The sequence below is a fragment of the Sphaeramia orbicularis genome, chromosome 15 (genome assembly GCF_902148855.1).
Source record: "Sphaeramia orbicularis chromosome 15, fSphaOr1.1, whole genome shotgun sequence".
Classification (NCBI taxonomy): domain Eukaryota; kingdom Metazoa; phylum Chordata; class Actinopteri; order Kurtiformes; family Apogonidae; genus Sphaeramia; species Sphaeramia orbicularis.
This window is the reverse complement of record NC_043971.1, coordinates 14,822,178-14,925,609: the sequence shown is the minus strand read 5'-3', so window position 1 is coordinate 14,925,609 and position 103,432 is coordinate 14,822,178. Positions and strand designations below refer to the sequence as shown.

The window sequence follows — 103,432 nt, the reverse complement described above, 5'->3', positions numbered from 1 at the left end:
CGGGGCTAAAAGGGAAAATTGAAGGACAAGTGTGTATTGTTGGAGTGTGCTTTTGTAGTTATCATGTTTTGATTGGATTAGAATGACAATTTACACTATCTCTACTCTTCCTTTTGCCATATGCGGTGCGATTTTACCAAAACTGCTTGAGGAGTGACATTAGTTTGATAGATTTACAGTCTATTAATGCCGAACAATGACCCCCAACTTGTTGTATTAATTATGTTCTGAGCAGTGTCGTAAAGTAACTAATGTAACTGTATTTGCTCAAGTACCGTTTTTTGTTTCTATTTAATACTTCAATAATAATACTTTGTACTTTTCACATTATTTGATGTTTTGTTGTATGTGATGTTTTATTGTGTTGACAACAGACATAAATTAGCTTCTCTGCTAAATCTGGTGCATGCATCTTGTTCTCTGCAACTAATGCCAATACACACTGTCCTGTAACTAAATAAATAAATACAAATTTGTCTTGAGTTTCTTTTCAGATCAGTAGTGAAGGAAGTTTTCAGATTCTTTATTGAAGTAAAAGTACTAATAACACACACAAAATATTCAATTACATGTACATTTTCTGTAAAAATCCAGAAAAGTTGAAAGTACAGTATGTAGAGGTTATGAGTAAAATGTAAGTATTAAATGTGCAGTAAAATGGCCAGTGTGATGTTTTTGGATTCACTTTACCACTACATTAATGTGTGTTGCATTTGATTTTTGTAGATTTTTAAAGTATGTGTAGTTGGTACTTCTATAAGGTCATCATATGTTTGCAATGTCTCTAAAAAGCAGATGTTTCATGAGCTCAGAAAAAAAAAAAAAAACAAAACAAAAACAGTCCAGTATTGAGATAATGTATTTCCCAGTAAATCCTGGAGGGTTGTTAAAGAGTTTATTTTGCTTAAGAGAATTTTAAGATCAGTGCATAAAGAAGCACTTCATCCTCCACGGTTTGCTCTGAGTGGCTGAAGATGTCTCTGCTGCTTCAACATGACCAGACTTTACCACTTTTAATACTTGTTCACCTCCCTTTGAAAGAACGAGGTGAAATATGTCGAGGTAATGACTGTTTTTGGTGTTGGTGCCGGGTTTTGCATGTGAGAGACAGAGTCTACTGAGCTGTTTCAGAAAACTAGATTTTAGTTCACTATCTGTACCACAAACTGTGACTTTCTTGACTTGTAGATTGTTATTGTAATAGAAAAATATCATATGTGTAAATGGTGGAACAATTCAGACAGGGTCAAATAGTAATGTATCTCTCACTACTTCCTTCTTACTTACTTCCTGATCCCATTTTTTTCTAAAGTTAGGTCCCATGTGGCAGTTGAATTCCAATGTTTATACCTGTGTCTCTCTTCTGCTCTTCTACAGTCGCAGCGGTAGGTAGGAATACTGTTGGCGTAGAAATGCAGTTACTCCATCTGAAAATAAATAAATAAATAAATAAATTTTATAGTGTGGTATTACCATTGAGGTGCATTACCATAACTTACTATGTTTGACCATTATCTCCTTAACCCATAAAGACCCAATGCTACTTTTGTGACAGTTCCCAAATGAATTTTTCTCACTAGTTAACCTTTCTTAAGTGGTTCATCACCATTTATTATAATAGTATCCTTTACAGTTTGACTTTTTTCACTGTAAACCATGTATTTTCCTTTACTTATGTTAGATGTTCATGAAAATTTTGAGTATATTCAAAGGTTATTATATCAAAATACGGAAAACTGAAGGAAAAGTTACTTTTTTCAGCAAATGAATCAATAACTGAATATAAAAACAAGTTTCCCTATCCACTGTCATTGATCCAACTCCATGGGTTTTACACGTGAATTAATGTTATAGAAGATAACAGTGTTTCCACTTTCACTATATTACTATATGTCTCTGAATGTCCAAAATCATATCTGATAACTATGAAAAGATGACAAACTGCATTTTACACCAATTATTTACATTTATTGATAGGATTACTGGATCAACAGGTATTAAACAGTTCACATCAGCAGATGGTTGAGATTGACAGTGGAGGTTTGGGTCGTTATGGGTTAACCTTTGACCAAAAGCGCTGATCTAAAATGTTGAATAACGTTTAAATAATTCTGGTAAAACTTTTCTCAACTTTTTAGCAGCATCAAATATGATTATTGAAGAATATATACATAAGATGAAATCAATACTGTACTTTTAAAGTCTGTTTTCTTAGTTTTGATATAATAACCTTTGAATTTACTCTGAGGTGTTATGAACATCTACCGGCCATGATAATTATACACTGGAAAATACAATGTCTTGCCAAAAATCTAAATTATAAATAGAAGAAATAATTTATAGGATGAAAAACTACTGAAAAAATGCAAAATGCAGAGGATAATGTTATAATACATGCTGAAAGACAGGTTTAGAACACATGTATGGAATTCACTACAAAAATAGTTGTAGGTCTGTAAGCCTCTAATGCACAGGTGTCAAACATGCGGCCTGGGGCCCAAATCCGGCCGGCCAAAGGGTCCAGTCTGGCCCCTGGGATGAATTTGTGAAATGCAAAAATTACACTAAGATATGAATCATTTTAGTTCAGGTTCCACATTTAATCTCAAGTGGGTCGGATCAGTAAAATAACATCATAATAACCTATATATACTCACAATTCCAAATTCTTGTCTTTTTAAATGTAAAAATTTTCGTGTCATTTTACTGTATTTACACTAAAACAAACTACCATTTCACAAAAACGCGAATAACCTGAACAAATATGAACATTTTGGAATGTCTGAAGTGCAAGTTTTCCCATATTCTGCCTGTTATTTAATGTTTTGTGTATTTGTAGATCCACTGTGATCTGTAAGTTATAATTTACATGTGTCAATAATAAACTGAGACATAATATCATTAAAATTGCATTTAGTTTTCTTAAGAAATTTCAGTTTGTTCATGATATTCACATTATTTTAAAGGATAGTTGATAGATGTAAACATTTTGACTGCAAAAGTTTACTTTTTTCGCTCTAAAACGAAGAAGAAAGTTTGGAGTTGACATTATCTATATATTATTATGTTATTATTTTACTGGTCTGGCCCACTGCAGATCAAATTTGGCTTAATGTGGTCCCTGAACTAACATGAGCGTGACACCCCTGCTCTACTGAAATACTTTGATGTTTTGGGTTTTTTTTTACGATTACTCTATGTCAATGTATCTAGTCGGTTTCAATCTGTAACTTCACCGTAAGAGAGGACACAGGTAACTTTCAATACAACAGAAAAAGTAAGATTCACAAAATGAATTTAAACGTAGCACCAACAAGTGTTTGCCGGAATTCCGCTATTTTTATGAAGTCAGTGAATGCATCACAGACACGTGATTCGTTTGTATTTCCTGGCGCCACGCGAGGTTTTCAGTTTTATTTACAGGACATGAAATTACGTTAAAATAACTTCGACGTATTTACAGTTGAATTATTTAACCTCAACGTTAGCTCACGTCGGTTCGTCATCTATTTAATACTCCTCCGTGTCTGTCCTGTCATGCGTGCTAACTTTAGCTAAGGAAGCGTCCAGTTTGTGTCACAACTAAGCTAAAAGTTTACAAAGATGGAGGATTTATTAATCAAAGACAACCCTCTGTTTCTACCTCTGAACAAGGACAAAACTGTCTACGACGGATTCATCACGGTCCAGGTAACAGCAAGCCTCTCTTAAAGGTGTAAAAAGCGTTTCCCCAAACTGCTGTCAGAAATGTACCGAAATTAGACACTTATTCCAGTTGATTAAAAACACATACACGCTACAAAACAACTACACAAATATTAATAATTAGTATGAATCACAGGTTAATTCGGCTTACCTGTCAACTTCTGTGTGTAACTTGCTGCTACTATTCAAGTGAGAGGAAAATGGAGATGGTGATTATTTACTGCCAGTTTTCTTAGCCGAATTGAGAAGGTGACACTTCTTATATCAAATATCCTGTAAAATTACTTTTTTATTCATGAAATACTTTCCTAGTTAGCTAGTAATCCTTATATTGTGTACTTTCTGGATGAGATTTGGCAGAGGCCTCCTTAGTAGACATTATAAAAGTACTGCAATTAAGTACACATTTGAGATACTTGTACTTGACTTAATATGACCATTTTATTGTGCTTTTTACACTAGTACTCTACTACATTTTAGAGCCAAATACTGTACTTGTTGCTCCACTAGGCTATATTTATCACAAGTAGTTTGCTTTGCAGATTCATATTATTCATGTAATATAAAAAGTGACCGTGTATTCTTCCATTTTAAGCTGCCCAATATTACATACAATAAGTCAAACGAGCTCCACAATTTGTCATTGCAGTATTAAAAATGAACATAACTGCATCAGTAATCTTAGTAAAAATCTTCTATCGGAGCATGAACATTTTTATTTTTAAATAAATCACAACAGTGTATACCGTAATGTAGCACTTATCCATTCATTAGAAAATGGTTGAAAATAAGAATGTTTATGTTGCCTTTAAACTAATTTAGTACCTGCATTTGTGCTCGAATAACAAAAATAAAGTGGATGTTTTCTATTTCCACGTTTCATCATATCACACTGCCTGAAATCCTAAAATTTACATTGGTGGCCAAAGTTATTAAAACACCTGGCATAGTAAAGAGGTTTCAGCTGAAACTGGCCATTAAAATATCCATGAAATGGATGAAATTTCACTGTCAGTGTCACACAATCATGTTCCTCACAGGAGAAGCCAAATTCATTGTGTGATCAATGTCAGCTGTGATCTTGGGTAAATTGATGGTGATGAGTCTTAGGAAACAGGTGTGTGATTCTGTTGAATGTACAAGGTCTATCCTGCTCATTAAGTAAATGTTAAAGTTAAAAGTCACTTCATCTGATATTTGTTCAATTCAGTTTTATTTATAGAGCCCAATTTCACCACAAAGTCACCTCAGAGGGCTTTGCAGGAGTTGTTGAATTGATTAAAAAAAAAAAAAAAACACAATGAAAATTATCATACAGTCAAGTAATCAGTTAGTAAACAGTCGGTGAAGCAAATGGATCAATGTGCAGGGCATCCTCTGTCCTTAGACCCTCCTTCTCAGCAAGGAAAAACTTAAAAAAAAAAAAAAAACAGTGGGAAAAAGAGAAACCTTGGGGAGAACCACAGTGAAGGAGATGGACAGGTTGTAGATGTGACCGGGACTGACGGACATCCATTTGCTGATGTAGTTCCAGTCTGTAAGGATGCAGTAGGGAGGGGGCACATGCAGACAGCTGAGGGGGTCCATCTAGTCAGATGAGGATGAGGAGGTCCTTCCAGACATGTGAGGGTAAGGGAGGAAGTCCGGGGTCACAGGTCAGGACAGGGCACAGATCGCTCACATCAGGTCCCGTTGTCATTGGGCCTTAAGCGGCCACATCTGAAACAGTAGCCACTCCTCCAGAGAGGGACCAAACATCTGCATGTTTCACAAAATTATGATATGAAATCATGTTTTGGTAGCAAAAAAGGTCAGTATATTCAGATCTGTCAGGTGTTATAACAATTTTGGTACATTTGATATATTTTTTTAGGTTAATACTTCTGTGCTTTTACTTAAGGTTTTGAATGGGTGATTTTCACTTGAAACACACAGTACATTTCCTGTCTTTACTCAAATAAAGGATCTCAGTACTTCCTCAATCACTGTTTTTGACTCTTACAAGATTAAGTATTCCTATAATATTGTCTTTTAATTGTGCCCATTATGGATTTTTTTCTCCTCCAGGAGCGAGACTTCAGAATGAGAATAATACTTCCTCCAGATCGAAAACTGAAACATGCCAGGTACAAACCACAATATCATCTTCTTTTTCGGATAAGGCTGTCGGTCAAAAGTTTTCAGACGTTTTCATAGTTTTCTATAAGTTAAGGCAGGTCAACGTCAGGGAATGATAGTAATGCTTCACACCATGAAGCATTACTTGGACTATATTGTAATGTAGAAAGCTGCTATTATAAATGTGGGGAAAGGTGTAGTCCTAAAACACTTGACCAGCAGTGTTCTTGTGAATGGTTTGTATAGTTAATGGACCTTTTTAGTGCCTCTAACTGTAACTTTGTCCTCGTAGGCTGCATTGCTGTTGGCAGTTAAAACACTTGTTGCGTGGATATGAGCACATAGTCAAACAGGTAAACCACACATGCACTTTGCTTCTTGTTGTAGCATGTTCTGCTTTGATTTGCATCTCCAACTGAGGTCATGTTGCTTGTTTTGTGTTTTTGTGTTTTTGTCCTTGTCATTTTGTCTTCTTTTGTACTGGCTGCGTCCTGCCCGCCGTTGTTCCTGTACTCTCTGTCACCCATCAGGCTTGCCTCACTCAGAAGCAGAGAAAAATATTTTTCACTGTTTAATTAACATCGCCTGGAAAATGTCCCTATTTGTTATGTGGCCCCTCAGGGTTATTTGGATGAGATTGATATTTCACCCCGGGCTGCAAAGTTCATTATTTTCACAGCCTTTAAGCTATCATTAATTATTAAAGCTGGTGGCAGCCCCCATTAATCACAAACACTGTGTTTGATTTGAATGGCTGGCTAGAGGAGAAAAAATAGGCAGTGTCACTTCATTATCCTCCCATTCAAGGATGTCTTTTCTCTCTTGTTTGACTCTTCACAGAGGCTGCAGCAGTCGGCCGATCTTGTCAGTTTCATTCTGGAGCTGAAGACTGTCTTGGTAAGGAGGGGAATGACACAGTGGTTAGCACGGTCACTTTGACATTGTTGGTTTATGAATACCAAGTAAATAGAAACCTCCAGGCACTGTCAATAGCGTTGATTGTGAAGCCCACATACACACACGTTCTGTATATTCCGTTAGATTAATGAAAAGTGTTGCAGCCACTAGACATAGGCAGAAGACTTACTGGCACTGATTCAGTTTTTCCTGTGTTTATGTTATGGTTTTAAGTAAGAAGATGCCGATGATGCGGAGCGACAAAGTTGCCAAGCGATGTGCAGAATAGTAATCTGGGCTTAAAATAAGAAGCGCTCTCTCTCCGTCGTTGCAGGAAGTGGGTCTGAAGAGCCGCCCTGAGTGTCGCTCCATCCCGCCTCCTCAGTATTACTCTCAGCTTATCTCAGAGATGGAGACCCTCGGGTGGGACAAGTAAGTGGGCCACTGAGGGCAACAGCATTGACTCTGGAACCAGAAAGTTTTGAAGGAGTCTTAGCCGCTGACTTGTCAAGTGTTTGGAAAGATTAGAAAGAAACTAACAACATTTTCAGCACTGATGAATAGGAATTACAGTACTTACACTATTTTACACTGAGCTGAACAAAGACGTGTGACTTTTTCGATTACATGCCGGTATTTCAGTGGGAGAATATGCCACAGTACTGACATACATGTTCTTCATTTGAGTATTTCCATGTTATAAAACTTTTAAGAAATACCGAAATGACTTTTTGTATACTGTTAGTAATGACAAAAGGTTTAATACCTAATATGGAAGTACTGACTTTGAGAGAAAGTAATTACTAAATAAGCAAAAATCACTAATGCGTTTTACATTTAGTTCAGATATGTATTAATTGATTTAGGGTAATTTATTTCTATATATAGGCCGTATAATATAGGCCTACTCGTGGAAAATTACCCTCAGAATAAGGACAGATTTTCAAGATAATTGTCAAATAAGACAATTTAGCAGTTAGTTCAGATTACTCATGTATTTAGAATCTGCAGCTCCATGTTTCTGTTGATGTCATGTATTTTACATCGGTGATCTACAACTTACTTACCACTTACTTTTCAGAAACCTTTAACAGTTAGTCCCTAGCACCACTTAGATTTGCCAAGATGGAGTGTTTTTTTTTTTTTTTTTAAGTATTTATTTTGCAGTTTTCAGTTATGTTAAAACACAAAAACAAAGGCTCAGATGTGTGTAATAACTAATTGATTAATTAACTAGCCAGCCTTTACTTAAAGAGGGGCAGAGGACTGTCACTGAAATACAGATATAATCCTTAGTCCAGTCTAACCTCCTCCAAGTATGTGAGAAGCGGAGTCCAAAGGTGGAGTTTTTTTAACCAAGTTGTATGATGATCAAAACTTGTGGTGTTTGCAAGTCTTTGATATGTAAACAAAGAGTTGGAACCTCAGTGCATGTCTGAACTAAAGGGTCGTAGATAGTGACCAAAGGGCCCCAAGCCCAACAGAGAGGGTACAGTCCATTGAAATGCACCAAAACATTTATCTACATGTTGGCTCAAATACATAATCATGGAACCTCTGAACAGAGTACTTCAGGTCGTGCCCCACAGGGTCTTAATTTTGGGGGGAAGAAACTGGATCACAGTCAGTAATGAGAGATAAGTAATTTTCTGATTGCATTATGGGTTGTTTGAAGCATGCAGGTTGTTTGAGGCAAGCAGGTTTTACAGACAGGAGACTTATTTGTTAAGTTGTTAGGGATATTAGCTTGTTTTGTAATATAAATTTCTTCAGTGTTTCTGCACCATGAAACTTACCATTCACCTTATGATATAATGTGTTATTTATTTCACTTTGTGACACCTCAGTAAATTGCTGATCTGAAGCATAAAGCTGACAACGAGCCCCGTGTGAGCACAGATAGTGTGAAAATGAAGAAATGCTCCGCTCGGTTTACAAATCACAGCCATCTGTGATAGATATACAAGTTGTCTGTTAGAAGTGAGACGCCACAACATTTTTGATTCACTATGAGATTATGGTGGACCAGTCTATGTAGTTAACAGGAAGGAACTTTGGGGGCCAATGAGGTAGAAATGTGACAAATAAAGCTTGAGAGGCAACAACACTAGGGTTGGTTACCACTCCCACTAAGTTTTTCCTTTAATTTGTCACCTATGTGTATGTATGGTGTGTTGTAAAAAGATGTGTACACAAGGTGAGAGAGAGGAAATGGAGGACAGCAAATCAAATGCACACCAACAGATACTAATTTTACCAATGTATATTTATTATCCTGGTTTACAGTAACTGTGCTAACCAGGGCATCCTCATTATTTACAGATGTAACTGTGTAAATCCCAATACCATTGCATTTACATCACACGATTATAGGAGTAATTTATTAGCTGGCCTAATAATGTAACCAAAGCAAATCTGAAGAAAAAGCATCACGTTAGAAAGTGTGTGATCCCTCGACCTCGGGCCCAGCTGGTTCTGCAGAGTCCTGCTGTCAGAGCGCTGCTACATGTGGCCTCCAAAGAGCAGCGGCACACTGTGACAGAGTGATAACCCTGTGATAAGAAGAGACGACGTTCTGCTCATACACCAAAAAAAAAAAAAAACAGGCTGTGAACGTTGGAGAGCCAGCTGTGTCCGTAATGAGGCCCGGAGCTTCTGGGGGCCGCGCTTTGGGGCCACTAAGTGATGGCGGCTGACCTACTTGACCTCATTTCCCATTAATTAACACATGGTATGCCATCTCCAGCCAATTAGGATGACCACACTACAGAAATGGAGACAGCCAGAGAAGGAGAGAGAGAAAGACTCACTTACCTGGCCAATCAGCAGACAGAATTACAGTTGAAAACCCCTGGTGGCTATTAGCATGGCCCATACCAATTAAGACGCTAAGCGAATCTCGAGTGCTTTGGAGATTGAGGCCCGCTGTGTATAATGCCTCCTAACCGTAACACGACACTGAAAATGATGTTGGTCTCATTTCCAGCATAAAGCATACCTTCAACCCCCCTCCCTCCCTTCTCCTATTAAAACCTGAGAGTCTTCAATTAGAGCCATTTGCATTTTGCTAATATCATAATTGTAGCCGTGGTCATTAATAGGAAAGTGGAAAATGAGTGTAGTAGTCAAGGCTTAATCCGAGCTGGGGGAGAATAGATATCTGCGACTGGCCCCGCCTTTCCACCCATCTCTGATGATGAGTGGAGACGGCGGTATTAGCTGGGCCTGTCAGCGTTATTAAATGTGACCTGGATTTAACTATAACTCAATAACTAAAAATAAGGAAGTCATTAAGAGCCATTTGTTAATGTTCGGTGTTGTTGCCGGCCCTCCTATCAGTTTAGGCGCCAAGAAAACAAGCAGAACTGCTCTATATAGCCATGTCCTCCTCATATATGTGCATATATACACTGCTCCACACATAGGCATGTTAATCTTACCTCTAGGGACAAAAATGAAATATTAATATGTAAGTTATACATTGAGTAAATGTTTCTTTTTGGTAAGTTCTCACTGTGATGCACAAAAAAACAAGGAAAAACAGAAAGAGAAACAAGGTCCATTGTGAGGTTATTGTCATGAATGAAAAATAACAGTGTAACTAAAACTAGCAGTGGAAGCGGCTTATAGTGACTACATCTATCCAGGTCAAATTGATCATGAAATGCAGATGATTATTATAACCAGAGCTTTAATTTGTCAGCCGTCTGGAAGTCTAACAGTGAAATCCCATCCACAATAATGCAGTTATTTTGCAAAATAGATTTAATTTCAGTGTTTCAACCTCTGGTTCACACGTAAATGGCTTTTTAGGTTACAAAATAATATTTTTCAGAATACTGCCTAAAGTGAAAACTCTTGAAACATTAAATCCACTTGTATAAATCAGTGTATGACTTGCAGTGGATTGAAGAATAGAACTGAGGAAGAACATTTCTTTTCAGAAAAATATTCGTGTTAGTGTTGGTGTGGCCTTTTTTAAAAAAATTATTGTTTTGTTTTGTTTTTTTTACTTTGGAACAGCAGTTAACGTTACGGAGTATACCGTGTAATATCAAGAGCAGTTTTGGACCCACTGCCATGCACATATTTTATAAAGTGGCACTGGTTTTAAAGTGATACAAAGTTTTATACACCTTAAACTTTGGATAGTTGCAAATTCACACCGGTATAGTAAGATCTTTTGGTACCAGTTAGGTTATGCATGTATGGAATTGTGTGAAATATTGAATGTATTTGACTGAAGTGGCAGGCTGTTCCAACTCAGCTGTTTATAGTTGTGGTTCAAATGACATGAGATGAATGCAGCATTTGCCGGATAGTTGCTTCTAGCACTGCAGTTTGTTAATCACAAAGAAGCTGTGGAAATTCTGAAACTTTCCTTCGTCCGACTCGCTGTCATTCTGTGACTTTGCGTTATTTACCCACTCACAGAGCAAAACTTAATTTACAGGTGTCAAATGAACACTGTTAGCATTCTACATGAACACTACCAGCAAATTTGTAAACAGAATTTGTATGGGACTGATTCTGTCCCAGGGCTTTTCATCTACACAGTTTCTACTGTAATTTCTGAGAACAGTGAACCAATGCAACATGAAATAAACCTAAATATAAATGCAGGGAAAATCATGTTTTTGAACCAACTTAATGTTAAGTTCATGGTCTTCAAGAAGTAAATAGTTTTGCACAATATGGAACCTTTACTTCACAGTTATTTTGTATATTATATAGGATGTTATGTGATGTTGCACAAACAATGGAATTGCTGTTACAGTCATAATGCCACCTTGGCCAGTTTATGTAATTGCAAAAGGCCTCTATTTAGATGTCTTTTGTGTGTATACGGTGACTTATGTTAGTTCAAGATCGTATTGAACAAAATACACCTTTCAAAAGCGTGTGTTATTCTTGATATCCAAAGAAATACACTTAAATTGAAATATCGTTCACAATAACTGAATGCACGGTTTATTTCATTGTACCTTTTCCGCTTCTACAGATCAAGGTTTTCCTCATAACTCACTGAAAATCAGAACTAGTCAGTCAGTTCCTCATAATAAAACTAATTCTACTCAGGTGCTAATTACACTAAACGGACATCAAACCATCTTTGCTAGTGAGAGGCAAAAGTGAAAAATATTAAGTACTGCCAATAAGTATATCAATAAGTTGTTTTGAGGGGATTATGCTCTGGGGTACAGTATTTCTCAGCTTCTGCAGAAAAAGAAAGAATAACAGTGTGTTGATAATTAGATCATGGAGAAATCAGCTCCATCAGTGTGCAGTTCTGCCTGATAATGACTTTCAAAGTGTCCTGGGACCACGTAAGAGGGAAAGGGAACATTACCGTGATGTTCACTGAGGGGAAATAATTATTTGATTATCATTTGGTTTTCACTCCAAGCCAAATTATACAACTATTTACACTTACATACAGCAGTAATTCATCCGGTGGTGCTGCAACAGTAGCTTGTCATTGTAACACTTGTAGATGCATCTTCTCTTTAAGGACCTCATTGAAAATCAGATGATTCATCTCAAGAGGCCTTTTCAGATTAATATGGTCGAATAGATTACAACAGAAGCTCACATGTTGTTACTTTCCTACTTGACAATAATGGTAAAATAAACATCTGATTTGTTCTGATTGTGTTACACTGGCCGTTTCAATTTCAGCAGGATGTACAGGATTCTGGCTAAATGCACTAATTTGAGCCAGATCTAGCAGGAGTTGCAACATATTTAATCAAATTAATGTTATCAGAACAGAAATTAACTTAGTATTTTCCGATGCTGCTATGTTTTGATGAAGAGGTATAGTTATCTTACTGTGTGGTCAGTAAAACATTTCCCAAAAAACACATTTCACAGTGAGAATGAAATAGATTCAGCTGTGTAGAAGGAATCTAGATCTGGATAATTCTCAATCAGAACAATTTTAGTCAATGTAACTTTCTGTGCATTGCATATCCACCCCTTATATTAGCATCTTTAGCAATAAAACATTAATTACTCAGTAACACTGATAAGTTATTCAGTGCACTCATGCAGTAGGCTATTTTACCGTTTTATTTTACTCACACCGTAGTTAGTGGTGTGTATTCATTTTACATCATTTCATTCTAACAAAATGTAAATGTACAGTTAAATGGAAACTTGGTAAATGAGAAATGATAACTGAAAAAGGCAGTTAAAATATTTTCTATAAGGCCTTGTCATTTTTAGGCATTTTATTATGTAAATACTATGTAGTGTTCAGTGCACTGCACGGTCGCTATAAGGAATTATCGTAGCAAACACATGGATTGGCCACCACAGAGTCCAGGCCTGAACCCCATTAAGAACCTTTGGGATGTGATGGAGCAGACTTAGTGCATTGGTCTGATTTACCCATCATCAATACAAGATCTTGGCCAAAAAGGACTTGATGGAAATAAATGTTGTGACGTTTATTGAGGCATTGCATAAGCAGTGCACAATATAAGCGATGCCACCGTGAATGCATACTGTAATTAGCTAAATATGATCCACTGAAATACTGTATCTGGGACTTTTTTTTTATCCAACTTTTTATTTTAAGATGCTATACACTTTTTAAAGACTTGCAGAAATCTTGTAAATGAAGGCTCAGTTTACACAACATCGCTCTCGGGTGAAAACGACAAAAAAAAATTTGTCAGATGTGCCTTTTGTTTAGACGGCATAGCGTTTTTGGGGGTTAAAAACGCAAAAACGTGAAACCACCTTCTAGAGTGGAAATCTTAAGAACACTCCACTCTCGCGTCACCGTCTGAAGGGTTGAAAATGCAAAACTGTGTTTACATCACAGGCACGCGCCAGTACAAGAAAACATGTCAGATTATTTCCCTGTGACAGACCTTCAAGTTGCCCTAGCAGCTCTGATTTATAGTACATCTAAGAGTCATTTCAGCAAGAGCAGAGAAGGAAGATGTTCTGTGTCCGGTTCTGTGATTGTATTTCGCGCTGGGAGAGAACAGGAGAAGTAGAAAGGTTCTACGCAGGCGCTTGGTTTTGGCGGTGGGGCTGCCACCTGGCGTGCATACTACATCGATAAATAGGAAATTTCACACACTTTCGCGTGACCGTCTGCATGCAGATTTTACCCCCAAGACGCACATCAAAACGCGGAATTAAAAGTGAGAACGCAGCGCCACTTTTGCATTTTCAGTTCAGATCGTTACTGTTTAAATCACAGGTGTCAAACATGCAGCCCGGGGGCCAAAACCGGCCCGCGAGATGAATTTGCAAAGTACAAGTTAGGGCATCAAACTCAAAAAATAATATCATAATAACCTATAAATAATGACAAGACTTATTTTTCCTCTTTGATTTAGTTAAAAAAACATTAAATTATGAAAATGTTTACATTTACAAACTATCCCTTAACAATAAAATGTGAATAACCTGAACAAATATGAACAACTTGAGATGTCTAAAGAAAATTAAGTGCAATTTTAAAAAATATTCTGTCTGTTACTAAATGTTTTGTGCCTTTGCAGATCTGATCTGTAATGCATATGTATAAAAAATGATAAGTCGAGGCATAATATTGATGAAATTGTTCTTATATTTCTTAACAAATTTCATTTTTTTTTAGGTTATTCGCGTCCTTTTTGTTTGGATAGTTTGTAAACGTAAATATTGGTATAATCAAATGTCATTTTTTGCACTAAAATAATTTGTAGTTGTCATTATTTATTGGCTATCATGCTATTATTTGACTGGTCCGGCCCACTTCAGATTAAATTGGGCTGAATGTGGCCCCCAGAAGAAAATGAGTTTGACACCCCTGGTCTAAACGTAGCCATAGAAAGAAATCTGCGTTTGTTCATTGCTGAGTTTTACCTGCTGCAGTTCTGTATTTAGTAGCTCCCTCTCCTTCATGTGGGGAGAGTAAGTGCAGGTGATTTATGAACACACATGTGGACCCTCAAACACAGATTCTCAAGTATTTAGGAAACTAAAGAACTGCAGATAGCTGCACTTTTTCACTCTCTGAACATGTACTGCGACACTGAACCTCACTGTTAACATCAATTACTGGTGTTTACTGCACAATTGAATTAAAATGAAATTGAATTCAGCCACAGTAGGGCACCGCGATATGCGATAACAGTGAGCGGTGGGGGGACGTGTCCACAGTCTTCACTCTGAGCATGACAGCAAGTCTGTTAAATGATGGTAAAGCAGTAGTATAATTCAGTTAAGTTCAGTGGAGGTCACTACACCACTTCACCAAAGCCAGACAGTGTTGCACTCATACCAAGATCACTTGCAGAACACATTTGTGGTCAGGGAAGCATTCTTATTTCTATGCAATATGGGTACTCTTATCTCCAAAAACATCCTTTAAAATGAGTGCAGATACATGTAGTTGTATGTGCTGATGTGATCTGTCCTGAATCATGTATTTGGCTCATAAAAAAACTCAGGCATATGCATAGACGCACACACTTGAGTACAAATGTGTGGCATGTGCGCTGTCTGGAAGCAGCTCACTTGGCTGTGGAGTTGCAAATGGGATACTCTCATCAGTCTTCCCAGCAGGACGTCTGACTGTCACGCTGTTTCCATCATGGCCAAGTGGGAGCGGCAGCAAGTCCCTGCTATCATGGGCGTGAGACCCCAGAGGAGAAGGGATGGAGATGTGTGTCAGAGATGCACCACTGATACTTTTTCACTGTCGATACCGTTTGTGAACTGAGGCTTAAAGTTGGCTGATATGAAGTCTGGCCTGACTGGTTAACACAGAACGAAATGGATAGCACCATTTAAAGTATGTGGAACAAAACACAACTGAAAATAATATTTCTGAAGCTAAAACTTTTATGGCAGTCAGTCATTTTTCTTTAATCCTTGACACCCACTGCCTTCAACATACTTCACTTTTAAGGCTGTAGCTGCCCCTTCTGAAGAACGCTGCATTGTATAGTGCCTTTCCCTCCATCTATTATAGATTTGGATTGCGCTGCTTTGCTCAAAATAATGGGAACTAAACTCATCATTGAACTGGCTTTAGACATTTGTTAGAATTTGAGAAAACATAAGCTTAACCCATAAAGACCCAAACATCCTCCAGCGAGCAAAACCATCGACTGATGTAACTGTTTAATACCTGTTTATCCACTAATCCTATCAACTCATGTAAATAATTGTTGTAAAATGCAGTTTTTCATCTTTTCATGGTAATCAGATATGACCTATTTGGACGTTCAGAGGCTCCGTAGTGAACGTGGAAACACTCTCATCTTCTACAGCATTGATTCACCAGTAAAACCCATGGAGTTGGATCAATGACAGTGGATGAAGACACTGGGTTTATGTTCAGTTAATGGTAGATTTGCTGAAAAAGTCAGTTTTCTCTGTTTCTGATATAATAATCTTTGAATTTATTCTGATCTTTTATTAAAATCTACATGATCAGGGAATTAAATATAGGAAAGTATATCACTTGTGCTGAAAAAAAACACAAAATACATAATATGACATAATATGACAATAAATGGTGATGAATCACTTATGAAATGTTAAATACAGAGAAAAATTCATGTGGGAACTGCCATAAAAGTAGCACTGGGTCTTTATGGGTCAAATGCATTAATCAAACCGTGTCTGAAACTTGTGCAGTACACATTGCATACTCGTTCACAGTGTCAAAGCTTTCTACCCAGTGAACATCTAAAAACATTAGCTGTGCACCATTAAATTGCATTATAGAAATAACAGTAGTTCAAAACTGGAAAAAAAAAAAAACTGACAGTTGATTAATAGACTGATATTCTCTTTTGTTGAGAATGAATTATTTTGGAAATTATTAGAAACTGGATAACTGTTTTCAGTTCAATTGGAGTTAGGGATGTAACAATATGAAAATTTCATATCACGGTTATTGTGACCAAAATTATCACGGTTATCATTATTATTGCGGTATTGTTGAAATTGTCCTCAAAATGTTCAAAAAGTACTTATACACACAATGAAATAATTTAACCAAGTTGTATTTCGAAAATTAATAAATAAAAAAAATAATAGGCACAGTGTACTTCTGTTGGCAGAAACATTCAAATATTATCATGTAAACATTAAACACACAAATGTGCATTAAAGATGTCACCAGAGAGAGACAGCTACCCAGAACATCAGCCAATGAGAGCGCAGCATCACAGAATGCCACCCAATGAGAGCGCACCGTCACAGAACGTCAGCCAATGAGAGCGCAGTGCCACAGAACGTCAGCCAATGAGAGCGCAGCGTCATAGAACCTCAGCCAATGAGAGCACAGCATCACAGAACACCAGCCAATGAGAGTGCAGCGTCACAGAACACTAGCCAATGAGAGCGCAGCGTCACAGAACTCCAGCCAATGAGAGAGCAGCGTCACAGAATGCCAGCCAATGAGAGCGCAGCGTCACAGGACGCCAGCCAATGAGAGCGCAGCATCACAGAACCTCAGCCAATGAGAGTGCAGTGTCACAGAACATCAGCCAATGAGAGATTAGTGTCACAGAATGCCAGCCAATGAGAGAGCAGCGTCACAGAATGCCAGCTAATGAGAGCGCAGCGTCACAGGACGCCAGCCAATGAGAGCGCAGCGTCACAGGACGCCAGCCAATGAGAGCGCAGCGTCACAGAACCTCAGCCAATGAGAGTGCAGTGTCACAGAACGTCAGCCAATGAGAGCGCAGCGTCACAGAACGTCAGCCAATGAGAGCGCAGCGTCACAGAACATCAGCCAATGAGAGATTAGTGTCACAGAATGCCAGCCAATGAGAGAGCAGCGTCACAGAATGCCAGCCAATGAGAGTGCAGCGTCACAGGACGCCAGCCAATGAGAGCGCAGCGTCACAGGACGCCAGCCAATGAGAGCGCAGCGTCACAGAACCTCAGCCAATGAGAGTGCAGTGTCACAGAACGTCAGCCAATGAGAGCGCAGCGTCACAGAACGTCAGCCAATGAGAGCGCATCGTCACAGAACGTCAGCCAATGAGAGATTAGCGTCACAGAACGCCAACCAATGAGAACGCAGCGTCACAGAACGCCAGCCAATGAGAGTGCAGCGTCACAGAACCTCAGCCAGTTATCTATCTATGCTGGGGAATAAATTGAATTAGATAGAGAGATAGAGAGATAGATAGGAAGGACAGAGGTCTCATTCTGTCTCTCTCAGTCTGCGCCCGGACCGGGTCATGCGCGTGCACTCGGACTGTCCCATCTCTCTCTCTCTCTCTCTCTCTCTCTCTCTCTCTCTCTCTCTCTCTCTCTCTCTCTCTCTCTCTCTCTCTCTCTCTCTCTCTCTCTCTCTCTCTCTCTCTCTCTCTGTCTCTCTCTCTCTCTCTCTCTCTCTCTGTCTCTCTCTCTCTGTCTCTCTCTGTGCTCTCGGACCAGGAACCTTCGGGAATTTTACTGCGGTTTATCGCTATACTGGTAATCATTACATCCCTAATTGAAGTCAAAACAATTGGTATCTAAATGAATAAATCTGTAGCTGAACATCAAACTAACCATGAAGAATCTGGGAAATTCTACTTGCTAATTATTTATTAATTTTGAGCCTCAGTCAGTAATTCCACCTCAGTAGTCTAACCTTGTGCTGCAGATTCTTATTCCTGTAAATCATCCTGTTGGCACCGATTAATGTCTGAAACTAATTTTTTTAATTATGAGGAAAACCTTGACTCACAACAGCCGAACAAGCTAGTATAAAAGAATGTAACATCAGATATGATTTACAAAAACACCGTCCTTTATCATGATCCTTTTTACTGGGACAAAGTGGTATAAATAAAACGAAACTAATGTGTTTTTTTTCCTGAATTTTAGCTGTGGTTGTGTTGTTTATGGGTAGTTTTATGAAGTTTTTGTGTTGGTGTAAACTGCTAATTGTCTCTATTATATAAGTTTTATTGGTATTAACTGTAACAAACTAGTTCAACTGTTTGAAAAGGTGAACAGTCCATGAAAAATCCCCAAACTATCAGCCAAACCAGGCTTAGTCTCTTTGCTGTGGATGAAACCACTGTGTGTATGTCACGAACTTCTGTTCTGATTAAATGCTTTGCATCCCGTCACCACATATTTTATTACTTTATTTAAGTAATAAAATATATATTACTTTATTTTCTTTATTTTATTGCTTTATTTACTTATTTAATCATCGTTTGTCTATTTTTTTTTTGTTTATTTGTTTGCTTGCTTGGATGATGTCTATGTCATCATTATGTGTATTTTTAAATTTTTAGTTTGTAGTGAACGAGTGATGTATTAATGTTGGCTGTTTTATGTCTTGTTTCTGTTACCTGCAGATGAAAAGTAGTTATTTTTACAAATTCTGGCATATTTACATGGGTGTATTTTTTATATAGCAATATTCATAAATATGCATGATCCCTATTTAATAAATCAATTAAAAAAAATAATAGGGGCTGTCCATGTGGAGATGAGTTTAGGACTATCTGCAAAAGTTTTTTTTTTTTTTTTATGTTTTTTATCGTATGGCCATTTCATCCACATGGAACCCGAATGCACAAATTTTCTAAACCTGGTCCCATAGTGAACAAATCCCATAATACCATGCTTGCATTTTCACGTTTTCAACCCATAGCATCTTTTCTTAAACGATGACGCTGTCTCTGTGTGGACAATACCTCAGTATCTGCGTAAATGGTTGACATAAGAATGATTGAATTCATGTTGAAGATATTGCCCATGTATCTGCAACTTGTGTGAAATATAAATCTGTATTTGACTTTCTCAAAGAATATTTGTATATGTAATCAAAAAAATCTGCAGTGGGTATTACATGAGTCCATTCTCTCACCTCAGGATTTAAAGTATTGTCTGTTTAAGGACACTTCTGGGGGATTATTCTTAGTCTGTTGTCAGCACAAAAGAAAGCACAGATATCAGTTTTGAGACGTGGCACAAAGAGGAGTGTGTTTGGGAGACGGTAATGTGCTGGTAATTTTAGAGATAGAAAGCGAAGAAGCATAAATGTGCAGAAGCGTATCATTCTAACATAAAGGACAGGGGACAGCGGGTTGAATTAACATGATCACCAGCGAGCGCGTATGTGACACTTCAACATTGTTGCCCTTCGTCTGTGTTTGATAGTGTGAGCTCGCAGACACTTTTATGAGTCGGGCACATCGGACATCGTCTCCCATCATTCCATCACTTCCCTAAGTGTGTGTGTCATCCTAAAGCTTAGCGCTCACAACACTCCTCACTAACACAGCCCATAAATCCTCCGCAGATATACAGCCACATCAGCATCAGCACGGAGCGTCCATCCTAATGTACTGTAAATCTGAAGGAGGACTGTCCAAATCCTTTGTCTCAGATCAGTCTTTTGTTTTCAGGTCTCAGTAGAGTAGAGATGGAGTGGTGAGGGGGAGGAACGGATTCCTTCATAGAGTGCCGGAGCAGTAAATCTGACAACAGTGTTGGTGCATTCTTGGGCCAGATTAGTATTTTGTCCTCAGCCTCAATAGGTTACAATTACATCAAGTGGGAGGAGGCCTGATTTACAGGTCGACTAGTAAACTTCACCCTCAGGTCACCCAGAGATGCATCATTCATGAGGCTCTGCATCAAGGTTACATTAACTTTTGTTTTTATTTTGTTTTGACTTTTTATTTTTACTTTCAATTAAGTTTTAAAAGCGTGTTTGCAAGTTTGGGCTGAAAGAAAAGTACATACTATTTTACAGTATGCTACTACTTTATGTTTATAATGAGGATTTCTGACATGTTATTTTAATGTTGTCTTTAGGGATGTAACGATATGAAAATTTCATATCACGGTTATTGTGACCAAAATTATCCTAGTTATCATTATTATCGCGGTATTGTTGAAATTGTGCTCATAATGTTTAAAAAGTAGTTATACACACTGAAATAATTTAATAATGTATTTTGGAAAAAACCAAAAGAAAAAACAAAAATAAAATAACAGCACAATGTACTTTGTTGGCAGAAACATTGAAATATTAACATGTAAACATCAAACATACAAATGTGCATTAAAGATGGAACCTTATGGACACTGTTTGACCATTTTCCAGATCAAGTTTGAGTTGTTTTAGTTTCTTTTTCATAGATGGATAGAACGGAGGTCTCTCTCTCTCTCTCTCTCTCTGAGTTTTCAAAGTGCGGTAATCAAACACAATTATCATGATAATTAGAATTTAAACGGTAATACTAACCACTGGGAATTTTATCGCGGTTTATCATTATACCGGTAATTGTTACATCCTTAGTTGTCTTTCATAAATTTGTATGAGTCTTTGTTCATTCAAATATGTGGTAAATGGCTGAAAGTGGTTTATAGTAACTATATTTTTATTTATCATGAAGATTTCTTTTCCAAGGAAGGATGCATAACAACTGAATAAAGAAGCAGGAAGTAACAGTATCACCATCAGCTATTACCAAAGTGTGACTTAGGGTCTTTATACACTAAAATATTGTTTTAGTAACTGTCGGCCAAGAAAGTATCAAAGAATACATAATTTTGTTACCTGTGATATTTATAACGGATATGCCCTCTGCTTTATGGAGAATGCACTTCTGAGTGGTTGGCTCTCACTAAATAAATAAGACTTATAACAATTTTGGCAAAAAAAAAAAAAAAAAAAACTAAAGAAAAATGTGTATTTATTGAAGTCTAGAAGACTGAAGACTTTCAGGTGGAAAAACTGCCAGTAATTCTCTACTCTGTGTTTTACTTGAGGTTTTTGGTGGTATTAATGTTGAGGACCTCATTATAATGGAACCTGTCTGTGGGTGGGATATGTTAGACAGAAAGTGAACATTTAGTCCTTGAAGTTGATGTGTTAGAAACAGCAAAGTGGGCAAGAGTAGGAATTTAAGCAACTTTGACAAATGAGAAATTGTGATGTCCAAATTACTGGGTCAGAACATCTCCAGATCTTGTTGTTCATTCTCAAAGTAAAGTGGTTCGAACTTACTAAAAGTCCCTGAAGAACAACATTTGGATTTCAACCAGTACAGCATCTATGGGAGCAGAACATTATTACCACCTGTCTAATATTGTGTAGGTTCCCCCTTTTTCCATTAAAAAACAGAAAAAACACTCTGACCTGGGGCCTAGACTCCACCAGACCTCTGGAGGTGTGCTGTGGTATCTGGAGCAAGATGTTAGCAGCAGATCCCTGAAGTCCTGGAAGTAGAGAGGGGGACCTTTATGGATCAAATCAATTGTCCTGAGATTGGGATGTCCGTCCTTAGTCCATTTTTGGTTGGCACTAACCACTGCAGACCAGGAACACCCAACAAGACCTGCAGTTGTGGAGACTCTGACCCAGTCATCACTGTTACAATACCTGGACCTGGTCAAAGTCACTCAGTTCCTTATGTTGCTCATTTTGCTGCTTCCAACACATCAGCTTCAAGGACTAAATGCTTCTCCTGTCAGTGCCCATAATGGTATGGCTGATTGGTGTATGCTACAATGAATGACTACATCCCAGCACAACACAGACTCCAGAGCATTATATGTAACTACGAAGTATGTACATGTTTATTTATGGACAATAATCCATTAAATGTAGCTATTTAGTGACACTTCATCACTGTTTAGCTCGAATTACCAGGAAATGTTGAGTACAAATATCAGTGTTTGAATGATTCTACAGGTACAAATCAATGAATAGGCCTAAGTGGTAATTGGCTTATTTTTCCAATAATCAAGTGTTTTATTTTATGAAAAAAACAGCAGGGCTTTTCATCATACCCTTTGTGTTTGTGCTAAAATTTGTTTTTATTTTCTCAACACTTTTGACGCTTTTAAGGAGCTAAGGTTTCACTGGCTATGTAAAATATTTTTTCCTCAGTCATTCTTAATATGACTGAGTGGATTAGTGTAAAACTGCAGCCCTATTGTGTCATTGATGTTGTAAAGAAGCGCTTTAGATGAGTTATTGTTGTGCAATTAAGTGAGCGTGTGTATAGTCAGTGGGTTTTCTTACAGTTTTGTTACAGAGCATAAAATCCAGAGCGTTTCTGTGGTGACTCAGCATGAAAATAATGCTTTCAGGCTCAGCATGACTGGACTTGTTATATTCCTCCATTAGAGCATTAAAACTGCACTTGCTGGAGCAGAATGCAAATGTGAGTTTTGAGGAGAAAAGCCTGTAATTCTGTCTCGCCAGAGTCAGGCATGAACGTGGAGCTGTAGCCTGACGTAATGTCACCGTGAGTGATAAATCTGAAGGCAGAGTTGATGTCTTAATATTGCTTTCTGCCGCTGTGATTAATGATGGATGATGGCTGCTGTCAGTTCACAGTGTTACATGTACCCTTCTTTGTGAATTAGTATGTTGATTTATTGTGCATGTGCTGCGTGTGTCCGTGTACAGGCTGCTTTTCATAGACACCGAGTTCCAGACGTTGAGGCTGAAGGCAGAGGACTCATCTGGAAGGCAGCACATTCTCACCGTTAAACTAAAACCCAAGGTAGGACACACACCCTCCTACACACACACTCACCAGGTCTCCATTAGCTGGGAATTAAAGGATTTTTCCTTGTAAAATTTCCAAAAAAGAAATTAATTAAAGGGGTAGTTAAAGTTATAGCCCAGCAGAGCCCAGCCACTGACCCAGACAGACTACTATGCCACTACTTGGATAGAAAAAAAAAAATCCTATCTATCCTTTTTCTCAACTGCTTAATCCTCAAGAGGGTCGCAGGGATTCTAGAGCCTATCCGAGTTTCCAGTGGGCGTGGGTGTGGGCGGGGTACACCCTGGATGTGTCGCCAGTTCATCTACTGAAAAAAGCAATATTTAAATAATAAAATCATAATATTACTAAATGAAGTCATTACATCACAATCTAAAAATATATTTTTCTATCCTATGGCCTGAATACTCACTCAAAATATGATAGAAGTCTTTTTCAACATCAAGATACAGTTATACAGTAGTAAAATGAAGTAAAACCTGTGTGTTTTAGCTGACAAAGGAAACTAGAAAAATGTATGCTGTCAACAGTAAGCATATTCAACATGTTTTTAAAAAGATGACAAATTTTCATGTTGTATTTATTCAGAAACGCTAATGTTAATGGCTTTGTTTCTCTGTTTTAGGTGTATAGAAAAATGAAATCTTATACTTGCGATTCAATCACTCCTTGATTGGCTTTTTATTTATTTTAGTTTGGAGGGCATGTGTTATCTATCACATCATATGGCTTGTTTTTTTTTTTTCTGACCTAAAAAAATATGTAGTTTAAAAATGCCCATCACTAATCAGAATTATATTATTATAATTATCATTATCATCAGTATTGGTTAAAAAAAAGTGTAGCTGAAGCCCTGATACTATGAGTTTACTTTAAGGACCAGATCTGTTCCACACTAAAAATTATTCATCATCAAGTGGAAAACTCTACCACTTCGTGTTGACCTACAGCCAATCCAAATCCAAACAGGCCGACATCACACAACACACATGGGATGTTCAATTTGCTGATAGCAAATCAGTGATTTACATCTGCGCCCCTAAATCTAGGTCAAACTGGAGAGGGTGTGGAGAGACATGATAACCCACTGTGACTGAGATGTAGCACAGATAAAACATCTCCACATAAACCTCGGCATGATGGGAAACCTTCCACTGTGCATAGAGAAAACCAGTACACCTACACTCATCTGCATAGCTGCTGTCTCTAACCACCACTTTTTGAAGACGGACAAAAAAAAACCCTTCACCTGCTCCAGGTAAAGGTAAATGTAGGCCGGTGTAGTCACAGTCTAATACAGGCCATTTACATGTTTGCATGTCGTAACAGCAAATAGTCAAATAAAAGGTGGCACATGGGCAGTTAATGACATTTTACTGAGAACATGATGATGGGTTTTGATTGATTTTAATTCTGAACTGGTGAGAATCAGTTATAATCGACTTCTAGACTTTTAATACTGATGGTTTTGAAGAAATCCTGTTCACACCTTTTACTGTGCAAAAGTTCTAGTTCAACATTAGGTTTCCTGGTTTAGTAACGTTCTATTGATCACACATATGCATTCCTCAGTCTTTCTGTGAAGGTCCAATCTGGATATATGTGAAGTTTGCCTTTAACTATTTTGTTCAGACAATATGAAGTTTATTACATAAATTTTCTAATGATTTATACCAGTTTTGATTCAACACATGTCAAATGTTTCTAACTGTTTGCGCTGCTTCTTGTCATGAGGTCAGGGGTCACACTAGATAGTGGGAAGGGGTAGCTGGTTTCTGTCTTACTTAAAATACTATGGGGGGTACAGGCGGTGCAGTCCATGCCACATGTACGTGGAAGTGAAAGTGAAACAACACTTTTCCCTACCTCCTGAAGCTTCGCAAAGTTTCATTTGAGGGGGCAGGACATTTTGTATATTATACATATGAATAATAAGTCTAAGATTTTTATAATAATTTTTTCTAATAAGATTTTTTTGTATGAAATGTCTATGCACAGTTGGTTTGTTTATTTTTTGACAGTATGAATACTCGATAATGTAAAATTGCATATCGTCAAATCGACGATAACGATATTCTAATAGGCGATATATATCGCCCACCTCTACATTTGAGTAAAAAAATAATCTCAGTCTAATTAACTTCAACCACAGTAGGGCTTTCTGTCAGGAAAAAAACTATTTAATTGATAAAATACAGGAAAAACAGCTGTTCTTGTAAATGGAGCAACATTTACAAAAGAACAAAAGACGTAAAAAACAGAGAGTTTTGGAAATGACAGCCACATTTGCTTCCTGAATTAGTTTTAGATGTCACAAGGACCTATCCCTACCTGATTTGCCAATTGATATGAAATTACAGTTGATTCAGTCCTTGCTGTCTCTCTTTGTAACAGTTCTGCCATTAAATTCTGCTCTTCATCATGATAATGCTGACTACATTCACAGGAGGCGAGCTGTCATTGAAGCACTGTGCATATTTTCTTGTAGCATTATTAACTCACTGGTCATGTGTGTTACAGGTTTGTTAGAATGTTCTGAGATAATTTCTGAAACGTTGTTAAAACAGTCATCTGGATGGGGGTCATTTTTATTGTAACCTATAAAGACCTGAACATCCACCTGTGACCAAAAGCATCTACTGATGTAAAATAATAACTAATTGACTATTGATCCTATCAATCCGTGTAAAGAATTGGTGTAAAATACAGTTTGTCATCTTTTCATGGTCATCAGATATGACCTATTTGGACATTCAGAGGCTTCATAGTGAACATGGAAGTAGTGAAACAGTCCTCTTCTACAACATTGATTCACCAGTAAAACCCATTGAGTTTGATAAATGACAGTGGATGGAAACACTTGTTTTATGTGCAGTTAATGATATATTTTACTGAAAAAGTAACATTTTCTTCAGTTTTCTCTCTTTTGATATAATAACCTTATAATTTTACTGTGAATTTTCATGAACATCTAAATTAAATATAGGAAAATATATGATTTACCGTGAAAAATGCTAAGAGGATGCTAGGGGATAATATTATAATAAATGGTGATATATCACTTAAGAAAGTTTAAATAGAGAGAAAAATTCATTTGGGAACTGACAGAAAAGTAGCACTGGGTCTTTAAGGGTTAAAACCACATTTTTTAGAGGAAATGTATAATTGTGCATGTGCCCTTACTTGTGGCTATGACCTGGAATTCTAAGTTGTAAAAGGAAGAAAATGCATGCATGGTTATGTACATATAAATCCCCAAAAACAGGCAAAAACTAAGTATATTTGTATCCGCTGAAGTAAGCCGATTCTTCTCAGCCCTGCATCTGCAAAACCCACTTCTTATAATCTTAAGATTTGAGTTTCTAGTGGCTGGTGTGAGTGTAAGCAGCTCACTCCAGAGATCCACATTCTAGGCATGGTGGGTGGGTGGCACGATGAGGTGGTGCTTAGCTAAGCCCAGATGACAACCACCAGGGACAAGGAAGGGTGTTGGGACCCCTTTCTGTGCCCACCTGCCCACCTGGCCCTCCTCACCCCTTTGGCACAGAGTAAAAATAGCTCAGAGTCCTCCCCTGTGTTCCAGCTGCTTCCACCGGATCCGGCGCCAGGTTCTCCCTCACCGGGCGCAGCCAGGGAGGAGGCAGCACTGGCACGGACACACGGACGCTCGGATAGCAGGGGAGACGACGAGGAGGAGGGAGGGGGGAGGGAGATGTGTGATGTTGAAGGTGAAAGAGAGATGTAGAGGTAGAAGAAGTTGACTTAGGGCTTTTAAACACCAGGGGCGTATCAAATAAACAAGAAAATGCAAAATACTCACTTGGGAATATTTTGCATCAAAAGTATTCATACTAGTGGCAATGCAAATTTGCAGCAGCTGCAGCACTTCAAGAAAAGGTTAAAGCTGCAGTGCTTGATTAAAAAAAAATATCCATAATTACCTTATAGCATATTTTAACTGAAGTGGTCTGAGAAGAAATGACATGTACATCAACTACTTCCCTGTGTTTTCAGACTGTAGACAATAAACCATGTGACACACGTTTTGTCTAATCACAGGAGTTTCCAGACAGGTATGAGGAAGATTTATTTGATTGACAGCTGTAACTACCAATCAGATCAAATGTAACTCAGAGAAGGCCTCTGTGTTGTTTTGTCTCTGGGCTTCATTATTTATACAATTGCGGAAAAAATTATTAGACCACCCTTTGTTTTCTTCAATTTCTTGTTCATTTTTATGCCTGGTACACCTAAAGGTACATTTGTTTGGGCAAATATAATGATTACAACAAAAATAGCTCATAAGAGTTTAATTTCAGAGCTGATATCTAGCCGTTTTCCTTGTTTTTTTGATAATAACCACAATTACTTTACTTACATCAATAGCTATGGCATTGTACTGTCAAAAACACTGCTTTTAGGAATTCCATGTTTTCTTTTCCGTCTGTTTTAGTCACGTGATACACACAGGAGTTAGTACTTGATTGCATAACCATTGTTTTTGATGGTCTAATAATTTTTTTTCCACAACTATATAGCAAAGATATAACTTTAAAAAGATGGTTTCATCTCATCCATTCCAATTGTAAACAGCACAAATTGTATAGAATCTGAACACTTGTCTTCTGATTTTGGTAGAATTCGCATGTGTTCTTGAATCAGACTTTGGGTCACAGTCTCAGTCCCTGGAATTTTTGGATGACATCAGTTTTAGCAAAGGGTTCTCACTGTCATTTTATCATTTCATGTAACAATCAGAAAGACACAAAACCAGAAGTGACTTTCATACATCAGCCTTGTAGCCAACAGTGAACATGAGCTCACAAGTCCAAAAAAAAAAAAACCCAAAACCTCTTGTTTCATGTCAGTAAGCTTTCACATTTCATTAAGTTTTAATTTCTCCAAACACAGCACCCTGCAGAGGCTCCCGAATGCTCAGCTGACCTGCCGCTCCCTTTGGACTTCACCTGGACGCCACAGGTATGAACAAGGATAGCACTAACTTTTAACACATAAGGAGAGTAGCATGTTTTAAAAAGTTGGTATTTGATGATTTATTACTGTAGTCATATCACCTACACAGGTTAATAGATAATATGTGAAATTTTTATGATAACTTTCCATCTAATTTCCCATAATCTGATGCTTTTCGGCCCTGAGACTGACACTGGCATTAGCGGCTGCACAGATACACTTGACTCATCCTCAGCTACCTATTGCATAATTTGACAAAACACCTCTCCACCTGCCGTATAAAGGCATTTCCTTTCAGCCCCTCAAATTGAGTCCACTATAATTGCCTTAAAACCGCTTCCATGTAAAACCAGCTGCGGTCTCTTTGTATTTTCTTGCCTCCTCGTTATTGTTGTTTGCCGTCTTGCGTTTTTCGCTCCGGCTCTGCTTTTCATCTCTGTCACACACATACAAACACGCAGATGTCTCATTTATTTATTTATTTATTTATTTTACATTCACACCAACAGCAGCTTTGTCCGTCATAAAAACTACCTCTTCGTATCTGGACGTTGCCACCGGACCGATCCACGCGGTGTCTCAAATATATTGCAGACGTCTGCTGTCAGAGAATGAGTGAGGGCGAGTGTATGTTGAGTGACAGGGTAGGCGCAAATCAGACAGAAAGACGAGAGAACACTGAGAAAAGAGAATTTGAGGATAGAGATGCTAATGTGTGGGCAGTGTTGTATATGTGTGTTTGTGTGTGTGTGTGTGTGTGTTGCCGAGCTGATACATGGCAGGCGTACAGTGAGGACCAGCTTAGAACAGCGCTACCGTATGGAGCCTGTCTGCCTGCTGGGCCGTTGATGGATCTCTCCCACACTGCAACATGAAGTGTGGGTATACGTGTGTGTGTATGCGCTTGCATCTGTGCCAAGTGTATTTGTGTCTGATGTGTGGACGTTGCGTGTCTGTGTGTGTGTGTGTGTGTGCGCGTGTGTTAGTGTGTGGCGGGGGGAAGGGCCTGTCTGTCGGCAGTCCTGACGTGTTCATTTGAATGAGTAATTATTGCCTGCTCTGTTGCAGGGCCAAGACGTGCCACTCTGTGCATTTGTGTGGAACTAGAATGGAAAGGGAAATAAACCTCTGTGTGCGTGTGTGTGTGTGTGTGTGAGTGATTCGTCCTTTTGTGCTCACAGACTATACAAAGGTGATTTTTAACAACCAAAACTACACATACTCACAATCAAAAGAAGTTGGGAATAAAATGGTGAATGGTGCCTCATGACATTAGTTGCTATAATATGCACGTCGTGGTTGTACTTTTACACAAATCATGTCTAGGGATTTCATGTTTAGACCATAGATTCTGGTCAAATAGTTTAAGTCATAGGTGTCAAACATGTGGCCCGGGGGCCAAATCCGGCTCTCCAAAGGGTCCAGTCTGGCCCTTGGGGTGAATTTGTGAAATGCAAAAGTTACACTAAAATGTTAACAATCCTTTTAGTTCAGGTTCCACATTCAGACCAGTTCAATCTCCAGTGGGCAGGACCAGTAAAATACTATCATAGTAACATATAGATAATGACACTCCAAATTTTTTTCTTTGTAAATGTAAATATTTTCATGTATTTACACTAAAACAAAATATAATTTCACTAAAAATGTGAATAACCTGAACAAATATGAACAACCTGAAATTTTCGAAGAGAAATAAGTGTCATTTTAACAATATTCTGCCTGTTAAATGTTTTGTGTATTTGTAAGTTATAATGTACATGTGTAAATGATAAACCGAGGCAGAATAGTGTTAAAATTGCACTTATTTTTTCAGTTTGTTCATGTTATTCACATCTTTTGAAAGGATAGTTTGTAGATATAAACCTTTCCATAATGTAAATTTACTTCTTTTGCTCTAAAACATAGAGAAAAGTTTGGAGTTGACATTATTTCTATATTATTATGTTATTATTTTACTGGTTCGGCCCACTTCAAATCAAATTAAGCTGAATGTGGCTCATGAACTAAAATGAGTTTGACACCCCTGGTTTAAGTAATCCTTAGTTTGTTGACTGTTGATTGATGCATTGAAGTTGCATTATGTCCATCACTGTCACGTTTTTTTGTTTTGTTTTGGTTTGGTTTTTTAGCCCGAAGTGACCACATTTGGACAATTTAAGGGTAGAAATGGGGAAGAATGAGAGGTGGAATTCAACAAAACTACTACAGGGTTCCCGCTGGGTCTTAAAAAGTCTTGAATTTACAAATCTGCTTTCAGTACCTTAAAAAGTCTTTAAAAGGTATTAAATTTCATGTGGTAGGTCTTAAGTTATGTTGCCTTAAACTTGTTGGCTGTGCTATGTTTAAATGTGTCTGGGAAATGTCAGAGCTGCAAAGAAAGTAATGTTAGTCTATTCAGTTCCACCCAGACAATTTAGGTTGAAATCAGGAACCAATTATCGCTAACTTTGCAGCCTGGAACGGTGGGAATCAAGGTGTTGGAGTATATAAAGACATAAATTCTAGGAGTCGGGAATTTTTGGCAGTATGTCCGTGAAATCGGCATTAAATTCTGTTCTAAGTAAGCTTAAAAAAGTCTTAAATTTAACTTGTAGAAACCTGTAAGGAACCCTGTACTAATAACCTATTGACTAGGTAAGCTTGACTTGTTAGCTGTTTTTTTTTTTTTTTTTTGAGCCCCAAGTGACCACATTTGGACAATTGATAGGTAGAGATGGGTAAGAATAAGGGGTGTAACTCAACAAAACTACTACTAATCTATTGACTAGGTAAAACTGTGAACTTGTGTGAGTCATTTGACAGTCTTGTTGTTGCCATGATGACTGTTTCCTCCAGAATTATAGACCTAGTTTGATATTCGATAATTCAGATCATACCGCATAGTAAAAACAAAAGAAAAGTGTTATATGGAAGTGTTTGTAAATGTCAACCTCAGCAAAGACATGAAATAAAGATGATAGTCATCAGCTCATGAAGATGTAAAAATTAAGAAGTGACATTACAGGACAGAACCACTGTAAAAGAAAAACATAAGAATGATGTAAAATACATAATAATAAAATGCAAAGTAAGATGTAACAAGGTCAAACCATGGTGTAAAAAAAAAACAACAACAAAAAAAGCAAAACTTGTATTAAAGACATAATTTTAGAGACAGTGTTTTGACAGCAGAAGAGTCATTTTTGGAACTTTGGGGTCTGAGAAACTATTTTATTTTCAGATTTTGAGCTAAAAAAGTTAGTGAATCACTGCTGTAACTTATTAATCACAGTTGAAGTGTACTTGACAGAACCGCAGTCCCCTGAATATCCACTTGAGGCTCCAAAAGTGAGTCAGTACTCGTCTGCTTGTAAAGTCATGACAAAATTTACTTTTCCAGGTGATGATAAAGAGCAGAAGAAGTGAATGAAGTACAGTTACAATATTTAAACAAATTGGGGGAAAGTGCAGTGCAGATCTTTATAGGTTCACCTGCTATAGAGTTCAGGGGAAGGGAAAGGAATCATTTATGTCAATGCAGTCCTGTTTAGGAGACAGGGACACTGCTGTAAATGGACCGGGGTCTCGAACTTTATTTAATAAAAACATTAAAAGTAAAAGAAAAATCAGTGTGGGTTTAATCCTGAACTATATTTAGATTAATTTCATGATTTTATTCAGTAATAATTCTACTGTGTTTATCTCCTAAATGTGTCCCTGTAAACTACATCTACTGCAAAAACACTCAGTATAGAAAATGACACTAATCACTGTATTTGGGTTAATTAATTTAATTTACTCCTGTCTGAGCCCCTGCTAAAGAAAGAAGTTGTAAAATAAACAGTTAGACTCCACTGTTGTTGTGTTAGGACCTGGAAATGAGTTTTACAGCATCATGAGGTCCAACTTGACAAGCAAACAGATGTGAAAAAAGCAGGAATTTACAGCCGGTTACATAAAACAGTTTGGAAGCCAAGTTGACAACTGCACTGATATGCATACTTAAATCACCCATTTACAATATATTAAATCTTAAATATGTATATAAGGGTGTGGTCACTGTGAGTCCAGCTCAGAAATATATTCATCTAGTATGTTCTAAACCAGTGGTTCCCAACTTTTTTTGGCTCGTGATCCCATTTTAACATCACAAATTTCTGGCAACCCCAGACATTCAATACGGAGACTTTTTTTTTTTGGCTAAATTAATTTGTTTTTGATCATGTAATAGTTTGCTATACTATGTTGCAAATGAACATTAATTTTGGACGACATTTAAGCTATATAATGTATATTATTATGAATGGAGGCAGAAAAGCCAGGTGTAGATTACTGCACAAAGTGAGAATTTTATTTTCCTTGTTCAGGATATGTACAGTCAGTCCAGCTTGTATTTATAAGGCTGCAAATTAAAACTGAAAAAAACAAGAACTCTAACTATGAATTATGAAAAAGCTGCAGCATCTGAAACTGACCACAATGAACATTTGAAAGATAAACAGTACCACAGGGCTTCAGTTTCAGCTTCACAGTTTGTCTTGTCTTATATGTATTGTGATTGTCTCTCTCAACTCACCATATATTTTTTATTAGTAAGTTTTGTTGACATCAAGGTTGAAAAACACTGTTCTAAAAGTAGCACCATCATATAATCACTGTATAGTTTTAAATAGATTTAACACACTGATCATGTTACCCTCGGCTGCTTTACCTCATACCTTTTTAAATGATCCCTTTATTATATTGTCTTTTCTGTTTGGCTGAAAATCGTTGCAATAAAATGTCAGAATAGATGTTGTGTCTTTCCAGTTTAAAAAATGTAGAGGATGAGGGAAGAGATCAGCAAAAAAAAGAAAAAAAAAACACCATCATTTGGAGCAGTTATTCCTCCCAGTTTCTTTAATAAATTATACACTTCTGAGTAAGAAAAGAAACCGGGAGAAAACAAGGTTAAAACAGTGGCTTCACATGGAGAGGAGTGAAGTCTTTCAGCCCGGCTGCTTTCAAGAGCTAAATTGAGGTCATTCAGAGATATCATAAATAGATAAAGAGGACTGATTGAGTTGGCCAAGGAGCAAATCTCAGCTAAGATTCAGCCTCTTTCACACTTTCTTTAAGCCTCACGTTCCCCTCTCAGATACAGCAGGAATTCAATTACCAGCTCTTCTTCCTTTTTTTTTTTTTTTTTTTTTTTCTTTTTTTTTTTCTTTTTCTGAACCGGGCCTAGCGTAGTTATCCTGAGCTGTAACCGTAATCATGCCACTGGCATTAATTGGGCTGTAATTGCCGAGGCTCTCAGCACCTGGACGATGCTTAATTGTGTGCACTGTGCTGGCACAATGACCCATAATTTTTGGTTCATTTTTTCCCCTAATTTTTTCCCTCTCATTCCATCTGCATTGCTCTCCCACACCTCTATCAGCTTCCCTGTGTGTGTGTGTGTGTGTGTGTGTGTGTGTGTGTCTACGCCTTCAGCTTTTTTTCACTTTTTACCAACTTGTCAAGTACTATCTGCACTTTTAGTTCACTTACAACTAAGGTAATAATAGTTTTGGATTTTTCATTATAGTTTAGTTTTATTTAGTTGTGGCTTTTTTTTCTCTAATTCAGGTAGTTTTAATTCGTTTTTAGAGCAGGTTTGCTACTTTTTATTAGTTTTATTTTTTTCTAAATGCTTAGTTTTAGTATTAATTTTAGTTTTGTTGCATCTTTTATCTTCTTCGCCGTTGTATTCAAATAAATCCCAGACAGGACTCTGCTGCTTTCTCCCAACTTTAGTCTCCATGTTTCCAGGTAGAGTAGGGACGAGAAGAGGACTGTAAACCACAAGCGATGACAAGTGACTGACTGTGAAGTGTCGTATGGTGCCGCTAGCTAAAATTGCCAGAGCGAAATAAATCGATTTCGTATCAATCCAACATTGACAAAGACGAAAACTAAGGGAATTTTATCCACAATTTTTATGTTTCAGTTAGTTTTGGAAGCATACAATACAGTTTCGGTTAGTTATGTTTTTTTTTTTTTAATTATAATTTTTATTTATTTCAGTCAACGAAAATGTTTTTTCAATTCTAGTTTTCATCATTTCGTTAGTTTTTGTTAACAGTAACCTTGCTTACAACCTCTTAGTGTTGGATTTCAGTGTAAATGTTGAAGCAAGAAAATTAGTGCTTAAAAAACTTTTTTTTTATTCTGCTTTCTGTTACTTGGTGGATCCTTTTAGCTTTAACGTAAATGTTAATTCTTGTGTTGCGTGCTTGAATTTGTTCAATTATCTTTTTAGTTGACCTTGTTTTAGATAAACTCAAATTATTAATAAAGCTGCATGATTTGTTGAAAATTATCACAATCAATTCTAGAAGTGTGAAATTTCACTGGCCTCATGATATGATTTCATTATAATTACCCTGTCAACGATTCACAATCTATATTAATGGTAGCATCTTCTCTTTTCTATAATACTGCACATGTACTTTTCCATCAGTTAGACAGTTAGACAAAATTAGTAATGTTGCTGCTGTACACAGCCACAGTTTAAATGAAATGAAACAAAACGTCAAGATGTAAAAGAAGTGTGGATGATTAGCTTTAACCCATAAAGACCCAAACAGCTACTGATCTAAAATGTTTGATAACTTCTGATCCACTAATCCTATCAACATGATGAGATAATTAGTGTAAAATGCAGATTGCCATTTTTTCATGGTCATCAGATATGACCCATTTGGATGTCCAGAGGCTCCGTAGTGAACGTGGAAGCACCGTCATCTTCTACAACATTGATTCACCAATAAAACCTGTGGAGTTTGATCAGTGACAGTGGATGGACACACTTGGTTTATGTTCAGTTAATGTTGGATTTTACTGAAAAAGCCACTTTTTGTCCAGTTTTTTTCTGTTTCTGATATAATAACCCTCAACTTTAATCTGAGCTTTTATGAACATCCACATGATTAGTGAATAAAAAATAAGAAAATACAAAAAAAAAAAAAGCAAAATACAGAGGATAATATTATAATAAATGGTGATAAATCACTTAAGAAAAGTTAAATATGGAGAAAAAATGCAATTTTGGACCTGCCACTGAAGTAGCACAGGGTCTTTATGGTTTAATCAGAAATATTAGGAATTACAGTTATTTTCTTTACATAGTCCCTCCATTTTCAGAGGCTCAAAAGTAATTGGACAACTGACTGACCTTTAGCTTCATGTCCAGATGTGTTCTGTTCTCTGGTTATTCTATGACAAATGAAGCAGGTAAAAGGTGTGAAGTCAATTTCCAAACATTGAATTTGTATTTGGCTGCAGTTCAGTAGAATTCTCAATATGTGTTGCATAGAGGTGTCACTGTCCAGATGTTTATGGACTGTTTACTGACTGTATGACTGTATACGGCGGCACTGTTCTGTAGAAGTATCTGTGAGCCAGCTCGGTCTGTGGCCACCAAAAAGACATTAAGCATTTGAAGTAGAGCTGGAATCAATAAAAATGCAGTTTGTTTTTATTTAGTAGCTCTCAGAAAGCACGTGTGACCTGCTGACATACACAGACGCAGAAAAAATTATTAGACCACCCCTTGTTTTCTTCAATTTTTGGTTCATTTTAATGCCTGGTACAACTAGAGGTACATTTGTTTGGACAAATATAAGGATCACAACAAAAATAGCTCATAAGAGTTAATTTCAGAGCTGATATCTATCCATTTTCCATGTTTTCTTGATAATAACCAAAATCATTTAAGTTCTTTCATCAATAGCTATAGTATTGTACTGACAAAAACAGTGCTTTAAGGCATTCCATGTTTTCTTTTCTGTCTGTTTTAGTCACATAATACACAGAGGAGTTAGTACTTGATTGCATAACCATTGTTTTTGATGGTCTAATACATGGGTCGGCAACCTTTGGAATCTAAAGAGCCATTTTAGGACAGAAAAAGAAACAGAAAACTGTCTGGAGCCAAAAGATACCCTAATACCTTTCCTCAAACTGGTGACTGTTTAAGAAGCTCTTTAGGATTAATTTGTACAGAATATGTGGAGAATAAATCAAAGTTTCAGTACATTTACAGAACTACAAAGAAATGACAAAACTAAAGAAAAAAGTGATATTTGTCATTATTTTTATTTGATGCAAAAATCCACTGGTAAGTGAAGGCTTTCTTTGTAATGGAGAATACAGATGAATACCTTTAGTGTTATAAAATTCAAAAGTAGTCAACTTTTGCTTCTATTTTATTTTTTTTAATTTATTTGGGGTTGTTGTGGAAAATCTCTGTTCATTCGTCCTCAGAATAAAAAATGGTCTTCAGATGATCAGTGTCTTTCTATGTATTTTAACTGAAGCTTCAAGGTACAGGTCGTACAGAGGCAAAAGCTGTTTGCAGGAATGTACAAAGAATACAGCCTGTCATTGTCTCTTATATGAAACTAATAACAAAAATCATGTTCTCTCTTTGTTAAAATGTTATCTCGTGTGCTAGAATGGAATGTGTGGGAGTACAGGAAGAGATAACTTCTGTGAGAAAGCACCTCTTTTCGAAAACAGGTGTCCAAACAGGTGTCCTTGACCAAACACAGTGCAATACAACCATTCGTCTAACAGGATTAAAACCAGTCTCATATTATACAGAGTTCAAACAATCTTATATGTAATATAGAATATACGTAAAATTACCATTACGGGGTAGAGTCTGTATTTTTACAACTGCATAACATCAGAATCACTTTATTTCTATGGCAAAATGTGTACAAAAAATAGTGTTATTCATTTCCATATAGTTTTTGACAAAGCTACATTGAGCCACTGGAAAAGGGCCCAAGAGTCATATGTGGCCCCGGAGCCACAGGTTGCCTACCTCTGATCTAATAATTTTTTCCATGACTGTATATTATAAATTATATTGTGTTACCTGGGCTTTGGTTGTGTTGTAGAGTGCAGCTGTAACACTAGCAGGGATCAACAGGTTGTGAAACCCAAGGATTTCTACAATGAATAAAGTAAATCCTTGGCTGTGAAGGTCGCTACAGACAAAGGCAAAATGGTGATTCTCTTAACGCTCAGAGTTGATCGATAAAGTTAACATCCTCATCGATTGTTGCTTTGTAAAGCTCACTGTGTTTACACTCTTAGACATTGACTAACGTACATCTTTTTATTCATTTTGTTCCAAAAGTGTGTTGCTTTTGTGAAGGAGATCCTGCAAACAGCATATGTCTTGTCCAGTTCACACTTCCCAACAGGTTCATGAAATCCATAATGTTCTCAGTAGAGATCAACCGATATGGGTTTTTCTAAAATTTTAAAAAATTTGGTCAGCCGATGTCCGATATCTACAGCCAATTTTTGAGGCTGATTTTCTGTTTTTTTTTTTTTTTTTTTTTTTTTTTTAAAGCACATTGACCGTAAAATACAATTGAAACACTCAGATAATTATGATTTTTATGGGGCAGTATAAATTAAATTATTAATACACGTACACATAGTACTCTTAACATTTATTGAACTTGAAGTGCTGCCCACACAGGTGCTTGATTAAATATCTTATAACATTTTACTACTGATGAAATATCAGCTTTCAAAAAAAAAAATTAAGGTCAGTGGCTGATATTGAAAAAAAATCAATATATCAGATTTATCTTTAGTTCTCAGGTGTTGATTTTCTAGATGTCAGGTGTGTTTTTTTTTTTGTTTTTTTTTTTTTTATGACCTGCTTTGAGTCTTCGCCTCCTTCCACCCCATCTCAACAGAAAAGTACCACAGATCATTTCACTCCATTAGGAAAATACTGATGGTCTGCATTGCCTCCATCCATGATAACAGCCCACAAACTGTTTTCTACAGAGGATATGTGTTGGATTTTCTGCAAAAATATTTACACTTACTCCTGAGTTCTTCAGTGCTTTTCTTCTGCTGTTACAGCTGCTGCAGTGTGCAACACTCGACACTTTTATCTTAGAAACAAACTCGGCAAATGTCAAAAAACAAGTGGCTCCTAACACTAAATAAACTTAATGTAGGCATGCACAAAAACTGTCACACTGAACCTTTAAATTGTAAACCAGGAATGCAAACATTGCTTCCTCAGCATTGCTCTTCTTTGTATATCTTTATTTACATTTGATTAGATTATTTTTAAGTTACTGTAAAAGTAGGAAAGAGACTGTGGGAATAACATGAAACATTGTCTTGCACATTAAAAAATGCCTCTTTTTCACTACTAATAAGTGTTTTTTTTCCGGCTACAGTGCTCTGTGTGCAGCAGTAAACAAACAAACGGCACAGTACTCTTCTCAGTTTTCTAAATCTGCTTTGAATTGCTGGGTTTTTACTGACTATTGCTGTATATGATGTTTTTTTGGTCAGTGAAGCTACAATAAAAAGTGCTCTTCACATCCTCTTTCTCACTTTACAGCACAGCAGCAGCCACACAGTTTATTGGATATGAGCTGAGTTGTACCTTTTAAAGATACACTACACTGCCTCAACTACAGAACCCTGCTAAGGCAAAAAAAAAAAAAACATGCATGCTGAAGCCATCAGTGCACTCCCTGTTGGCTTTAGTAACACATAGGTTGTTCCTCTCAGAGCGTCCCCTCTGTTCCCTCAGAACCTCTAAGTGTCCACTCTGTGCTTGTTCTGGTCTGTTTTGGTAGAGTACTCTGGACCAGCTCCACAGTCAGTTCCTGCTTGTATTGGAGTCCCTCTCAGACTTCTGGAACATCCTGGATGAGATAGACAGCCAGACCTGGATTCTGGAGCCAGAAAAACCCAGCCGGTCTGACACCACGAGACGGATCGCCATCGGTATGAAAAATGTACACATTTAACAAAAACTAAGGCTTTTCCAGAGCTGAAGTTTTTTTTTTTTTTGCACAATAAAAACAGAAAAACAAAGATCCAAATAGAATGAATTTTGCAGGTGAGACAAAAAACCCCAAGAGGTTTATTATCTCACCCAAATAAGCGTAAACGACAATACAAAAACCGAAGCGGATATAAATGAGTGACATTAAATAAAAAAACAAATGAAAACATACATAAATTCAATCTGGTTAGTTTTGCTTTCACGCTGCAGTTTTTTTGAATGAATTAAGTAACTGTTCATTATTAGGTGTGTAAACGGTAGTGCATCTGACGTCGCCGTGTTGTCATATCAGCTCATTTTAATTAGTTCTGTTTCTTTTTCTTCTTATTTTGATATCACCAAGCCATCCGTAATGACGGTTCGAACCATGGTTGAGTTTGATCCAGACTGAGATTGCAAAAATCAAAGACGCAAAGTCTGGAAAATTTACACAGAATGAGGTCGATGTGGAAGACGCCCTGAGACTCCAACTGAAATTAGCACTTAAAATAATTAGGGAAACTGAGGACAAAATACAGTGCAACAGAGTACAATGCAAAATGAATGAAAACAAAATAAATCTTTGGGTAATATCAGTTAAATTTACACTCTTGCATCAAATGCACAGTGAACCAATCACTATTTTAAAATGAAGTCCAACAGGGTTTCCACATATAGCCACTTAATAAAGAAATCTGATTCCACTATGAACAGAGTCTATGGTTGTATTTATTTCCAGTGTAGTAAAGGTCTGTTACAGAAATAACCTTCAAATTATGAATACTATCATTCCAATCAGAATCCAGTATTCAACAAAGCCATGTTAAAATCTGCTTCATATAAAATGGCTTTTCCATGTAATTGAGTAAATATATAATATACATCTTTGCACAATATTGGACCTTTGGTAAACAACGTTGTTTTTAAAGCAGTGGTTCACCTTGGATCGACATAGAACTCAAACCAAGCAAATGTATTTTTCAGAAATATGTCACTGAGTACACATTCAATGTCAGCAGGATTTATTTATATATTTTGTAAGTACATACATTTTCCTCCCCGCATTCAGGCACATGACATTAACGTAATAATAATCTTCATGAAGATCACTACTGGATGCCTCTGATTCTTATGAAAATCAAACTGTAAATGTTTTTAAACAATATTCTTAATCATGTTTGTCAATTTTAATGGGTTATTGCATAGTCACTGTATGTGTTTTCTAGTATCAGTAATCTATTTACAATATGTTTATTTTCTCATGACTTTTTAGTTTTACTTCCTACAGTTTAGCTCAAATATCTGTATCTGTATCTGTATCGTTCTGCTGCTTAAATTTAGGATTTGCAATTAGTGATTGTTTTATTTTGCATCATAGTGGCCTTTTCAGACATCAAAACATGTTTCGAACTCTAAGGATGGTACGATAAGAAAAACAAGAGACAACCTCTTGTGTTACAGAGTAGTGCACGTCACTCGGGCTGACTTCACAACAAGATAAAACAGAAGAAAGTTGGACCTGACCACAGCGAAAATGTCTTGAATGAGTCGAGAACTGGGAGAACTGAGACTGACATGTTTAACAGGGTGTTCAATGTCTTTACAGAAAAATAGGTGGAAGAAATGTAAAAAAAAAAAAAAAGATGTTGCATTTACTCTTTATGTACATTTCAGAGCATGATTCAACCAACGGGCAGTGACCTCAGCTCCAAAATGGAACCAATGCAGAACCATCTTAACCCTTTCATGCATGACGTCCATGTTTGTAGACACATAGTTTGAGCTCACTTTCCAAAGGGTTATAAAGGGAATATTCTCCAAACCACATGGGGGCAGACTCTATAGACCAGGGGTGTCAAACTCATTTTAGTTCAGGGGCCACATTCAGCTCAATTTGATCTCAAGTGGGCTGGACCAGTAAAATATTAACAGTGAAAAAAGTAGATTTATATTATGATCAGGTTTACATCTACAAAGTTTCCTTAAAAACCTGAATAACATGAACAACTTGAATTGTCTTAAGAAAAACAAGTGCAATTTTAACAATATTATGCCTCGGTTTATCAGTTTATCCTTGACACAAGTGCATTACAATCACACAAAACATTTAGTAACAGGCAGAATATTGGTAAAATTGTATTTACTTTTCTTAAGACATTTCTGTTTGTCCATATTTCTTCAGGTTATTCACATTTTTTGTAAAAGTATAGTTTGGTAATGTAAACATTTTCATGTATTTTTACTTTTTTTCACCAAAAAAACAAAGAGAAAATTTGGGGTTGTCATTATTTAAAGGTTATTATGATAATATTTTACTGGTCTTGACCCACTTGAAATCTAATTGGACTGTATGTGTCTGTATGTGGAACCTGAACTAAAATGATTTTGACACCACTGATTAATATCTTTAGTGTAATTTTTGCATTTCACAAATTCATCCCGCGGGCCGAATTGGACCCTTTGGCAGGCCGGATTTGGCCCCCAGGCTGCATGTTTGACACCTGTGCTATCCTAAGCAATACAAACAAAAAGAGTTTTAGAGTTTTGACTGCTTTGTGATCTCTATGATGCCAGCATATTAATTACCTCCATATATGTGGCACGTTTGCAGTAAACTGAAACAAAATTGATGTTTTTATGGACCTTTGAAATGTCGCTTATTAGAAGTAAATGGGAGAAAAAAAAGATGTAAAACATTTATAAAAATTTTGAACTTTGACCTACTTTTCCCAAAATGTAATCACATCTATTCTGGGTCACTGGGAATCTATAAATTAAACCCAATTTGGTATGAATTTAACCAATAGTTTTGCTGCTACAGACATTTGAATTACTGCTCATTATAAGTTAAAGGGGCAAAAAAAAAAAAAAAGATTTAAAAAATTCATACAAAATTTGAACTTTGACCTACTGTTCCCAAAATGTAATCAGATCTGTTCTGGGTCACTGGCAATTTATAAACCAAATTAGGTATGAATTCAACTGAGAGTTTTGCTGCTAGAGCGTTAACAAACAAACAAACAAACCAAACCAAAAACAACACCCCTTGCCTCTTCTTCAGGGGGCGGGGTAACCAGTCAGTTCCTCAAAGTAAAAATAAAACTACAACTTCTTATGTACTGATGCAACTGGGTAAAATTAAAGTTAAATCTCAAACCACTTTTGTTTTGTTTTTTGTTACAGTTTTGTCAAGTCAGAGACTTTAAGAATAATGATTCATACATTAAATATCACACACACAGAAACCGGAGACAGTCTGATCTATATGCTGATCAGTACAGATTGTTGATGGAGCAAAAATGTCACCTGTGTCTGTCTGTGCAGGAAACAACGTATCCATCAAAGTGGAGGTGGATCCCAGACATCCCAAGATGCTGCCAGAGTGCTGCCTGCTGGGAGCCGAGCATGGTGGGTAGGGCCCTTGAGACATGGCAACACTTCAAAGTGTGTTTTCAGGCTGCGCGAGAGCAGAAGAAGTGTATCTGCAGTTACACACCCAGAGCTGACACAGTGCATTACAGCATGTGACAGCCTCCTCTCATTATAATAACAAACAGTCGTCATGTTCGCACGAGGTTTATCGAGAAAAATGATACTGTCGCTACTTTTAGGACAGATGGTCGTCAGTGAAAGAAACAAATGGACAACATGTGAACCTGCAAAGTCACAGAACCACATGATTCCTCGTAAAAAAAAAAAAAAAAAAGCAGATTCTCTATGTAATGGAATTAGATTTTCTTGAGTATTTCTATTTATATGCAGCCTATTTTTATTCTGCAGCATCTTAAAGGCAAATATACTTTTTTTTCCTCCACTATATTAGTCTGACTGCTTTAGTTACCTCTCACATTATAGTTTTTCATTCCTTTTCTGTCTAATGAGGGCCATGTATCTCCAAATATGTGATCACTGAAGCATTTACAACTTTTTGGAGCTGTTTATTTGTTAAATGTTTCATTTCCCTGTACTTTCCCTGTACTTTTTGTTAGAATTTTTGGATGTCTACTGTCTAAGACAAAAAAAACCCTTGTTGCAAATCTGAAAAGCTGTTTAATGAACATATGTTTAAAGGCATTTAAAGTTTAAATGAAGTTTAGTGTTGGAGTTCAAATTATTTACAATTTTGACGCCAATATTTTCACTTTTACTGCAAATGAATATCGGTTTCAAATATTGGTTGTCGGCCTCCTTGACTACTAATAATCGGTATTGGCCCTGAAAAAACCATAGCAGTCGATCTCTAATTAGAGCCATATGTGTTGTGGTCTACAGCTACACTTGCACGTAACACAATATAGTTTAGATTATTGAATCCAAACAAGTTCATGGAAATGCATATAAATTCAGGTTTTCATTTATGTGGCTTTTGAAAAGTTTGCTAATTCACTGAACATTTTATAGAAACAAGTTTTTTTTCACACAGTGTACAAACAGAACAAAACTAACATGACCACTTCAGGTACATACATATCCTCGGTCTGTGGAGTTTTTGTACCGATCAGACAATATCCAGGGTTGAATTAATGCAGAAAAGCATATAAGTAGCAGATTCTTACATTTAACAGCCTGAACAATGTCACATGAGGAACCCTGGTTTAGTAAATTACACATTTACATGATTTTTCATTCAGACTTCCTACTGGTAAGTGCTCTGCTGAGAAATCAACTCATTTCAGCTGTTAGGGGAAATAAGTGTCCTGATGCTTTGAATGAGGCCTTCCTTATTGCTTTGAGATTACGGACGTAAGCAATAAAGAACAAATTCTCAGTGTGTCTGCCTTTATTCAGATCAAATCAGTGAAGAATGTGAACGAAGAAGGAACGCAACACCACTATTTTTTTTTTTTTTTCTATTTTGTTTTCTCAGTCATCTCTTCATACGTCTACTTCAACCAGGCTGGTTGTGTTGACTATTGTCTTCCGTCATGTCAAAATGGCACGTTTTCATTGTCACCACGCCAACACGGCAGCCAGCCAGCGAGCTTCAGCGCTTTCTATTTAAGTCCCCGTCAATTGTCGGCCATTGTTTCTGTAAACCCAAGGTCACACAACTCCTAGCCTGTTGCCTAGCAATGCAACTCAAAAGATATTAAACGCATACACACTTCAGCCACCGAGACGGGAGGCAGGCGGCGACCCTCAAATACGAGGGGTCGCGCAGAAATATTGCTTTTTGCATGTAGGAATAACAAATAGTGAAAGTGATGAGCGCTGCACAGAGGCAGAGCTCCCCTGTGGAGCAGAGGAAGCAGTGACGGTTGGTACCTGGTAGCGGTGACGCCGGCGTCTGTTGAACCAGGCTGTTGTCAGATATGAGGCAGCGTTTCAGAGCATGCACGAGGTGTTTGTTTTAAGGAGGCTCTAATGTTTGGTGGGCTTTGTGCACAATAAGCACATGATGTTCCAAACCTAGGATGGGCCATGGACACGTTATAAAAGCTCATGTCAGTCATAGATAATTGTCACTATTATTTATTAAATTATGTCTGTGTTTGGTTGAAGGATATTTTTGTGGTTTTGCAGATATATAATGCTCTACTAGTGATAAAATGTTTATTTAAAGGGGTCATATTTTGCTAAACCCACTTTTATTAGTCTTTGGTACATTTATTTGTGTATTTGGACCCTAATAGTTTAAGAAGTTTGAATTTGAACCCTCCAGGTGCTGCAAAGCTATCTTTATATTCATTTTGGCAAAAATCGAGTGGATTTCTACAACCCGTTTGAATTCCTGCTTAATTTGTTACATTTTATAACTAGTTACGTCACGACATTTGCACATACACGGTTGTAGTTAATACTGAAAATATGTCCAAACTTTGAGTGGATTACCTAAAATTGTTCAGTTGTTGGTTGAACGGGACAGAGCAGCATGGTCAACAACCTAGAGGGGGCGGGGCCTGAAGTGGCTCATCTGCATTTAAAGGGCCAGTGCTCAAAACGACCTTTCTGGTGTCATTACTCAGAAATAGGGTTGAAGATGGACCTGTGGAGTTGAATTAATGAAGAATTCAGACCCAAGCAGAGCGTTTACAGTTTATGTAGACCACAGGGAAATGTTTTAAAATGCACAATTCCATTTAAAAAAGCCAAATATCACTCCTTTAAGTCAAAAGTGTTAACATCGGAATTTTCAGGGATGACTATACACCTAAACCACTACTGGAGTTCTGGAGGGCATCTTAAACCATAAGGTTCTCAGGGAATCCCTGCATTTTCAATTCAATTCGAACGACTTTATTTATCTCCACAGGGCAGTTTAGTTTACAGACTACCAGTCATTGAATTCAACAAAAACGTCCAATATACACACATACACAAACAAAACAAAATCATATGAACAGCCAGGATCTTGTTTCTGGGATTGATCCCAAAAGGGTTAATTGTAAAAGAAGGTGTGTATGTGTTCAAAATAATGACTGTGGCCATTAAGAACGCCATTACCAGAAACTGGTTAAAAAGGCAATGGATGGACATTATGGACGAGATCTACGGTATAGAGAAAATGACTTTGTATCTATGAGTCAAAGCAGCTGACTGGAGTTAATGGACACTATTCAAAGACCTGGACAGTGGTCACTCAACTGCATAAGTATTTGTTTCTTTCTTTCTTTTAGAGCTGCAACCGATTAATCGACCAGGTGCTTGAAGTCAATGCAAAAAGTCCCAGTTCGATTAATCGACTTGAATTGATTGAAGGGAGATATTCTATTGCAGTTTTCCTGAATTGAAGCTTGTTTGTGCGTCACAATAAGCGTCCATGTGAAACACAACAGTGGAACCAATGTTTAACAGCAGAGAAATGAAGGAAACAAAGCTTTGATTCGGGAGAATTGTGGTTGAATGATTTTTTTGGATCAATTTGAGTCCATTAATCGGTTGCAGCTCTACTTTTTCTTTCTTTCTTTCTTTCTTTCTTTCTTTCTTTTTGTTTGTTTATTTTGGATAATATTTCTTGGACATGTTAATAAACAAAACTAAAAGTGTAAAAAATATCACTACTGGAGTTCAAGTTATCTATGCAACATTTCTATTCATATGAGTTTGTATAATCAACACCTGTGTTTTATTCCTGTCTTTAACCATGTACATACTTGTACTGTCTATCTTTAACCATGTACATACTTTGCACATCTGTCAGTACAAATCAGTGTAAAATGACACTGAAAATACGTATCAGAGGAAGTCATTTGCGTATTTGTATGGTTCACTTGTCTCTTATACTTTGTAAACTTGACATAGTTCTCAGATACACACAAATGCAGTTGCCTAATGGGTGTGAATGTCTTTATTTTTAGTCTGGGTTTATCTTGATAATATTTCACATTGTAATGCAACATAATTTTAGGAAACGTAAAAACCTAGCCAGCTCCAATATTTAGTTAAAACACAGTAATGTACAATTGAAAAAGAACTGCGGGTAAAATAGGGTTTCTTTAAGTGATATACCTGAATATGTAAAAGTAAACCTAAATCAACAAAACATATATTTACATAATGATAATTACAATATAACATATCGTGATAATTATTATTATTATTATTGTTTTACTGCCCAGCCCTGCAATTATTATTAGATTATCTGTTATTCTGAGCAAACTAACATTTTTTATTTTCTTGCAGTGGTGACGCCTCTGAGGAACAAACTCAACGCCAACATGCACATGTGGTGAGAAACTTTTCTTCCATATTAGTGTTTTGCCGTTTTCAGCTGACTCATATTCATAATAATTGTATTTGATCATGAATTGTTGGTTCTCATGGTGATGGGAGGTGGAAACTGACCGTATCGCCAACATTAACAACGGTATATGTACTCTGGTTCTGTGTACTTTACAAACAGCATTGCATCATGGGTATGGTGGAGTATTTAAGGTCCAGTGTTTCTGATTTTTACTGTAAAAGAAACACAGAGATGAAGTGTAGTATTTATTATTATGTTTTTTATTAATGTGTAATTATGTGAAAATAAGAAACTTTACATTAAAACAAACAGTATATTCAGTTGCAGTCCTCACCTTCACCAGTAGATGTCACTAAGTATCACACACAGAGCCTTTAATGTTGCGAAGCTGGTGAGTTTATATAATAATCCTTCAGCAAAGTGTTGATTTTGTTGTGTTCACATTGTCTCCATAGCAACATCTTTACAGAAATAACACAGATCACAGATGACTGACAACAGATTGATTATCAATATTCAAAATTTGATAATGAAAACCTAAATATACTTGTGATAAGTCTTATGTTCTCGACTATTCAAAATGCAGGTCATGATAATACTAATGATAATAACAATAATAATGACAAATTTTATTTATGGGCGCCTTTCTTGGCACACAACACAAACATGACTCAGTATCGTCAAATTAACATCACTCAGCCTGTTTTATTTTATCATTTTGTACATTTTTACATTGAAATATATTTACATTGAACTTCCCATTGTATTTAAACATTTGTAACGAAGCTAATTTTAATGAAAGTGCTTTGTTTCACGTGTGCTGTTACTGTCTGTTATTAAGACAGTGTGTTTTCATTTATCTGGCTTTATTTTGAAAAAACAGCTCAGAAATAGTCTTTTTTGATGCTTCATATGGTCACGGTTCACAACTAAAACTTCAAATCCCTTCAGGAATTACAACCATTCTGTCACAGTATATTGGGATATTAGTTTTTATCCATATAATCATTTCGTGCTATATTTTTTTTTCTAACCTTTGCTTGTGTTGGCGTCCTTCTGACCAGCCGCCGCACACACTGCTTTAATAAATCTGAAGGCAGGAAAGAAGACGTAACTCATCAGTTTGGAAAAAAAAAAAAGCCACAAATGTTAGATTTCACCACAGGTTCTAACATTTGCTTCTCTGCATGACACGTCTCAGGAAAATCTGCCTCCGCCACCATTCAGCTTAAATGCTACTGCTGCTGCTGTTTTTTTTTTTTTGTTTTTTTTTTTAACCAAGGGTGAAAGTCTCCTAATCATCCCCCAGTGTCTCTGCAGGCTCATTTGCATGTGGTTAATTAGTGTGTGAAGGAGCTGTCTGTGGTCTGCTGGCAGGAACCCGGACTCCAGCGTCTTGCACAACCTCCGGGATGTTTTGGAGATCGAATTCCCGTCACCTGCCACCCACGAAAAATCTGTAAGTCACACAGTTGCCCCCTTTCCATTTCAAACATGTCCATTCCCATCACAATTACCTCAAGGAGCTGTGTTCACCAGTGTGTGTGTGTGTGTGTTTGTGTGTTTACATCTATGCATCCTGTCTGTGCGTCTGTTTGAGCTTCGAGTCATAAGGGGGCGGACGTACACTATCGCCTATTTTTCCGTCTATTTCCATATTTTTTTTTCTTCCCCTCTGTGTTTTGTTTTTTCACGAGGTGGGCACAACTTCGCCTTTAATTGGGTTGTTTACAGATAAGATCATTAGAATAACAAAGATGGCAGAATTCTCTGCACTATCAAATCGCTTTAATCACGCAAAACCATTTATCTCTTTTTTTTTTTGGTCCAACACTCGTTCTTTTCCCCTCCCCTCTCTGCAGATGGGTTGAAAGGGCGCCGTGTTTATCCGCTGTCGCCGCGGTGATTAATGCCTCAGCTTCATTAACATTCAGAGGAGTGCAAAAAAGTTGAGTTGTCCAGATGTTGATTTTTTCTTTTTTTTTTTTTTTTTTTTTTCTTTAACCTGCCATCCTCTCGCTTAATGGATAGCTCCAGAAAAACAGGAGCTTCTCATTACACCAAAATGCAAACGAGAGCATGGGAAAAGTGTGTGTCGATGGTGGGACTGAAACGGAGAGAAAAACACAACGCAACAGGAAGTGATGTCATCGTGACACAGGCCCGTCTGAGTCATTGGGATCAGCAGCCAGTTAAAAGTAAACCCTCAAAGATCTAAACCACTACCAGTGAACTAAAGCATCTACTGATCTAAGATGTTTAAGAACTGCTGATCCACTAATCCTATCAATACAGGTCAATAAATCAGGTGAAATACAGTTTGACATATTTACATTATCACCAGGTTTGACCCCATTTGGACGTTCAGAGGCTCCGTAGTGAACGTGGAAACATCATCTTCTGCAATATTAAGCACATTCACATAGGGATGCACTGATACCACTTTTTTCCGGACCGAGTACGAGTACTTACATTTGAGTACTTGCCGATACCGAGTATCGATACAAGTACTTAATCCCATTCCAGTTGTTAGTTCCTTTTTTTATTGCTATACTATACTATTACACTTGGGTTACGTACATTTAGTTGACAGATTTATACTTACTTACCTTACATTACAGGGATGTGAAAGTCAATCTGTTCTAATGTGTAGACGGTGCTTTGAAATAGAACCGGTCATTGACTCATAATCTTTCATATTTTGACTTTGCTGTGAAAATTACAGCCGATTAGAACTTTTGACCCAAATTTGGTAAAGTTCTAGTATTTTCATCCTGAAGCACTTCACCTTCAGACCAGTCCTCCATCAGGTCCATAAACACCTCATATCGCAACTTTTCATGGTTACTTTGGATAAAATCGGTGCTAGATGTTGCCTTTAACTCATGTCCGCCTGTGTTTGTAGAGCTTCAGTGTGGAATGTGGGATCTGTTACTCCTATCGCCTGGAAGCTGCCATTCCCGATCAGGTGTGCAACGACCCTCGCTGTGGGCAGCCCTTCCACCAGGCCTGTCTGTATGAGGTACGCTAACGAATACACACACACACGCTGCTGTCTGAACAACAAATACACACTTTATCATCAGGTTTGTGTTGTGGTCCAGATACTGAAGCATAGGGATCAGTTTTTGTTTGTACAGGGTGGGGAAGCAAAATTTACAATATTTTGAGGCAGGGATTGAAAGACAGTGTATGACCAGTTAGTTTATTGAAAGTCATGAGAATTTAAATCTTCAAATCATATTTTACTGCATTTCTAACGGTCTTGTTGTCTACCTCAAGTTCAATTGCCATTTTTCTCATGGATTTGGTTGGATCCTTTAGGATTTTGGATTGGAGAGCTTTAATAAAAGCTTTGGTACGTTTTTTGTTGCTTCCTCCACTTCCAGACTTTCTTGTAATAGTTTTGCTCATAGTCATTCTCTTCTTTCCATTATAAACAGTCTTTATGGACACTCCAACTGTTTTTGAAATCTCCTTTGGTGTGACGAGTGCATTCAGCAAATCACACACTCTTTGACGTTTGCTTTCCTGATTACTCATGTGGGCAAAAGTTTGTGAAAAGGTATGGATAATAGTGTTAGGTATGATTATGACATCAATATACGTTTGGTTTCAAAACAACTGACGTAGTGCCTGCTGAGAAAAAACAACTAAATGTTCATTGTAAATTTTGCTTCCCCACCCTGTATATTGTTTGTCGTTAATAGAGGGTATGCACATTCAGTCGTCACTTCCCCCCAGGCCACGCCCCTCTAAGTCAGGCTGAGTGGCAAAAACCAACCACACTCAACATGACGGAGTATAGCAGTAAACACAGCCAGACCGGGAAAATATGAAATATGAAATTAAATGAAGGACAATTGGACTGGACATGGATCTGTACGAGCTTCCAAAGAACAAGTGGTCCACGAACACTGACATGTGGACAGAAATGGAGTATCCTGACATCCAGGGTGGAGGGGATCATTGCTACTTTTACCTGAAACAAATATACATGGTTTCATCATTACTGACAACCCCAGTCCAAAACTAGGGCCCAGATCCAGCTGATCCAAAGCGCATTTACAGTAGACCATGTACTGACCCCAGTGAATATATGCAGGATCTACAGGGACTGAGGAGATTTACTGAGTCTAGTTCAGATCAGGTACTTTATACAACACATACTACTGTTGTGGACCAGCAGGGGACGACTTTATTCTGGTAAATTAGGATATTTTTCCCACCCGTTTTTAAATTATGACATTATTCTTGTAATATTATAGCTTTATTGTCGGAATATGATGACTTTAATCTCATAAACGAATGACATTTGTGTTAAATTGAGTTTTTTTTTTCTAACTACGACTTTATTCTCATAACATTGTGATTCTTTTTGTATTCGACTTTATTCTCATAAAATTATGGGTTTTATATCAATATTTTATGACTTTGTTCTCATAGTGACAAGCGTTTTTATTTTCTCATGTGGTCCTAATACTCCGTCGTAGCTTTATTCTCCAGTTCCCCCGTATTTAAAAACTAGGTTAGCCTCAGTTTCAGTTAGTTTACTAATCATGTACACTACCAGTCAAAAGTTTGGACTCAACTGGTTTGTCTTTATTTTCACCACTATTTTATTTATTTTATTTTATTTTAGATTCTTCAAAATAGACACATTTTGCTTTTATTTATGCTTTGCACATTCTTGGCATTCTCTCGATGAGCTTCATGAGGTAGTCACCTGAAATGTTTTCCAAAAGTCTTGAAGGAGTTCCCGGTGATACTGAGCATTTGTTGGGCATCTGTGGTCCATCTCTTGCCATTTAAATTAGAAGGCGAGTCCAAACTTTTGACTGGTAGTGTAGGAGCACAAGGTTCAGAATCACAAAATGAAGACAAAAACCATGAAAGATCTGATCATGAAACCAAGAGCTTTACTAAGAAGTAATGTTAGCCAAAACAATATGTAATTTATGCTGTATTTTTAGGTAAAATACAGCATAAATTAATGTTACCTGACACGAAATGGGATCCACAAAACTAGGTTTGGTTTCCTGGATTTGTGGATCCATCTACTTCTCTTTTCTTTGTCTTTCTGTGTCTGTAAAACGATAGCTTCAACTGCTTTTCAAACCTGTTCATACAATCAATCACACAACAGCTCAACAGAGTTGATGGTCATATGAACTATGTTTTCAGGTCAAAAATGTCCAATTTCATCACAATTAATGCTATATTTTCATGTCACAAATGGCCAAGTTATATTTTAACTGAATTTACCTGAAAAACAAATATTCTATTCTTTTAGATTCCCCAATTTTTCTTACAAGATTCTATCCTACGTATCACGTTTTATTTTTACAGGTTGCAATATGGAGTATGGTGCTGATCCGTCCTGCTTATGTTACGCCAATACATACATTAAAAATGTCACACATCACTTTTTAAATCAACAGTTTTCTAATAATAAGCATTTTTATGAAGAAATAAGAATTCTATATTGTTATTTACTCTTTAGTATGATGATAAACTACACAATAAATAATTCTGATCCTAGTTTTTGCACAGGGATCATTTGTGGAAACGGTGACATGGCTGCCGAGCATCAGTATGATGGGATCTGTAACAACCATGTCACATCCGTCCACTGCCACATTTTGTGTTTTTGTGTCAGCTGTTATTGTTTTAGATCAACAATACTAACATTTATGAATAAGAGGATTATTAGCAATAGTAAGTATATAAGTTTATTACTAATAAAGTACTGGTACTGACCAGATCATCACAGGTAATGTCACGTCCGTCTGCCAGCAAAAGTTTTCACCTACACATGCTATTCAAAATCCAGTATTTCTGAAAATAGAGCTTCTACTGTCAAATACACAGTTCTATGCATTTCTTGCAACTTTTTTTTTTTTTTTTGACAAAAATGAACATTCATTTGACTCCTTAAGTAAATTTTAGCCGTCAGACTCAGTGTTGTTGTTGCCCCAAGGTCATGAAACTGCCGTGAAAAAACCCACACATTGCCATTTTAAAAGGTTGTAGTCCGATTAACACAGAATAAACGGCAGTTGAATGCAGTTTTTCCAAGTGTTGCTGCTGTATTTCGTTCACACTCGGGGCTTTTGTTCTTAACATTCCACAGCAAAGCAAAAGATGGTCGGGGTGGACGACCGCCGCACAAGAAATGTCGGAGCAGGGATTATCTGCATTTAGATGTTCTTTACTCAATGTCGTACTGAGATCTTTGTAAAGGCTAAAATAAAGTGGCAGGAGGACATTCTGAAGTTTCACATGAAAGCCCTGAAAATGCTCCCAAGTATGAGATAATCTTGAATATACCTTTAAAGTGTGCAGTAATAGGTGTACATTAACAAACGCGGCCGTCACTTGACACTGACACGTCACCTCCAGACGAGCGCTTTTAATGAAGTCGTCCTCGTTTTCTTTGTTCTCCAGTGGCTGCGAGCGCTACCTTCCAGCAGGCAGAGCTTCAACATTGTTTTTGGAGAGTGTCCTTACTGCAGCAAGGTACGTCACGCCGACAGCATCCTTCATAAAGGGCCTTCACTTCAGCCGGCTTTATCAGCTCGCCTCTATACATCACCCCCGAGTGCATCGGCAACAATACGCCGCTTTCAACCGTTCGTTTTTACTGACGTGACTCTCCATCATTCACACACATCCTGCATTGTGCCTTTTGCTCATTCAAAGTCAGACCCCAGTTCGGCAGAGCACAGGAGCTCAAAGATTTAGAAGTCCTTCAGTCACAACAGGTTTTTGTCCAGGGGTGGAAACTCTATGGGGATGAAAAAAAAAGACACTAGAGGTCTAAGGTCATGCCCATCGCCGCCACAGAAATGTGACTAAATACTACTTCCTGTCACCAGTATTTCAGAACAAAGTGTGTTGTAGATTTAATTAAATTATACCCAACTGGGGTTTAACTAGTGATAAAACATTAGTGTAACATATCCTCCTGAGACCCAGCCATGCATTTTTGTCCTCTGTAGGAGACAAGAGGTTCACAGCTTTACTGAGGGAAAAAAACACACTGTCCACTGTAAAGGACATTCCATAAAAATGCATCGGAAAAAACTGTTGCGTCGTGCCGTTTCCAACAAAGGCAATTATTATTTATAGCAGGGGTCTCAAACTCATTTTCTTTCAGGGGCCACATTTCAGCCCGATATGATCTCCAGTGGGCCGAACCAGTAAAATAATAGCATAATAGTCTGTAAATAATGACAACTCCAAATTTTTGTCTGTTTTCGTGCAAAAAAACCCAATTAAATTATGAAAGTAAGTATTTTGAAAAACTATCCAAACAAGAAAGTGAATTACCTGAAAAAAATGCAATTTGTATAAAAAAAAAAATTAAGAAAATTTAGTGCAATTTTAACAATATTCTGCCTCAACTTATCATTTCTACATGTGCATTACGGATCAGATCTACAAAGACACTTAACACTTAGGAACAGGCAGAAAATAGTTGAAATTGTAATTAATTTTCTTTAGACATTTCAGGTTGTTCATATTTGTTCAGGTTATTCACATTTTATTGTTACAGGATAGTTTGTAAATGTAAATATTTCCATGATTTAAAGTTATTTTTTGCACTAAAACAAAGGAAAAAAAATTGAAGTTTGTGTTATTTATAGGTATCATGTAAGATTATTTTTCTCACATCAAAGCAAGAAGAAAATACGGAGTCATTCTTTTGTGTAGGTTATTCTGCTGTTATTATTTTACTGTAGATCATATTGGCCTGTATGTGGAACCTGAATTAAAATGAATTCCACAGCCTTGACTGTGGAATTTTTGCACTTTGTAAATTCATCCCATGGGCAGGATTGGAACCTTCGGCGGGCTGCATTTGGCCCCTGGGCCGCATGTTTAAGACCCCTGATTTATAGGGATGTCCCGATCCAATCTAAAGATTGGTATCGGCTGGCAATCTGGCATTTTGGATTTTTTTTTTTTTTTTTTTCCAATTATGATCTCAAGTAAAATAATAGTATAATAACCTATAAATAATGACTCCAAATTTAAATCAAAATTTCATTGTAAAAAGTCAGTATCGGATCAGTATTGGCAAAACTAATCCTAAAAAAAAAAAAAAAAAAAAAAATGGATAGGAAGCAAAAAAATCCAGATCAGGACATCACTACTTATTTAATGTAAAAAAGCCAAAACTTGTACTTTTGTGGGTCTTAGGAGGATATGGTGCTAATAAAATCATGTGTATTAGTATATTTTTTCAGTGACGAGTTAAATTTAGCTGCTTATACTGAGTTATGTGTCGTGACAGGTCTGCATCCCTGTTTTACAAATAGTTTCTTCATGAGGCAGTTTAGATATGTAGGTCCTTAAAAAGCCTAAACAAGCCTTAAATATAATCTAAAAACTACTTAAAAATTAACTTCATTGGGTTAATTGTACTTGTGTGAAGCTGTTAACCTTTAACCGACAAGCAGCATAACAATGAAACAGACAGCTTTTTGAAATCGTTATCAAAATTGAATATTTTTTTAAAAAATGAATAAAATCTGGTGATAAAAGGGTTAACTTCAGTCTTACGTGTTTTTGGCTAAAACTGCTGTAGATCACGCTGTAACAAAACTCAGCAGCTCGGTCAGAATTTAAAGCAAACGTGGTGTCTCTTGTCTAAAAATATCTAATTCTAGGAGTAAAATGTTCTAACTGTTCACAGCAGATTTACAGCTCGGCTGACGTTTGTTGAAGTAATACTTTAACGTATAATAATGCCATAGGATGTACGTAATCATCATTAACTAGTTGCTTATTAACACATATTATACTGGCTCTATCTATCTATCACAATATTTCACTTCACGATACTGTATCAATATTAAAAAGTACTGTATCAATATTTTTAGGTATTTATTAAAATGCAGACATGGCGGAGGTTCATTTTTGTTTTCTCAGCTTTTATTTTTATATTCACATGGGTATTTTCTTCTGTCGTTTGTATACGACAAAAGTACCATTGTGATATTGCAGGTCATAAATTTTATTTTTTGAAATTGATAACGCTATTTTGTTAAATAATAAATAATCCGAAAAGCACTTTTTACTGTCTGAAAGAGGCAAATGTTTTTTTGTTTTTTTTTTATGAATGCACAAAAATAATGTTCTGATGTTGGATGATTCAGGGACTGAACACTATGTATTATTTCCGCAAAAGACTCTGAACATTTAAGCAGGATCTAAAACTGTAATATCTGTAAAACTTTGTGTTATTTTTTTTTTGTACTGGTAAAGCCGCGTGTTAAAACTTTATTTATCCAAATGCTGCACTCTAAGTTTTTCCGGAAAATAATCTTTAAAAAAAAAAAAAAAAAAAAGAAGCAAAACAAAAACTATTGCTATGTTAACAGTATCGTGATATATTGTATCGTGATCCTAGTATTGTGATTTGTATTGTATTGGCAGATTCTGGCCAATACACAAACCAACGAATAAGCAACTAGTTAACAGTGAACGTGTCCCTGCAGAACAAACTGACCTCTGCTTCTATTTCAGCCCATTACTGTGAAAATGGCGCCACAGAAGTCCTGAACCTGGGCTTCAGGAACCTGCATGACGACACATGACACTCGTCCTTACCCATAATGCACCTCGGTCAGCTCCGAATCAGACTTCAAGAAAAACCACAGAAAGTACAGCGAGGAGAACGCAGACCCCCGCACAGATGAACCAGTTCAACAGTCCAGTCCTGTGTGTGGGACCGGCGTTCTGTCCACTAGACCCCTCCCACTCACTGAGTCCATCTGCGTGTCCACACCACAGCTGTCCGTTCCACTGTGGGTCCTGCGTGTGGACCGCTCTGCGCTGTAGCAGCCTCTCGTCATCCCGTCTTTCCCAGTAGTCTTTGAGTGTGTGCGTGTCCATGTAACCGTTCACTGTTGGTGTGTGTGTTGTCCTTTGTGGGCGGGGCTGCCGTTTCACTTCCTGTCTGGGTATGAGGTCGTTGGTTTCCCTCACAGTGCGTTTGGGTTTCTGTTAAAGAGGGCGATTCAAGTGTTGGCTGAGTGTCTTCAGTATCTTCTTCTACTTTGACTAAATAAACTGATCTTTACTAGTGTTTTGGGGACCTTTTTTTTGATATAAATATTCATGTCAAGTTAAAAACAGCAGGTTTCATACATGCCGCTGCATGTGTCTGTTTTAGCGTCTCGGTCTCACCGCCTGGTTCTCCGGGGCTCTGGGGCCAATTGGAGGGCCTCTGAGGTAACATGCAGGGATGGGCTTGGGTCTGGCTTCCTGCTCTTCTTCATCCTCATCTTCCTCCTCGTCATCATCATCGTACGTAGGTGTGGGCTTTGTGGTGGATCTCCCTCCAGCAGGTGATGCTCTGCCTTTCCTCTGTGGGCAAAAAAATTAAACAGAAAAGTAGTGATTACAGACTGAGACTACAAAATTGCCTCCTGGATCATCATAGTACTCTGATTCTGATTCTGTATCAGTATTTACAGTGTTCCCGCAGGGTCTTAAAAAAAGTAGTAAAAGTCTTGAATTTACAAATCTGCATACACTACCTTAAAGTCTTTAAACGGTATTAAATCTGAGATGGTAGGTCTGAAGTTATGTTGCCATAAACTTGATGTATTGTGTTTAAACGTGTCTGGGAAATGTCCAAGCTGCAGAGGAATTAACGTTGGTTTACTCACTTCCACCCGTTCCAACCCAACGATTTGTACTGAAATTAGGAACCAACTATTGCCAAATATGTTTTCCTAAATTCTAGAGGTCATAAATTTTTGCCAGTATGGCCATGAAATAGGCATTAAATTCTGTTTTAAGTAGTCTTGAATTTCAATGGTAGAAACCTGAAGGGACCCTGCATTTAGTTTATGAAATCTGTTTTATTCTAACTACAATGGAAAATTCATAGATGTCACCAGAGACACAGCTACCCAGAACGTCAGCCAATGAGAGCGCAGTGTCACAGAACACCAGTCAATGACAGCGCAGCGTCACAGAACGTCAGCCAATAACAGTGCAGCTACCTATAATGTCAGCCAATGAGAGCGCAGCGTCACAGAACACCAGCCACTGACAGCGCGGCGTCACAGAATGTGAGCCAATGACAGTGCAGAATACCTATAACCTCAGCCAATGAGAGCACAGCATCGCAGAACGCCAGCCAATGAGAGCGCAGTGTTGCAGAACCTCAGCCAATGACAGCGCAGTGTCACAGAACGCCAGCCAATGATGGCGCAGCATCGCAGAACGCCAGCCAATGAGAGCGCACTGTTGCAGAACGCCACCTAATGACAGCGCAGCGTCGCAGAACGCCAGCCAATGACAGCACAGCGTTGCAGAACCTAAGCCAATGACAGTGCAGCGTCGCAGAACGCCAGCCAATGAGAGCGCACTGTTGCAGAACGCCAGCCAATGACAGCGCAGCGTCACAGAATGCCAGCCAATGAGAGCGCAGCGTCGGAAAATCTCAGCCAATGAGAGCGCAGCGTCGCAGAACGCCAGCCAGTGAGAGCGCAGCATCACAGAACGCCAGCCAATGAGAGTGCAGCGTTGGAAAACCTCAGCCAATGAGAGCGCAGCGTCACAGAACGCCAGTCAATGAGAGCGCACTGTCACAGAGCATAAGCCAACGAGAGCGCAGCATCACAGAATGTCAGCCAATTGTCCCATAGAATAACATCTATGCTGGGGGATAAATTGAGTTAATCGTGGTTTTACTTTCTGAAAACTGATAAAAATCCCTTCATTGTAAAACTGTTCATTCAGAGCAGCGCCCTCTGGTGGACTGACTGCTAAATGCTCATCCTAATGGAAGGGATGCATTAGAAGAATAAATGCAGTGACTCTTTCCAACACATACATCTGTTTTCATAAGTATGTAGAACATAAATGAGCTGTATGGGGGAGACCTGGTGAATCTGCAGACAGTCACAGCTCATTTTCAGATCTTATGTTCAAATACTGAGTGTGTATCTGTATTGTATAAAAAAAAAAAAAAAAAAACCACTTCACATTTTTTGTCACATTCTATTAAGGCACTTCTGTTTCTCACCTGATTGTGTTGTTGTGGCTGTGGTTTGGTTATGGGAGGTCCTCTTATGTAGCGGGCCGGCACTGGTTTTGGCTTCTTCTCCTCTTCGTCATCTTCATCATCATCAGCCTCCTTCGCCTCAGCTTTGCCTCGTCCTCTGCCTCGTCCTGTTTTCTGTTCAGGCGCAGTTGATAATTTGTCACCGCTTGATCTAAACATCCAGACTTTTTACTTTATTTTATGACACTTGTTCCGTCGTGTCATAACCATTAGCCGTAAAAATCACAGTACATTCCTCCGGCGGACTTGGCGAATGACTCACTGAACATGCCCATTAAATGGCCTTTATCTGCGCTGACATTTACTCTCCTCACTAAACCGCCTGTAAATGGCCACTTCTGTTTAACTAGGGATCAAACTGGCCAGCACTTTAGCATGGAAATTAAATGACACAAGGAGACGAGAGGAGATCAGGAGCATAATTGGAGACGCCCTGCGCTGTGTAAAGTGTGTGTCATCAACTTCTTCAAATTGGGCCATTGAGAGGGCGCCTGCCGGGCCCCGGGGGTCAAGAAGTGATTCTGGTGAATTTGAGGAAAATCAGCCGTTCTCCTCCAGCTGTGGACCTCCCACCTCTAGGTGACATGCTCAGTAGGGAGGGGGAGGCGGGGGGTCACTATGAGGTTAACCCTCCCCTTCACTCTCCCTCCCAGGTTAAGAGACTGAGTAGACGAATCTGGAACCTTTGTGACCGACGCTCAAGTTGTTGGATGTTCACTGGAAGTCGGCATGTTTTACATGAGAAGTTTGGAAAAACCGGATTCAAACATTCAGCCTAAAAACAAAACATTAACAACCCAGTGTGTAGGATTTAGGAGGATCTAATTCACAGGTGTCAAACATGCGGCCCGGGGGCCAAATCTGGCCCGCCAAACGATCCATTCCGGCCCTCGGGATGAAAGTGCAAAAATGAACCTGAACAGTCAAGGTTGTCCACATCATTTTAGTTCAGGTTCCACATACAGACCACTGTGATCTGCAAGTGGAAAAAAATCAGATTACACTGTGAAAATATTTACATTTACAAAACTATTCTTTCACAATAAAATGCAAATAAATACATAAATAGAAACAAAGATGAACAACGCAAAATGTGCAATTTTAACAATATTCTGCCTGTTACTAAATGTTTTGTGCATTTATGGATCCACTGTGATCTGTAGTTGTGTTAATAATAAGAGATGGAATATTGTACAACTTGTTCAAATTTTAGTTCCAAACTCCAAAATTTTAACAATATTCTGCCTGTTACCAAATGTTTATGGGACACTGTGTGTAATGTACATGTATGAATAATAAGTCGAGGCATAATATTGTTAAAATCGCACTAATTTTGTATTTTCATAATTTAATTGGGGTTTTTTTTGTACTAAAACAAAAAGAAAAACTTGGATTTGTCATTATTTCTAGTTTATTAAGTCATTATTTTACTGGTTTGGCCTGTTTGAGATCAAATTGGGCTAAATATGGCCCCTGAACCAAAATGAGTTTGACACCCCTGATCTAATTGCAGAAATGGAAGCTAATAGTCATAATTGTTTTCCTTATTGTATAAACACACAAAAATAAGAATGACTGTGTTTTCGCTGTTTCAGAATGAGCTAATATATAAACTATATGGACAAAAGTATTGGGACACATCATGTCTACGGCTGTAAGATGTCCTGTTCATGCTGATTTGAGATAGAAACATCAATATTTCCTTAAAATTCAATGGGAGATTTTTCATCCTAAGTGAAATGTGAAGGAAGTAGATGGTTAGATGTGGTAGAAAATTATTTACAGTCAAACCACAAAGAGGACTTTAGAAATTTAGAGGTAGAACATTTAAAATCAGTCATTCAATTTCAAACCTGTTCATACAATCAATCACACAACAGCTCTTCCCCATTTTTTTTTTTTTTTTCTCCATTAAATATTGTTCTTCAGTTTAAACAGTATTGAAGCCAATGCTGCTACTGTACTCCCTCTTTCTGCCACTCAGTGGGCGTAACTGCGGTGACTTCCACTAACGGTGACATCACGTGCATACCCTCTATAGGTATGCACCTCAAACAAGAACTGATACATACTTAAAAGGGCTGTTACGTTCAGTTTTCAGTGAAAAACTATTACATCAAAACCAAGATAGTTCATTGACAGTGGAGACTGTCTGTGTAAAACAGCCTTCATTCAGAATAATCAATGAGAAACAAAGAAACATCCAAATCTGTTAAAAAAAAATACATTTAATGTCCAATCAGGAACCTCCTCCACCAGCAGCTCCTCTTTTCCCTCTAGAACTGATGTATCCAACACTCTGTCTCACTTGTCTATAAACTTTACCACTCTGGAACAGTCTCAGGTTTTCCAATAATAATGTAAAATAAACTTGTACCTCAATGATAAAATCTACAAATGTGGTTATTTCACTTTTTAGCGTCCATTTAAACTTTAAACGTATATTTCAGTTTGGAACCCTCATGTCATCAGTGATTGGCTCCTGACTCACCTTGGCCCTGGCGGGAGGCTCCTGGGTCTTGGTGGTCGACGGTCCTGCAGGGTCCCCGGGCCCAGATAGGTCCAGTTTGCCGGTACCGCGGCAGGACAGGAGGCCTTTGAGGAGCTGGTAGTCCGGTTTGTCTTTGTAACCCAGAGACTTCACGTACTGGAGAAATGAAACCACCTCTTCTGAGGATAGAACAAAGGGACTTTCAGGTACAAATGTACATTTTCTGAATTTAAAAACAAAACAAAACATCTAAACCCTCAGATGCACAAGTGGGTCAAAAATGGCCTGGTGAGGCGGTTTTCTTGGAATATCTTTGTAGCGAAAAGTTGTTCTTTCACATTCCAGGTAATCCTCAGAAACATGTTACTGACATCATACCATTTAAATGTTTAACTTCTTAAACAGATGTTGTGTAACTGTCGTTTTTGTACTAACCCAACCTTTCCTATGTGGGTCAAACTGACTCACATTCATTTTCAATGGAATTTCATCTGAACCTTTGATTCATTCAACATTCATGCAATCTACAGCACAGGTGTCAAACATGCGGCCCGGGGGCCAAATCTGGCCCGCCAAAGGTTCCATTCCAGCCCGCAGGATGAAAGTGCAAAAATGAACCTGAACAGTCCAGGTTGTCCAAATCATTTTGGTTCAGGTTCCACATACAGACCAATGTGATCTCCAGTAAAAATAACAACACAATAACCCATAAATAATGACAATGACAAGTTTTCTTTGTGAAAAATTATGTGGAAAAAAATAAGTGAAAAAAAAAAAAATTACACTTTGAAAATATTTACATTTACAAAACTATTCTTTCACAATAAAATACAAATAAATACATCAATAAAAAAGATGAACAACCCAAAATGTGCAATTTTAACAATATTCTGCCTGTTACTAAATGTTTGGTGCATTTATGGATCCACTGTGATCTGTAGTTGTGTTAATAATAACAGATGTAATACTGTAGAACTTGTTCAAAGTTTAGTTCCAAACTCCAAAATTTTAACAATATTCTGCCTGTTACCAAATGTTTATGGAACAATGTGTGTAATGTACATGTATGAATAATAAGTCGAGGCATAATATTGTTAAATTTGCACAAATTTTTCAAATGAAATTTCTGTTTTTTCAGGTTATTCACTTTTTTTTTGTAAAATGTAAATATTTTCATCATAATTTAATTTGGGGTTTTTTTGTACTAAAACAAAAAGAAAAAACTTGGAGTTGTCAGGATTTATAGGTTATTAAATCATTATTTTACTGGTCTGGCCTGCTTGAGATCAAATTGGGCTAAATATGGCCCCTGAACCAAAATGAGTTTGAGACCCCTGACCTACAGTAAAACTAAAGGACTCAGTCATAAAATGGACGTTGACATTGATCTATTGCCATTATATATTTCATCGTTGTCAGGCAGAAACCTCGTAAGTCCATTTTTGGTCTTTTTTTTTTTTTTGTCATAAAATGATTCTACTGGCCAGTCAGTTTTAGAAAAAGATTCAACCAATAAAAAGTGCTGAAAACAGCTTTGTACCTACATCTATCAACTCCATTCATTTATTTAGAATATACATTGTTTTCTCAGTTTCCTGAAAAATAACTGTTTTGGACTTAAGAAGTTTCCGCCTGACAGCAATGATATACATTGCTTTTCAAATTTTCTAAATATCAAACAAAAAAAAAAAAAAAAAGGGAAAAAAAAAAAATGAATAGATAAAAAAGAATGAAAAAAAAAAAAATCAAACATGACATTCTTCTTGTGTCTTGAGCACCAAAATATAATACAAAGGATTATTTTTTACATGACAAAATGACAAAAGTGGCATAAAAACACATTGATTTTAACTCATAGAAGAGTCTAGGGTCCAGACGCTCGTGCATCGAAGGGTTAACTTCCTGGTTGTATGTGTTTATTAGTTAATTCTGTTACTTTTATCATCACTAACTATTCTTATTCTACTTTATTCTTATACACCATGAGCCTTAACATTGGGAGAAACGAAGCTGATTCCATTGCGTTATTTGGTTTTGTTAAGTGTAAAAACCCTTCCGTGGTTCTGGCTTCAGCCGTGCTGCGTTGGTCCTGACATCATTTGTGTGAGTAGGATGAACCTGAAGGTGTCGCGGTGCAGATAATACACTGCCTGGTAATGTATCTCTGCTCACACAGTAGATTAGGCATGTGCGCGGCTATGGATATGCATTGTGTGTGACATCCACAGTCATCGAGGCTGCTTCACACACCGGCCGGACGACGTGTATGACACACACCGCTGCGGAACTTGTATCTCGCTCTCACACGCGCGGCGTTAGTTGATGCATTCCCCGGCTCTTATCTGTGGCGGGCAGCCGGGCCCCGTCGGCGCCGGAGCTGCCGGGCTCGACCATACATCACACACCGAGCCCTCACACAGGTGTGACCTCTCCTTATAAAGAGGAGAGATAAAACACGGCCAACTTTGAAAGGCATGTCAATGGGACAGCTGTTTAATTGGTAGAAAGTTCTTGTGGATCCTCAGGTAACAGAGGCAGAGATGAAGTGGATTACTCATATCTGAGACCACGACCGGGGGAAGAACTTCAGCACTTTTATGGAAATGTTTTGATACTATCGAGTAGAGCTGGGAAATGTATTGAAAGACTTTGATTAATCAAGGTTTTGCTGTCTGAAAATCATGAAGAAAAATGTACCAGGGGACGTTTCTACCTGAATAAAAATCCAGATTAGGACTGTTTTCTTCTCCTAATACAGTCGCCGAAAAAATTATTAGACCAGGGGTGTCAAAGTCATTTCAGTTCAGGGGCCACATTCAGCTACATTTGATCTGAAGTGGGCCAAACTGGTAAAATAATAACATAATAATATAGAAATAATGTCAACTCCAAACTTTTCTCTCTGTTTAAGAGGGAAAGAAGTAAATTTACATTATGAAAAGGTTTACATCTACAAACTATCCTTTCAAAAGATGTGAATAACATGAACAAATTGAAAAAATAAGTGTAATTTTAACAATATTCTGCCTCAGTTTATCATTTACACATGTATATTATAACTTACAAATACACAAAACATTTAACAGGCAGAATATTGTTCAAATTATAGTTGTTTCTCTTAAAAAATTTCAGGTTGTTCATATTTGTCCAGGTTATTCACATTTTTTGTGAAATTATACTTTGTTTTAGTGTAAATACATGAAAATATGTACATTTACAAAGAGAAAAATTTGGAGTTGTCATTATTTATATGTTATTATGAGAGTATTTTACTGGTCCTGCCCACTGGAGATTGAATTAGTCTGAATGTGGAACCTGAACTAAAAGGATTGTTAACATTTTAGTGTAATTTTTGCATTTCACAAATTCATCCCAAGGGCCAGACTGGACCCTTTGGAGGGCTGGATTTGGCCCCTGGGCCGCATGTTTGACACCGGTGTATTAGACCATCAAAAGTCATCAAAAACAATGGTTATGGTATCAAGTACTAACTCCTGTGTGTATCATGTGACTAAAACAGACAGAAAAGAAAACATGGAATGCCTAAAAGCACTGTTTTTGTCAGTACAATGCCACAGCTATTGATGTAAGAACTTAAGTGATTCTGGTTATTATCAAGAAAACATGGAAAATGGTTACAAATCAGCTCTTAAATTAAACTCTTATGAGCTGTTTTTGTTGTCGTCATTATATTTGTCCAAACAAATGTAATGCCAAAAAGGCACACTTGGTGCTTAGTAAGGGCCTTGCTGGACGGGATAACGGAGGGTTAAATGTAGGATTGTTTTCAGGGAGTAAAAAGCCAAATATACTGAAAACACCTAAAGATGTACAGGGGTTGGACAAAATAATGGAAACACCTTCACCTCAAGATGATAATGCCCCAATCCATACAGCTAGAATTGTTAAAGAATGGCATGAGGAACATTCTAATGAAGTTGAGCATCTCGTATGGCCGGCACAGTCCCCAGACCTCAACATTATTGAGCATTTATGGTCAGTTTTAGAGATTCAAGTAAGACGTCGATTTCCACCGCCATCGTCTCTAAAAGAGTTGGAGGGTATTCTAACTGAAGAATGGCTTAAAATTCCTTTGGAAACAATTCACAAGTTGTATGAATCAATACCTCGGAGAATTGAGGCTGTAATTGCCGCAAAAGGCGGACCTACACCATATTAAATTATATTTTGTTGATTTTTTTAAGGTGTTTCCATTATTTTGTCCAACCCCTGTATTCCTTGATAAGCCTTTTAACACTGTTTCAGCTTAAGTGTCAGTATTTTGACCGTATTTTTTATGACATTAAGTCTCATCTGAAACTACAGCAGGAGGATGACCTGGAGTGACCTCGAGGTTCCCCTTGTACCATCAAACCTGTGATTATTCAACGTACAGTGAATGTAACTGTTCACTTCATTCAGTGTGTTTCTGTGTCGTGTTGCTAAACCTTCAAGACTCGAGAATTTAAAGCTCAAACTGTCAGGGGTCATAAGCATCAAGTGGACGAAGCATCATCAACTTTTGTGTTGTTTTGTCTTTGAAAATAACCACAACTGAGTAACACTGAAATGTTAAATGACAACAAGTATTTTCATTAACTAGTGCTATAATCATACAGGTATATGATCCACTAAAACAACAGATTATCCAGACAGGTTCTTCCCCTTTTACTCATATCGTACAGCCTTATTTTGTTTTAATCTTAAATTGTAGTCTTGTCTTACCTGTTCCAACTCTGCTGGTCGACATTTGCAGAACTGAGTCCGGCAGATTCTCCATCAATCTGAAAGAGAAAAAAAAAAAAGAGCAAAAAACAGAGTATTTACATGTTTTTTTTAGAAGATGCTGTATGTGGCAGTCATAGTAGCTTTCACATATACAGTTCTGTGCAGAAATCTTAGGCCATATTTATTAGTCCTGTACCGGTACACAAAATTTTGGGTTTGGTATGTTTTTGGTTTTGAAAGCCACAGTTCGTTTTTTTTTTTTTTCTTTCAGTTCGGTACGGGAATAAAGAAAACCCCTCAAAATATCTTTAATGCATTTATTATGAATTTTTGAACATTTTTTCCCCAATTTCTGGGGACAATAGAATATAGAAAAACAGGAATAATATAATTCTGCTGCTATAAATCAAATAGAAAATAAAATAAATGATTATTACTAAATGTATTTTAAACATTAGTATTGCACTTTTCCCTGACAGGTAGTTTTGAACAAGCAACAAAAATAAAATCACAGTTCTGTCAGTTCACATTCTGCATAAAAATTTATCTGTTGTTTTTACAGTTGTATTGACCATAATATCTAAGTTTCTTTATTAAAACACACACGAAAAAAAAAAAAAAAACTACATGGCTTCTACAGGAAACATTCAGTATTTAGTGTGATCTCTAAATACTGAACATGCTGAATGAAACCTGGTGTAAAATTCACTGTTACTCATAAAGTTGGAATTATTTTCTTCCTCCTTTTATCAGTCAATCAAATTTTATTTATAAAGCAACAAATCATGAGAAAATTTATCTCATGACACTTTACATATAGAGCTGGTCGAAACCAGACACTTAAGCCAATTTACAGAATTCTCCAGGAGCAAACATTTGGTGACAGTTGCGAGGAAAAACGTTCTTTTAACAGCAGAAACCTGGAGCAGACCCTGACTCCTGGAGGAAGGACATCTGACATGACCAGTTGGGGTGAATGAATGAATGATAACGAATGAGACTGACTTTACATGACATATGATTTAAAGTCAATTAAAAACAAACACAATGGTTGTTCAAGTACTTTGTCAAATAGAAGCAGAAGACAGGATTGTTTTCCTGCTCCTTTTCACTCAAAATGTCTTTTTTTTTTGCACACATGTAAAAACAGATGCTCTTTTTCTGTCTTATCTTATAAATGAAATAAAATACCTAAACTAAATGTTGTTATATTAGCTTTAAAGGTGTATTGATTTGACAACATCACCAGATGCAGCAAGTAACAGGCAAAAAACCCCATCCCTACAAAGTGAATTAATATAGAAAACGAACATAACAAAGCAGGTCTGTTAAAAATGAAATGAGACTCACTCTAAAGACAGGCGGACTTAGATCGTTTACCTGGCTTTGGCCTCCTGGACCTGAGTTGGATTATTGAGAACATTGTCCCAGGGAAGAGAACCACATAACCAGTGGAGAAGACAGAACCCCAAAATCTGGAGGTCGCCACGTCTGGATGGAGCTGCAAAGATAAGGACAAAAATAAGACCAATGGCCCTGTATGTCAACGGTATGTTCTATCAAGAATCAATAACGTGGAATTTGTGAGGTTGTCAGGTTCTGCTGCTGTGTTAGTCGAGTCCTGTGGTGTTCGTGCAGGGGATCAGTCTCCCAGTAGAAGTGGGTGGTACTTTCACTGGAGGAGAACTCCACTAAATAAAAAAAATATGTAAAGTACATAGCTTCTGCAGGAAGAATTAAGTGTGATTTCTCTTCTTGTGTTAAAAAGTCACCTAAATAATAAGAAACAGTGAATAATATAAAATAGAAATGTTCTCAAAATGTTAGTAAAGCTTGGGGTGGGGGGCAAATTTGATAAAATACTGAAATAAGGTCAGAAGTGAGAATTTTATATATGAATTTAATGATTGTGTTTTATATTTCAGCATTAATACTCATTTTTTATTTTGTATTCAGTACATGATGACTTATTTCATGTATCCCCCCCCCCCCCCCCCCCAAAAAAAAATAAAAAAAAACTTCCAAATACTCCCTAGGCTTCTTCCAAGTACCCCCATTTGAGAAAGACTGATCTGTACTATAAAACAAGTCTGATGTATTTCATATTAAAGGTTTCAGAGCACAAACAGTAGTAAGTAGACCTACTTTTATGATACCAAAAACTAAAAAATATGACACATTTCAGAGTCTTATTACTGTAAAGGCCTTTTTCAGGTAACAACAAATGACAGGAAACAAGTTGCAGCTTTGACACAGTAAACAAATTGAGAGTGGATGTAGACATTTCCTCCACACCCTGACTTGTGTTATTTTATTTTTTTAATTTAACCTTTATTTAACCAGAAAGTCCCTTGAGATGAAATCTCTTTTTCGAGGGAGACCTGACCAAGAGGCACATCAGTACAATACAAATGAACTGACAGAGTATAAAACGACATACAATTAAGACAACATAAAGCGGCTAAAAACATAAGAGCCAAAAACCAGTTTAAGAATAGCAGTTACACACTTCTGTTAGACAGTTTGACAGAAGAGATTTGAATTCACCCAAGGTAATGAAATTCTGAAGCTGGATAGTTGCAACACCTGTCTGTATAAAAGCAGCACGAGACTGCATCACTACTCCATCTGAAGTAATATTTTAATAATTCTGCACAACAGGAAGTAGAAGATTGTATCATCATGGTAAAATAAAAGGGAGTTGAAGTGTAGGTCTTCCTTTGAGAGTAAACTGAGGCGTGGGAAACCTTTTAAAGTCTTAAATATCATCAGTGTTGACTTTAAATTACTATTAGTTTTTTTGTTGCTACTTGGAAGAGTTTTCCTTCAATAAAACTGATGGTTTTTTGGGTTTTTTCGTACACTTAGTTTTTATTAGTTATTTATCATTTTGTCATACACAACATAACAAAAAACAATCGGCAACAGATAATAGTCACAATCTAATAGTAATGACAGTAGGGGTGTTAGAAAATATCGTGATATTTCATTTCACAATACTGTATCAATATTAAAAAGTACTGTATCGATATTTTTAGGTATTTATTCAAATGCAGATATAGTGGAGGTTCATTTTTGGTTTTTTGGTTTTCTTTATTGTTTATATTTTATTTATCATTATTTAACACTGTTGTATTAAATAATGGTTATTTGAAGCACTTTTTACTGTCTGAGAGGCAGATGGTAGTTCCTTTAGAAATGAGGAGAATTAGAAAAATGTTGTGATATAGCATTAGATCCTGTTCTGATCAAATCAAAATGTGTTTAGTATTTGTGCAGATTTCTGGCGTAATTCAATCCTTCCAGGAAATAATCTTTTTTTAAAAATTGCCTTTTTAACAGTATCATGATATATTGTTTCATGATCCTAGTATTGTGATTTGTATCGTATCGCCAGATTCTTGCCAATACACAGCCTTGAATGACAGTTCAGGTTACAGTTATGAAATAGCAATCAAGTCGCCCAGTTAATTAAATTTTTAGATCAGTAGTTTATATAGTATTCACAGGACTATGAGACAAACCACACGTTAATTGTATTTAAAGAAACCATTTGCCCTATCTTATGATGTGAAGTTCAGCTTGCAGCCTCAGCATAAATGTGAATCTCTCCATTTTGTGAATTTCATCAACAATTTTCATCCACCCCTCCAGCACTGGTGGATCAAGTTGAAGCCATTTACCAGTGATCGTTTTTTTTTTTTTTTTTTTTTTGCTGCAGCATCAAAGATTTTTAGAAGGTATTTATCATTTATTGTCAAATCATCAGGAAGATCTAACAAAAATGGTAAAGTGGGTTGGTGTAATTTAAAACCCAGAATCTGTTCTATTTTCATTCCAACATCTTTCTAAAAAGTTGTAATTTTCATACAGGACCAAAAAATGTGGGTGTGGTTTGCCTCTGTGTTAAAACTGATGTTTTTATACATGAGTCACTGTTCTAAGGCTTTGCAATTAATTCCAGTGGAGCTGCGACTCTTTTACAATTTATAATAAATGAACACAAACACAATTAAAAGTGTTAAACAGCTCTACTAAAACCGACTTTGAATCATAACTAAAAGCACAAACGTACGACATGAAAGCTCCCATGTACGGTACTTTTCTGACTTCTTTCAGACTTCAATTCTTGACCACAAGTCAGGAGTGTGTTTGTGCTTTATTGCGTGCATGTGATTGCGAAGGTCTACATTAATGTGTGAGGTCCATCAATACTTGTCGACCGAGTCCATTTGAAGGGGTCGAGCCCGGGGAGTTTTAGCAGCTCAATACTGTAACGGCCGCCACACATCTCAGGAGAAATTACCTATCGACTGGCCCCATCAGAGGGGAGAAATCTCCTCCCTGAGCCGCGGACGGCATTGATCTTCGCCAGCCAACGGGCGGGTCTAAAGAGGAAGCGTGGTCACCGGCGCACAGGATACGATTACAACAGTCGACCGGGCAGTAATCTGATTACAACAGACAGAATTTACACTTGGTGAAATATATCCGCTACCGCTTTTTTTTTTTTTTTTTTTTTTTTGCTGGAAGTGAAGATGTAGAGAAATGGAGGGAACTTTAAAAGACAGCAAACAACAACAAAAGTGGAAAAGAAATCACTGCTTGGAAATAAACGCTGGGTGTTGTGTCTGAGCGGAGAAAAGTGGGGTTAGTCGGGAACTCTACACCATTTGGGCCCAGCGGGGAGGCAAAACGATCAATGAGGATGATGCGAACTAGGGCGGTTTATAGAGCTGTTAGCTGATGTCCTTACATGCTCCAGTCAGGTCGTGGCTTAAGCGTCATTTATATTCTTGAAAGTAGAAAAGTGACAAAAGTATGTTGAGTTAAAGGTAGATTAGGAGATGTTTTCCTGGAGCCTTTTTTACCATATTGCTTAAAATCCCCTTCACACCCCGATTGCAACCAATTAATTAAATGCTCTAAGACACAGGTGTCAAACATGTGGCCCGGGGGCCAAATCCGGCCCACCAAAGGGTCCAGTCCGGCCCTTGAGATGAATTTGTGAAATGCAAAAATTACACTAAGATATTAACAATCCTCTTAGTTCAGGTTCCACATTCAGACCAATTCAATCTCAAGTGGGTCAAATCGATAAAATACTATCATAATAATATATAAATAATGACAACTCCAAATGTTTCTCTTTGTAAATGTAAATATTTTCATGTATTTACACTAAAACAAAGAATAATTTTGCAAAAAAATGTGAATAACCTTAACAAATATGAAACTGAAATGTCTTAAGAAAAGTAAGTACAATTTTAACAACATTCTGCCTGCTATTAAATGTTTTGTGTATTTGTAGATCCACTGTGACCTATAAGTTATAATATACATGTGTAAATGATAAACTGAGGTAGAATATTATTAAAATTACACTTTTTTTTTTTTTCAGTTTGTTCATGTTATTCACATTATTTTAAAGGATAGTTTGTAGATGTAAACCTTTTCATAATGTACATTAACTTTTTTCACTCTAAAACACAGAGAAAAGTTTGGAGTTAACATTATTAATATATTATTATGTTATTTTACTGGTTTGGCCCACTGCAGATCTAATGTAGCTGAATGTGGCCCCTGAACTAAAATGAGTTTGACACCCCTGCTCTAAGACAAAAATAAAAACTTTTTGTCACCTGTGGAACGGACAGGACTGAAAAACCACCGTCCAATCATTTTAACTGGGAACAAACAGGAGTCCAATGAATGAAGGATAGAGATAAAAGTCCAGAAGTCTGGTGTACTGGACTCACAGACAGGTCTGCACAAAGGTCAGCTTTTAAGACCGTGGGACTCATTCATGTACACGTACTTGGTGTCACACAAAGTAGAATTATATAAGATGATAAATGTATGGATTATGAAACCTCAAATGTCCATGGAAAATTTGCGGAGGTCGCACGTTCACAATGCTCGCGCCCATCGCCTGGGCACCTCATCGCCCAAAGGATGATGTGCAGTGAAGACACTGACCCAGCGCAGCACAGACCAGACCTTTAAATACAGGGTCTACTGATGAAACAGGAGCCGTGGCAGGTAGATGTGTCTGATTACTGAGGGAGGGGTCCACGAACACGGCGAAGTGGACCGGACCTCCGCTTCCACCCACGCATCAGGTGAGAGGAGGAGAGCGTCAGAGCTCAGGCAGGGGGAAGTGGGTGGGGCTTTGGAGGGAGGCAGCTTGTTCATGTTCAAACTTTTGCTAAGTGCTGTGAGAAATGCCACATCGGTAGGTATAGCTTTAATGATCGGAGTTTTAGTGCGCTTGTAAATGGGCTCACTGTCAATTTATCCTGGAAAGTTAAGCTTGATCACTTTCTCTTGGTATATTCTGGTGTGTTTGTTTTCCAAATACTCTTGGCATAAACAGTGGGGAAGTAGTACCAACTTATATAATGGGTCTCTGTTCATGAGAACAAACACAGAATTATCCCAGTATCACCTCTTTCATCACGTTTTAAGCTAATCCGGTGCAGATAACACAGCTCGTACACCGTATACACCAGCTCCTAACACCAAACTAATTGTCTGTTGTTCATCTTAACAAGTCAGAGTATCAGTGTTAGGTGTGTTTGCCCTTGTGGATGTAAAGTATGCATCAAGTCAGCCTTAAACTGTGCCTTCCTATTGTTGTAAATAATTACACGGCGCTTCATTGCTGCTGGGGACCCGTTGAAGGAGAATAAAGATGAAAAATACATGTGATACTGACAGTAGAAAAAGGGTTGCAACTCCCAGAGCACTATAATAGATTAACAATTAAAAAGATCAACAGCTACATTAAGCGTCGCTGCCCTCTGTGCGTGCTGTGGGCATGATATCACAGCTCATAATAGTTTGTGCGTCTGCTTTTCTCTGGTGTTTTGCCTTTATGTGACGAATGGAGCAGGACAATGAAGGCAGATACGCATTTACAACACACTCACACACTAAAGGAGAGACTAAACCCCCACAATGCTGTGTTATAAACATCTACAAATTACAGCAGAGTTTTCCTATGGATGGCAGATGACGTGCACAGCCTCGCCAAAAAAAACCAAGTGGTGCCGGGCACAACAAACCCCGCCCCTCGCGCATATTGTAGCTTATTTTGGCATCGATCCAGCTGATGTCATCATGTCTACGCGTGTGTTGTCAGCAAATCAACTGCCTCTCTATATGTGCCAAGTTTGAAGTAAACGGAAACAAAATTGATGTTTTTATAGACATTTGAAATTTCGCCCATTATAAGTAAATGGGAGAAGAAAAAACATTTTAAAAATTCATAAAAAATTTGAACTTTGAACTGCTTTTCCCAAAATGTACTGACATCTATTCTGGGTCGCTGGGAATCTATAAACCCAATTTGTTATGAATTGAAGCAATAGTTTTGCTGCTAGAGCAGGGGTGTCAAACTCATTTTAATTCAGGGGCCACATTCAGCCCAATTCGATCTCAAGCGTGCCAAACCAATAAAATAATAGCATAAAAACCTATAAATAATGACAACTCCGAATTTTTCAGGGCAAAAAATAACTTAAATAACTTAAATTCCGAAAATTTTTACATTTTACAAACTATCCAAAACAAAAAGATGTGAATAATCTAAAAAAAAAAAAAAAAAAAAAAAAAAAAAGGAGAAATTTCTGAAGAAAAATAAGCACAATTTTATCAATATTATGCCTCATCTTATGATTTATTTAATGGCTTTACATGTGCATTACAGATCAGCTCTACCAAGGCACAAAATATTTGTTAAAATTGCACTTTTTTTTCTTTAGATATTTCAGGTTGTTCATATTTGTTCCGTTTATTCACATTTTATTGTTAAAGGATATCAGAATTTAATGTTCTTAGCAATAAATCAAAGAGAAAAAATCGGTGTTGCCATTACTTATAGGAATATTGTCATTATTTTTTTCACATTAAAGAAGAAAATTTGACGTAATTATTTATAGGTTATTATGCTATTATTTTCGAGTTTGATGCTCTTGACTGTTAATGTCTTCAGGGTCATTTTTGTACTTTGCAAATTCATCCTGCGGGCCGGATTGGAACCTTTAGCGGGCCGGTTTTGGCCCCCGGGCCGCATGTTTGACACCTGTGTGCGAGAGTGTTAAAAAAGTGGTGCCAGGCACAACAAACCCCACCCCTCACACATATTGTAGCTTATTTTGACATCGATCCAGCTGATGTCATTAAGATATTTATTTATTTATTTATTATTAAAGTTAAAGCTTTTAAAGTTAAATCCATATGGGAACTTTTTGGCCAGGCTATGTATATGAAGACAGATTTTTTCCAACGCTTCCCAAACTGACCACAGACCTGCCTGATTATAAAAAAATGATAAACTCAAAGTATAAAATAGCCTACGATTTTTACCTCTTCATAAGAAGAAAAAGATTTATGTGCGGTGCCTGAATGCAGCATTAAATGCTCTGTAACAGGCACCCTGAGTTATGAGGTGGGATTGTCCCTGCTATTGTTAAGGCAAAAACTCGCTGAGAGACAATATCACGGACTGTCTAGAACTCCTTGGCGTGTGCATTAAGTTGAGCTGTACAGTCTGAACGGAGCTCCCACTACTCATTTACTACATTTACTGACAGTTTTCCTGCTGAGTTGAATGACTGATGGGTCCAGTCTTTGATTAGAAGACGTTACATTATTATCAGCAGCAATCATATTTCATCCCAGACTATATACCGCTGCTAATCATGCGTGTTATGATCCCTCATCTCTGCTCATGTTTATGCCATTTCCACATTTCGTCTACAGTTGTCCTCAAGTTTACATACCCTGACAGAATGCACATGGGACGGTCTTGGATGTTCCAACATGACAATGGCCCAAAACTCAAGGCCAAGTCGACCTGTCACTGGTTACAGCAGAAAAAAGTGAAGGTGAAGGAGTGGCCATCTCAGTCTCCTGACAGGAATATCATTGGGGAGGTCTCAAACATGCAGTTCATGCAAGAAAACCAAAATCTTACAGAAAATGAAGGTGTTTTGCCAAGAAGAAAGGGTAGCTTTACCATCAAGATTTGTCTACTTGATTTTTGTTTGTTTGTTTTGATGATGCTTATGTCATCATCATGTCGGCTAAAATTTATTTAGGGGGTCAAATGAGTGGCCATTTTTGTCAAAAAAAAAAAAAAGTTTTAAGAAATGCATAGAACTGTGTTGAAATAATGCCAATACATTTGTGCACAGACTACTGATATTATTTGACAGTAGAAGCTATATTTTCAGAAATATTGGATTTTGAATAGCATGTGTATGTGAAAACTTTTGCTGGTGGACGGACATGACATTACCCATGATGATCTGGTCAGTACCAGTACTTTATTAGGAATAAACTTATATACTTACTATTTCTAATTATCCTCTCATTCATAAATGTTAGTATTGTGGATGTAAAACAATAACAGCTTTTAAGAAAAATACAAAATGTGGCAGTGGACGGATGTGACATGGTTGTTACAGATCCCATCATACTGATGCTCGGCAGCCATGTCACCGTTTCCACAAATGATCCCTGTGCAAAAACTAGTATCATAATTATTTATTATATAGTTTATCATCATACTAAAGAGTAAATAACAATATAGAATTATTTCTTTATAAAAATAATTATTAGAAAACTGTTGATTTAAAAAGTGACATGTGACATTCTTAATGTACGTATTGGTGTAACATAAGCAGGATGGATCAGCACCATACTCCATATTGCAACCTGTAAAAATAAAACGTGATATGTAGGATAGAATCTTGTAAGAAAAATTGGGGAATCTAAAAGAATAGAATATTTGTTTTTCAGGTAAATTCAGTTAAAATATAACTGTGACATGAAAATCTAGCATTAAATGTGATGAAATTGGACATTTTTGACCTGAAAACATAGTTCATATGACCATCAACATGTTGCGACAGAACTGAAATCCTGTAAATTTGCATAACTTGCATTTACCAACACAGAGTTCCTTTGAGGATTCACTTATATTGATTTCTTATGCACAAAGACATAAATAAGACCTCTAAGCAAATTTTAGCCAATGCGTATTTTTAAATTTTTAAATTTATAGCGAATGAGTGATGTATTATTGTTGGCTGTTTTATGTTTTGTTTCTGTCACCTGCCTAGGGACTGTAAATAAAAAGTTATTTTTGCTAATTCTGGCATATTTACATGGGTGTATTTTTTATACAGCAATGTTCATAAATGTGCATGGTCCCTATTAAATAAACCAATAAATAAATAAAGTGCCTCATCCACACCTACCACAAAACACTTCAAGCTGTCATTGATGTTAAAGGGGCTAATACAGAGCATTAAGAACTAGGGGATGTACACTTTTGATGAGGGTCATTTTGATAGTTTCTGTTGTCAGTATGATTTAAAAAGGCATTTGTTTGATAATAAATGGCTTCACCCAACCACTAGCCACGAGAGAAATTAAAGTTTGTGTATTATCATTCACATTCTAATAAAAATGGCCAAAGAATCACAAATTTTACGAGGGTATGTAAACTTATGAGCACAACTGTATGCATATTTACATATTTGTTGAATTTGCATTTGAGCCAGAACTCTGAGGTATATTGCCCTCTAGTCTTTAAATATCTGAGGAGAGCTTGGACACGGACACACACACAGAAAACACATGAATACAGCACACCCACACACACTGCACACACACATCATCTTGGTGCTGTAGACAGGGAGGTGAGGTGGCGATGGTGTTGTTGTTAATTATCTCCTATTGTTATTCACATTCCCTAAAGCGCGCTGCAGTGTCACACTCTTAACCCTTCTGCTTCAGTCTTGTCGTTTCGTCTTCTGTCCGCCGGACGCCCACCGAATGGCGGTAATTACACCGTTTAGCTTCGGGTTCAAAGGCCTGCCACTCAAGAGTTGTGTTCGCCGTACCTTCACCATGGCAACCTGTCAACATCTTTGCCAGGAAGGGTGTTAACTTATCGGGTCAGGAAAGGGCAGATAAGGGTCTCATCTTTGGTCATAATCTCCACTGCACTAGAAAGAACTCGACCGCTTGTCTGTTTTTGTATTAAACATGAACGTTTCAATGTTTTCTTCCAACAGTATGAGGGCTGTCCACTACGTTGTGTCTGTGTTTTGAAGGACTGCACACAGTGATTTAGGCACAGATCTGTGTTTCTAACTATAATAATTACTTAAAAGGACATTTACTATTGTGTTCTTTCAGGTAAAAAAGCAACAATATCACAGTTCTTATTGCTCTACTCCCTCCCTTACAAACATATGACAAATTATCTGACAGTATAGAAATGAATACTAGTTTTTGCAGCTGTTTAATGATAATGGCAATGCAAATAGTTCCTGTGAAGCTGTAACAGATAAATATGAACTCAGTCACATTTACAACTAAAATTGCTGCAAATCTCTGAAAATGTGTCTTAAAGCTTTCCATTGATTCTAATTAAGAGATGTGATGCGAAGTTTGAGGTATGTTCTCCAAAAATATAACATCATACAGTCACGGAAAAAAAACTATTAGACCACCCCTTGTTTTCTGAAATTTCTTGTTCATTTTAATGCCTGGTACAACTAAAGGTACATTTGTTTGGACAAATATAATATTAACAACAAAGATATCTCCTAAGAGTTTAATTTCAGAGCTGATATCTAACTATTTTCCATGGTGTTCTTGAAAATAACCAAAATCACCTCAGTTCTTACATCAATATCTATGGCACTGTACTGACAAAAACAGGGCTTTTAGGCATTCCATGTTTTCTTTTCTGTCTGTTTTAGTCACATGATACACACAGGAGTTAGGACTTGATTGCATAACCATTGTTTTTGATGACTTTCGATGGTCTAATAATTTTTTCTGCCACTGTATGTAGTATACTGGGGAGACTTCTCAGGCTCAACAACTTCAACCTTTAACAGTTTTTAACAACAGCAAAGAGTTTTTTCAGTAAATGAAGAAAAGGGTTGTTGAATTTTTTGGAAATTTAACAAAGTCGTGGAAAAAGTTTTCGGACACCCTTAAAATTTCATCTGAAATATTACCATGACATATTTGCTGGAAAAATGTTTTTTGTGTTTCAAAAGGTGTGGCTGCATCGGACAGACTCGAAAAAATGTGATTTTTTTTTTTTTTTTTTTTTTATTGTTAACAAGAAAAAATAACAAAGTTAAATTCTTGACAGTTCCAACATGTCATGCCCTGGATGTGTTTCATTATCTTCTGACCTTGACAGAACAGTGCACATGAAAAAGGAGGAATGTGAGTTTGGAGAATGGAACAATAATTAAGAGTGATTTTTAGTGCAATATATCACAAATGCATGGGGTGTCCAAAAACTTTTTTCCACTGCTGTAACTTAATGCAAAGATCCATGTTTGAAGCTAAACCAGGGTGCTTGCTCTTAATCCAAATAAAAATTCCAGACTTTTTCCAAACTGCTGTTTTTTTCCCCCCAGACCTTGACTTCATGTACTTTTATACTTGCGTGCTTACTTTTTTGGTGCAGATTGTGCCGGTTATGTGTAGTAGAAAAGATCCTTTTAATGAATGAATGAATGTATAATTCCAATAAATTATGTTTTACTGACAGAAATTTTTTCAAAACATGAAAATCACAAAAGTGCATGGATATCATACAAACAAGTTTCACTAGAATCATTCCAGTACCGACCAGTTAGTGAAATCATATCAAGTTTTTTTAATACTTTTCTTCACGTATTTCTTATCTTATAAGATTATGTGCCTTTGAGCGTACTCTAAAATTCAACTATGATAGAACCATTTTTCCATACTTTATTAAGACTTTCACAGAAAATTACTCATTTTTCAGGATCTGGGAAACAGCATTTCAAAATTCCATACTTCTTAGGATTTTCAAGACCTGCGCAAGCACCCCGTTAAGAGTATTTTAATGCAATATATCATAAATGCATGGGGTGTCCAAAAACCCTTTTCCACCACTGTAACTTAATGCAAAGATCCATATTTGAAGCTAAAATATTTACTCCCGTCATGCTTACAGTGGTTGTATATCTCATGAGAGGATTTAGAGAAAAGACAGATACTTGCTGTTAATATTTACCATTTACCTGCTGTTCTTTCAGGTAGGAAATGTAAAAACAAGTGCCACAATTTATATGCAGCCCTCACCTCCCTGTTCCTTTACAATCATCATATTAAAAATGGACATGATTTCCATTTGGTAGTTATTGCTGAGCAGCCATTTTTTGCCCCCTCTTTTATTTATCGATCGTGTTGATAGAAACACGGCTGTGGCGATTAGGGCGTCTGAGCCATCCTAACTCACAGTATTGAACTGGTGGCTGGTGGAGTTGGTCTGTGTGGAGCTCACAGAGGTTATCGGTGGCTCGGGCCCCGCTCTCACCAAACATCGAAGCCCTTAATTAATGGGGGATGAATACACGATGCAGGTTATGACTTCAGCTAATTAGGGAATTGTTAAACAGAGACGGTGCCGGGGAATTCAGCGGGGGCCACGGATGGAGAATCGATGGTCAATGAAGAGAGGGAGCATGTAGGCAATTTGCCAGTTAATGTGTTCCCAATATCAGCCGAGGGAGAGGGAGGGCGGGGTGGGGGGGGCTATTTTACATGTATTGACAAACAAAGCAAGCAAACTGAAAGGACAGCGCTTATAGTAGAGTTAATGGAAAGGCTGTAAAAGTTTCCTAAGTACTGGCACCGAGTCATTCTACGTTAACGGCATTCTACTAAATCATTCAGGCTGAGGATGTTTGCATAGTCGTGATTTACAAAGTCGTAAAAGAGCTGGACTGGTCATAGTACACAGCTGTCTGTATTATAATGGGCTACGATGAAGAAAACAACAAGAGCGATGAGTTGTCCAGCAAAAATGTTAAACACCAGTACTTGAAACTTTTTTTCTATATGAATAAATAGAAATTTACAGTACACAAAATGGTACGAATCTTATTCATTTTCTTTCTTTTTTTTTTTTTTTTTAGCTCAGTAGCATCGCAGGAAGAGGCTTGATGAAATTTGGTATTAGTGAACCCATTTACATAACCATAAAAATCCAGATTGCATGTGTTTACAATCACATCAGAAATGCAAAAATCGGCTTTCTTTCAGAATACATATATACATAGTGATGGTTGACTCAAAATCCCTACAATTGTCATTTGCTCACGAATCAATACAGCAATTCTGTTTTCTACAATTTTTCTTTATTTTTTTCTTTTTTTTTTTTTAACAGATCCACAGATGTAAAAGAACGAAATAAATCAGATTAACAGGCATATATGCACAATGCATTGGGGAGAACTCCAGGTGTGTTAATCCAGTTTCTCATAATCAGATTACTGCTGTTATGTGATAAAGCATATCAGATTATGCTGTTTACATGATCATGTGAATAATCTAATAACTCCAGAAATTGGATAGTAATCTGAGTGTTTTTGTAAATGGGCTCAGCGTCAACGTGGACCTCAGAATGAGCCAATTAGATTTTGGTAGCCAAAGGTAAATATTGCAATAAATCTAACAAAACATGTTTTTTTGTGTAATGACAACATTTTATAACCAGAAAGTCAAAGGTCAAGGTAAAGATGTTCCTGTCCGTTATAGCATGTAATAAAATAAGAGCATGAATTCTTTAGCTCACAGTTACCATAAACTGAAAAGTGTCTGAATGAATATTTGAGCTAAATCTGAAGAAATTCTGTTGATTTTTTTTCCACATATATTATATTATAAAAAGTAACAGGGCTAAATCAATCAAGACATAGCGACTCATGACCAACAATCAAAAAATAAATATATAACACATACAAGTATCAGCCTCCATCTTGAACTTTCATTGTTTGTTTGTTTTTTTTTTTTTTAAATCAATCTTTAATATTATAACTCATTTGAATATTTGATGTCTGAGGAGTTAAAACCAGAGTGTTTTAATAACTAACAAAAGGAATCCTTAAAGTAGGAGTACAGTCTAGTGTATAACTTCACCTGTACTTGAGCGTCTTCCTATATTAAATTAAATTTGATATGCACACTTCATCTTTACAGAGTTAATGGCACTTGTAATCTAGACTTGAGAACATCACAAAGCAAAGAATAAGTGGCTTGATGTGTGAAATATGGAAAGAATCAAACATTCCAAGGCCACTATACAGTAATTCTAAAGAGAATGGATCAAAAGGCACCAGACATCAGGTCTTCACAACGTAAGTATTGCTTGTATCAAGTAGATCTGCAGACAATTACATTCGTTTAAATCACCTGACAGTTCATTTGGACTGAACATGTAAACATCTGCCTTTTTTTTTTCCTGAAACCTGCTGATGTGACTTGAGGGAAACTCACCAACTCCTTTGTGGGCATCAAGACTGGTGTACTCGATGGTTCCGTCGGTGCCTTTTTTGGGGTTTTCCTTGTAGTCTTTATGAACTCCATCAGGACAGTATCTGTAGGACAGTCCATAGTCTGCCAGATACACCTACAGCGTACGGCACATGAAACCGCCAAAGTTAAAATAAGAATATTTTTCCATACTAAAATTAGACTTTTTTTTTTTTTTTTTGGTGTATCTTAAGTACTCACTTAGTCCAAAAGTTATGAATAGAAAGTACTTCTTTGATGACTTCCTGAAGAAAACAGTCATGTCTGATGTAATGCTAACAGTGATCTGTAATTCCAAATGTCATTCACGCATTTTAACCACCTACTCATCTGAAAACATCTGATTGGCCAAAATCTCCCGGAAGCACAGATTACAATGTGACATTTTTGTTTCTCGTCATACTAATTATGGATTTGTTGGGAAATGATCACAAAAACCTATCAAGTACAGCAGCTTTAATTTTACAAAAGGAAGAACATTATTAATCACAATTTTTATACATTAACACAAAATAAATGTCTAAAAGTAACACTCTTTTTAAACTCATTTCTGGTCTTCACCTCCTTAAACAGGGTTTCTGCAGGTATCAGCAAATCTAATTTAATGTTTTTTAATGCCCTTTTTAATGCCACTTTAAACAAATTTAATGCCCGTGTCCAACTGCAGATAGAGTTTTATTTATAGTTTTATGGCAGTTTACCGTCGACAGGCTGTAACCAGGTTCTGAATAGTTCCTCCTCCAATCACTTCTGCTGAAACTTGGATTTTGCCATTTTTCTGACATTTGCTAATATCCCCTCCGTTCTTTTGCCACAGCATGACCACGCTCACAGCACGTTGCATTCCAAGCATCCGGTGTTGTGACTTCGTGTATCGGTCATAAACAACAGTCAATTAAAGGGTTCTGCCTGCCAATCATCACATTATACTTCCAATCACAGTTATTAAATGTTTATATAATCAGAATAAAATCATGAACAATGCTTTTTTCCGTTAAGTGTATTTAATTTTTTAATGCCTTTGGATATCAAATTTAATGCTATTTAACGCCATTTAAGGCCTTAATTGTCACAAAACCTATTTAATGACTTTTAACGCTTTTTAAAGACCCGCACAAACCCTGTTAAAACAATTAGACTCTAATATTATGGTGTAATGATTATTCCAGTCCTCAGTTCATACTTAGTTTTTTTTTTTTTCTGGAGAAACTCAGTGGGTTGGGAGTGAAAAAGCAATATGTGTGAACATGTCTGGGTTTTATTAAATCAATTAGAATACGGAATATTAAGAATACTATGAAGAAAGATTAATGTTTACAAATCAATTTTGAGATATATATATATATATACATACAGTACAGGCCAAAAGTTTGGACACACCTTCTCATTCTTCGCATTTTCTTTATTTTCATGACTATTTACATTGTAGATTCTCACTGAAGGCATCAAAACTATGAATGAACACATGTGGAATTATGTACTTAACAAAAAAGTGTGAAATAACTGAAAACATCTCTTATATTCTAGTTTCTTCAAAGTAGCCACCCTTTGCTCTGACGACTGCCTTGCACACCCTTGGCATTCTCTTGATAAGCATCAAGAGGTAGTCACCTGAAATGGTTTCCACTTCATAGCTGTGCCTTGTCAGGGTTACTTAGTGGAATTTCTTGCCTTATTGATGGGGTTGGGACCATCAGTTGTGTTGTGCAGAAGTCAGGTTGATGCACAGCTGACAGCCCTATTGGACAACTGTTAGAATACATATTATGGCGAGAACCAATCAGCTAAGTAAAGACAAACGAGTGGCCATCATTACTTTAAGAAATGAAGCTCAGTCAGTCTAGAAAATTTCAAAAACTTTGAATGTGTCCCCAAGTGCAGTCGCAAAAACCATCAAGCGCTACAACGAAACTGGCTCACATGAGGACCGCCCCAGGAAAGGAAGACCAAGAGTCACCTCTGATGCTGAAGATAAGTTCATCTGAGTCACCAGCCTCAGAAATCGCAAATTAACAACAGCTCAGATTAGAGACCAGATGAATACCACACAGAGCTCTAGCAGCAGACACATCTCTACAACTGTTAAGAGGAGACTGCGTGAATCAGGCCTTCATGGTCAAATAGCTGCTAGGAAACCACTGCTCAGGAGAGGCAACAAACAGAAGAGATTTATTTGGGCCAAGAAACCCAAGGAATGGACATTAGACCAGTGGAAATCTGTGCTTTGGTCTGATGAGTCCAAATTTGAGATCTTTGGATCCAACCGCCGTGTCTTTGTGCGACGCAGAAAAGGTGAACGGATGGATGCTACATGCCTGGTTCCCACCGTGAAGCATGGAGGAGGAGGTGTGATGGTGTGGGGGTGCTTTGCTGGTGACGCTGTTGGGGATTTATTCAAGATTGAAGGCAACCTGAATCAGCATGGCTACCACAGCATCCTGAAGCGACATGCCATTCCATCCGGTTTGCGTTTAGTTGGACCATCATTTATGTTTCAACAGGACAATGACCCCAAACACACCTCCAGGCTGTGTGAGGGATATTTGACCAAGAAGGAGAGTGATGGAGTGCTGCGCCAGATGACCTGGCCTCCACAGTCACTGGACCTGAACCCAATCGAGATGGTTTGGGGTGAGCTGGACCGCAGAGTGAAGGCAAAAGGGCCAACAAGTGCTAAGCATCTCTGGGAACTTCTTCAAGACTGTTAGGAAACCATTTTAGGTGACTACCTCTTGAAGCTCATCAAGAGAATGGCAAGAGTGTGCAAAACAGTCATCAGAGCTAAGGGTGGCTACTTTGAAGAAACTAGAATATAAGAGATGTTTTCAGTTATTTCACACTTTTTTGTTAAGTACATAATTCCACATGTGTTCATTCATAGTTTTGATGCCTTCAGTGAGAATCTACAATGTAAATAGTCATGAAAATAAAGAAAATGCAAAGAATGAGAAGGTGTGTCCAAACTTTTGGCCTGTACTGTATATATAACAGTAGAGATTGAAATCCAGTAGGATTTCGTAATCCTACTGGGACAGATAGGAATTTTAGTTTGTCCTAGGACAAACTGAAATCCTATCTGTCCTAGGGTTAGGGTTGGGTTAGGGGGTTGGGGTTAGGGGGTTAGGGTTAATCTTCAGATCCTAATTTCTTGTAGGATTTTAGTTTGTCCTAGGACAAACTAAAATTCCTATCTGTCCTAGTAGGATTACGAATCCTACTGGATTTCAATCTCTACTGTGACATATATATATATGGAAATACATAATTTCTGTGTGTACTACTATGTACTACACATGACAAAATTGTGACGACAAACTGTGGATTTTTGTGGATATGATGTCTCTTCTACTTTAATGATAATTGTACTCTTTAAATGTTTGTCTACTTGTAACCCATCAGTGGATTTTTGGGTTCTGAATTGGTCACAAAGTGTATGGACAAGGGAATAATATTTTCTAAAACATTTACCTCTCCGATGACAGACATTTATTTTTACAGACATTTGTGAAACACTGGTCATTGTGATGGATAACACCAGCATTTGACTGAATGTTGCTGGAGGATGTCTGATTTATAAAGTATGTTGAAAGTGAAATGACATTTAGAACAGAAACAAATGTGTCTTCCAGGAAACATTTTTGTTGTCTATTTTGTGGACAAACAGTTGCAGAGTTGTGATGTTCTGGCAGCTTAATATTATGTTACATGTTTTCAATGCAGAAATGAAATATGTGAATATTTTGCTTTAAAAATAAACTTACAATTACATTAAATAAGTACACATAACCCTACTTTTGCAAAAAAAAAAGAAAAAAAAAAAAAAAAAGATTTGGTATGAAATGGACTGCGACTTCATGACAATGGAAGAATGTGGGTCCCAAGGTGACACCAGATGAGAAGCACTCATTAAACCATTGCAATGAACTGAGAGATACTAAAGAGAGAGGCCTTCAGTATTATATCCAGTACTTAAACACTAATCCATAAAAACAGACAATAAGCACTTTGAATCAAATTATTGTACTGATGTAGAATAGAGCTGCACCCAATATCCAAAGCAGTATTAGTGCAGATCTACAGGGGCCTCACCTGTTCAGGGTCTCTGTGACCCTGCATGAGATTTGCAGCTTTAATATCTGCGTGGACGTACTCGTTCTCATGGATGTACTCCAGCACATCAACCTGTTTCATTGACAACAGAGCATAAACATGCAAGGAAAAAAAAGGATGTTTAGTACAAAATAATCATTAATAGAAAATGTTAACAATGTGTGACCTTAAGGGGGAAAGAAGCTTCATTACTAATAGCCTTCATGTCCATCTAGGCTCTTAATCTGCAATGACTAGATATAAAAAAATTTAAAAAAAAAATTAAAACAGTGTCTGGTTTTCCAGGAAGACAGTCTCACCAGCCCTCGACCCAGATGGAGCACGGTGACCGGCTTCAATCGACCTCCGATTCGCTCACAAACTTTCTGCAGATCACTGCCCAGACGGTCTATGGCCATGAAACGATACCTGTGAGGGGAAGGGTCAAAGGTCAAACTTTTCCTTCTCATTCTGAAAAATCAAATCATCAAAACAGACGACCTGCAATACATGTTTGCTCCTGGGAATTTATAAATGCAAAGACATTTTGTAAAGAAGAACAGCCATGTCATAGAAAATATCCTATAACAGCCTGTACATTTATCACAGGGTTTGAAAAGATTCTCACATTTCCATAAGGTTTCCAGGACTGAAAATATTCTGTCCATGACTATTCATAACCTCCAACTACATGAATGTTAGTGTAACTTCACCAGTGTCTGAAAATTCTTTCTTGCAGCTGTTAGGTTCCACAACAGAAACTGCTTCAAATAATCTGTGCAATAAACCATACTCATATTTATAATCTATAGACATGTCTATATATATAATTATGTGTGTAGATATGTGTATATAGGTGTACATATGAGTATCTCTCCTATCTAACATGTGGCATGTTCTGCATGTGCACAGCTGTAAATAGTATTTATAGATTTTTTTGATTTGTCTTAATTTTGGATTTCTTTTTTTTTTTTTTTTTGGCTCTTTTGTGCTTTGTTTGTGCTCCATTCTTGCTGGTGTAAATTTGGAATTTCCCCTTGTGGGACTAATAAAGGAATATCTTATCTTATCGTAAAATAAAAGTAACTGTTTTTGTTTTTTTACAGGACACAACAAACCAAAACAAACAAACAAAAATCTACATTGATGTTAAATCTCATTCTGCAGATGTTTCCTTAACAATATGATACTAAAAAGATGAACAATTCATCTAATTTAATTTTGACAGATCCTCTTTAAAGGGTCAGAGGGACCAGAAGAGTCAATTCACTAAAATCTAGCCATAAAATGTGTTTTGAAATCATACTGTGGTTGATGAAACTTTAGTGTTAATTTTCAGAATCTGTAATCTGACATGAGCTGAACTTAAGTTTGTAAATTGAGGCAAACTAGATCGACAAAAACACAGGGTTTGAAGGTCCAGCGTATCTTCACACTACTGATAAATATAAGAAAAGCCAATTAAATATTTATTAAAAGACACTTAAGCCGTTAAGTAGTTACGATTTTCCTAAAATTCTTCTTTATATTACACTGACTTCTAACTTAATCACTTTCATACATCTGTTCAAATGCTGCATTTAATTGACGGCATCCATCTATCTAGTCTCTTTTCTATTTCATTTTATTTTATTCATTGAGGCTTATCTTCCACCTTATGTGACAATTATCTATTAAAATCCATCATTTCATGTGAATCACTCCACTCATAACTCTTAAATAAAAAGTGGCGTACAAATAACCCTTTTCCTAGTCATTAGACACACCCCACAAGGTCAACTTCAGACAACTTTAAGGAAATGAATCTAACAACATTTGCAGCTCTCCTCTTTGACATTTCAATGTAAAAATAAACTTTCAGAGATCTTCTCGTGTCAGCAGTATCAATATATAACAGGATTTCTCAAGCGGCAACATCTTGGTAATATGATACTCAAAAATAAAGGAATTACACATTGTGAGAATTCAAGGATGTGCAGACTATCCAACAAATGTCTTTACCTCAGGTCATTATGTTCAGCCAGTCCTGATCCCCAGTAGGTCGGGATGCCCAGGAAGTCCAGTTTTCTCTTTGACCTCCATCTCTCCACTGGAAACGCATTAGATTAAAAAATTTGTCACTTAGAATCTAAAATAAACTTGGAAAAAAATATGTATATTATAGAAATTATATGGGATAATCTGGGCGGAGAAAATCATAAAAGAAAGTGTAAAGAAAAACTCTGGGATATTCTGCTAAAAAATACCAAATTATTAAGAAAACTTTCAGACAATTGACTTGAAAGTTTAAGATGTTTTACCTAGTGTTTTAAAACAGTGCACATATTTCCTGTGTTATCTAATGTTTTAATAGAAACTCAGAAATAAAAATGCCTGTTTATTACAACCCTGTAAAATCAACGTGCAGTGGCCTGAGACTTTTACACAGTGTTGTACGTTCACAGAAAAACTATTAGGAAGTTGATCAGCCCTGCTTTACTGCTTTTCCCCTGGCTTCTCAAACAATCTTAAAATGTTTTGTTTCCCGTCTTAGAATGCTTTAAACCAATAAGTGTGTGCTGTACTGGATAAAATGTTGAAATTAAAGAATTTACCAAAGTTCAGACAGATAAACAAATTAGATGGCTGTCAAAACCTGGAAAGAATAAAACTTTGACCATGGCTCAGTCTTTGACCCTAAATGATTGAATAATTACAAAAAAAAGTTTGCTCATTAACTTTTTTCCTCCTCAAGTTTACATGTAAAGTTAATACTGGTTCACAATTTAAACAAACAAAACTAAATTTAGTCCAGGTTTAGAGTAAAAAGTAAACTGACCTTTCTTGATCTTCCTATAGAGTTAAATTGAGGTGTTAAACCATGATCAAAGAGGTTTAATAAATGAATCCTTCATGTTGTCACCCCCTCTTAGTGTTACTTATCCCTTCCCTTGCTTTAACCTCCTCTGACACAACTCCTTTGAAACCCTGATGTCCATGAAAAGTAGACAAATGTTTTGTCCAGAAGTCAGATTTGTCCTTGCAAGTGTAATAAAGCATGCATGCAAATATCAATCTTACACTACTGAGGGTACAAACACCCACACACACACACGGAGGCCCCAGACAAAGCAGTAGGCCTGGCTCAGGGCTTGATGGCGGCTGGCCTGACTGGCGCTCCACCAGGCTGGCAGGTGGTCAGGGGCTCAGCTGAGGCCCGGGCATCATTACGTGTGAGTGGCTTCCTCTCCAAACGTAGGCATTGGAAAGCTCAGACAAGCGCAGAGAGGGGGCCTAACTGCCACTGAGGTGCATGTTTGCTTTGGCTTATTATTAATTACTGTGAGGCAGGCAGCGGAGCCTCTGTGTGTCTGCAGCCACTTCATCAGTCAAACACACTCGTGCTCCAGCGAGCTGCCGGGACGCTGGACAGGTGGTGCTACTCACTGCTGTCCGCTTTGGCTGCCCTCTGGTAGAACTTGAGCTCGGCGAACAGGGGGCCGTTCTCATGGTACTCCTGCACAAACAGGTAAACAGAATTGGTAGGACTTTGCGACAAGGCCAAAAATGTTAAGATAAAAGAAGTCTGTATCAGTCAATAGCGATAATTATCACAATTAATGCCAAAGTCATTCTTTCTTTCAGGCTTGAGTGTCTATTTTTGGTTCAGTCAAAACAGAGACAACATAGAAAAGGCAAACAAAAATAACATAAATCACATAATAGGACTTAAAAACACACCTGTAGTCTCTGATTTGGTGTTGATTTTATTTTGTACACCTTTTCCACTACCTCTCTAGGAAAGTGGTAAAAATGCACTTCTGTTATAAAATCATAAAATTATTGGTGTGTACTACGTACATACATGCCGACTAGGTCCAAACTGCTGAATAACTCAGAGGAAGCACTGACAATAAAGGAGAATCAGCCTTCTTTCAGTTCCTTGTTTTAAATCTCTCAATAGACTACCAGTTAAGAGTTTTAAAACATCTCTGTATTTTCAGTTTTGCCGATACTTAAGAAGTTCAAGTCTTGGGAATGACCTGAAAGAGAACAAGCAGACAAACTGCAAGAGTTTAAAAAAGGACGGAGTAAAAAATAAAATGTCCTACAGGTGTACTCGTTGATTAATATACAAGAGCAGTATTAGAGGAGACTGACTCCCTGTGAAGCATCATTTGGATAATTCTGCAGTGCAGGAGGTAGTATATTGCTATCATAATGGTGAGAAAAAGGCAATTTAGAAAAGTCAGACAGACCAACTATCATAACAGTTATAAATGTAGTTCTTCCCCTTAGGTGGAAATAGAAACTTTTACAAACTTTTTGGTGAATACGTGTAAACTTTCATTATTAACAGCATCGGTACAGAACTTGCTGATGCCAGCTCATATAGTCTATCTTTATCAGATGGAATTCCCCAAAAACACTTGAAACTTTTCTCATTTGTGAAGAAACACTCTATTTGCTTTGGCCAGATATCAGAATAAGATTTTAAAGCAATTTTTTTGCCCTGGAATGAGACTTTGAACCGTGTCCCTTATAAGTAGAGACATGAAAAAAAAACCATCATTTTCCATTTATAAAACTTGACTATAAATCAGATATGGCCCATATTCAGACAGACAATTTTCAATAAAATGTCACAAATTCAAAATGGGACAAATATAATATTTTATCAGGATTCAAAACTGTCAATATGAGACAAAAAATAACTTCAACTTTCAAAGGTACTTAAAGTGACAAGTGAACAGGTGGCAAGTAGCAACAAAAGCTCTTAATGAAATTGAAAAAAGTCATTGACATCTGTTATATTCTTAAGTTAGTAGCATTTTAGCAAATATAAACACAACAAAGAGTATAGTAAGCAGCATGACGTTCACAGCATGTCAGCCTATTTGTAATGCAAAACAAGTGACTAGCAAATAATTTGCAAAGTCATGAAATTTTTAAAAAGTCATTTAACTTAAAAACAGTTTAGGTTGTGCCTAAAGCCTGTCACCCTCCTGTTGAAGTCAGTCCTATAAAAAAGAACCTGATCTATTTCATCAACTGTTGCTCCTGAGAGTAAGGTAAGTAGGCTATTACTGATGTCATGATCGGAGGCTTTTTTTGTGCATCTGGGCCTGATACAATCTGGTGAAACCTAATTTAGGGACTTAATTTTTTGTATTTCTTTGTATAGTGCTATCAAGTCATTTCTCCAACACATATGCCTAAGACCCGTAAATATAAAACGTTTCATCACTTCTGATACATGTATAAAGTTTGGTGAATTGCTGAGCATGTTTTGGCTTCCAAGTGACTGATTAATTAGATGAATATTATTATGTGTATTATTATCATCAATAGTAGTTATTACTTGTAGTAGTAGGAAGAGACTCCTGCAGATATTAAACTTAAAAAAAAAAAAAGCATGAAAAAGATGGATAGGCTCCATGATTGCACACAAATGTACTCACCACTTTTATCACAAAGTCTGTGTCGGCTGCAACAGGCTTGTCCACATGCTGTGAGGCTTAAAGAATAGAGAACACAAACAGGGAACAAATGATACAATGCACGACAGTAAATCAAACCCTTTCACTCAAAACATTTTAATACACACAATAAAACAAAAATAAGGAACTGTGTGATCAGTGGTTTGTCAGTGTTGGAAATCATTTCATATTGGAAAGGGAAAAAAAAAATCTGCAAAAGACTGCTGGTATACAATCATGTCAATGGGTAGACATAAGAAAAAGCCAAGGACTTTATAGAGAATTGTCCTTTTATTTTTCAGCAGATCAGACAGAATACTTTTAGTGTATCTACCTCAAACAGGAAGATAAATAGCCAGACAGTGAAATAGATGGAGTTGTGGGAAGTTGACAAATGAGTCTATTTCAGACTGACAACGTCCACAAGACTCAGGTTTAAATCACTGGTTTGAGTATGAAAATAATATGGATCATATGCAAAAATGTATGACTTGGAACTATTTGCTTTTTCATTACACTTTGAATAGTACAGATCACATTAACTGAATATTTGTTTTTGATAATGACAGAAAATGTGGAAATACCAGAGCACTGAGAGTGACAACTTTATCAGCATAACTTTATTGGCATAACCTTATGTAATTTACATAAAATATCAGAGCTGTTGCACCTATAGGGGTCATCCTTTGAGTCACAGTGGGCTAAATAAGGCCATGTTCGGAAGTCCACACTGTGTGATTTCCTTCAGGTGAAACAAGTATCTGCAGCACCAGGGATATCCCAAAGTCAGAATCTTGTCAAGTTCTAATCACTTCTCTTGCTCCTGACTTCATAACTCTGGTTGTAGTGACACTGGTAATTCCAATCTTCAATGCGGTAGCAAAGTACTGGCTCAGTACGTGTCATGAGGGAATGACAGATGACAAGAAAGTCTGATGTAACTGCACAAATCACAATGAGTCTGATCTTATCACTTTATTCTCCAAAATTAAATACAGGTTAGATTTTCACCATGTGACCTCAGTCTGAAAAGTCATATCTGAACTCATGAGACTTTTGCATGACTCTAGATCAGTATTAATCACAATTCTTCACTGGCAAACATCACTCTGAACAAAAACATGGACAACAGCTGTGATGTGTTCTCAGTTTGTCACTGGACAGACAGTGAGGTACTAGCCCAGGGGTCAGCAACCCTGATCCTAGAAAGCCACTATACTAAATGTTTTCGATGTATCCCTCTTCCAACACACCTGATTCAAATGATAAGCCTATCATCAAGCTCAGCAGAAGCCTGATAATGACCATCAGGTGTGTTGGAAGAGGAAAACATCTAAAACATGCAGGATAGTGGCTCTCTAGGACCAGGGTTGCTGACTCCTGTACTAGCCCAAAAGAAGTTGTTGAACTGACAACTGTATGCAAGCAAAACTGAATGCAACATGTAACATGGATGTGAAAGTGCATCACAGAAAGGTTAAAGCCAATGTCAGACAGTTCAAGACCATGACCAGTCCACTTTAGAATCAGTCACACAAACAATAATGTGAAGGACCAGAAATATTTTATCTGAGATATTATTACACATTGTTCACTGTACCAGCTGTTGTGCTCATAGATTTAGAGACTTTATGTTGCTTCTTCCCTTTATTTGTCACCAGTCTGTATTTCTACTATTCAACATGAAAGTGTCGTGTGCTCATTACCGAGATAGATCAGTCCAAAGCCACCTTGACCAATGATTTTACCCAGCCTCCATTTCTTCTTCTCCGTGTCAGTAAGTATAAATCCATCTGGGAGCGGTTTGGGTAATGTCCTCTTTTTTGGTGGAGCCATGAAGTCTGAGCAACCAAAAATATGAAAGAAAATACACATAATTATTGGTCAAAAGTTTTAGGATACACTGTCACTCTCAAAGACAGTCCTAAACTTTTAAGGATTATAATGGTCTGTCTGTCTTTATTAATTTCCTTTTCTTATCTGTTGCCTTAAAAGAAACAACAGATGAGGCACAGAGAAGCCAATTCTACAACACAATATTTACTTTGACTTATCAAAATATACATACATTTCCTTGATAACAGTATACTTTTATTCGAGTACCATTTTGAATGCAGAACAGTCATTTGTATCGGAGCCCTGTCACAGTAGTACTACTGAAGTAACCAATCTGTATGTAACTTTAACCAGTATTAGCAGCTGGAAAAGATCAGTTGTATAACGGTTCTGAATAGTCTGTAAGAGTAGTTAACGTGAAATAGAAAGACAGCCACTGAAAACGGAACGGCAACAGGTGAAGTACCCGAAAAGTGATGAATACCGTTAAATTTACCGTTAGCGCCGACTAGCAGCTAGCTAAAAATACACGAAGGCATTTACTTGTAAGCATAAGCTAAGTAACATATAAACTCACCTTCGAGGGGAGGCCACACACGTCGTCAGTTTACCTTTTGATGGGTAATCATATCGATAAGGTACTGTCACTTACATTTATCAGTTTCGGTGGCCGAAATATCACTCCCAACTCGAAACAGAAACAAGACACCGAGTTAAGCACTTCCTGAAAGTTGTCCCTCCCGCTATGCGGCTCGGCCAATAGGAAGATTGGAAAAGTTTCTAAACCTCAACTAGTCAATAGAAAAGCAGTGGAGGTGGGCTTATATCGCATTACGCATGCGTATTGATAAATCTATATTGAGATTGCCGGAAGTGTAAAGGATGTTCAAGTCTGTTTAAGCATCTACAATACATTAACAAAGTATATCCGAGATTAATAAAGTACTCAAAATAATTACTAATTCAGTATTAGTGCAGAATATGAATAACTTGCCACACTTTGACTGTTTATTAAGAAATGGAGGACAAAATACATAATTTACCTCCCAAGACATGAGACATAAGAGATTAATTTTGAAATCCTAACTAATATTTGTGCTATTTAATATTTAATGCTAAAAATATAGTATAATAATATAATATTATTAGAATTGATTTTAAGATTTTACTGATTACTTTTAAAGCCCGAATGGGTCTGGCCCCAAGCTATATAGATGACATGTTAGCTACCTACGAGCCAGCACGTAGCCTCAGATCCTCGGGCAGAGGGCTCCTGGCTGTTCCAAAGTCGAGGCTTAAATCTCAGGGTGACCGGGCCTTTTCCATCAGGGCCCCTCGACTTTGGAATGGCCTGCCCGAGGAAATAAGGCTTGCAGAATCAGTGGCATCTTTTAAGTCACTTCTTAAAACACACTTTTATAGACTTGCTGTTGTGTGATGTTTGTCCCTTTTAATTTTTATTTTTTTAATTTTTATATTTGAATCTTATCCTGTTTGATTGCTGGTTTATATTCTCATACATGATGTTGTTTTATCTCACGCCTCTACTTCTGCATTGATTTAACAGCATCATGTTACATTACCCCTGCACTCCTTATTCCGATTCATTTAATCTGTTTTAAGTGTCTTGTTTCTGCATTGTTGTACACATCTCTCCTATTATGTTGCTTCTATTTTAGTGTTTTTAGTGTTTTTATTTACATCTTGTATCCTGCTGTTGTGCCCTTTATTTGTTTGTCAAAGCACTTTGTAAACTTTGTTTTAAAAGGTGCTATATAAATAAAGTTGTTATTATTATTATTATTATTATTATTATTATTATTATTAATACTAATATATGATAATATAAAATGCTAAAATTGAGCTTAAATGCATAGATCATTGTAACTGCACCTTCTGTGTTACAGAAATTGCACAGACAGATCACCTTTTCTTGTTCTGAACTGTCAATATATTTACGAGGGGGGGCTGAAAAGCTCATAGCCTGACTAAGAAGGAGTTATTCCACAGCAATGAAACTTGGCATACATTAAATTCAACCTTTCCTGATACTAACGGCATGGTTTCCTTCCAGATAAACCCACATTGGATAAATAATTTAGGACTCTGAAAAGTAATACTACAGACATTTCATGAACATACTTGCTTTTCATCCCTCCCTTGTTCTCCCTACCCCTCTTGAATTCAGCTTCCCAGTTTTGCACAGTTGATAAAGCTGAAGCATCATCCCCTATAGCAACTATGTCTGCATGAATGTCCTTGGGGGCTAACCCCTTTTTCTGCAGACATTTGATAAGACCACGGTGCCACAGATGGTTCACAAAATGTCTCTGGTACTACTTTTCAAAGTCCTAAATCATTTATCCAATGTGGGTTTATCTGGAAGGAAACCATGCAATTAATATCAGGGGAGGTTGAATTTAATGTATGCCAAGTTTCATTGTTGTGGAATAACTCCTTCTTAGTCAGGCTATGAACTTTTCAGGCCCCCCTCGTAAACCAGTAGCATGTTGTTGTCCTGGTCATCATAGACTATGCCACAAATATTATTTTATAATCATATCAAAATACATTTACATTCTGCCTTGGACTAGTTCATATTTCCTGTGCTGATGAGGATGCTTATTTGAAAACTGAAAAATAAAGTCTTTAAAAAATACATTTACATAAGGGGGAGTTAATAATTAAGGAATGGACATAATTTTCAAGGGTGAAAGTAGTGACCTAAGCACGAGTTGGTAAAACAGTGATCATCACCAGACATGGCGTACCAAAAAAATGTTATTGTATTGTTAGCTGAACCTATTAACCTCACCTACAGTGCAAAAAAGTCTGAAAGTATAATTAGTGATCTAAATAATTGATACTGCTATCAAAATATATTTTCTTCTCTCTTTTTTTTTGACGCATACATGTATGTTTCAACCTCAAACCAGTCAGTCAAACTTTACTAATACAGAAAATATAAAATATTGTTTTTGCTATTTACGTTAAAAGAGAACATGAGCCTAAAGAAAGAAAGCCAAATTTAATTACAATGTGAAATGATAAAACAATAAGAAAATTAATTATATGTGTAGCATAGAGTGTGCTGCGTCCTTGGTTTTCAATGTGATGCAAGCTTAAATAGTCTGCAAAACATTTTATTAATTCACGTAATTACTCATTGAAATGTCCAATTATGGAAGAGATTCACTTGCTGCTGAGTAACTGCAGTTAACCTTGCTTTTAAGTGCTGATAATTAACATTTATAAAGGCGTTCGTCTAGGTTTTAACATCTTTATGTTGACAAAATGCTGTTTCAGTTGATATTGATTTTTCGTAAACAGCTTCAAAATATCCTTTTCTCTATCAGCTCTGTAAAAATGTCTGTTTAGTGTCATCTGTAAATTGCAGTCAGAACACAAAGCCTGGTTCGCCCTTGCTACACTCAATACTAAAGTGGACCCCACCTATGCATAAATACTCCCAAGAGTCAATAAGGGCAGTCAGTGTTAGCAGTAAAATGGAACCAGAGGTGGTACTGGTTTCTGACATCGGATTGGGCCCTTCAAAGCAGCCTCTTGTATACTGCTTATTCTACTTACTTACACAAATCAATAACAGTTTGTTTTCGGGAATTCAAGCGTCCCTGTTGTAACCCAGCTTGATCTCCGCTTTGCTGTACAACATGGTCAATACCACGGCAGCCTAATGAACACAGGCTGCAGGGACAAAATGCAATGCTGTAAACAGTGGTGGACACAAACTCACATTTTTTTCTCCACTCGTCGCTCCCCAATCAAGCTTGTTTTATTCCGATGAAAGGAGAAGGAAAATGCCTGGTCTTGTTGTTCCTGTCGGCGTGCACCTGCAGTGAGCCTATCGATCTAAAGGCACCCTTAGGGCCTAATTTAAGACTCAAGGATTCCGCTATGAAAGGAAGAAAATAAAACATCACTGGTTGAACATCAGGTAGTCATAAGGAAAACCGGGGGAAACTGGGTCTGCTTTGGATTGAAGATCCAAGTCATATTCGCTGTCTGTGAGAATATCAGTGGCACAACACTTATAATGAATGTGGCCTAATTATTGCACTATGGAGCCGGTGTGAATACCCGCTATTAACTCATCTTATATCTTACCGGAATGCTTTTAATTGCATAGTCCTTTCCAAACATATTTTTTCCTGACAAATACTGAATGTACATCATCAATTTAGTGGGGAGTTCAGCAGTTTTTCCATTTTTCTGGTAACCTTGGGCAGTTTCTCTACCAAGGAAACAATCACACACTGTTTGAACCTGTGTCACAAGCTGTTAGTATTTAATCTTATTTTCCATTTTTCTGGCTAATAGCTATTCCATCTGAGAGGAAAACCAGGATAAACTGAGATAATACAACATGATGCCAAAATTACAGTATAGTACATGTTTTGGGGAAATGCACCCCATTAATAAAATCACAAATATGTACATTAAAAGCTTCAACAGCTAACTATGCACAGCGTTTATTAACAAAGTAATCATGAGCAAATATAATAATAGCAAAGTGCCATTATTAGGCTACTAGTGTTTCTAGTATTGAGTTGGTTTATTTATGATATGAATTTTCACTTTGCCTAACCTCTTGAGACCCAGGAAATGTCAGCAAAGTACAAGCTTTTTTTGTTTTTTTATTAAATAAGTGCCTATATTAGAAACATCATGATGCAACAGTTTTTTCAGATGCAGTTTTTAAAATTTCTATGGAATATCCTTTGTGGTGGACAGTTTTCTTTTCTTTTTTTTGTATAAAGTTGTGAAACTCTTGTCCACAAATGTGGACAGAAAACCCATAGCTGGGTATTAGGAGGTTAATGAATAGACCTTTATTATTTCATGTTAGATTTTGCTTTCTCCTCCTCCTTTTGTTTTTGTCTGCAGGTTACCATTGCAGAAGCCAATGAATATTAAAAAATTTACTGCTCATGAACCACAATACTTTGATATTCTCTGTATTTCACAATGATAGGGTTAGCAGGCTTAGCAGAAACATTCTGATGAATGTTGAATGTAATTATTGCACTATTGTAATTCTTACGAAGACTAGAGTGTTTTAATTGACATTTGCATGTGCAGAAATTAGCCTGATCAGCTAACTGGTTAGCTTTATGTGTAATATAGCAACTGTGTTGACTGCAACACCTGATGTGTTTTCAGTTGTTGCTTTTCCACTGACCCTCAAATTGCGCAAATATAGCTTGCGCATAAAAATTTACCTAATGGAAAAACGACAATTTCGCCAAAAGTCTCATTTTTCGATTAGAAGTTTTTGCGCTGGCAAGAGGTGGTTTTTCGGGCATAGCGCAAATGTTATATCACACAAAATTGCAATGGAAAGACCTTTTTTCGCAACTAGAGTTAGGTGAATTAAAAAACTGGATGCTGACGTACGTTACAACAAGCGAAGAAGAAGAAACATGTCGCGGTATATGTGGACACACCGGGAAACCCAATCATTTTTTTAATTTAGTACGAGATAGAGGGGTAATATTTAATAATAATGAATATATCTGTAAATCAACACCATATTTACATTCGTCGCCATGTTTATGGAATGACTTCTCGTGTCACCTCGCGGTAATAAATAAACAAATCATCGCATTTGTGATTCAATGGAAAAACCAACATTACGCACTTCTGTTTATTCAACATTTAGTAAATATTAAAGTTTTGCGCAGATGTCCAACGGAAAAGCGACTAGTGTTGACTCCATAACTATGACCTTGGTGCAATAATAAACAAATCACTTAAAAGCATGAACATAAACTGGTGTTTCATGTGCTGTCCATAATTTATGAATATGGAGACTGGGCGTGAGTAGATCACATTGAAGACATACAGTGCACTAAACTGATCTATTGACCCATGTATTCATTAGCTGATCTGTCAGGCCAACACTGGCCTCACATTGTTGTCGACCTCTGATATGATTGATATGATGCATTCGGATTTTATTGCAAAATTGATCCACACTGGTTGTTTATGTGAAGCCTCCATGCAGAACTAAAAGTAATGCAACATTTTGATCCTTTTGACTTAACATAACATCAAAACCACTAACTTCTATCAATATTATGTAACATGCACACACGGGTGACAAATTAAAAGGGAAATCAACATAAAGTAGCAGCGTAAGGTGTTGGTCCAGAACAGCTTCCAGTTCTGCTTGGCTTTGAATCTATAGTCTGTGGAATAGACTTCAGGAATGGCTGTTGTTATAATAATATAAGATTCACTAATTCACTCACTCGTTTGGCGTTTTTAAAGTGGTGGTGGAGTGTGTCTGACATGTTGGTCCAAACTCTTCCATGGGTGTTCATTTGGGTTGAGATCAGGTGACTGCGCTGCCCAACCTCAGTACGAAAACAGCAATATGGGCTTGTAAAAAGGGGATAAAAACAATTAATCTGTGGTTGTATTAGCAACAAGATTTAGCATTTGAACACAGCAGACTGGTACAAAATTCAGACTGAATGTGTATAAGATAAGATAAGATAAGATAAGATATGCCTTTATTAGTCCCACAAAGGCAAATTCCAGATGCCGTTTGTGTAAAGCTGGATGCAAATATTTGACTATTTCTTCAGCAGACAGACATCCCCTCTAAAATTGTCATACTTAACATTCAACTTTTTTCAAACAATAGTTTAATCATATCAGTAATTACTCCTTTTCATGCTGACTTAATTTGAACAGGAAGCAGTGCCTGACCTAAGAGGGTCATCGTCACCCCAACATCTCATTTCTGTTTTGCTATTCTGGACTTTCCAATGACACTACAATGACAGTGTGGCTAGTCCTAGAACATTATTTACATCCACCTCTACTGATTCTTTACAGTCTGTCAGCATTAAAAGTGGTCAGTTAGTTCACTTAACCTACAAAACTTTGAGTGAAGTCTTCTGCTGTCACTGTATAGTCCTAATGTCAGACTTAAATGAGTTTGGATCGTGCTCAGCTACAGGTGAACCTTTGCATAATTGTCTGATTGTATAGCAAGGTTCTAATGGGTATATTTGGAGAGGAAAAATATATATGTAACAACAAGTTACGGGTGGTAGTGAAACTGTTACCCTCATTTTGCTGTTATGTGCATGTTAAATTGTTCAATGTTTAGTCTTCTCATTTTTGTCATTCACTTTATGTTACATTTTATGTAAGTGGTTATCAAAGCCACAGCACCATGAGTGACTGCACTGTGTTCTCAAAAGTTTGAAGCTTTTAGAGGAGTGATATTTTGGGTTTTTTAAAAGGAATTATGCATTTTAAACATTTCCCTGTGGTCTACATAAACTATAAATGCTATGCTTGGGTCTGAATTCTTCATTAATTAAATTCCACAGGTCCATCTTCAACCCTATTTCCAAGTAATGACACCAGAAAGGTAATTTTGAGCGCTGGCCCTTTAAATGCAACTGAGCTGCTTCACGTCCCACCCCCTTATTGGCTGTGCTGTTCTGTCCTGTTCAACCACCAACTGAACATTTTAGGTCAGGGGTGTCCAATCCTGGTCCTCGAGAGCTACTATCCTGCATATTTTCGATGTATCCCTCTTTCAACACACCTGATTCAAATGATAAGTCTATCATCAAGCTCTGCAGAAGCCTGATAACGACCAACAGGTGTGCTAGAAGAGGGACACATCTAAAACATGCAGGATAGTAGCTGTAGAGCAGGGGTGTCAAACTCATTTCAGTTCAGGGGCCACATACAGACTAATATGATCTAAAGTAGGCTGGACCAGTAAAATAACATAAATAATAGGATAAGAACTTATAAATAATATCAACTCCAAAGTTTTTTCTCATATTTTTGAGTGAAAAAAGTCAAATTCCGTAATGAAAATGTTTACACCTATGAACTGTGCATGAACGTAACATGAACAAATATGAACAACCTGAAAATTCTTAAGAAAAATAAGTGCAATTTTAAGAATAATTACGCCATAGTTTATCATTTACACATGTACATCACAGCTTACAGATCACAGTGGATCTACAAATACACAAAACATTTAGTATAAGACAGAATGTTGGTAAAATTCCACATATTTCTCTTAAGACATTTCAGGTTGTTCACATTTTTTTTGTAAAAGGTTAGTCCGTAAATGTAAATATTTGTGTAATTTAATTTTACCTTTTCTTTTTACACTAAAACAAGGAGAGAAATTTGTGTTTTTTTTATTTATAGGTTATTATGATAGTATTTTACTGGTCTGACCCACTTTAGATTGAACTGACCTAAAATGATTTTAACATCATTGGTCGTTAATAACTTAAGTGTAAATTTTGCATTTCACAAATTCATCCCACGGGCCGCACTGGACCCTTTGGCGGGCCAGTTTTGGCCCCCGGACCACATGTTTGACACCTGTGCACTAGAGGACCAGGATTGGACACACCTGTTTGAGGTAATTGGTCTAAGTTTGGACATAATTTCAGTATGGACAACAACCACTGCTGCTGACAAACAATTATATTGTGCTCTAAGAAATGTTCATTGGAAGTCTTGACCTTATACGTGCAAATGTCATGACGTAACTAGTAATAAAACGTAACAAATTAAGCAGGAATTATAACGGGTTGTAGAAATCCACTCAATTTTTGCCAAAATGAATATAAAGATAGCTTTACAGCACCTGGAGGGTTCAAATTTAAACTTTATGAACTATAACAGGGTGGGGAAGCAAAATTTACAATATTTTGAGGCAGGGATTGAAAGACAGTGTATGACCAATTAGTTTATTGAAAGTCGTGAGAATTTATTTGCCACAAGAAAATTTACATAATAGAAAATGTTTTTATTCTATATGTCCTCCTTCTTTCTCAATAACTGCCTTCACACACTTCCTGAAACTTGCGCAAGTGTTCGTCAAATATTCAGGTGACAACTTCTCCCATTCTTCTTTAATAGTATCTTCCAGACTTTCTGGTAATAGTTTTGCTCATAGTCATTCTCTTCTTTCCATTATAAACAGTCTTTATGGACACTCCAACTATTTTTGAAATCTCCTTTGGTGTGACGAGTGCATTCAGCAAATCACACACTCTTTGACGTTTGCTTTCCTGATTACTCATATGGGCAAAAGTTTCTGAAAAGGTATGGATAATAGTGTTAGGTATGATTATGACATCAATATATGTTTGATTTCAAAACAATTGACATAGTGCCTGCTGAGAAAAAACAACTAAATGTTCATTGTAAATTTTGCTTCCCCACCCTGTAGGGTCCCCAAATACACAAATAAATGTACCAAAGACTAATGAAAGTGGGTTTAGCAAAATATGACCCCTTTAACATTTACTGTTTACTATAGTGACAAAGCTCTACAGTTAAAAAAAAAAGGCACTTGGGTCAGGCCAATAATTTTTTTTTACCTTTTGTCATGTCACTTTCTTCTCATGGCCCTTTCCCTAACTCCATTTGTATGAAATTAATTGAAAGTGACCATTATTTAGTACATATATTCAATCAAAATTATATCTGCCTCCTACAATCCACCATTGTTTCAAGTCGTCTATATTTTCTGAACGCTACTTAATGTGTTTGTTTAGCTAATGTACACTGGAGGGAGAAAAAAAAGACACTCACATGTGCTTAAACTGTTAAATTCATTGGGAGGGGGCTACAGAGTGGACACAAATTAACAGAAATGAACGGTTATGGCATCACAATGCAAATCCTAGTGTGCATCTTTGTTCGTGTAGCCTTTTCAATGCAAGGTTTGTACGAGGCTCGGCAAATTACAGTTAAACAGCTACATGTCTCCAATTTCCACTTGCTGGGCCACATCAAGAAACGTAAGAACTAAATGATGTTTGGTTTGGGGTTTTACATTTCAATTTAGCCCCAGGCCTGGAAGCCATTAAGGCCTAATCTGAATCCTGGTCAGTGCTTGCTCCCTGGAGCAGAAAGTATAGTTTTATTAGCATCAAATCATACACAGCAGAGAATGCACACATACACACACGGTAGCGCAGACCCAGCCCACGTCCAATAATGGCGAAACAGCATCTCATTACTGGCCATTAGATTTGTATTACTTTCATTTGAACTGGCAATACATCTCATATTCATAAACGGAACGAAGTCACAACATGAAATAGTGACACAGCTGCATGATGGGAGCTGAGAGACAAGGCCAGGAACAAATGATTCATAAAATGGAACAGTTTGAAAATGTCATTTATGACACGGGGGCAGGATGTCCATAATTACCGGCAAAACGTAACGCCCACAAAATGTGCCGACAGGTGCGATTACTGCAGGTAAATTAGCCTATAAATACATCTGGTTTTATGTGAATTTTGAATTATTTCTTAAACCAAAATATACAGCAAACTCTTACGTATGAATGTGGGAAAAAAAAAGGGGCAAAGAAGTAAAAGCTCCTCCATCTTTCTGGCACAGCGTCCATACTGAGTATCTTTCACTGATGGACACAGCACATTAACTGGCTCATTATCAGCCTCCCAACATATGGACTTGGGCCGGGGTGGGTCAGAGCCATGGCCGGCCCTGTCCATGCCCCTCTAATTAGGACAATTATACCATCTCCATCACGAGGGACAGTTACACAAAATGGTGTCATGCCCTCGCAAAGATTGGTGTCACCGAGCCCA

General features: G+C 37.1%; 2 protein-coding genes across 5 annotated transcripts; one reads left to right on the top strand and one right to left on the bottom strand.

The window, feature by feature from the left end:
• Nucleotides 1-3,403: 3,403 nt before the first annotated feature.
• On the top strand, nt 3,404-56,374 carry fancl (FA complementation group L). Of its 3 annotated transcripts, XM_030156596.1 has the most exons (14): nt 3,404-3,690; nt 5,773-5,831; nt 6,116-6,176; nt 6,664-6,720; nt 7,055-7,152; nt 23,123-23,219; nt 28,137-28,205; nt 38,834-38,984; nt 42,349-42,432; nt 46,648-46,693; nt 48,086-48,167; nt 49,614-49,730; nt 53,156-53,227; nt 56,243-56,374. In XM_030156596.1, the coding sequence occupies exons 1-14, from the start codon at nt 3,604-3,606 to the stop codon at nt 56,276-56,278; spliced, it is 1,116 nt and encodes a 371-aa protein (XP_030012456.1). In that variant the 5' UTR covers nt 3,404-3,603; the 3' UTR covers nt 56,279-56,374. The 3 variants fall into 3 exon arrangements, with proteins under 3 accessions (XP_030012456.1, XP_030012455.1, XP_030012457.1); XM_030156595.1 differs by lacking the exon at nt 56,243-56,374 and having other exon boundaries at nt 53,156-53,719; XM_030156597.1 differs by lacking the exons at nt 3,404-3,690; nt 5,773-5,831; nt 6,116-6,176; ... (1 more) ...; nt 7,055-7,152; nt 56,243-56,374 and adding an exon at nt 22,889-22,958 and having other exon boundaries at nt 53,156-53,719.
• Nucleotides 56,324-93,498, bottom strand: LOC115434558 (serine/threonine-protein kinase VRK1-like). Of its 2 annotated transcripts, none has more exons than XM_030156594.1 (14): nt 93,362-93,498; nt 92,657-92,806; nt 90,933-90,988; nt 88,918-88,987; nt 87,493-87,580; nt 85,812-85,920; nt 85,492-85,584; nt 81,367-81,499; nt 67,396-67,516; nt 66,013-66,071; nt 61,288-61,466; nt 58,758-58,910; nt 56,906-57,085; nt 56,324-56,719 (listed from the first exon to the last, which is right to left on the bottom strand). In XM_030156594.1, the coding sequence occupies exons 2-14, from the start codon at nt 92,784-92,786 to the stop codon at nt 56,354-56,356; spliced, it is 1,737 nt and encodes a 578-aa protein (XP_030012454.1). In that variant the 5' UTR covers nt 92,787-92,806; nt 93,362-93,498; the 3' UTR covers nt 56,324-56,353. The 2 variants fall into 2 exon arrangements, with proteins under 2 accessions (XP_030012454.1, XP_030012453.1); XM_030156593.1 differs by having other exon boundaries at nt 92,657-92,791; nt 93,364-93,498.
• Nucleotides 93,499-103,432: the final 9,934 nt, after the last annotated feature.

Bases quoted from the DNA above. Each gene is read 5' to 3' on its own strand.
- fancl (XM_030156595.1), top strand. From the start codon at position 3,604: ATGGAGGATTTATTAATCAAAGACAACCCTCTGTTTCTACCTCTGAAC. The intron at 46,694-48,085 runs GTGAGAAACTTT...GTCTGCTGGCAG, and splicing joins AACGCCAACATGCACATGTG to GAACCCGGACTCCAGCGTCT. The intron at 48,168-49,613 runs GTAAGTCACACA...CTGTGTTTGTAG, and splicing joins CTGCCACCCACGAAAAATCT to AGCTTCAGTGTGGAATGTGG.
- LOC115434558 (XM_030156594.1), bottom strand. From the start codon at position 92,786: ATGGCTCCACCAAAAAAGAGGACATTACCCAAACCGCTCCCAGATGGA. The intron at 90,989-92,656 runs GTAATGAGCACA...CTATTCTTTAAG, and splicing joins CTTTGGACTGATCTATCTCG to CCTCACAGCATGTGGACAAG. The intron at 67,517-81,366 runs GTGAGTTTCCCT...TTATCTTTGCAG, and splicing joins TGATGCCCACAAAGGAGTTG to CTCCATCCAGACGTGGCGAC.